Raw genomic sequence first — 141996 nt, forward strand, 5'->3', positions numbered from 1 at the left:
ATATTCAGTCCATTGAAATCTAAGAAAGTTGTTGATAAGTAAATGTTTTTGTGGGTTCTTTGTTTGCTTACTTTTTGTTTGTTTATATATTCTCTTAGATTTTGCATTGATGTTTTTTCCTGTGTATGTCTGTGTGAGGGTGGCAGGTCTTTTGGAACTGGGTCACAGATATTGTGAGCTGCCATGTGGGTGTTGGGAATTGAACCTGGGTCCTCTGGAAGAGCAGTCGCTGCTCTTAAACTGCAGAGCCATCTCTTGAACGCCACGATTACCAGGATTTTACGTTGTGGTCCAGGGTTTTCCACAATAGGTAAGGTCTTGTTAGATAAATAGCTACCTTTTTTTAATGCGCTGTCTGGGAATCAAGCACTTTGCTATAGAAAACAACAAACAAATTAATATACATTTTATAAACTCCATCATTCAAAAGTGTGTAAGCCAATGGCCTTACATGTTATATCACTACCAATATCTAATTCCAGATTATTTTTATCACCCCTCACACTCCCCCCAAAAACCCTGTATTAAACAGTCCGCCTCAGCTTCTCTCTCCCTTACCTACTAGTGGTAACTATTTACTTTCCGATGGGATTGACTTGCCTACTCGAGGCATTTAATATAATTAGAACGATTCCATAGATTGCTTTTTGTACCTGTCAGTTTACCAAAATGCGTTCAAAGTTTACTTGCATCCTTCCCTGTGGGTAAACAATGGGCTGCCACGTTTCGGTTGCTCACCCCAGAGTCTGGAATAAACACTGGGGCTGTTTATCTCTTTCGATATGAACAGCTGTGCGCAGGCTCGGAATACCCAGTTCCAACTGTGTTAGGTGTACAGCCGGGAATTAAATTGCGTCCTAAGAGTACGTTTTTGTTTCCTATTTGGAGGCGCCTCCCAGTTGTCTTCCGAAATCACTGTGCTGTTCCCCATTCAGCCAGCAGCGTTTGAGCTTTCCCGGTTTGAGCTTTCCCGGTTTGAGCTTTCCGGGTTTGAGCTTTCCCGGTTTTTTGCCTGCTCAGCTCTTGCTGCTCGTCATGTTGCTTGTTAGTCGCCATCTGAGTGGCGGGAGGGCGGCGCCCTATTGCAGTGTTGGTCTGTGGGTCCCTGGTTGGCAGTGGTGCGTCAGTTCGTACCTCTTACTTGCCTGTCTGTGTGAGTGCAGACACGCCTGCGGCACCGCACACACATGAAGCAGGAGGACAACCTTGAGTGTCCGCCCTCACCATCCGCCTTGTTTCCCGTGGGGTCTGCATTGCCACTGAGCACTGCAGGCTGCGTGACAGGAGAGTCAGGGGGTTCTCCCTGTGTCCGCTTCCTGTCTGCACAGAGGATGGCTGGGACACAAGGTGCCACCGAGCCCTGCTTCTTGTCGTCCTGTGGATGCAATCTCGGGCCCTCACACTTGCATGACAAGTGCTTCACTCACTGAACCAGCTCCTCAGGCCCTGCCGCACACTTTATTTTATTCTGAGAAGTGTTTTTTAATTCTTCCACTCCCCTCCTTACCTTTATTTGATTTTGTGTGTTTTTGTTTTGTAAATGGATTTTTTAGTGTGTTTTTTGCTCTATTTTCTTCCTCTTTTCTCCCCATGCTTTTTATTTAACCTTACTCCTTCATTATTTTTTCTTTCCCCTAGTCCCCCTTCTTTCAATCTTCTCGTTATTATTCCCATTCTTTTTATTAGTTTCCAACATTAGTATTTCATTTCTGCTTCTTTCCTATGGCCATTGGCGAAAGAGGAGCCAAGCTTAACTGATGGATTTTATTTATTTATTTATTTATTTATTTATTTATTTATTTATTGTAGTTATAGTTTTGTTTGTTCAGGTGGTTTGCTTTCCTTCCTGAATGGTAGTGGATCTCATCAGAACCTGGGAAAGCCTTTCATTTTTTGCCGCTAGCCACATGCGTTGCTTCAGAATAGAGGGTGACCTTGACAAGAAAAAGATTCCCTTCGTGCGGGGCTGGGGATTTAGCTCAGTGGTAGAGCGCTTACCTAGGAAGCACAAGGCCCTGGGTTCGGTCCCCAGCTCCGAAAAAAAGAACCAAAAAAAAAAAAAAAAGATTCCCTTCCTGCACATCTGGAGTTTGCCTTCTGCAATTCTGTGGTCCCCTCGAGGTTTCTAAGTGTTCTTCTTGTTAAGTGCGCTGAAGGAAACTGAGCTGTGTACACAGATGGCTGCTTCCTGCCCGGCCCTCCTGTGTGATAGGGCCTCTGAGGGTGGGGAAAGCTATCAGACTACCTGTCTATAAAGGATGCTGTCCACTTGTCCACTCTGACTCCGGAGGCAGATATCCACACAGCCTGCAGGCTCTGTATGTGGGTAAGCTTAGCCACTGGCCTTTGGGTATCCATCGGTATATGGGTTTCTGGCAGCAAGAGCTACATACAAATTGAGGGCTGATTGGGCAGAGAGGTATTGCTTAAGACTGACAGTTTAGCAGGACTGTGAATCCTTCTCTTTTCTCTCCGAGAACCCAAATCAATAGAACTTAAAACATCAAGGGGCAGGTGGAGTAACCTGGTGACTAGACACCTCCTGACAGACAATCTTATCGGGATTGTCTACAGAGCACGGCAGGATTAGCTAAGGTCAGAGAGAGGCAGTGAGTTTCCGGGGACTACACAGCGAAGTTATAACAGACAAGAATCTTCTTAGGACTCAGGCCTCTGACTCACCCAAGCTCTCCTTCTCTATTCAGGGATCTGAAGTCAGAGGCATCCAGTGTGATTTAGATACCAGATGGTGCTGGGGATTTCTGACTGGGAATAGTTTGGGTCTTCTTGGGTCGACTTGAACCTGCCTGTCGAGTTCTTCTGTGTTCCTGGGTCCTGCAAAGTGCGGCAGGAATGGGGGTCAGAGGAGAGCTATGCTAATGTGATAGGTTGGCTGATGGTCCTTCCCTCCCGCAGCAGAAGCCACTGGGGATAGTAGCCATGTCACTGTGTTCTTTGGCCTTCACCCTCTTCTTGACTGTTGTCGCTGGTATCAAGTGCAATGTGACAGACGTTTGTGCTGGAAGCCCTGGGATCCCTGGAGCTCCTGGAAACCATGGTCTGCCTGGCAGAGACGGGAGAGACGGTGTCAAAGGAGACCCTGGACCTCCAGGTACTGTGTGGGAGCTAAGGAGAACCCATCCTTAGCTCAGGGATGAGGACCTGTTTTCTGGTGACCTTCCGTCTAGGGCTCTAGCTGAAGGGACTTTTCTGTAGTCTTCAAAATTCCTGCCGATGGACAAGTGAGTCACCCACATGCTAATGGAGGTCCATAGACCTGTGTTCTCGTCACTCTGTAGGTCCCATGGGCCCTCCTGGAGGAATGCCAGGTCTTCCTGGACGCGATGGGCTGCCCGGAGCCCCTGGTGCACCTGGAGAACGTGGAGACAAGGGAGAGCCTGGAGAAAGGGGCCTGCCAGGTGAGCAGGACCAGGGCCAATAGAAAGCAGTGATGTCACATGAGGGATAGGAGGAAGGGTTCAAGACACACTGCTAAGCCTAAGAAAGTGTGGATTCAAAGCGAGAAACCACATGAGTTTGAATAACTCACTTCAGAGACTGAAAAGCATCATGGTCACTGATTAAGAGAAAGACTGTCCTGTAGATAGCATTGGGAAGCCTAGGGCTCCTTCTTAGGGCTGAGGCTCTGGACATCCTAAAAAGTAGGCATGGCTATATGGACCTGGAATCCAGGCAGACAGTGTGATCAGGAATCCCAAATGCTGACCAAAGTCCCAGGGTATCACTCGGTATAGTGGCCTTTCTGAAGAGTTCAGAGGTCATCATTGTTCATCCTGGTAGAGTATATGGGATGAGGTTGTTTTCATAGATGGACATGAAGGGCCGGTCAAAGGATATAGAAAGGCAGATCAGAAAAGCTGATCAATTAAGAGATGGGTGTGTCAGTGGAAGGGGAAGCCCTGGGTCCTGCTAAGACTGAACCCCCAGTGAACTAGACTGGTGGGGGGAGGGCGGCAATGGGGGGAGGGTTGGGAGGGGAACACCCATAAGGAAGGGGAGGGGGAGGGGGATGTTTGCCCGGATACCGGGAAAGGGAATAACACTTGAAATGTATATAAGAAATACTCAAGTTAATAAAAAAAATATATAGAAATAAAAAAAAAAGAGATGGGTGTGTAAGAAGGTCTGCTTCTGGGCCCTGGAAACGGGGCCCTGGGCTCTAAGTACAGCATTAGGTGACAGAACTCCAGCCTCGCAGCTGGCGGCTACCTGTCTAGAGCAAGTGGAGTTCTTTGCTGGATTGCCCTCATCCTGCATATGTGTGGTCTCCACAGGATTTCCAGCTTACCTGGATGAGGAGCTCCAGACTGAACTCTATGAGATCAAACATCAGATTCTGCAAACAATGGGAGGTAAGGGGACCGCTCGGCATCCCACCGAGCACACCTCTCTCAATGCTGTAAGAGAAAGGATCTATTCCCAATATCACTGGAAAGTGTACCTTCTAGCAATAAGTAATTGTTAGGTGAATGCGAACAGAGAGAAAAACAGAGTTGGAGAGATTGTGGAAAAGAGCTTAAGGGTAAGAGCTTAAGTCAGTGCAGTAGATGGAGAAACAGGATCCATGACTCTAACCCAGACTCCTTTGCTTAGTCCTCAGCTTGCAAGGATCCATGCTGTCAGTGGGGGATAAAGTCTTTTCCACCAATGGGCAGTCAGTCAACTTTGATACCATTAAAGAGATGTGTACCAGAGCAGGAGGCAACATTGCTGTCCCGAGGACTCCTGAGGAGAACGAGGCCATTGCAAGTATTGCGAAGAAGTACAACAACTATGTCTACTTGGGCATGATTGAAGACCAGACTCCTGGAGACTTCCACTACCTGGATGGGGCTTCTGTGAACTACACCAACTGGTACCCAGGAGAACCCAGGGGTCAGGGCAAAGAAAAGTGTGTAGAAATGTATACAGATGGGACATGGAATGATAGGGGCTGCCTGCAGTACCGGCTGGCTGTTTGTGAATTTTGATCAAGCAATTAGACGAAAAGATGAACCCTCACACTGCCTCTATCCTGATGATTCATCTGGTCTGTAAAACCCTGCAACTACCTTTCAAGCAAATTTACTTGTGGCCTTCAGAATTAGAAGCATCTTTTGTCACCCCGCTCCCACATAGTTCCCAAACACTTCTCCATATTCATTAGCAATCCTGAGTGTTTCCCTAGAGTCCCATCTGAGCGTTCATTCAAGGTAGCCATTGTAAACCTTGGCCTTGACCATGAGATGGATAGATACTTCCTTTTTCCTCACTTTATCCAGTCTTCATTTATAAATGGTGGCCATGAAGACCCAGCATGGAAGGACCCTCTAAACTAAGTGCTGCCCTCTGACCTTTCCACCCTTCTGTAGCTCGGTGTCCCAGGATTTAGAAGTCCAGGTTAAACATAGGGGATTTCTGGGAAAGCCTAGTATGTGGGTGCAGGCCACATTCAGTGCCATCTGTATCCATGGCTTTCAAGGCAAACATTGTCTCTAAGAAGCCAGAGAACCAGGTAGGACCAGGTAGTACTGGGGGAACATAAACTCACTGGTTGGCATGTATGGCTCCCTCCTTGGGTCTGGAGGTGCCATCTTGACCTCTTGAACTAACAGCAGCCACCCTGGGTTTTGAGAGAACGACCTTCCCAGCCCAGACCCCAACTCAAGTAATTTCCTGCTAACAGACACAGCCTCAGTTCACTTTACATCACTGAGGCATTCATGATACGAACTGCAATCTGTTTTCTCCTCTCGTGAGTTCAATCAGCTATTCCATTAAAGTCAACTGCATTCCAGGTGTTTGGCCATCTTCTGTTAAGCTTTGTGGGCTGTTTTCTTTGAGCCTATTTCTTCACTACAGGATGCAAATAAACTCTCCTTACCAAAATCATTACCTCTAACAATACTACAGCAAAGACTTATCACGTGCTGCATACAAGTACCTTGATAAGTACTGATAACATTTGTTATTAGATATCAATGAATCTTTAAATGTGCCACAGAAACAGATAGGGTCATGGGAGCTAAAATGGTATTAGGGAGAACGTGACATCCATGCTGATGGCTGGGTGTCCCACGCGCGACTTTCCACCGGCAAGAAGCACACGAGACATAGAAATTCTTGCTATGAGTGATACTTTATTCCTATCTCATGAAGAAGCCCCGCGGGCCGGCCAGGCGCGCCTATTTAACCCTCGCGCACGCATCCACACCTGATTGGTTACTCATGATCTCATCAGGCACGCCCCGGAATGGGCAAAGACCTGGCAGGAAGGCACTCTTGCACATGCGCACAGTTAACTACCTGAAAGGGGGGGCCAGCTGGCGCGGCGAAGGTTGGAGCCATCTTGCCATGGCGGAGTCTATCCTGACCTACCACGTGGGGCGCAGTGGAAGACAGCGCCAACTAATGGTGGCGAACGTATTGCGGCCCTCTACAGCTGGGGCCATGGTAACTCCAGATCTGCACCCGTATGGTCCATATTGAGGAGTGACATCATCTTTTTCACCCCTACTCAGCCACTGGGATGGTATCTACTGTGCCATGGGTGGAGGTGGGACTCAAGGCGCAGGTTTCTATGAGACATCCTACTCTCAAGTGCATGGAATGGATTATGTGCTCCACCATTTAGGTGGACCGTGACCATGACCCACACTCCGGGTATCCATAGGGTGTGACTATGCCTTGAGGGGACAGCCACCTACACATCTTATCTCTAGAAGTCTCCCGTGCTTCCCTCATATGACACTCCGCACATTTCCATGTTTTCTTGGACAAAAGGAAGCTCAGGAACTGCCGGATAGAGAATCGTTGCCTACACTTTCATGAATGGTAACTGCCAAGCTGGTCTTCGAACCTGTGTGCTGAGGACTCAACATACAAACCATTGGGGGGGGGGGTGTTCCTGACAGCTAAAGAGCAAGAAAAAGATGCATATTCTCAGTTTTATAGATCGACAGTCTAAAGCTTTGAAAGTTGATGCCTCATTTCCTGTTAGGTCTATTTTTATGACATTACTCGTCATTGTAACTACATTGTTTTTTTAAAACATTTTTAGGGAGCTATTGCTGGTTTGGGGGAAAGGATGATTTTTTAAAGTTGATCTTTAATTCAACCATCTTTTTGGATTCTTTTTTTTTTTCTTAATATTTCAGTGTAGGTGACTCTTTTTGGTTTTCTACATAAATCATCGCATTTATAAATAATGATGAGGTTGGGGATTTAGCTCAGCGGTAGCGCGCTTGCCTAGCAAGCACGAGGCCCTGGGTTCGGTTCCCTGCTCTGGAAATAAATAAATAAAGAAAGAAAGAAAGAAAGAAAGAAAGAAAGAAAGAAAGAAAGAAAGATAGATGTTTTTCAGGGGTTGGGTATTTAGCTCAGTGGTAGAGCGCTTGCCTAGCAAGCGCGAGGCCCTGGGTTCGGTCCTCAGCTCCAGAAAAAAAAAAAAGAAGGAAAAAAATGATGTTTTTCATATATATATATATATATATATACATATATATATATATATATATATATCCTTCATGTCCTCTTCTTAAACCACTAACTTCATTTAGTGCATGTGTTGTCCATGTATGCATGGATGTGGGGCCATCCACTGGAGGATATAAAACATACGTGTGTGTATGTGTTCTCCTAATGTGTCATAGGAGAATTTCTAATACTTCACCAGTGAATACTCATTGTCACATCTTTCCTGAATGGATGTTCTGAATTCATATAACACAGTGATAGCTGTGTATGACCACTTAGTGTGTCAATATTCACAAAGCTAAATTATGAGATCAGCCTAGGTATTCATCAACAGATGAATAGACAAAGAAAGCACGGCATATGTCCAAAATTGAGTTGTATTCTAACATAAAGAGCAACAGAATTATCTTCAGGGAAACTGCAAGACTGTAAGCAACATGTTAGGTGAACTAAGCCAGATTCAAACTTTATTTAAATATATCTTTGTACATTTGTGTACATACCCAACACACACACATACACAAGCACACACTCACACATACACACACATACTCATATACACACACACTCACACACACACTCACACACACACCCACTCACACATACACACTCACACACACACTCACACATGCACACTCACACACACACCCACTCACACATACACACTCACACACACACTCACACATACACATACATACACATACACACACTCACACACACACTCACACATACACACTCACACACACTCACACACTCACACATACACAGACATACACATACACACTCACACATACACACTCACACACACTCACACATACACAGACATACACATACACACTCACACACACTCACACATATACACACACTCACAGTCACACATACACACTCACACACACACACACACTCACACATACACATACACACTCACACACACTCACACACACACACACACACACAATCAGATAGGCAGGAAGCAGTGGGAGATGGGAAGGAAACCAAGAGATGAACACACGGAACTGTACAAATTATGCATGTATGAAAATATCATAGTAAAACCCATTTTGTAATTTTTTTTAAATTGCATGTTTTAGGTTTCTAAGAGATACCTGGCACCAAGGTAGTGAAGCTCCCACGTTTCCTTAGTCTTCTAAGATTCATTTTCAGTTATTTTTGTAGGGCTAGGGATAAAATGTAGACTGCCCTGTACTACTAGGCAGCCACTAACTGTAGCCCTAGTTCACCAAGGTCCATTGGTTTGTTTAAGTCAAGAATGTATATGTTGAACTTGGTCAAGATTCCCAGGCATTTTCTTTGGGCTACAGCACAGAGAAGGTAAAGAGTGGGTGGCGATAGTTCCCAGGCCTGGGTGATGGCATTCAGTGCTCAGCTGAGCCTCAGAGATACCGAGCCTAAAGAAGGACTCCAAGATTGCCACCACTGGGCCTGGAGAGAGGAGGCTGCTCGTTAAGAGTATTACAAACCCCCCACTTCCAGTTCAATGAAGAGTAAAGTGAAAAAAAGGAAGCTGACCACTCTTGGGTGACCTCTGAACTTGTATAGTGAAAAGTATCCTTTCCCCTAGTATCCTTTGCCCAGGAGATCATCCTTCTAATCTTTATGAGTGAGGATGCTTATATTGCCTAAGATTCCCTGATTAAAGGAGGAGGAAGAATCATTCCCAGTTCTAGGAGCAATTAAGTGCTGAACCAGCAGAGGGTGTTTTTGTGGCTGAGTCATGGGGGAAAAAAGAAATGAGAGGCCTCAAACCTACACAAAGAACTATAGGCAACCGAGGCAAGCTGGAAGTGGGAGACACAATCTTCCTCAGAGACAAGCACATAAATTGGTTGTCCAGTGTCAAAGGTCAGTCCTGGAAACATACATGCAAGAAACATTATTTACATTGGGTAGGTTATATTTAGGAGTATAATAATAATTAGCAAAAAAGGAGACCATGAATTTGAAATGCAGGGAGGGGTATATGGGAATGTTTGGAGGGAAGAAGGGGAAGAGAGAAATATTGTTATTATAATCTCAAAAAATAAAGTGGAAAAATAAATAAAAACCAACTGACAACAGCCATCAAAAAAATAAAACAGAAGGACGGAGGAAACTTTGAGCTGCACCATGCTAGGACAATGTGGACCTGCCTCACTGCTCAGAGAAACCTTCTTCTGGGCTGTGTGATGCCAAATCACAGAAGCACCGTGTCATTTATCCACTACACATGAGCAGTTGCTCCCTAAAACACAAGACCCCAGTAACAAGACACTGTGGACGTACACCCACATCTGAGCCACGCTTGGGTGGGAGGTTCACACAAAGTCTTTTTTCCGAAGGAATTAGTTCCCAAGAGGAACTGTCAGAAGCCACAGAACAATCAGACACAACCCGTCAGTATGTTCTGGGAAACAACAATATCTTCCCTGGCTAGTAATTCCCTGTAATAACAGACGTGTCTCACCTTTGCACCAAAGTTTTCATCATCTTTCATGTAACTTAAAGCAACATCCATGTCTACAACCTCATGTGACCATCACACAAGTCTAGAAGGAGTGAAGAGATCCTACACTGACTCTTGTGTTACTCCCTTAGCTATTGGACAATGAAAGAAAGTATCTCAGGGGATTAGAATTTCTTCCAGGAATCTCATGTTGGGAGAAGGAAAAGGGAGAAGCATGATGCTAGCCAGAGAAGGGCTTTGCTTCCTCAAGAGGAATTCTGACAAGTCTTTACACCACCTTATACAGCAGGTGGGAGTCAAGATGACTTTGGATTGAAGATGAGTGGGACCAGACCTTGACTAGGACTGCTTGGCTATCATAATTCTGGCCTTCTTAAACTTTTTTTTTTTTTAAGTTAGAGCTCTTTATTCACAGAGTAAGGCACAGTGAGGTGGGAGGGCAGCACTCCATGGTGAAGGTCTTGCATTTTCTGTTAGGTGGCTCTCTGTAGCTAACACCTAGCTTGGCCTGACTGCAGTGTGGAAGGTGGCTGGGCGTGTGATCATTAGTCAGTTCTTCTCCAAGTGTCTGCTGAGAGCCTCGAGTAGTTCCTGCTTCTTCGGTCCACTCTTTAGCCCATAGGCCTTGCAGATGTCCCTCAGTGCAGGCACAGTGAGCTTGCCCAGTGTGCCCTTGGCAAAAAGGTCCTTCAGCTCCTCTTCTGATAACTCTACCTTGGGCTTTTTACTTGCAGAACCTTCATTGTCTGCTTTTCTCTTGGCAATTTTTCCCTCAGGATTATAACCTGGAGGGTAGACAAGTTCTTTAAACTCATCTGCCAGGGAGCCCAGTCTTTTCTTTATGGCTTCAACCTTGGGCAGTGTCAGATCTACCACTTGCTCCGACTCCATCATGTCCAAAGCTAGGGCCTCCAGGTTCCGGAAGTGCTGCTGCAGCACTGGGTTCTCGAAACTGTCGCTCCTGTATGTAAAGCGGAGCTTTTGAACAATGGCCTTCATCTTGTCTATCTGTTCCGGGTTGGCCATCACCTTCTCCGTAAAGGGCACCTTCCGCTTGTCATCGGCGTAAGGGAGGAAGACAAGCTGGAAGCCTGCGGGAGTCACCTGAATGTTCTGATCATCTAGCTCCTCTTCCTGTGGCACCAAAGCCACAAAATAAGGGGAGACATTCTTTCGGGCTGTGTATCTACACACTGCTATGACCTCCTTCTCCACACACTTGGTGAGCAGGGCGCTGAACAAGGTTGAGCTCCCGTTGACCAGGGACTCCTCTGGGTACAGGAACAGAGAGGGCCTCAGGTAGTGGTGGTTCTTCAGCATTACCATGGGCTTAAAGCCCATGAGAATCAAACCTGGCTCATCAAACCGCTTCAGCTCCTCTGTTTCCTCTTTCTCCAGCACAATCTGACGCGTCCCAAAAGTCAGAGACCGCTTGGTATCACTGGGCAGGAGCAGACTGCCTGTGTTTACATTAAAAGTCCTTGTCTTGGTTTTCACTGGTTCGTTTGTTTCTCGATACAGCCTCACTGGAAAAGGCTTGTTAGCTTTCTGGACCAAGTTATAAACGCCCACCATGAGTGCTACGTCTTTGCCGAGCTTAAACTTTAACCTCATGCTAAAAGAAAGAAAGAAAGAAAGAAAGAGAGAGAGAAAGAAAGAAAGAAAGAAAGAAAGAAAGAAAGAAAGAAAGAAAGAAAGAGAAAGAGAGAAAGAAAGAAAAAGAAAGAGAGAGAGAAAGAAAGAAAGAGAAAGAGAGAAAGAAAGAAAGAAGGCCTTCTTAAACTTTAATCTCATGCCTGAACCATGAAAATCCACTTAGGGGGTCGCTGGGTCTCTTTGTCCCTATTTCTAATATGACTACATTGAATAAATCTCCCTTTTCTGGTTCTTACTGTTAATCTGGTTCTTTTACTTGGTTTATTGAGCATATTAAGTGAACCTGACTTCTTAGGGCTTCAGGGACATCATCTCCAAACTAATATGGTTACCAAAAACAATCACATGCAAGAAAAGCAAGAGAAGGGTTGGGGATTTAGCTCAGTGGTAGAGCGCTTGCCTAGCAAGCGCAAGGCCCTGGGTTTGGTCCCCAGCTCTGAAAAAAAGAAAAGAAAAAAAGAAAGAAAGAAAAGCAAGAGAAGAGCCCACAAGTTACCCTTTACTTCGAGAAGCATCAGCTTCAAACCCCGTCATCATTTTTTGGTTGCAATGGGGTGTTGAATGTAAAATAAGAAATCTTAACTACAAGGCTAGGGACAAGCTCATCTGGGGTGTGTTTTAAATCAAACCCAGGAGTCTGGCATTACAGGGGTCTTTGAGGAGAGTATGTGTAGAATTTGAAATCTTGTACTAGTGTTGAGAACAGAGTGAGCTTCAAGTGTTAAGCTTGTACACATCCGAATCGAGACTTTTACTAAAACTTTATGTGTATTAACTTAATGTATTATATGGGTTTATTTTTTTATTATATGGGTTTATTATATCCTGTGTTAGGCTGGAACCCCTGCTCATCCCGTGTTCAAGCTGTGAAACCCCGTCTGCCCTCTTTTTCACAACCCTGCTTGCATAGAGAAAACTCCCCTGACTTCTTGAAGAAAACTCCAGACTAACAAGTCATCACTCCTTGTCTCCCCACTTCTGGCAGCCCACCCAAGAGTGCCTACCCAGGGGCTCAGTATTTGACCACGTGTAGACACAATCCAAGCTCCTAGCTGGCATATCGTCACTCCTCACCTATTCTCTACAGAGCCCTCTTGCTTTAGCCCAGATGTGCTACTTCACTGACCGCCGCCTGTGAGATTGGTGAGCCAACCTGAGAGCTGCCCCCTAATAAACCTGCTTTTATCTACTTTTAATCTGGTCTAATCTGGCCTATATCTGTGTGACGAAAGGAGGGAAAATGCCTATCAGTCTGGTAGTAAAGGTCTCATGACCTTTGCTCTTTGCCAGGGACTCCACTCTAGATGCTATTTTTCTTTTTCGATTATAAAATGGAATATTAGCCTGGTGGTGGTGGCTCAGTGCCTTTAATCCCAGCACTTGGGAGGGAGAGGCAGGTGGATATCTAAGTTCAAAACCAACCTGGTCTACAGAGAGGCTCCCACAACAGCCAGGGCTACAGAGAAGCTGTGTCTCGGGGGGAAAAAAAGGAGAAAAAAAAAAACTAAACCAAACGAACGAAACAAAAAAACAAAAAACTGAAACAACCACCACCACCACCACCACCACCACCACCACCACCACCACCAGGACCACTACCAAAAACCATACAATAGAATATTGAAGTATATGAAGGTAAAAAAAAATATTTACCAGTTCTCACACAGCCACTTTATAGACTAGTGAAAGCAGAAAGTCAAATTCCAGAGGCCATACTATAGGTGTGCTGGTAGGCTCTAGTGAATTTTTATATTATGTCATCTTGTATTTGTATTTCTACACACACACACACACACACACACACACACACACACACACACACACTGTGATGGTTTGAATGAAAATGGTCCCATAGGCTCATAGGGACTGGTTCTATTTGGAGGTGTGGCCTTTTTGGAGGAAGTGTGTCACAAGGGGTGGTCTTTGAGGTTTCAGATGCTCAACTGAGGCCCAGTGTCTCACTCTCCTCCTGCTGTTTGCTGACTGAGCTATGTGAACTCTCAGCTCATTTTCCAGTACCATGTCTGCTTGTGTGACCCATGCTTCCCAACATGATGATAACGGACTGAACTGTACGACGGCCTTAATGAAATGCTTCCTATAAGAGTTGCTGTGGTCATGGTGTCTCTTCACAGCCATAGAAACCCTAAGATACGTATACAGATACACACATATTCCTTAAGATTTCTCTTCCTCCTTGAAGAGAGGAAGCTTCTTGGTAGGTATATCAGAAGAGGATGTGGGGAAGAGGAATAGCTAATAAGAAGGGTGTTTGAAACAGTTCATATAGAATCTTACTGCTTTATAAGCTTCACACATACATTTGAATATATATATGCACATAAGATATAAGAATATATATTTGAATATATATTCATATAAGAGCATTTAATTGGACTTATTTAACACAGCCATGTGTACTGGCTAGTTTTGTGTGTCAACTTGACACAAGCTGGAGTTATCACAGAAAAAGGAGCTTCAGTTGTGGGGATGCCTTCATGAGAGCCACCTGTAAGGCATTTTCTCAACCAGTGATCAAGGGGGGAGGACCCCGCCCATGGTGGGTGGTGCTGTCCCTGGGCTGGTGGTCTTGGGTTCTACAAGAGAGCAAGCTGAGCAAGCCAGGGAAACCAAGCCAGTAAGTAACATCTCCCTCCATGGTCTCTGCATCAGCTCCTGCTTCCTGACCTGCTTGAGTTCCAGTCCTGACTTCCTTTGGTGATGAACAGCAGTGTGGAAGTGTGAGCTGAATAAACCCTTTCCTCCCCAACTTGCTTCTTGGTCGTGATGTTTGTGCAGGAATAGGAACCCTGACTAAGACAGCATGTGATGCTCCTCTCAGAAAACGGAAGCTATAGGTTTCCAGATAAAAAGTCCAATGACATATGTAGGACACTTCCATTCAAGTTGTTGGTCCCGCGTCCCAGAGTCTCCTAAAGCAGCACAAGCTAATGCTCTTGCCTGCCTACCAGAATTTGACAGTAGGACACTGTTTTGTGACACTACACACAGTGATGAGAGGACATGGATAAATCAATTTGGCACTGATCAGAAAGCATTCCCAATGGTGGCTAGGCTTTCAGAGTACTACAAGGTCCTACATAGGGTGATGGGGAATGGGAGGAAATTGTTAACAATCTTAACCGGATGTAAACTTTGTGAACCACAATAATGAGTGGAGTAGAAATATATGCCCATGAGTACAAGAACAGCATGAATGTTATTGGGACAACCAACCACTTTCTGATTGGATTTAAGGCCTGCTCCACAGGAGCAAAGGTGTATCTGGTATGGTAAATCTAGCTAAGAACCCAAGGTTGGGTAAATATCTAAGGGGGGCTTCTATCCCAAGTTAGATCATTTAGTTCCAAACAAATGACATAAACCTTTATATTTAAAGCAGCACTAGGGCTGGGAAGATATCAACACTTTATGCTATTTTGTCTACTTCCCTGTCAATAACCCCAAGATATCACTTGACATGTTATGCTTGGGCTGTTCTTATTCCAATTGGCCAGCCCTCTTGGCTATGTTTTCATGATTCACCTACCTGATGATGTCTTCTTTCTTCTTCTCTCCTCCTGGTCTCGGCCTCAGACCCCAGCTCAGGAACCAAAGCCTTGCCTACTTCTATTCTGCCTAGCTACAGGCTGTAGGCATCTCTATCGACCAATCAGGGATAACTTGTGGGGCAAGGTTATGTAGCATCACTTAATGTACATGAAGATCTCCTCATTTCTCAGGGCGACCAGACCTTGGGGGCCAGTATTTAACATTGCAATACATAGCAACAAACAAACCTCAACAGTTGGGGAGTTTCTAGGCTCCAAAGGCAAACCCACTATTATTGTTATCCTAAGTGGACATAGTGTCAGACTTCCTTTTAGATTCACGTCTTTTCACGGATAGATTAGTGCAGCTCTTGGACCTCCTCAGTGAAATTTCTTTGTACGGTGGATGGTGATTAGCACAGAAAGTCACAAGGTGCTAAGAATGACTTTCCGTGGCCATAAACATGACATCTATATGTGACATTCTCTCTCCAGTACTCAGAAACAAGCACAGACAAAGGGGCTGTAAAGATCGCAAAAGCCAGAGGCCTGGGAAGACTGGGGTGAAAGAGTATCTTCTGGACATGATGGGATTGCTGTGCTCAACTCACAGCAGCTGTGGTTACCTGCATAAGACCTGTGGAAGATCAAGCCAGCCAACATTCTGGCATGGGCTGAGAAAAGGTCATGAGACCCTATTCATAACTGGGGAACTATTGATAATTGGTGTTTCTGGGGAAGAATAATCTGCTTTCTTTAAGAGTATGGCTCTTAATAGGAGATTGCACTCCAGTGGACAGTCCCGTACCCAGGAATAGATGGTCAACACAAATTTGACTTGATAGGTTTTGGGGGAGGAGGAGGAGGAAGAAGAAGAGGAGGATGAAGAGGAGGAGAAGGAGGAGGAAGAAGAGGAAGGGGAGGGGGAGGAGGAGATAACTGGGAAATTGAAGGGATAAGGAGTTAGGGGTAGACCTGGGAAGAGTTAGGAGGAGGAAGAAGATCAGGAAGAGGGGTAAAAATAGTTAAAATCCATTTTATAAAATCTTAAGGTCCGTGCATCTGGTAGTGGTCTCCACAGGAGTTAAAGTTCCTCATAATTTTCGCTAGTTGGAAGAATTTGAAGAAGGACAAAAAGGAGTAGGTGATGGTACAGTTAGCTGGGACCTTGAAGATGATGAAGACATAACACTTACAAGGTGGACAGGCATGATTATTGGGCCACCAAGGACAAGCTATGAAGACAGAATATATAACCCGAAGGTAGAATGGGGATCTAAACACCCAGAAGGTCCTCCATCAGTTAGATATGTAACAAAGATTAATATGAATGGAATCAATAGTTCTAGTGGGATGGTGGATGCACGGAGCATACGAGTATAGCAAAATGGCAAAATTCCTATAGCATTAAAGTTGTACTTCAAGAGCTAAGACCTCTTACGATGTTCAAAGAAAATATGAAGCTTCCACAGCCACCAGAAGGACAGATGTACAACTAATTTTAGTGGCTCTCGAACGTCGTAAATCAGCAAACTTCTACTCGTGTTAGTGTCTTGATTAAATACCACCATGCAAAACACCCACACATTAAGCAAGAGAACTGCAGCTGGTGAGCATGACCTGGACAGTTGTAAGAATATATTTAATGTATGTGCACCTATTATGTTTCCTGGTAACAAGAGGAGTGCAGCACAATTTTCTTCTCTCTTCTTAAAGCGCTGTCATTTAAACATGAACCTGAAGCATTCAAAATGGAAGTCGGGTTGTCAAGACAGAAGCATGGCGAAGGAGTGTCAGGTGCCACCGGAACCTTTGTTTTTCTGAAGGTAAAGTCTCAAGAAGGACGAACAGAACCGGCAGGCTTTATCCACCACATTGAGAGCTGCAGATGGAATTGTTTAAAGTAACAGACATAATGATTAGTCACCAACTGTGTTAGTTCTTGAAGCGGTGTGGGCGCTGACTACTGTTAGTGTCAAACGTAGGTTAATCCTATGTTTTTATCACAGGTTTTGATGCCTGCATTTATAATAAAAAGATGGGGTTTTGAATTCCTGTTAAAAGATGTTACATGGGGTTGGGGATTTAGCTCAGTGGTAGAGCGCTTACCTAGCAAGCGCAAGGCCCTGGGTTCGGTCCCCAGCTCCGAAAACAAGAAAAAAAATAAAAAAAAAAAAAGCTGTTACATGTAATGGACATGATAATTTGTTTACAGTCTTCGTTTAATAAAACATGCTTAGAAGTTTTAAGTGAAGTCAACAAAAAGGAAATAAGAGTGTGAATATGTGTTTTTGAGGCGAAAGTTAGTATTAAGATGTAAATAAAACATGGAATGTGTCTTCAGGAAAAAAATAAAATCTTTTTTTTTTATCAATTATTATTACTTTTTAATTTTTTTTAAATTTTTTTTTATTTTTTATTTTTTTATTAACTTGAGTATTTCTTATATACATTTCAAGTGTTATTCCCTTTCCCGGTTTCCGGGCAAAATCCCCCTCCCCCCTCCCCTTCCTTATGGGTGTTCCCCTCCCAACCCTCCCCCCATTGCCGCCCTCCCCCCATAGTCTAGTTCACTGGGGGTTCAGTCTTAGCAGGACCCAGGGCTTCCCCTTCCACTGGTGCTCTTACTAGGATATTCATTGCTACCTATGGGGTCAGAGTCCAGGGTCAGTCCATGTATAGTCTTTAGGTAGTGGCTTAGTCCCTGGAAGCTCTGGTTGCTTGACATTGTTGTACTTTTGGGGTCGCGAGCCCCTTCAAGCTCTTCCAGTTCTTTCTCTTAAATCTTAAAGAATTCGTGGAAATACAAAGATAAATAAGAGTTCTCGTCATTTGTTAGGAACTTTCGGGTTTTGATTAACAACTTTTAGCTACTCATTTGGGTACGGTTTCCCTCTCATTCCAGCCCTTTATAGGAGGAAGACATGATCTCTAAAGATTTAATAAAATTCATCTTAAAACTTCATAGTGACTTTCTAATTAGTCTAGATAGAGAAATAGATAGTGTCTATTTCAATACTTTATGGTTAATAATATATCAGTCATTCTAACATTCCTTAGGCCAACTTAAACAATTTTTTTCGTCTTTTGTTTTTTGTTTTTTGTTTGTTTGCTTGCTTGCTTGCTTGTTTTGAGTCCGTGTTTCTCTGTGTAGCTGTGGCTGTCCTGAAACTTAATTTGTAGACCAGGCTGGCCTAGAATTCAAAGATCCACCTACCTCTGTCTTCAGATTACTGGGATTAAAGGCGTGCACCACAACTGCCCAGCAACTTAAAAAATTTAAAATTGCCTTCTAATATCAATTTTATCAAATTTTCAGACTGCTATAAGGTCTGTTGAACACAACATAGATTTATATTATTAACAATATCTATATCAGCATAACATTCCGTTTCCTTCCTGATTTGCTAACGGATTATACTGTTTCTATAGTCATTGGTATTAGTACCTATCTGACACGTCAGATATCGACAAAAGTCACTATCTCAGATGCTTACAACACTCTCTTTTTTTCTTTTCCTGCACTTTGTGCTAAGCTTTGAAAATATCGGTTGCATTTGCCTGGACTCAAGTGCTCTGTGCAGAACGTCTAGGTGAGTTCATATCTATTCTGTTCATGCAATGATCCTGCTAGCATGTTCTTCCTAGGGCTGGGAAAGAAACAAATACATCACATTTAACCAGTGAGGACCCTTGAGGTGGCTGCTTCCTTCCAACTTGCTCAGTCATGAAGCCAAGACAAATACCAAAAGAGCTGACTGTTTATTCTCCAGGCCCAAGTGGGCCCTTCTACAAAGGACTTCAGCAAAGAGCATAGGCGTGTAATTCTATAAAAAGAAATAAGCAAACGTATTTAAAGCACCAGGGACATGTCTGCCAAATAGTTATTTACTTATATAACCAATTTATATTTTACTACAATTTCTGGATTTTTTTCCTTACTTTATTTAGTTCATTAATGGTAATCATCCTTCCCTTTTCCTTCCTTTTGTTTGGTTTTTGGCATATGTCTTAGGATGCAGCAGAGGGAGGCCTGAAACTCACTGTACAACTCAGAATGGTCTCCTATTACACTTCCAAGGATGGTGACCAGCATGTGCCATTACCTAAGGCAGATCAAAATCTTTTTACTCTTTCTTTGCTCATAGATACTCTTCTCTCTCTCTCTCTCTCTCTCTCTCTCTCTCTCTCTCTCTCTCTCTCACTTCAGCTACATTTAGAGTAGAGTCTTATGTAAACTTTTAAGTTTGAAATCCCTGTTTTTATGAGTAATCTACTCATTGGCTATATGAACTAAATAGCATTTTTCTTCTGAGCCTCTGGGCCCAGTGGTTTGTACCAACAGTGAAAAACACAACCCCAAAAGGCATCTTCCTAACCACAGGGGCCCTTCTAGGTACCTGGCAGGCTTCCTCTAACAGGAATGAGGAGAGGACATGGTGTCTTGAGTAAACATGGACTGATGGCCCTTGAGAAGCCAAAATAGCAACCACGGAGTCACAGGAAGTGGCCTGGGCCCACTTCGTTCTGAGGAAATCAAACCTCTCAAGTTCTTTGGTAAGACAGAGTTCCAGTGACTGGGTGTGAACTTAGAGGAAAGCTGGCATCAAAGGTCACAGCAGGGACTTGGGCCACTTGATCAGCCTCTGACTGTAAGCACTGGACACTCCTAGAAACTCAACTCAAGGAGCCCCAATCTTGTCTGTTAGCTGCCAAACTTCTCTCCTTCATCTCTCACTGTGTCCTTCCTATGTGCCCAGGCCTGGGCTATTCTCTGGGGTAAAGTGAACCGTATCTAGTTCCTGCCTAACCAGTGCTAAGTGTCAGCACTGGTGAATGAGCCCAGCTGTGGCTCTACAAGGGTAGCCACAGGGGCTGCTCCAAGAACACAGTGCTAAGGGTTCATGTGTTCTACAGAGCTTTCTCGAGCACTGGCAGGTTGAAAACTCTGCCAGGCAGGCAGATTACCAATAACCTGGGTTCTCTTATTCCTCCTGAGTGGGAACCATTAGCACACAAAGTAAGGCTCTTTCAGTGCTGACGATCCTCAGTTCTAACAGCCAAGAAAGAGTGTGTAGAGTGGCAGACCAGAGCTTTAAGACTCCAAACCCTGAAGGTAGAAGGTTATTACTATAGCCAAGAGAATGGCTCTGGGCCTATGATTGGAGGCATATGATTGGCTTTAATCTCCAGAGGCCCCAGCACTTAACAGCTACTGGTAATTCTTGGCTTCTGGCAGCACTGTGTGGTAACGGTAGGTACCAGCAAGCAGCAGCAGGTTGGACCTTCTTGTATTAAGGTGCTCATACAAGCCATATCGAATCATACAGATCTACTGTGTCAGAACCCTCAGCTCTGGACAACATGCAGTAGCTACGAGGGCTTAGTAGTTCACTGAAACCCTCCTAATAACCCAGGCATATAGTTGCTTGTCTCTTAACTCTTTTCAGACTTGGTTATCGCCATTGTTTCTGTGTATGCCCGATTGAGAACGTTTGCTACAATATCTATGTCTGTTTCTTATGGAAAAAAAGTATCTTGGAAGTCACCTGCAAGCGGCCGTGCCCGCTGCGTCTGGACCACTCGGGCCTCGTGGGGCTCCACACACCCTGCTAGGCAGAGTCTCCCAACCCCGCTTCCTGCCCCCCCCACACACACACCCCGGAGTCGGCAGCGAGGAGGAGGAGGAGGAGGAGGAGGAGGAGGAGGAGGAGGAGGAGGAGGAGGAGGAGGAGGAGGAGGAGGAGGAGGAGGAGGAGTCGCACCCTCGGTGCCATCGCCCACGCACAGCCGGGTTATTAGCAAAAGATGGTGGGTCGAGGGGTTGGGGATTTAGCTCAGCGGTAGAGCACTTGCCTAGCAAGCACAAGGCCCTGGGTTCGGTCCCCAGCTCTGAAGAAAAAAGAAAAAAAAAAAAAAAAAAAAGATGGTGGGTCGCCTGGAAAACAGTGAAGCAAACACGAGACTCATAAGTATTGTGCAGAACTGTTTTGGAACATCTGGTCAGCCTGGACCATCCCTGGACGGGCGCTTATTGGAGAAGGAGTATTGGCTAAGCTGTGCCGAAAGAACCCGAAAGCGAGGCAGTTTTTCTTGTTTAATGATATTCTTGTATGCGGCAATATTGTTATCCAGAAGAAAAAAAATACAACAAGTAACATATTATTCCCTTGGAAAATGTCACCACTGATCCCATCAAAGACGAAGGAGAATTACGAAATGGATGGCTTATTAGGACTCCTTGAGTCGCTTGCAGTTTATGCCGCCGCTGCCGCTGCCACGGAGAAGTCATTGTGGATGAATCGCATAAGTAAGTGTGTCCGTGATTTACTCTCCAAAAGTGGGAAGACGCCAGGCACCGAGCACACTGCTGTCTGGGTTCCCGACTCTGAGGCCTGTGCGTGTGTGCGCTGTCAGAAAGCAAAGTTCACACCAGTGAATCGGCGGCACCGTTGCCGAAAAGGTAGCTTTGTTTTCTGTGGTCCCTGCCCTGAAAAGAGATTTCTTCTTCCCAGCCAGTCTTCTAAGCATGTGTGGATTTGTGACTTCTGCTATGACCTGCTTTCCACTGGGGACATGGCCACGTGTCAGCCAACTAGACCAGACTCTTGCTGTCAGTCGTTGAAGTCTCTTAAATGACGCATCTGACAATGACGATAATAGCAGTGACTGAAGACATGCTGTGAAGTATTTAATTGGGTCTGACTGCCTGAGATTCAGCTTTGGGGGAATTCCTGGCTCTCTGAGTTTTGCTCTGGCCATGACTGCCTGAGAAGGTCTTACCCTCTGTGCCTCTATCCTGTAGAAAGCAGCCCTCTGCACTCTCACAGGGACAGACTGTTGCAAATACATCTGATAGGCTCTTGGCTCTCTACTCTCCATATTTCTAGATTAGCTTCTTGTACGTTGGAAAAGATGTTTATTTAACAGATCTTGCATTACATTTTCCCCCCGGATGTGGAAAAACTGAAAGCACGGAATGATGAGAACATTAGTACGTTGTGATTGATATCCCTGGCTTTCCCCCAAGCATTCTACGAGATGGTTAAGACACCAGTGACGGAACATGGCTCGGAGATGCTTTATTACTTCTCTTTTCTCAATACCAAGCAGTGCCCTACTGTGGCAAAATCAACGTCAGCCTGACCTTCTTGCTTCTTTGATGGATTTAAACACGCCGGTGCTCTTACAAGTGGAGAATGAGTGTTGATGGATGTAGGTAAGAGTATTTATTTGACAGCTGCCAGAGGTGTTTCCACTCTTAGATGAATACATATTTTTTCATAAAATCGTTGTGGTTATATTTTTACCTCTTTTACGCACCCAATTACAACGGCCACATATATGTTTAAGATTGCCGCTCTCGGGAACTTATTTGAAATTCATCACTAGTATGGAAGCAGAATATTCATTAGCTTCCACTTTCCTACGGTATTTTTACATATAACTTTATTTAATTTGCATTATGTCTCAAAGGAAAAATCTAAGGAAACCTTTATTTTTTTTTTCCACACATGGTTACTCTGTGTAGCTTTGCTTGTACTAGAACTCCATCGTGTGACCAGGCTGGCCTGGAATTCTCAGAAATCCACCTGCCTTTGCCTCCCCAGGCACCACTACCACCTGGCAAAAATCAAAAGTTTTAAGAAAATTCTCACAGTGGAACATGGAGTCTTATAGATCTGGAAGAGATCAGAGTCTGACTAGATTCCCTGTCTGCAAGCATTATCGTGTGTGTGTGTGTGTGTGTGTGTGTGTGTGTGTGTGTGTGTGTATGTGTGTGTGTGTGTGATAGAGAGAGAGAGAGAGAGAGAGAGAGAGAGAGAGAGAGAGAGAGAGAGAGAAATTGCCTTGATTTACAACATGGTGTTGTATTTTACAGAGTTATGAAGCCCAAAACAATTTTTTTGTTTTTTTGTTTTGTTTTGTTTTTGTTTTTGTTATTTTTTATTAACTTGAGTATTTCTTATTTACATTTCGAATGTTATTCACTTTCCCAGTTTCTGGACCAACATCCCCCTAACCCCTCCCCCTCCCCTTCTTTATGGGTGTTCCCCTCCCCATCTTCCCCCCATTACCACCCTCCCCGCAACACTGTTCACTGGGGGTTCAGTCTTAGCAGGACCAAGGGCTTCCCCTTCCACTGGTGCTCTTACTAGGCTATTCATTGCTACCTATGAGGTCAGAGTCCAGGGTCAGTCCATGTATAGTCTTTAGGTAGTGGCTTAGTCCCTGGAAGCTCTGGTTGGTTGGCATTGTTGTTCATATGGGGTCTCGGGCCCCTTTAAGCTCTTCCAGTCCTTTCTCTGATTCCTTCAACAGCGGTCCCGTTCTCAGTTCAGTGGTTTGCTGCTGGCATTTGCCTATGTATTTGCTGTATTCTGGCTGTGTCTCTCAGGAACAATATTTATTTTTGAAAAGCAATTGTATGTTTAATTTGTTTCTGAAATAATTTTGCAATATTTGGAAATAGAGTAGAAGTTGATATTTCTAAATGGTGACCATCAGTTGAGGTTGCTTTGAGAACTGGTAGTTATTCTGTTTGTGTTTGGAGACAGCCGTTAGGCTGTAGGCCTGCTCACTACAAGCAGTGGATGTGCCATTGTCATTCTGGTCACTGGCATGCTGCAGTTTCCAAATGTGGGAAACCAGCAGGCTAGAAGTTCTTTCTTTCTTTCTCTTTCAGAGTACTTACCAAATCCCACCCCCCTTTTCAAAATTTAAAACCTGCATAATTCTGTAGACGTCCTGGGGTTTGATTCAGTACCGTGTGAGTGGAAAAGTCATTGTTACTTCACTGTGTGGTTTCAGTACTGATCTTCCTTTTCTGTTAAGATCTGAAAGAGTATGACTGTATAGGTCTGTCTCTCTGCAGGAAGTGTGAGAAAAGCATGGCCTGGGGACTTTGTTCCTGCTTTTTGTCTTGATTGGTTTTACTGTTAGATGGATTTTTGTTTGTTTCAAAGCAACACATACATGTAGTCAGTAAGCATGTTTGAAAGGACCATAAAAATCAGAGAAATCCTGATGGAAACTGGGAAATCCAGGAACCAAGGGGAGATGCCCCAAGATAACATTTGCAATGTCTACCTCTATTGATTGTTTTTACAATAAAAGTATTAGCAGCTTAAAAAAGAAGTATTTTGATGGAGCCATAGCCTGTGACTATAGAGGATCGGAGTGTCTAAGCTGTATGGACGGAGATCTGGGAGGGGAACGCAGTGGTAGCAGGACTGTAGACAAAGCGAGCTGCTGAGCACTGAGCAGAAATCCCACCAGCAGCTCTGGACAGCTTCCCAATTACAACAGCTCCAAGGATAGTTGCTTATTAAACTGGGGTTGAAGGCCAGTCCAGCTTGGTCCCTGGTCACCAGGCTAATGGGCCTGTCATTGAGGAGGAAGCTACCAGAAGCTGGGCTGGAGACACAGTTTCTCTTCCACTGCTCCTTTACTTTGACGAAACCCTAGTAAGTTGCAGTATGCACTTTGGGGTCCCACCGTGGTTCTGCGTCCTCTGCTTCCTTCCTCTCAGGTTATTTAGACGCCGCTGTACACCAGTCTGGAAGGTCAAAGTGAAGCCCGGGACAGGAAGAGTTCCACAGGATCCGGGTCAGGCTGAGAGTGAATGCTGGGGGGCGAGAGAGTTAGGGGGTGGGGGTGCATGGAGAAGGCCTTTTCTGAGTATCTTAATGTTGCATCTCTTTTAGGCGAAGGCCTTCTCCAATGATCGTCAATAAAATAGCTCTCTGAGACAGTCTTAGCTTGTGCATAGTCCTTCATTTGGGGTGGGCTTGTATGCATACACTGTTGGGGTAGACTTAGGGTTATAGAGTTTTGGGGAAGGGAGTGAGAATATCTAGGGTGGACAAAGGTCTTTAGCTGAAGGCTAGGGTACCTCATTAGCATGGGGAGGCCTTCCGGGGATCTCAGGTGCAGGACTGTAACATTCCTCAGGCGGGGTCCAGGATTCCCCAGGAAGAGAAGGGGAAGCCCTGCCGACAAAGGGAATCATTTCGTACTGAGCTCAGGGCAGTTCAGTAATTTCAGACCTCAACCTTTGCAACAAGGTTTCCTGACAGTCAATCATCTCAGGATGAAGGTGGTGGGGTCTGGAGTCTGGTTTCTCAGCTGAACCTTGTCAGGTTCAGGCAAGGGTTTAATGGAACAGCTCTTGTAGGCCTGTATCTCTCATCTGTGCCCTTCCTAGATAGACTTGACCATATGCAGGCTAAAGGACAGTCATTTTCAAAGGGAAGAGTAGGAGGAGAATGGGGAGGTGCCACCAACAGGACAACAGTGAATGGTCCTCTGCATGGTCCGAGGAGTTTCAAAAACATGCACAAAAGATAGAAAGAGAAAAGACAGAGAAGGATATAATCATGGACAATCCCTCCCAACTGCTCACCTCTCGCTGCATGCTGGAGAAAGGAAAACTTATGGGATGTGGCGGAGCAGATTAAGCAAGGACAGTGTGACAGCTGTTCAGACAGCACTAAGGACACTGGAATGAGGTCAAAGCAGAGGGACAGAGCTGGGAGGCCAGTGGCTCAGAGTAGGACCTGAACAGTCAGATTTTCCTGCTGGGAGAAGCATGTTGAGATGCACCCAGGCCTACCTGAGCCAGCATGGTAGGAGCCTGAGCTCTTACCTAGCAGAAATGACCTTTTGGTGAGATTTCAAGGCAAGAAAAGTCTCTCGTGGAAAGGATCCATGGACCAAGAAGTCCCCACTTTGATTGTGGTCTGCTTCAGCAAATTCTTGTCACAAAACAGAGACTTTGACCTGACCAGATCTTGGGAGCATAGTCACAACTCAGAGTAGGTGAGGCCTCAAAATGTAAAGGTGGCATTTTTACTTGAAATATGAACCACTGCTGGCTGAGAAACAGATCTCCTGAGTCCTTAGCTTCCCCCTCTACAATCTGGGTTGAGGACCCATGGGGAAAGGGAAAAGTGGGGAACTGCGATTTCTGTGAAATAGAAGGGGAGCCAAGAAACAGAGGTCCAGGGTCCTTTGGGTGCTAGGCAGTCTACATCCCTGCCAGACCACCACAAGCGTGGCTGGTTTATACTTCTCAGGGTTGTAAGGCCTCAGGGTCACACAATCTAACCCTTAAACATGGTGTCCACAGGGATGCTGGACCTCCCTTCCTCTTGCATCTTTCTTGGTTTTAGCCCTGACCTGACTCCCGTTTCTACATCAGTAGCCTCGGCTGTGACCCACCTTGAGTAGTAGTTCAGAACCAGAGGGTATGATATCCCCCACATCTGCTCCTCCCGGCTGGGGGTGCAGACTGCTAGGGCTAAGAACAAAAGCTTTAAGCCAAGTGTGAGGTGGAATTCGTCTCATTGACTTTCTCCCCCCTCAGGGAAGGGACCATGCTCCTGCTTCCACTGCTCGTCCTTCTCTGTGTAGTGAGCGTGTCCTCATCAGGGTCACAAACCTGTGAGGAAACCCTGAAGACTTGCTCTGTGATAGCCTGCGGCAGAGACGGGAGAGATGGGCCCAAAGGGGAGAAGGGAGAACCAGGTATGGAACCCCGTATTCTGGCTTTCTACACTTTTACCTCCGTAGGCGACTGTTCTGAATTCAGAGATGATGCGCAGGGACCTGGGGAGGCTTGGCTTTCATCGTGTCATGTTCTTCCCCTCATAACAATCTCTCAGCAGTATCACTGCCTCCCAGTCAACAGTGCTTAACAGCTCTCTCGAGTCTCATACAGGGTCTGTGAGGTGGGGCTGTCCCTCAGGACAGATATTCCGACTTGACTCACCAATACCTAGCTCTCAGGCTCTTTCTTGGAGTCAGTGTGGATCAAACTTTGAACTTCTAGAGAAAAAGAGTGAGTAACAGCCACCGGGACATGCTGCCTTTATCTCCCGACAGGTCAAGGGCTCAGGGGCTTGCAGGGCCCTCCAGGGAAACTGGGGCCTCCAGGAAGTGTAGGAGCCCCTGGAAGTCAAGGACCAAAAGGCCAAAAAGGGGATCGTGGAGACAGCAGAGGTAAGAGACTGCCTTACCATGACTAGCTTGAGTGGGGGTTGTGTCCTAGGAAAAAGAAGCCATGAGCCTCTGGTCTTTATGGCTCATCAGGACATGCTCATGTTTCTTGACTCAGTGTCACGATGTCTGCAAGAAATACCCTCCAGGGCCATTCCCCCACCAGTTCTCCTTAGGACACCGGGTTAGCTTTTCTTCAGGTGGAAGTCCAGTGTGTGATCCAGGCTATGAGGGAGGAACTGTGCCCTCCTCCATGTCTTCTGAAAGTGGTCTGTCTCATGAAACCCCAGAACAATGGAGGAAACCATAGCAACTGCTTCAGAGTGAAATTGGGGGGGGGGAGAATTAAAAGTATTAAAGACTTTGCACGAAGGCCTAAGTTCAATCCCGAGTACCCACACAACACAGAACAAAACAAAAAACAAAAACTCAATATTCACGTTGGCACGCATATGTAATCCCAGCACTGGAAAGGCAGAGATAGACACAGACCTGGGGTTTGTTAGCCAGGTAGTCTAGCCTATTCTGCAAGCTCTAGACAGTGAGAAAACAAGTCTCCACAAAATGATGGCTCCTGAGGAATGACACCCTACGTTGATCTCCACCCTCTACACACACACGCGCACACACACACACAACACACACACACACACACACACACACACACACACACAACACAGAGAATTTGCCAGTAATGAAAAATGAAAAAGAATCATAAAGAAAAATCAGAGACTAATGAGTATTCTTTTTAGAAATTGATGTATTATAATGTTTAGGCATTACGTTTAAACAAAGGAAGGAGAGCCACTGTCACAGGCCATTAGGATAACTAATTTACACCTGGGAAAGCAGCAATATTACTTCTCCCCATTTTCTTCTTTAGCTCTCATGTTTTTCTGGAATAAGCTTACTTTTTAACGGGCCTTATCATTTGTGTGTATAAGAATATTCATGTACGTACATTTTCATGTGTATGCAAGTGCCTGTGTGATGGGTATACATAGGTGTGCATGAATGTGGAGTCCAGATGTCAGACTCAGGTATTGTAGAATCCATCCTTTTTTTTTCCTCTTTGGAGACAAGGTCTCTTATTGGCCTGGAGCCTATCAAGTAGGCTAGGCTAGGCTGGTTGGTCAGCAAGCCCCAGAGATCTACCTGTCTGCCCCTCTCTGTATCTGCTCAGCACGGGGACGACATGCCTGGCTTTTATGTTGGTTCTTATGTTATATTGGCTTTTATGTTATATTATGGCAAACACTTTGCCTACTGTATTTCTTAGAGCTTTCTTTTTCTTTTCCTGGTTTTTTAAAATATTTTTAATTTGCATTTCAAATGTTATCCCCTTTCCCTCACCCAACCACCCACCCTTTCCCACATCCCCACCCTGACATTCCCCTACACTGGAGGAGGAGGGGTTCCAGGCTTGGCAGGACCAAGGGCTTCTCCTCCCTTTAGTGCCCAACAAGGCCATCCTCTGCTACATATGCAGCTGGAGCCATGGGTCAGTCCATGTATAGTCTTTGGAAGATGGTTTAGTCCCTGGGAGCTCTGGTTGGTATTGTTGTTCTTATGGGGTTGCAAGCCCCTTCAGCTCTTTCAATCCTTTCTCTAACTCCTCCAATGGGGACCCCGTTCTCAGTTCGATGGTTGGCTGCAATCATTCGAGCTTTCTAACGGCACCTAATACCTTCCACACCAGTATTTGAGTCTCCAGATTGAAGTCTTCTTTTCACCGAGCACCCTCTTCCTGATGCTCTTGCAGCCATTGAGGTGAAGCTGGCAAATATGGAGGCAGAGATAAACACCCTGAAGTCAAAACTGGAGCTAACCAACAAGTGTAAGTGTTCTCTGGGTCCCGGGTGTTCTCACTCCACTTCCCTGCAGATCTCGAGTTCAGGGAAAGTGGGAGAGGGCTAACGGTTCTGAATGCTAACTTTACCCCAGGTCTCTGCAAGCATCCTCTTTCTTATGATGTAATATCGTTCCGTCTCCTCACCAACTCTGGCTGAGACATTAGACTTGTCTCGGGACCAGGGAGGTTGCTCAGTAGTAAAAAAGCGCTCAGCACACAAGCCTAAAGACTTGAATTTAATCCCTAGAACCTACAGTGGGAGAAGAGAATCAACTCTTAAATGCTGTCCTCTGACCTACACGGACACATGGTGCCGTGCACGTAGACACATACAGAGAAACACACACACACACACACACACACACACACACACACACACACACACAATTTTAAAAAGATATTTTACTCCTTACAAACAAGGAAAGGGAAATCAGGAAGTACAACTCATAGAGCTTGCAGACAGTGTCAAGAAAGGGCCGTGTGGAAGTCTGTTTTGTCCAACATCTTTGTTGTTTACTCCCCACTCACCATTCTTAGCTGAATATTGGTGCCCTTTTCTTATTCTGGTGCCCAAATGGGGCAGGGAGGACACAAGTGCCATCCTGTGTTTACCTGTTTTTTTTTTTAACTGATGTCGATGTTAACAGTGAGCTATCCCAGGAGGCTCCCGCTGATTTCATGAAATTGTGGATTTCTCTCACGGCTCTACTGCTGTTCTGGGTCATACCTTTTTCCTAGGTTCTATTTAGAGTCCTGAAATCCCAGAGGACTTTTTCGACTAAGGTCCTGGCTGGGCACCACACTGAGTGAGCCTCATCCACTCTGATTTCAGTGCATGCCTTCTCCATGGGTAAAAAGTCTGGGAAGAAGTTCTTTGTGACCAACCATGAAAGGATGCCCTTTTCCAAAGTCAAGGCCCTGTGCTCAGAGCTCCGAGGCACTGTGGCTATCCCCAGGAATGCTGAGGAGAACAAGGCCATCCAAGAAGTGGCTAAAACCTCTGCCTTCCTAGGCATCACGGACGAGGTGACTGAAGGCCAATTCATGTATGTGACAGGGGGGAGGCTCACCTACAGCAACTGGAAAAAGGATGAGCCCAATGACCATGGCTCTGGGGAAGACTGTGTCACTATAGTAGACAACGGTCTGTGGAATGACATCTCCTGCCAAGCTTCCCACACGGCTGTCTGCGAGTTCCCAGCCTGAGGAAACCAGTGCCTCCATCGTCTCCTTGGCTCTCAGTCGCTTCCAAAGAAAATTCAGTTACTGGTTTCTCAAGTTTAGTGTTAAGTGATTCTTTTGATGGGAGAGAATGTATTTGCTTGTGGCATGAGGACACGAATAGAAGCTGACCGGGAGGCACCAGGATCTGGTTGAGCACGGAGCAAAGGTCACATCCATTTTGCTAGGAACACAGCAAGAAGTCAACTATGGAAAACCTACAATAAATATCCCCTGCCCTTTTCACCAGAGGACCAAAGGTGGTCCTTATCTGTGCCAGAGTGGCAGCTGATCTCAGCCATAAAAGCACCCAATTCCCTTTCTCCATGAATTGTCACTAAGTGGTGTCAAACGTGCCTGTTTGAAGTCATCCTCAGTCTACAAGGTGTTCTTGCCTCTTGTGTGTTCCTTTACAGGGATCTCTATCTGGTGGAGGGGGGAAGAGAGCTAACACTTCTGGATACTTACCATACCCCAGGCATAGGCTGGCTAGGTCCCCTTTATGATAGAGCTGTTGCTTTTAGGGTCCATGTGCTGCCCCAGGGACCCTCTCTGTCTACCTGACAACAACAAAGGGCAGTATCCTTTGTGAGTAACCACACTGAGTCCTAAGAACCTCCCGCCATGGAGCTGCGCCCTCCCTTTACTCACTCTGCCCCCCAAGAGCAAAACTTTTCTTCTTGCTCTGTTATGTGAGACTATGTGATATTGTGTTCCAGCAACCTAGAAAGAGGCAGATGGCCATTCACAGGGTATCCATCTTTAAATGTCAGTCCCCATCGCCCAGCAGCTCTTCCTTTCACCAAAACATCCTCATTACAGATCAGTGAGCCCATTATCTGTTCACAGAGAGGAAAAGTCCTGTGTTAGCTTTTCCCCCTAAGGGTTAAACGATGCCACCTCAGCAGCCAGCACTGGGCCTTCCTCCTGTGCAGTTCTGGTTCTCCATTGGTCCAAAGTTTGGATCTATCTATTGTGACCATGGGATTTTTGTTTTCCATTTCCCTGAGGGTAAGTTGAGCTGAGACGCAACCGTGAAATGAGTGGAGGCAGAAGGGGGTCAGTTCTGGCCCCAGCTGCTTGCTGTCCACAAGCGAGATTAGACATTTCCTGAGTGAGCTAACAGTCGTTCTCACCCACCGTGGAGGCTTTGTCCACTTCTGTTTTACTTCTGAACTGCCAGGAAAAGCACTGCATGTCATTTGAGGCTTGGTGGTTGATAGATGTTTGTTCAATGGATACAGCAAACATTTACAAAGGCATCGATTGGTTAGCTACTGGGCGGTCAAGGTCCGGCCGTGCACTGCTTCCACAAAACTTTCCCAGCAAGTGTGAGAACGAGGCTGGGACCTTCAGAAGACACCAAGGCCAACAGAGGGCAGGGGGCGGGACCATGTGCCTCGGTTTTTAGCACAGCTATCCTGTCACATTACTGAATTTTCTTTAGACAACGCGCGCTTGTGATATAGAACAGAACTATTCATTGGTTCATTTTGAATCCAGATTCTTAAAACACAGGCACTGGGGATGTCTTAAGACACAGAGCACCTCTACAGTATAAAGTAGAATCTTAAGTGTAGATTATTCCGGAAGTAGGGACTTGGGGTTTAAACTAGGTCTGTAAGTGAGTTCCCTTTGATAGACATGCTGATACAGCTACCAGGGTCACAGTTGGTTTCATGTGACAAAGGGAAAACTGATATTCAAAGACCGAGAGGCTCACAATCCCGGTTCCAGCCTGAATTCTGCACCCTACAACTGTAGGGCCAGCTCGTCAGGACAGTCTTTCTCTGGACTCAGACATCTCTGCCGCTGTGTCCCAGCCAGAGGTAGGGACATAGGGTTCTAGATGAAGGCTTGTCCCTCACACTAGATAACATCCTTTGTGGGTCCAGGCAGCTTCCTTTCTCCATGGCTGTCAGAGGTCAACCAACTCGAAGGCCCAGGTCTTGACTCTTTGGCATGGTTTCACTGTGGAGCCTCTGCCCTAAGGCTGTTTGCTCACTGTTATGTAACAGATCTGTACTTTGGTAATTGTCAGGAATTCGGGGTTTTTTTTCCACACATGAATTAGCAAGGAAAGGATCAGTTGTCATCTGAGGCCCCGGCTAGAGATGCCAGGAAGTAGGTTTTAAAAGGCCATGTTACCAGGGTAACCCTAAGTGGCTGATGGGTTGCTGAAAAAAAGTGAGAGGTGCTCCTGACAAGAGAGCAGCTGGGAAGCAGTGACCTGTGTAGATACAAGGTCTCCAAGTACGAACCAGTCTGCTCTTGGCAGATACAACCGCCATGTTGATAAGAAATAGAATCCTGGTAGGCATTTACAAAGTAAACACAAGCCTTAGACTAGGTCAGCCACCGGCAATGTGAGGTCTAGCCTGTCTTGTCCTGGTAGTTCAGAGCAGTGGCTGGCAGAATGGACTAGAATCATGACTTAGTCTAAAATCTCAGGTCCTGTTAAATTTTTCTCAAAGTCTCCTGCCTTTGTTAGGTTCTCGGGTGATATAGATGTTTGGCAAGGATTTTGGAAATCACTGTCCGAAGAAATGACAATAACCCTGGTGACTTGCACGCATCTTTTACCCATGCCAGAAAGCAGGCCTTCTTTATTTTCTGGAGCCCTCTCATTATGTGAAGGGGTCCTGCTTTCTGTATAGTGTCTGTCCACTAACACTCTCTTCCAGCTATGCCCTACATATAACCTGTTGCTAGTCTGAACCCATATATATATACACAGCATATATGGCAAATATTCCAGAGGCTCTAGGGGAAGAGTATGCATGTTGGTCATATGCAAACTGTCCACAAATGGCCCTAGATATGTTGAGGAGGCTGTGAAATCAGCAATGACTGTTCAGGCCCTGGTATAATCTTGGGTAAACTTTAGATCTTGCCGGTATTGCCGTCATCCAACTCATCTGAGCAGTAAAGCTAAGTTGGCCCCAAACCCAACTTTAAGGACTTTTTACTTTTGTTATTTTTTTTCTTTCAGCAACTGTAGATACTTGGTATCAGTTTGACTGTTTATATAGTTTATATATTTATATATTTATATCAGTGTGACAATTTCATTAGACGTAAGACTAATGAAACCCAGACTATCTGGGTTCAAATTCTGACTCCACCACGGTGCAGCTGTGTGACCCTTGGGAGGTCGCATACAGTCTCCATGCTCCTGTGTTCTCTTTTGGTAAACCCAGAATAGCGATTGTGCCTATATCAGAAGATCTTCACCAAGGACAAATAGGCTGTTATCAGTGATGCCATTACAAGAACCTTTACTTAGAAATAATGCCACTAACAGTAGCTGAGCCTTTGTGAGTTTCCCAAAGCTAGGCACTCACCTTGACAGATCCGGTGTCTAGAAATGGGTGGGAGTCACTTATAAGCTCAACTGATGGCTGACAAACACGTTCGTGAATGAGTTCGCAGGTGAATTAATCTGACTCCACCCCGAGGATGTGAGATTCAACCCATTTCCGGAGATTACCCTGGGGCCGGGCTGGATTCCAGAATAGTGCTGAGTTCATTTCGGAAGATGGGTTTGGGCGTAGTCTACTCGCTCAGGTAACAGCCCTAGCCCTGTCAGTAGTGGCCTCGTGCTGCCCTCTGCTGGCGTTCTTGAAGGCAGGGCCAGCATGCCCAGAGAGTCTCACAAGCAGGGGGGTAAGAAGAGCCCTTTGGAAGCCATTTGATATTATAATAATTATCTAAGAATCCAAGGTGGGAGTGGGGGAAGAACTCATTGTCCAATCCTACTCAGCACCTCTGAGATGCCCGGCTGTTCCTGTAGGAATCTATGTTTCCATCATCATAAAAGAACTTGCGGAGTCAAGTGTCACATATATTCGGAAGGCCCAGTAAGAACACCATGTAGAGATCACTGTGTCCGCCCTGCTAATCCACCTCACACGTGGCACTGGCTGTCAATAACTCCTCAGGCAGGAATCAGAAGGGGTGGGATAACATGCTCTCTGAGGTGAGATATCGTGTGCTATGGGCTGGTTATTGTCTGCCCTCTAAGGTTCATCCATTGGAAAGCTGGTACCCGGTAATAGAATTGAGGGATGGTGGAAATATTAAGACACAGGTCCTACCCAGGGCAGTGAACTGATAGGAATATGGCTCCCGACAGGATTCATTCTCATCTTACAGGAATGAGTGAAATACCCCAGGACTGGATTAGGTAGTATGAAAGTGGGTTGTCACAAACCAAGGCCACCTACATGTTTGGCCATCCTTTTTTGCATGTGCCCCTTGTCACTGACACATGCTGCCATATGCAGCTGTCCAGTATGCTATGACACATGCCCACTCCTCATATTTAAACCTTTTTAAAGCTATTTTTGTGTTCTAATACTTAGGTCAAATACAAGAATCGGATCTTCCTCTGCCCAGTGGCTAACATGGGTAAATGGTTTATTTAAGTTAGAAATTAAATATGTTTTGTAATTTGAAAAAAGAACGGATGGCATGTATTTCAGTTTTTCTAAGAAAAAAGAGAATCCTGAGACGGTGTCGGACTTTGGTGCTGGTTAGTGGATTAGCTCTGTCTGTCACAGACAAGGTGAGGACGGGCCATCCATGTGCTCGAGGTTGCCCTTCTCCCTGTGGACAGAGGGACCTGATAAAGGAACCACTTTGGGCTTCATTAGTGATCCCCAGGAGGCGCTTTCTGGGACCTCTTAAGGAATCATGGTTCTTCAGGGAGCTCTCTCATGGTTGTATGGTGGCTTCTGACCAAGGTTACAGGCTTAGTTCACATAGAGAAAACACAGCTCATCTCAGAGCACAGCTTCTGGGAAAGACATGGAGAATGAACCCAGGACAAAGGACAAAAGGAAAAAGGGTGGAGGTGAAGGCCAACCAGGGTCCTTCCATCCTTGTCTCTTTCAGTTCTAGCAGTGCCTGTAAGACATGTGTGCGTATAGGCACCTTTCTTGTTGCTAATTCAAATGGTGCCTAACTTTAAAGGGTTTGACGTCTAAGTTCTAACTTTAGGACAGTGTAAAAGTCATATTTGAGATGTTGACTTTCCCAGGCCAGCAGAGAGCTGTCGTTGCCGATGGACTCCTGAGACCAGGAGTGGGACCAGCATATTTAGGGATATTGTGTCCTCACACCTCATTAACATGATTGTGTGTGTGTGACAGTCACTATTGTATTAAAGGCTAGGTTTTATGTTAGACAATGTTGACCAGCTATAGGCTTACATAAGAGATCTTATATTCAAGGCAAGCTAGGCTAAGCCTGGATGTCCCAGAGGCTAGGTATATTGAATAAAAGCATTTTCAATTTGTAATATTTTTATCATACAGTGAGTCTATGAGGACACAATTTCATTGTAAATTAATGAGCGCTTCTCTATCTTGGTGAATTTTTTAAAATATATTCATCAGGACATAGTCTTTCAAAAAGAATTTTTTTAAAGTCTGACCTCAGCCAGGTATGGTGGTCCAGGCCTTTAATCGTGGCAACTCAGGAGGCAGAGGCAGGCAGATCCCTTGAGTTTGAGGCCAGCCTTGTCTACAGAGCATGTTTCAGGATAGCCAGGGCTATGCAGAGAAACCCTATCTCAGAAAAAATTATGACCTCCTAGTTAATTTATTGTTTCTATTGTTTTTGTTGTTGCTGTTGGCTTTATATTTAATTAACTTTAGTATTTCTTTCTGTCATTTCAAAATTTTGTTTCTGGTTTGTTTTGTTTTGTTTTTTTTTATTTTTACTGTTGGGGGATTTATCCTCATTGTTCAGTTTCCCTTTTGGAGACAAGAAGCATCTGTAGGACTGAGCTCCCACATTCTAGGATTACAGGATTCTATCATGTCTCCGGAATGCTCATCTTTCTAAGCTCCGTGTGGTGGTGCACATCTGCTTGTAGCTGCAGCACTTGGGAGGGGGAAGCAGGATTAGACACTTGTCATCTTGTGCAGTCGAGAACAGAGGGTGTCAAATCCCCTGGAAATGGAGTTACAGTCAGTGCTGGGAATTGAACCTGGGTCCTCTGGAAGAGCAGCCAGTGCTCTTAACAATGAGCCAGCTCTACATCCCCAGCATTCTTCTTTTAATTGTATGTTGTGTTGCATTCATCATCATCATCATCATCATCATCATCATCATCTACTCTTATCACTTCGAGTCTCCCTCTCTAGCAGTGGTTTTAGATAGCTGTTTCTCTTCCAAGAATATTTGATACAATACTTCTAACTTCTGATTTTCTTTTAATTTTTAATTACTAAATTAATTTTCTTCCTTTTTTCTTCCTTTCTTTCTTTTTTGTCTTTCTTTCTTTCTACACTGGAACATGAGGTAGAGCCTAGAAACTCACACATGCTAAGCAATTATTCTACCACTGAGCTATATCACCAGCCCTAGTTTTATTCTTATACGTAACCAATTTTTAAAAGTTCTTTCCCTAAGGCCTCAGTCATTTAACTGAATAGTAGTAACTGGCAAGTTGTTTTGGTGCCTTTTGTCTTTATCAGGTATACATGGTGTATGAACCTAGCTTCATTTTTAGATTCTGTTCTTTTTGACTATTCTATCTCTTCCTATATTGTTTAGAGTATCAATCATGCTAGTTTTTTTAAACCACTTTGTCATAAAATGTGCCAAGTCCTATCAACTTACATAATTTTGCTCATTTTTCCTCTCTTGGCTAGCGCCTTTTCTTTCCCAAGAACCTTGGAATCGTTTCAGGAGACCCTTCCACTCTTAATCGCTTTTTCTGCGTGGTGAAGATTTCATGGGAAATGCACTAAGTTTCTAGATCCTTCAGAGAGCTCACAAACCACCCTCTTCCTCATTTTGCTCTTTTAGTTGCTTCCTATCCACCTAGGGCATCAGGCTTACTCAAAACCTGCCACCTGATTTCCTATCCTTCCTACGCTGACTCATGGCCCAACCATCCCTCTAGTCACGAAGGATCTGCTTTCCTGAAGTTTCCTGCTTGCATTTCAGCCTGACCTAACCCAGTACTTAAAGTGTTAAGAGAAATAAGTAGGCATGAGCAGTGAGGTCACCCCACTCTTACTTCAGATCAAGGGGACGACTGACGTCTCAAAAAGACTTCATTCAGTCCATACAAGCAGAGACCAAAAGCCTTGTTCTCTTGGCTTCCTTGATTATTCATTCCATTTGCTCTTCTTACTAAACAAATATGGAAGGGGCCACTTGTCTCAGGCATGTGCCTCTGCGACACAAATGTGGTTCAACCAAACAGGCTGACAGAGCCTACAGGCTTTCCAAGTAAATGTGGATTGAATATGTTAGTGTTGGAAAATGTCTATTTATGGAGCCCAGTGCCCACTCAAGTGAATCCAGCTGTTCCTCAAGGTGAATATTTTCCATTCAATTGTTTAAGGTCACAGGACGTTTGAGTGTACAACCTCATCTGACCAATCACCATGATCACAAAAGGGAGGGTATGATAGAAATGGCCACAGATCACATTCTGACCATCTGGAGCGAACATTTGCCAGAGGTTCATGTCTGTCTCCTTAGAGAATCCCAGAGAAATCTACCCTGAGTGTCCATGCAGAAGCCAAGCAGTCACAGACCAATGAAAGGTCTTGATCTCTGACCAGCCAAGAAGATGGCTCTCTCTGTGATCCTGGTTAAGCTCAGAGGTCATCGTTCATTCATTCTAAATCTACTGCCCCGTACTGCCTCTCGCTGCAATTCAGTCCTAGAGATGACTTCTTCGCATCGTTAGGGGCCTCAGAGCACACAGACAGCCATTTCATCTTTGTTTTCCCCCCTGGATAAGTGTTTGGTATTTAACATTTTTTTCCTTAATAAGAAGGTTTTGTGGGCTGAGGTTGTTTTGTTTTTCAGATACACCTTTGAGCTTGAAGAAGGAGGATTTTGAGATGGTAAGAGTAGTTGAAAATTCCCCCAAACAAGTAACTCATTTGTCAGTGGATTAAGACAATTGTGTATCAAAAGGATTCAGAACAAAGTAGGATCCTGGCGGGGGGGGGGGGGGGTGTGCATTATGGGATATGGGCTGATTTGGTGACAGGAGGATAGAGAATTGGGAGTCTTGAGAACATACTTTAAAGTACCTGGGCGTGCATCATTACACCACTGAACTGAGAACGGGACCCCCGTTGAAGGAATCAGAGAAAGGGCTGAAAGAGCTTGAAGGGGCTCGAGACCCCATATGAACAACAATGCCAAGCAACCAGAGCTTCCAGGGACTAAGCCACTACCTAAAGACTATACATGGACTGACCCTGGGCTCCAACCTCATAGGTAGCAATGAATAGCCTAGTAAGAGCACCAGTGGAAGGGGAAGCCCTGGGTCCTGCTAAGACTGAACCCCCAGTGAACGTGATTGTTGGGGGGAGGGCGGTAATGGAGGATGGGGAGGGGAACACCCATAGAGAAGGGGAGGAGGAGGGATTAGGAGGATGTTGGCCCAGAAACCGGGAAAGGGAATAACAATCAAAATGTAAATAAGAAATACCCAAGTTAATAAAGATGAAGAAAAAAAAATACCTGGGTGTGGTCGGTCTACACCTGTGATCCCAGACTTTGCAAGTCCAGGGCAGGAGAATGGAGAGTTTGAGGCCAGTCTGAGCTGCATAGAGAGACTCTTTCAAAAAAAAAAAGGAAAAGGACTAGCTCGTCTATGCTGCAACCCTCAAGAGACTTGAGACGGGGAGGCCTGGCAGGAGTTGGGGGGCGGCAGAACATCCTCTTGGAGACAGAAGGGATGAGAAAAGAGATGAGGAACTGGTAGGGGGAACAGAAGGGGGCAGTGGCTGGAGTGTAATAGAAAAGTAATTTTAAAAAGGAAAAGAAAACAAGAACTAAACATCTTAAAATAAAATAAAAATAATATTAAACAAAACTGAGTTTTGTTGTGCATTTTCTGTAGAAGACCCTCCTGCAGACGTGTAGGAGTGGATGTCTACAGCTCTCGTGATCCAAGTGGCAGTAGTAAGTGGTCGTATCTCCTAAGAGTTTAAGGATACCCTGTGTGGCTTCAAGTATCTGCATCTGCTTCCGGCCAGCCGCTGGGTTCCTTCCTTCCTGTTGTTAAGAAACAGGCTGGGAACGGCTGCAGAGATGGCTCGGTGGTCAAAAACTCTGACTGGTCTACCAGACGACCTAAGGTCTTAATTCCCAGCAAGCACATAGCAACTCAGAACCATTCTGTAACTCTGGTTCTAAAAAATTCTGCTTCGGCTGGAGCCAGGCACTCGTGTGATGCAGAGACACACATGTAGCAAAACATTCATACACGCGCACAAAAAATAAAATTAAATTAAATTTCAAGACAGCGATTTGGCCTTGTTATTGGGTTAAGCAATGGTTTCCTTGGAAGAATCTCCCCAGGTTGTCGTGACACTAATGGAGTCTCAGTGGCGATATTGTGCTGGGTGGTCCTATCCCCAAAACTTAGCTACTAGAATCAGGGTGGACGTCCGAGATGAACAGACTTAGCCCTACCAGAGTGGGGCTGGAAGCAGGTGTGTAAGATTCTTAGCTCTATTTTCCATGTCTGTTTTCTGCCCTTAGCTAATCTAGAGCAGTGCCCTCGACCTTCCTAATACGGCTTTGTACCACCTTTTAATTCAGCTCCTCATGTGGTAGGGACTCCTAACCAGAAAATTATTTTGTCGATACTTCATAACTATAATTTTGTTACTGTTAGAACTTGTAATGTAAATATTTGGTATGGAACCTCCAAAGGGGTTGTGACATACAGGTTGAGAACTCCTGTTCTAGCTGTAGGACACAAGAGGGTTTGAGCAAGACAGACGTGGGTGTATGAAGGGTCTGGGGAGACAGCCTGACCCTGCCTGTCCCCCAGTGCTTCTTAAACACACTTGGAGCCATCTATTTATAGGAAAGTGTTCTCTTTCCAGTTGCTTCCTGCTCCTGACTGTATAAGGTGCCTCTCTAACCTTCTTCTGCGGTGTGCCCGGGTGAGGCCCCCTGTACCAGGAATTATTTGTTCTTCATTGTGCAACTGATATGCTTTTTAAGAGGTGCCAATAATTTTTTTCCCCAGTAACAAGGAAAGAAAAAAACCCACCTCAGTTGGTCATTGGCTTCATTTTATCTAAATGTGTGAGGCTTGTCCTATAAAACATGGTATCGGGGCTGGGGATTTAGCTCAGTGGTAGAGCGCTTACCTAGGAAGCGCAAGGCCCTGGGTTCGGTCCCCAGCTCCGAAAAAAAGAACCAAAAAAAAAAAAAAAAAAAAACAAAAAAAAAAAAACAAAACATGGTATCTTATTTACGAGATATGCTGAGGGACTTTGAAGAGGGATCCAGTTTGGGTGGGGGAGATTACAAAGAACGGGCAATTCCCTCTGGTCTCTGGGACAGAGAGGGGGTATTTGTGTCCCTTTTATGGGCCTGTAGCCTCCCCCAGCTGTTCTTCCTATTTCTTCAATACAGATACAGTTAAAATAAAGTTTGGAGGAGTGTATCAAAAAAACAAAACCAGCATAGATACATAGAATTGTTAACTTTGAGGTCAGGGAAAACTCGTCTGGGACCCATTAACTCTACCATCCCAAGTCATCCTCCCATGGGTCCTCTCCTTTTGCTGGGCCTCCCTTTCCACATCTGAAAAACAAAGAGGATGAGACTGGAGAAATGGCTGGGCACTTAAGAGCAGTTGTTGATTTTGCAGAGGACCCGGGTTCAATTCTCCACACCCATATGTCAGCTCTCAACCGTAATTCCAGTTCCAGAGAGTCAGCAGTCATGCATGTGGTGGACATATATGCACGCTGGCAAAACATTTATACACATAGAATAAACATGAATAAAATTTAAAAGTAGATAAGGAGTATTTGCTAGGCTATCTTTGAAGCAGAAGGGAGAGAATGTTCTGGAACTGTAACAACAGAAGAATTAGGTAAATGTGAGCCTGGCCAATCCCTCTTCTCCCACTTCCCTGAGATTACAGATGAGTTTAGAACGGCACAGAGGGCCTTCTCAGCCCCACTGATGGGGCTTTTGAAGAATGTTATCCTAGGTGTTTCTATGGCATCGAGTAGGGAAACAAATTCTGCTGGGCTTTCAGGAAACCAGAGCTTTCTAGACTGCCATTGTTTAGTTTGGAGGAATCAAAGAAAATGTCATGACCAGAAATGCCCTGCAGAAGGAAAATACTGCCAGGATCCAGGAAGATCTCACCTTCCTGACTGAGAGTTAGGACCTGCGTGATCCTGTGGAGAACAACAGAGACGCAAGACAAAGCCAACAGGAGCACCCAGGACACCAAGAACCTTAGGCGAGAGTGGAGAAAAGCCCAGGAGAGAATGCTTAAAAGGGGTGCCATCAGCCAGGCCGAACACAGCTGAAAGCTGGAGAAGCAGCAAGGCCAAGACGAAGGCGTTGTGTTCTTTGACAGGTCACAGAGATGGATTTGTATCCCCTACAAGTGGTAAAACACAGCCCCTCTTTCCCCTGAGAGTTTTTCAGGATGTAAAGGCAGCCGTGCATGATACCCTGAGAAATGTATGTATTCTGTGATAGCCCTGCCTTTGGGCTGCTTTCTATAGAGAACCCAAGCTGTACAGAGAACCCAGGCTATACACCTTTTATTCGGATGGTGGCAGCATAGAGGTCTGAGCTATACCACACTGGCTAAGCTCCTGGCCCAGTATTGTTCTGTCTTCTACCTCTAGGGGCTCAGAACTCACAGATAACCAGGCGCTGCTCTCCACAAGCCTTGTCATTCCACTGCCCATTGGTGAAGATCTCCACACAGTTCTCTGCCCCTCCATTGTTGTTGGGCTCCCCTGGAGCCCAGTTAGAATAGACCAGGGCCTCTCCTGTGGGGTAAGTGAACTTGCCCTCCGTGCCCACATCTGTCATACTCAGGAAAGCAGCTTTGCTGTGGGCTGTGACGAGCTGCTGTACTGCAGCATTCTCAGTAGCAGAACGTGGGGAGGCCAGCTGCCCTCCGGCCTGCCTGCACATCTCCTTGGCATCCTCAAAAGGCTCTTCCGAGTTTGCCGCCCTGAAGATTTTGTCTCCAACACTTTGGCCATCAGGGAAGAGCGCGGCTGAAAGAAAACAGAAGGTGGGCTGAAGTTGTGGCATCCCCTAGCTAGAGTTCTGGGTCTGTGAGAAATTGAGCTGGAAATGGAACCTCCCCGCAACCTTCTAATGAAGGATATCGGGGCACCAGAGATGATGGAGAGAAGTCTGGGGTCCTAGCACCTCAGTGTACTCTAGGAGAAGATGCCATCTCTCCCCGTCCACAAGCAAGAAAGAGCACTGAAACTGCAAGAAATGTAATACAAGGCTCCAAACTGGTATGATTGTGGGGAACCTTTCACTCTGATACCAGAGCTCAGACACAGGCTGAGGACACAGCTCAGTGGATAAAGTTCTGGGTGTGCCAGTGTGAGGAGCTAACACACCATGTCCACATAAAAGCTGGACATGAGGGCTCGAAGGGGTAGAGACAGGTGGGTCCTGGGTGGGGTAGAATGGGAGTCTCCACTGACCAACCAATATCACCAGAACAGAAAGCACCAGGTTTAGTGAGAGATCTGGTCTCAAAAGCTCGAGACAAGACGGAGAGCTAGTGAGACGGCTCACAGGTAAAGGTGTTTGGCTTTTGCTGCATAGCCTGCTGACCTGAGTTCAATCCTTGGAAGCTGCATAAAGGTAGGAGGAGGGAACTAAATCCATAAAGTTGTTCTCTTGACTTGCACGTGAGCAGTATGGCACACCTGGTCACACAGCTCATACACGCACACATATATAATTAAATAAAAAATAAAGTATAAAGTGACAAAGGACACTACATCAACCTCTAGCTTGTACACACACACACACACACACACACACACACACACACACTTACCCTCCAAACAAAACTTTAACTCTTCATGTTCAGCCCATGAGAATATAAGTTACTGTGTAGAATTGAACAACTTTTTCTAGGAAACTACTTTGGAGTGAACAGAAGACAGTGCGATGACCCACAGTCACCCTGGAGCTAGTAACATGGGTCGTCAGCCAGGGTTTGTGCTGCGTGCTGGGGTTAAGGAGCAGCCAAGGAAATAGCGGGGCATCCAAGAGTTGGGCCAAGTCCCAGGTTGTCCTCAGCCTCCTAACCCTGGAAGTGCTGGGGAGGAACGTGAAGTACATTTTAGAGGTCCACATATTTGGGGAGATTGAGGGTGGTGTTAATAGTGAACCCCAGAAAGGAATCAAGCCAGTTATTAAGATTCTAGCAATGACTATTGAGAGGGCAAGACGAAGTCACTTTCTCTCCACTTTCTTGACTCTGAAGCGATGGATGACATCACAAAAGAATCATCTGAATAGCATGCATTCATCTTTCCTTCAGTGCTCACCCATCTCTGTGGCTTCGTGCCCATGCACGGAAGTCAGCAAAAGAAACGAGAAACTGGCAAGGTTTGTGTTCTAGTCCTACACTGGGAAGCTAGTCAGATCCAAGCTGCACCCTGGTTTACTGTTCTTTTCCTCTGAGTTATCTTTAAAAAGATCTTGGGGGATATTCTCCATGGGCTCAGTATGGTACCGAGAGCCCTGAACAGGGCTGGCTGTGCGAGAGTCATGTGCTGTCACAGGGTTGATCCTGAGTGGACTTGTGTGTGCTACATGAGTATGCCCTCTCATTTATCCCAAGCACATGGAAGGACCCGATTGTGATGTGTATGGGTGCCTATAACACACATGCACACATGCACAGGTGCACACATGCATACATGCACACATGCACACGTGTGTTGATAGATGCCAGATGTGTAGCTCAAGCCCCAAGTCCAGCCCTAGACTCAGTTCCTGCTCATTCTCACCCTAGATGTAGAGCAAAGCTGAACCAAGTGAACAACCGTAGCTCAATTTCATTGAGATCCAGGAACTCACCTTTCTTATAGCGAGAAAAGGCAGCCTCTAGACGCTGAAGTTTTCCATTCAAAGCCTCCATCTGCTGCCTCAGAGCAGCACTGTCTGTATGGGAGGTAAACAAGAGAAATGACCATGTGACGATTATGCTATAAGCCTAAGGATGGAGTCACCCAGTGCCCCAGGGAGAGTAAAGGTCAGGGTGGGGAGTTCGTTACCCACATCAAGCTCTATGTCTGTAGGCATGGCTGCCCCCTGCTTTCAGTGCTTTTCTTTCCTTTTTCCACAGTTCTGTGTGTGTTGGGGAGTGTGTGTGTGTGTGTGTGTGTGTATGTGTGTGTGTGTGTCTGTGTGTGTCTGTGTGTGTATATGTTTGTGTGTGTATGCCTGTGTATGTCTGTGTATGTATGTGTGTGTATGTGTCTGTGTGTATGTATGTGTGTGTATGTGTGTGTATGTTTGTGTGTGTGTTTGTGTGTGTATGTTTGTGAGTGTATGTTTGTGTGTGTTTGTGTTGTATGTATGTGTGTGTCTGTGTGTGTATTTTTGTGTGTGTCTATGTGTGTATGTGTGTGCGTCTGTGTGTGTATGTGTGTGTATATGTTTGTGTGTGTATGTATGTGTGTGTATGTGTCTGTGTGTGTATGCATGTGTGTCTGTGTGTGTATGTTTGTGTGTGTGTTTGTGTGTGTATGTTTGTGTGTGTGTTTGTGTGTGTATGTATGTGTGTGTGTCTGTGTGTGTATGTTTGTGTGTGTCTGTGTGTGTATGTTTGTGTGTGTATGTATGTGTGTGTGTCTGTGTGTGTATGTGTATATGTATGTGTGTGTATGTATGTGTGTGTATGTGTGTGTGTATGTGTGTGTGTGTGTGTGTGTGTGTGTGTGTGTGCTGTATTTGTTCCATGTCTATACACATGTGGCCCAACCATTATGTCAGTCATCTTCCTCTACCACCTTCCATATTAAGGTAGAGGCTCTTACCTGAATACAGAGCTTGCCGATTTGACTAGTCTAGCTAGCCACTTTGCTGATTTGACTAGTCTAGCTAGCCACTTTGCTCCAGGGATCTCATCTCTGTCCCTGTAGAGCTGGGATTACTGGGAGGCTGTATGTCCACTCACCATTTGGGGATTGGAACTTTGGAACTCTGAACTCTGAGTTCATGTCTGAATGGCAAGCATCTCACCCATTTCCCTAGTCTATCTGTCTGTCTGTCTGTCTGTTTGTTTGTTTTTAAGACAGGATCCAATATAGCCACACATCATCCACTGGACCATTAAATGCTCAAGGCTACCCTATAAACCAGGAAGTCAGCTGTTGTCACCTATTCCCCATGGTCAGACGAAATTACCTCAGTTTGCCTTCCCATATGACTTAAATAGGTATCTAAGCCAGGTCCTAATTTGCTCTCAAGTTTATCAGCTGACCCCAAGTTCTATTCGCCACTCATGAGATGCCCCTGCCTTGCTGAAGAGGGCTCCATCCCAGTGTGGCTCCCGGGACCGGAAGCTTCTAGCTTACCTGGAAGTCCACTTTCGCCTTTGATTCCTCTGTCTCCAGGAGCACCTCTGTCCCCCTTGAGTCCTGGAGGCCCCCTGGAACCTGGAGCTCCCTGTGGACCCGCAGGTCCGGCAGGTCCTGGAATCCAAGAAGACCTGACTAAGCTGTATGTTTATTTCTCAGCATTTTCACCTCACTGCACATAGTTTATTTTTATCCCAGATGTATTCTTTTCTCACACACAGACTCCTCTCAGAAACCAGGTACAGGCCCGCTGTGTGCACAGCTATCCTCAGCATCTGGCAAACAACTCTGTCTACGTACAACTTCCCGAACGAAGACTCCCCATGGCTTAAAACATCCCTCTCCCTACGTGGGACTAGTCCCAGGGGCCCTACATCCACCCTCCTTGGAAGCAGACTGCCTCCACAGACCAGTTTTTACTTAATAAGTAAGTTTAGGAGGGGGTCTAGGCATTGCCAGCACAAAGGAGGTACCGTTGAACTCCGTCTATCCCCACATCTATTCATCACTCACCTGCTGCCCCAGCATTCCCAGGGGCTCCTTGCTCACCAGGGGCACCTCTTTCTCCTTTGGGGCCAGCAGGGCCTTTTGCCCCTGCAGATCCTTGCATGCCGGGAGCACCTACTTCTCCTGAGAAAGGAAGAAACAGGAAGAAATGCTGCTAAGATGTGTTCAGTGTGCAACATTTCGTCAGCAGCAGGCCTTTTCACACAGAATGACGGGTTAGACAGGGAGCTGGGAACATTGTTCCTTGCTGCCTAGGGTTCCTCTGTGGAGGGTGATGGAGAAACCCTGTTGGTGTGGAGAGATGTGAGAGAGGTGTGCATGCCAACCTCCTCACAGTGTTAGTACTCTGGCTTCTTCCTGTCAGTCTGGCCGGGCCTCAGATCTCACTAATGGCTTCCACTGTCATTCCTCTTTTCTCCCTCCCAGACAAACCACAGCCCTCACCTACCTTTCGGCCCAGCCTCTCCTTTAGGACCTGGTTTGCCTTGGGGTCCTATGTTTCCCTGCTTCCCAGAGGGGCCTTCTTTTCCAGCCGGACCAGAAATACCTGGAGATCCTGGAGGTCCTGGCAGAAAAGGATCAGCCCAGTCAATGACAGTAAATTCCTTTGGAAGTGGGAGCCTCGAAGATGCATGTCAGAGCAGAGGTCAAATATACAACAGTCTATCCTGACACAACCCAGTGCCTCCTTCAGAACATCCATCTTCCTTCTTCCTGGAACAGGTTCTGTGCCTGCCACTGACACATCCTCATGATAAAAGCAGCGGCTGGAGGCACCATCTGAGTCCCAGGACCCATTGCTCACCAACTAGTCCACGTTCTCCCTTTGGTCCAGGTTCTCCAGCAGAGCCATTCTCTCCTTTGGGCCCAACTGGACCTCTAGGGCCAGGCAACCCTGAGAGTCCCATAGGTCCTGGCAAACCTACAGAAACAAAAGAAATGGACCCATTAGTCTTAAGCTCAAGAGAGACTGATGTCTTCAAGATGACGTCCCGGGCGTCCCCTTAGAAGTCTGCTGAGCATTAAAGCCTATAGCCACAAACCGTGGTCCTGTGGCGACCCACTTAATAAAAATTAGTGTCTCCATCTAGAGAAAATAGACATCCTTGGGTTGGAGGTGAATTCAAGCCAAGAGCTTCACAACCTTGCATGCAGTTTTCTTTCCCCTGTTCCAGGGCCTCTTTGTCAGCAGAAGGCAATCTGCCAGCATTGATCGATCAGTGGCAAGTGTGTTTATGTACACACCTGTAAGTGTGTGTGAATGTGTGAACGAGTGTATGGGGCGTGTGTATTAGGAGAGCAAACTAGTTTTTTCTAATCAAACATTGCCCCCAGATAGATCCTAACTTGTTTATCGTTGTTTATCTACTTGATCATTATTTATTTGTGAAGAGTCCCAAATGCACAAGGAATAAAAGTGTAAAAATAAGATCACAGTAAGCTGCAGAGCTTCTGTGCAATGAAGGAGAAGCCCAACACAGCAAGGAGACAGCCTACAATGTAGGAGAAAACCCTGGTCACACAGTAACCTGACACAGAGCTAATGTCCAGAATATGTAAGGAATTTTTTTTAAAAAATCAACAATGAAATGCAAATGATCTAATTCTGAAATGAGCAGATCATTTGAACAGATTGATCAGGAGAAGAAATAAAGGTCAGAAAGTGAATGGAAAAATAAATGTCGGTTTCAGTTTCATTCAGTAGCTAGCAAGGAAATATATTTTGTACAATGAAATTCCATTTTTCACTAGTTAGAATGACTTTTACAAATAAAGCAAAATAGGCCGATGTTCTCTCTCTCTCTCTCTCTCTCTCTCTCTCTCTCTCTCTCTCTCTCTCTCTCTCTCTCTCTGTGTGTGTGTGTGTGTGTGTGTGTGTGTGTGTGTGTGTGTGTGTGTGTGTGTGTAGAAAACCCCCAATATGTACAGAAATAACAAATAGTGGTGTGGATGTGGATAAAAGGGAAGATATGTGTAGGAAATGACTTAGCATGGCTGCTGTAGGAAAACATTGTTGGGGTTCCTAAAAACAAAACAACTCAAAAAAACCAGAACTATAGTTATCATATAATTCTATTGAGCCTGGAACTACGTCCAATTGAAATGCAATCAACGAACCAAAGTGATACCCGCACACTTATGCTTATTGAAGCATCATTCCCCATAGCTAATATATGCCAACAGCCTAGGCTATGCCTACCAATGGATGAATGGGTAATGTGGTATAAATCCACAGTGGGATATTATCCAGGCATCATTTTAAAATATCCCATCATTTGTCGAAACATTGGTGGATGTGAAGAGCATCATGTTAAATGAAAGCCACCGACACAGAAAGACAAATGTCCCGTGTTCTGTTTTATACGGCTACTAAAACATGCCAACAGTCGACTAGCTTGCATCGTTGCATGTGTGCCCTTCAAGAGTTTATAACAAACCACGCGGCAGAAATAATTGTTGGAGAGAGGAAGTGAAGTATGTTTTTCTCCTCACAGAGCCCTGCCCAACACACGGTGCCCTCAGAGGAAGCAGGACTAGAAGGGATTTAGAGAGCAAGTCCTAAAGAGAAGAGTGAAACTCCAGGTTTGAAAACAAGAAAGACCAGGCCTTCCCAGGGCAAGAAGTGCAATTAAGATGAGCTGTATGTGAATTTTCTGGAAGATTCCGGACTTCCTAGTCCTTCCCCGTGATGAATCGTAGAGGGTTACATGGTAGGGCCATACCACATATCTAACTATGCATCCCGCTGAGGTAGGCAGTCCTTGAGGCAGGTTTAGCACCTCCTACCCTGAGGACTCACTACAGTGACCTCCCCACATTGCCTGCTCAAGAGTGTATATTCGTAGGCTCCAACCGTCCCTTCAATAAATTCTAGAGACCGGCATGTTTCGAAATCCTCTAAATAGATGATCAAAAGTGACAGTTGTTTCTTTATCCATGGCCCAAGTAAAGAGCAGAAAATATAAAGAGATGAGACCAGTTTCAGGACCAGTGTGGAAAAAGACCACCCAACATTCAATCCACAGCTCCCTTTGGGAATCAAGAGAGAAATGGGGGTCTCTGAAAGAGGGAGATGCTATGCCAGGTCCTATTGCTCTTGTAGCCACTCCTGGATGGCTCTCGAGCTCCAGCCCATTTATATAGGGGGCCACTTTGCGTCTTACATTAGACATATCTTCTCTTGACCTTTAACCCTTACAGCCTATTTACCTAAGTGTCATTGGTTTTCCTCCAACCAAAATGCAAACTGGGACAAGAAACATAGCAGGTTTTTTTTCCCCAATAGGGAGTCTTCTTGTTTTAATTTGAAGCATCAGTGAACTACCAAATGACAGGAAAAGACAGAGATTAGGGCAAAGTAGCAAGTGTTTTAGACACAAGCATTCAAAGAGGCAAGAGGCCCTGAGCTTCATGGCTGAACCTGTGTGGAGCCATGGCCGTGGCTATCAGGACTGTGAGACTGGTCTTAGTCAAGCAATGACCACTCTACATCAACATAGATATCTGACCCAAAGGTCAATGAATGAATATAAAGTACATAGAAGGGGGCTGCTAGATACAGAGAAGTTATTCATAGTTTTTATGATACTATCTATTGAAATAATAATCTTTCAATTTATTTTATAGCTTTGTCATTCAATTTCCTCCTCAAGATCAAGATCTTTAAGACTAAACCTACTTATTAGATCCTGGTCTTATAAACAGAATTTAAGTCTTTGAATACTGTCTGTATTCAATGGAACCTAAGGATTTGACGAAGCTAACTTTCTCTAATGTCTTGTGAGATTTTCATGACTTACACAAGCTTTAATGATAATTGTTCTTTTCACTGAGACTTGAGTACAATAGATTACTTGTTCAACAAAGAACTTCCTTGGAGCTTTATATTTGAGAACAAGTGTTGCTAAATTATATTTGTCCTAACTTTTTCATTTAAGTACATGAGCACATTCTTGGCTCCCATACCCTCACTCTACCTTTTAAGATTTATTGTATTTTAAGTGTGCTTGGTGTGTGTGTGTGTGTGTGTGTGTGTGTGTGTGTGTGTGTGTGTGTGTGTAGGTACCAGAGCAGGGAGGGGGTTAGTTCCCCTGGAACCAGAGTTACAGGTAGTTATTGTAAGTCATCCGAAATGAATGGTGTATAGGAAATAAACTCGGCACTGGAGAGATGGCTCAGTGGATAAGAGCACTGACTGTTCTTCCATGGGTCCTGATTTCAATTCCAGGAACCACATTGTGGCTCACAGCCATATGTAATGGGATCCGATGCCCTCTACTGGTGTGTCTGAAGACAGCTACAGTGTGCTCATATGCATAAAAAAAAAATCTAAAAATCTCAGGTCTTTGCAGGAGATGTGTACTCCCTTAAACACTGATACATTTCTCCTGCCCTAGAGCCCCAGTCTTATGAACAGTGAGAAAAGTCAGTTTGAACAATTGAGGTTCGTGAGCAAAGAGGAAGTCAGTCCTGCAAAAGGAACGTCACCAACAGACCTGTGCCCTTGTTTGAAATTGAGGATGGCAACAGATACAGATGTTTTGTAAAACCCAGTGTAATATCTTTTAGGAAGACCATCATTCTTCAGTAAAGTCTAAGATGCTAATTGATTAGTGTTACATGCATACATTTGTAAATCAAAGGCTCGCCATAGTTTAGCTAGCTCTCTTGCTGCACCTGATGAATAGTCAAGCCCACTTTCCCTATCTCTGGTAACATAAATACTTGTGTTAGCTGACGCACTGATTACCACGTGTCCCACAGGAAGCATCGAGGGCAGTACGGTATTGTTCCTATGGTAGAATCACAGTGAAAGTATCCACAGGAGCAGGTGGGTTCCTTTGCTTTCTTGGCATGCACACTGGGGGAAGAAGGTATATGTTGGGATATCACACACAGGGAGGAAATGTGGGTGAGCTCTTGCCAAAAGACAGGGAACCTGACTCTCCATATAAGCTCTTTTAGTCACCGTTCAATTTCTGAAGGCTTGCTGAATTGGAAACATAGTATTTGATCCCATCAAAGCTTCAGCCCGGGACAGTGTGTCCCTCCACTTGTGTTGCTTATTTATTGAGTTTCTCTCTCTTGCCTATGAGACTGCAGGGTCAATATTTTCAAAGCTAATTCCTTGGCTTATTAGTCCTACTGGTAAACCAGAGAATCCACCAACTTGGTCAGCAGGAACACTGAATTTTGCCCAGAAGAATCAATACAAAATAAAGTCTTTGACTCCATCCCTTATCATAGATTATTTGGCGTATATGATTCTCGCTTGGGGACAGGTAAACAGGCTTTGTGATACTCAGTAAGCGTCTCTAAGGATCACAGTCACAGAGAGGTCCTAACAGTCAAGATCTGTTTTAATGCAGAAGCCTTTGCTCTTTCAACTTTACCATCCCCCACTTTATCTGTTAAAGAAGACTGGTATGCTCCTTGTGGCTTTTGAAAGGATTAAATGGATTTCCGAGTGAATGCCTGAGAACAAAGCTGTACAAAGAAACACAAATTCCAATCTTCCCTTGTATTGTCTTAAGTTCTGCTAATAAAATCTACTTATGGGGGTCTATGGAGCCCCATCTTTCCCACCACATATGCAGTGCATAGAAAATATTAAAAGCGAATTAACATTCCCCATAGGCACCACTTAATCAAAATGAACAATTGCTAACTGCTGGATTATATCAGTAGTTTACCCATTCTCAGAATGAGAAGAATCCAGGGATCCCCAAGGAGGAATCAGGTCAGCTGGATTATGGGAGAAAACACGTGGTGAGCCAAAAAAAAAAAAATGTGTTTGGCAAGTACCGTGGACACCAGAGGAAACTCAACCCCTAGGAGGAAGAAACTCGTATGCAAGTTGATCACAGAGCACCTGGGGTTCAGGTTAGTTCACATTCCACCCCCTCCAGAATGAACCCTTGGTCCTGGCTCTACCTGGATCACCCTTCTCGCCCCGTGGACCCTCTCTGCCATCCCGTCCGTCACGACCAGGCAGGCCATTCTCTGTTGGACTACACAAGACTAGGGTGCACGTGTTGGTTATTGATCTCTGCGAAAGGGTCTTCATTTCTGCTCCCAGATCGCCCAGGGGCTGTACAAGCAGGACAAGCATGGAGAGAAAGTGAAGCATGGCCTGCAGGGACGAGAAAGAGAAAAGAGGCAATGAGGGTTCTAGGATGTGGTTCTAGGTAGTGGCTTCTAAGTCTGGAGAGGAGAATCTTCATCCCCACATCTTCTCCTATGATGAACACCCAGAACAATAAGACAACAAGACTCCAAAAGCAGTTTATGGAGGTGGGTACACGGTCTGGCCTGTGAGGGAGTGAGTAGCCTCACTAGTACTCTAGTTGACTCTAGTGTTCATCTCTGCTGCCCTGTGAGAACAGTGGCTGAGGCTAGTGCCAATCACTGAGGACTGTCTCATCCCTGGACCCCCTTCTATGTTCTAGACAGCTGGCTTAACTCATTTGAGGCCAAGTCTGCTTTCTCTCCCTGGATTAGCACCAACATTGAACACCACTGGTCCAGAGGTGAACCTGGCTCTGAGCACTTCTAGATGCTTATACTGAGCTCAGGCTGGAGTTTGGACACGTGCTTGCTAGGCTGTTTGGCATTCCTTGACCAAGCACCAAGTCCATGTGGAAAGTACTAGAGAGAAAACAGGTAAGGATTTTGAGAGATATTAAGTTGCCAGCTGGAGAGACTCAGAGATACCGAGAAGTCTACTGGGCAATCTGAGAGGGCTCTGGGGAAAGGCTTTGTTGGGGGAAGGGAACATTCCAGATGGGCTTATTTATATTGGAGGCTGGTTTGAGGAGGAACCAAGAGAAAACACTTAGCAGAGTGTCCAGTCACTATCTTGGAGGGACATAGTCTGGCTGAGACCTGACTGCAGAAAGCAAGGCTTGGGTAACTCCCTACACAGGGTAGCTCAAGGTCTTAATGTCTCATGACCAGAACTTCCCCATAGTCACAGGCTGACAACTATATATGTCTTCAACCAGGGGATATGGGTTACCGGGGACCATTCAAGACCTGAATTACAACATTTCTTGTCTCAAAGAAGGCAGCACAGTGGCTGGGGACAAAGCAAAAGAGGCCTCCACAACTGGGGGTGGATCTCATGCTTGTCAGGACTTCCTGACCTGCTACTTCTCCACCTGGTGTTTCTGGGTTAAAACTTTGCATTTCTTGTTTACAGTTTCCTCGGGTCTCTTGGAACTTCCCAGAAATACCCTAATGAGCTCACAGGCCACTTCTTTCCCATTGTTTTAGCAGAGGCTCTGTCATCAGTACTGAAGGGCATGCACAAGTCAGAGCAAGGCCATGTTCCTTGACCTGTAGCCACCTTAACTTTAGGGCCCCATGTCTCATTCTGGAGAAGAGTCAAGGCAAAAGGCCTTCTGGTCTACCACCTGTTCACCTTAGCATTAATGAGGTCTTCAGAGAGCAGACATACAGGCTTCCAGAGCCAAGACGACTAATTGGCTGGGGCAGTGGATGGAGTATGCAGAGCCACACAGCCCACAGCTTGCATGCCACTCTGTGCTTTGAAAGTAAAAGTTCACTGTAAACAGAAGCTCTCCCTAATGTTGGCTGGCAAATCAGAGATTGTGAGCAGTTAAGTTTATGGTTTAATAAAGAGTTTAGGCTAAGAGAGAACTCCTTTTGTCCTTGTTTCTATGCTTTTGGCATCAGCCTGAGTTTAAAACCCCAGCTTAGGGAACTCTCAGGAGTTCTTCCTCCACTATTTTTCTTATGAAATTGGGATCCAAGAAAAATTCACCTGAGTTCTCCATAATATCTGTATAGGTCTGTGGAAACATCACATAACATCCATCCACAATACTCCAGCTTAGAAACCAAATCCTCTTCTGAGCCAAGGAAGGTGACCTAGGGACAGAAGATCCTTATCCCTCACTGTGCCCCTCATCTCCACCCCTAAAATGTCTGGTCCCTGATCCAGAATGTAGGACTAGAATCCTATCCCTTTTCCTCAAAATCAGTGGGATAAACATCCCAGATGGACAAAGACATCCACAGGAGGTAGAGAAATGAAATGAGAAGCAGAGGTACTCACAGATTGCTTCCTGGTTGGCCCCGAGAGGTCCAAGTAAATGCACCTCTGTTTGTCAGGCACCACTATTTATGCCTGCCCTGTAAGTGGAGCCACCCAGCATTGGACTTCTGAGAAAAGTAACACACACACACACACACACACACACACACACGCACAATTTTTTCCTGTTGACTCACCCACTCTTACCCCACCTACACTCTGGAAACCTGCCTTCAATATACCTAACACTGTGTGCACCTGCCACCTTAGCCATGCACTGTCAGCCAGTGATCTCTGTACCCTTTCTGCAGCTCTGGGAATGAGGAAATACCAATGCCCGGGTGTTGGAGCTGTCCAGGAACCTGAGGTCCAGAGCCCACTGTTTTGCACAGTAGCCTACAATGATTGAAGAACAAAAAGGAAACCCTCACGTTTACGTATCTCCAAAGGTAGGATTCATTGCTGTCTCCACTTCCTTTTTCATCTGGAAAGCATTGCCCAGATATTGAGAAAGAGCTGGGAGCTGCTTGGCATAGCGAGGAGGGGTAGGGCAGATAAGGAGTCTACAAAGGCAGCAACCCATGGGGACTGTAGTAGAGGCAGCTGCTGCCTGGAAGGGACACTGTTTCAAATACTGCGCTAGAACACACAGACAGGTCTCAAGCCATTAGGCAGCTCTTAATTTCCAGGATCTATTGGGAAGTTGTTCATTTTACCACTGTGACTTCAGGTTTGTTTTTTACAAGTTGTCCCCCCACGCCTGTTCAGGCTCCATATATCTCAAGGTCAAGGTAGCTTTACCTCCTTTTTCTAGAAGTAGAGCAATATTTTTCTTTCAAAGCAAGCTCCACTTCGATGAGAGACAATTTAGCTATCTATTTCTTTAAGTGAAAACAAGAGATTACAACATAAATAACCGGAGACACAGACACACACTCACAGAGCCAGCAGGGGCAGCCAGCACCATCTACTTCTGGCTACAGCCTCTCTGGAAGGGAAGGTGAGTCAGTACAATTGACAGGAAATACAAAGATGACCATATCCGTATCCCTCGGGCTGTCTGTCATTTGTCCTTCCCTGAAGTGCCTGGTCATAGAAGTGGGTGGCCTTGAGAACCAACTAACCCCGATCCTTCCCACAGTCATGGCAGATGAAGTCAATTACCCTGCACTCCATACTGATCTGAAAGAGATCCGATGCAATGTTTGCACGCTGTGAACAAACCACACGCCTTTCCCTTCGAATATGAGTGCTGAGACCCAGGCCCAGGAAGCATTCGAACACTTTCAGAGAATGGTGTTGTCCTCTCCTTATCAGACGGTGTCTTGGTCTGGGCTTGTATTATCTCTGAGACCCTGGTCAGAGGTTTCATTTTTTACCTGTTACCTAATTTGTTCTCTCTTCCAGCTTGTGGGCCTCTGTGTTGTATAGCATACACACTTATGTATCCCAGCCGGAGACTGGCATCTGTGTTGTATAGCATACACACTTATGTATCCCAGCCGGAGACTGGCATCTGTGTTGTATAGCATACACACTTATGTATCCCAGCCGGAGACTGGCATCTGTGTTGTATAGCATACACACTTATGTATCCCAGCCGGAGACTGGCATCTGTGTTGTATAGCATACACACTTATGTATCCCAGCCGGAGACTGGCATCTGTGTTGTATAGCATACACACTTATGTATGCCAGCCGGAGACTGGCATCTGTGTTGTATAGCATACCCACTTATGTAAGCCAGCCGTAGATACAATCTATGGATGCACAATGGTTCCATGTCAGAAAATTAAAATTTAAGCCAAGAAAAGTAAAAGTTGACATCACAGTGTTGACCTGTTGACATCTGAGCCCTTGACAGAATATATTGAGAGGGACACAAGGTAATTTGTCTGTCTCTCTCTCTCTCTCTCTCTCTCTCTCTCTCTCTCTCTCTATCTATCTATCTATCTATCTATCTCTCTCTCTCTGTGTGTGTGTGTGTGTGTGTGTGTGTGTGTGTGTGTGTGTGTGTGTGATGCTTTTGCCAGAATTGTATAACCTCAGTCTAATTACAACAAAGTTTCAGACAGTCCCATGTTGGGGAACAATGCGAAACAATGCATCACTTGGGTCAAAGGCATGAGTTATGTCAGGTAAAGCATGCCAAGGAAACATAACAACTGAATTGAATGTGGGATACGGACAGAACCCTAGGCCAGAAACAGCATTAGAGGGGAAACTTGAGGAACGTGAGTAAGGCCATGGATTCCCAAATAGCACTGAGCCCAGGTTAATTTCCTAAATTATATCATCGTACTGTGGTTGTGTGACACAATGGACAACCTTGAGCCAGCACCACACGTTGAAAGAATTCTTCCTTCCCTCAGACTGGTCAAGAGCTTCCCTTGCTACTCTACTGAAGGTTCTGGCCACTCCTATAAGACATGAAGATAAGAAAATCCATCAGATTAGGAAGAGGGGAAACGGTCTTTACTTACACCTGGCATGTGAGAATAGAAGTTCTGAAGGACATGCACTGGGCTCGTTTGGTTAACAGTTTCCTGCAAGGTAAACATACAAAAGGCAACTGCATTTTCACGTGATACACACATAACAACAAGCAATTTGGCCAACGGCACAACAGCAGCCAAATGGGAACTATCCCTAAATAATTTAAAATATATCGCGCACTGGAGTCAAGATATTCTCACTGGAATCCAATATAACATCCATGCAAATTTTAGATGTTAAATAGTTATGTTTCTTTAATAAAGGACTTGATGTTGTTAGTATAGTTTTCTCTGAATTTATCTACATATTCGATTCAGTACCTATCAATACTTTAGAAGTAATTATATAGAAACTAACCTGACTCTAAAATTCATATTTTCATATGAATTTTACATCGACCCTCTATAATATAGTCTATATGTTATATATTTTATAATAATATCTTTTATATATTAAATGATTTAATATATAAAATATTACATATAATCTAGAATAAAATATAGACAATCTAGAACATAATTTAGAGGACGTGTACTTCTGATTTGTTTTTTTTGTGTGTGTGTGTATGTGTATTTTCTCTTCTTTTTTCTTAAATAAGGACTCACTGTGGCTATCCTGTAATTTAATGTGTAGTCCTAACTGGTTCCAAACTTGCTAACCTCTTGCCCCAGCCTTCCATCTGCACGTGTGAGCTCCCGTACTCTGTTTTACACACCCTAGTTATGATATTTGCTATAAAGTTAGAATAATTTATATATAAAGTGGGGAGTTGGCCAAGGGTAGCAATGCAGTTGGTGGAATGCACTGTCCCAAACAGACCTCAGGTGCGTACCACTCACTTGATCTTATTCAAAGGTGGCAAGATACTTCAGTGACCGGTGCTAGAACATCACAGGGGAAGTGGCTGCAAAGAAAAAAAAATCATCTCAGCCTTTATTTACCCCACATGAGCGTTAACTCGAGATGGTTATAGAATGTTTGTATTAGTTGCGTGCTCTGGAAACAACTCAAGCCACAAATGAATAGATAAATTGTCATATATTGGAACGGTGGAATGTCTCTTAGCAATGGCAGGCAGGGCATGAGTAATCTCAAAACCAGGCTGAGCTTTAATTAAATAAAAATAATAAAAAGCAAGAGGATATTCTTCATAATTATGTGAGGTTCTGGAAATAGAAACCCTGTGTTCTAACAGAAGGCAGAGCAGTTGGTCAGAGACTCAGTGGCTGGAGGAAATTACTCTAAGAAGGACTGCCAAGGTTGAGATGATAGTTACAGAAGTCAGAGGCAGGAAGATCATAAGGTCTGGACTAGCCTGGGCTACATAGCAAGTCTCCGTCTCAAAATGGTAAGGGCTGAGGATATACTAATTGATAGAGTGCTTGCCTAGCATCACTGGGTCTGAGAGTCTTAACAATACAAAAATAATGAAAAGTAGTTAATTATAGATTTGACTTTTTATGACTGTTTCATAATAATCATTGTATGTTACCCAAAAGACCTGCTTCAAAGCTCATCTTCATCAGCACTCTGCACCCCTTGTCTAAAAGATGCAGTTAGGGTCTGGAGGACAGCTCAGTGGTTACCACAAACTTCCGTTGTTCTTCAGAGGACCTGAGTTTGCTTCCCAGCAACTAAATTAGATGGCTCACAACCCTTGTAACTCCAGGTTCTAAGGATCCAATGCCCCTCTACTGACTTACACACACACACACACACACACACACACACACACACACACACACACACACACACCTTTTTAAAATTATTTATTTTTTACAGTTTAGTTGTTACCCCTATCCCTGTCTGCCTCCCAAGTTTCTCATCCCAGTCCTCCTGCTCCGTCTCCAAGAGGATGTCTCCACCCCCACCCCATCCCCTGCCTCCCCACTCCCTGGGGCCTCAAGTCTCTCAAGGGCTTGGTGCATCTTCTCTTGCTGAGGCCAGACCAGGCCGCCCTCTGCGTTACATGTGTTGGGGGCCTCAGACCAGTGTATGCTGCCCCGTCGGTAGCTCAGTGTCTGAGAGATTTCAGGGGTCCAGGTTAGTCGAGACCGCTGGTCTTCCTATGGGGTTGCCCTCCTCCTCCTCAGCTTCTCCCAGTCTTTCCTTAATTCAACAACAGGGGTTCCCGGCTTCTGACTATTGGTTTGGTGTATCTGCATCTGTCTCGGTCAGCTGCTTGCTAGGCCGCTCAGGGGACAGCCATGCTAGGCTCCTGTCTGTAAGCACACCATCAGCAATAGTATCAGGCCTTGGAGCTTCCCCTTCAGATGCATCCCAAGTTGGGCTGGTCACTGGACTTCCTTTCCCTCAGTCTCTTCTCCATTTTTGTTCCGGAAGTTCTTTCAGACAGGAACAATTCTGGGTCATTGTTTTTGACTGTGGGATGGCAACTCCATCTCTCCATTTGATGCCCTGTCTTTCTACTGGAGGTTCCCTCTCCCCACTGTTGGGCATTTCATCTAAAGACCCTCCCTTTGAGTCCTTAGAGGATCTCCCCTCCCAGGTCTCTGGTACATTCTAGAAGGTCCCTCCACCTCCCACTCCCTGAGATTGCATATTTCCATTCATTCTGCTGGCTCTCAGGGCTTCTATCCTGTCCCCCCTCCCTAATACCTGATCATGCCCCCCATCCAGGTCCCTCCTTCTTCTGCCTCCTGTGATCGCTTTCTTCTCCCTCTTAAGTGAGATTGAAGCATCCTCATTTGCGCTTTTTGGCTTGCTAATCTTCTTGAGTTCTGTGGATTGTATTATAGACATTCTGTACTTTTTGGCTAATACCCGCCTATTAGTGAGCACATACCATGCATGTTCTTTGGGTCTGAGTTACCCCACTCAGAATGATATTTTCTAGTTTCATCCATTTGCCTGCAAAACTCATGATGTCCTCATTTTTAATGACTGAATAGTATTCCATTGTGTAAATAAACCACATTTTCTGTACCCATTGTTCCAATGTGGGATATCTGGGTTGTTTCCAGCTTCTGGCTATGATAGATAAGGCCACTATGAACATAGTTGAGCAGGTGCCCCCGTGGTATAGTGAGACATCTTTTGGGTGTATGCCCAAGAGTGTTATAGCTGGGTCTTCAGGTAGATCTATTTCCAATTTTTTGAGGAACATCCAGATTGATTTCCAGAGTGGCTGTACCAGTTTGCAATCCCACCAACAATGGAGGAGTGTTCCTCTTTCTCTACATCCTCTCCAACATCTGCTGTCACCTGAGGTTTCTATCTTAGCTACTCTGGTGTAATAAGGAATCTCAGAGTCATAATATGATCTCCTATAGACATGTTCATGAAAGGACACAAGTTACAGGATAGAACAGCTTAGTTCTGCCCAGACAGAATAAGATAGTCCTTAATGATTCCTATTTCACGAGGTCTGTCAGATGATCCTGGGCCAGGAGGCTGAAGACTGATGTTCCAATGTGTTGTTAACAGGGGACTGTGTAGGTAGACAACTGTCTTTACAACTTGTCTCAGTTCTAGAAGCTGTATTAGGCCTCCTATTTTCAGATAATATTAGTCCCTCTCAGATTTCTGGCAGGGTTGAAAGACTAGTTATAGTCTCATAGGCAACCCCAGCTATTTAACATTGAGAAAATATTTGAGAGGATAGTTTTCAGATAGTATGCAAGCTAAACCAGGACATCATACATATAAAATTATAGACCTTTTTAAGTTAGAATAGATGGCGAGTCCTTTAACTGACAAAATGATGGACTGAATATTAAGTATATTTTGAACTTCATAAATTACAGAATGGTAATAGTTGTGCTCAGTTTAAATCTGAGAGAAAAGAGCCTTTTAGCTGGGCAAAAAAACGGGGAAATGTCGGGGCTGGGGATTTAGCTCAGTGGTAGAGCACTTGCCTAGGAAGCGCAAGGCCCTGGGTTCAGTCCCCAGCTCCGGGGGGGGGGGGGAGGGGGGGGGGGAGAAGGGGGGGGATGTCGATTGCCCTCTGTAAGCAGGTGAGGGCAGACGAAAGATAAGGTTGGAGCCTGTGATTGGACAGTAGAAAAGGGAGCAGGCTGAGAGTTTTTCGAGGGGAGGCAGAGATAGGAGGGAGGGGAGAAGGAAGGAAGGTGGAGGAAGTGAAGGACGATCCACATCCGTGTGGTTTGAAATGGCCACAGGTAGCCATGAATATCCCATAAGGAATGGATTATTACAGGATAATTTGTCTACTCTAAGTGGGCAGCTTATATCAATATCAATCAGCTCTGAGTTCTTTGTTTGGGCGTTTTGTGGGTTGAGAATTTACTGATATAAACCTGACTGATAAATGACAGGCCTCTAGAGTTTTGATTTCACCAGGTTACAGATATTTGTGACAGCTAACCGGGAGATGCTACGCGGGGCTAGCCACGGAGGTGGCGAGACCGCAGCCAGAGCCAGAGAGTAACAGGCACTAGCATGGGATGGTGGGTTCTTTTTTTATTATTTAACGCAACATCCTTGTTAGGTCAGACGGCCACTTTGCATAAAGGCATCTGTTGGGGAAGATGGGCAGTGATGTCCTTAGCTTAGGGACACTTCTCTCACGCCTGCCTGATTCTGTTGTTTTTCTGTCCTCCACCAAGAGTGGCAGCAGAGAGCTCCTGGCACAGCATTTGAAGCCTCGAGAGTTTTTCTTCGCTGTTGGGTCATGCGAAGCAGGTGTTCTGGAATCCTTTATACTGCAGAAACAAGGCAAACGTGGAAGCCAGGTTGCTTCCTAGAGACCTCCAGCCATTCCTGGAAGGCACAGCTCAAGCCCTCTTCCGAGAAGTTCCTCATACTCTGCCCAGGATTGAATGTGCCTTCCCCAGGGCCATCTTCGTGCTGTTTTATACTAAGACTAAGGGAGCTTCCAACTCCCTCTCTGTTCTCCATTCTCTCTCCTAAATAGCCCTTGCAGTCTTGTCAACATGTCAGTGAGTTAAACTTATAGGTAGTGAACAAAAAGAGAAGGAAGTGTCCCCACAAGACTGGTGACACCACAATGGGTGTCAAAGTCTGCCGGGGTACAAAAAGTCATAAGGAATGGTAAGGTCACAGGGAACTGACCTTGCCTCCCTAATTAACTCTCCCTGTTGACCAGAAGCTAAGCTCTCCAGAAGCTTTTCTTGGGATACAAGGAAAACCCTTCAGTACCTCTCCCTGTGCAAAGCAAGAGACCTGCTTCTCCCCTTTATGATACGAATGAAATCAGTTGAAATTTCCCGCTGCCCTTACAGCCAAAACTAACACACTGTGCTGTACGTCTGTACTTCTGTGGACTCCCACCGTCGCTGAAGCCCCTTTCCTTATCTTGAGAAATGTGCACTTGTACAGTAGCAGTTCCAACCTTATCACTCCCACTTCCACAAGCATGCCTGAAGAGAGACTGTGTGTGTGTGTGTGTGTGTGTGTGTGTGTGTGTGTGTTCACAGTCTTCAGCAGGACATGCTTAAGTTCAAACCCACCAATGACAGGAAAGGCCATAATGTTAAACAGATGTGAAACACTCTGAATTGGGGCCCAGCCTCTCATCTTCCACGGGTGCAATAAATCTGAGTTTTCAACCTTTCTGGGTGTCTGGCTTTTTTTTTTTTTTTTTTTTTTTTTTTTTTTTTTTTTTTTGCAACAGTGAGAAATTATCTGTGGGGAATTGTAAATTCACTTTTCAAACACTGCCCAGAAATGGCTGTTCCCTTCTTTAAAGTCTTTCTATTTAACGAGATAAGGGGGGGAGGGGGGGGAATGAGAAATTAGGTCTGCATGAAGGCACAGGAGGAAAGATTAGTCTTTTGAATTGAATAAGCACCTGGGAAAGATTCACGGTGCTGGTACAATGTGTGTGTGTGGTGTGGTGTAATGTGTGTGGTGTGGTGTGTGTGTGTGTGTGTGTGTGTGTGTGTGTGGTGTGTGTGTGTGGTGTGTGTGTGTGTGGTGTGTGGTGTGGTGTGTAGTGTATATGTGAGTGTGTGTGAGTGTGTGTATGTGTGGTATATATGTGAGTGTGTGTGTGTGGTGTATGTGTGTGTGGTATGTATGGTGTGGTGTGTGTGTGTGTGTGTGTGCTGGGGCAGTGATAGACAAAGAAAAATGCATATATAGTGATCATGATTTCACCAGGATGCCTCAGTACACATTCATTGCAGCCACTGTCCTGTCAGCAATGGGTGTGGTGTGTGTGTGTGTGTGTGTGTGTGTGTGTGTGTGTGTGTGTGTATGTGTGTGGTGTCAGCAATGGGTATGGTAAGCTACTGAACTGCCATGTTGGAGCCACCTGAGGAGTCCAGCTCTCCATGTAAGCTACCATGTATCAAAACCAAGAGCTAGAGCTTTCAGGCAGGCTGTAGTAGCCCAATCCTGGACTCAGGAGGCTGAGGCAAGATGACTGGCAAGCAACTGGTCAGCCTGAGCTCTTGAGATCTGCTCTGAAGGAGGAAAAGAGTTGAACTAAGCAGTGGGTAACTGTTTCTCCCAAAGACACAGAGGAAACATTACTACTAAAGCTCCAAATCCTAGCATGAGCCGTTAGTGCCACAGAGGCAGGGGCTCTCAGAGGAGTCCTAGTGAGGTCACACAAGTTCCTCCTAGGAACAGTGACACTGTCAGCTCTGAGTGACAGTGTGATGCATCTGCAGTAACTATGAGAGATGAAAAGGACAGCAAGGGACAGGAAAGGGGCACATGTGGTGTACAGTGTTAGAGAAATGTTAGTGCAGCTCTGAGTACTGAAAACCAGCGAGAGCCCAGAAGCCAGCCAGCACGGCAGTTTGACACAGCCCAGCACAACTAAGACAGATGCTGCTTTTACCCTTGTTCTGTCTTCTACTTCAGGTTTCTAATCTCTGTGCATTACGTTTGTAGGGGACTTCTTATGTTATGATTCATTTATGTCTTTTTTTCCCAGAAAATTATTTTTATAGTATTCATTTATTTATTATCTATAAGTACACTGTAGCTGTCTTCAGACACACCAGAAGAGGGCATTGGAACCATTATAGATGGTTGTGATTCACCATGTGGTTGCTGGGATTTGAACTGAGGACCTCTAGAAGAGCAGTCAGTACTCTTAACCACTGAGCCATCTCTCCAGCCCCAGAAAATTATTTCTGCTCCCAATGAAGTAACTTTATCTGGCCTGACTAGAAGTCTTTCTTGCCACAGAGATTGTGAAAAGCACAAAAATTGTTGGGTAGCCCCAGAGTCCTCTTGGCACACCTAGCCCTAAGCAAACTCAGAAACAATAGATTTGGCAACAGATCAGATTACAGGCCTCCTCCTATATGTAGTCTACAGGACATGGCCCCAGAAAAATAAAAATTTAATTACAAGGTTAGTTCTCCTAAAACAACCTTTGATAACATATATAGATAACATAAAGTTAATATAAAACTATAAGAATCTGCCTATCATAAGGAGACTGACTCTCCCGAAGTTATAGTGAGGTCTCTTAACTAAAAAGCAAATTAAAAACAAAGGACTAGTACAAATCGGCCTGCAGTCTGGGACAGCTTTCAAACTCCATAGCTAGGCTAACTCGCAACTCGTACTTCAACCACTTAGCATTGTTCAAAGCTTGGGAACTCGTCCAGGCTGACTGAGATATTTTTCTATTTAATGTTTTATTTTCCTGAACACTAGAATATCATATACCATAAATGCTTATGTGGTCTGCAATGATTTGAGATCGATAATATCTATGCTCTCTGTACTTGTAACAGTCTCTGGCTTAGTGGTCCTGAATTTCATTCAATTACTCAGTAGTAAACATATTTCCTTTCCGCTTCGGTTATGACCATTGGAATTGTCAGGTCTAGTAAGCTGGATGGGCAGTTTCTGCTTTTTTATAGTTTAGAATGTGTCTCTCTATGCCCCTTTTCAACAACAACAAAAACAACGCAAAACAAATAAAATTATCTTTAGAATTTTGAAAACAATTTTGAAATGCGTCTATGGTATGACCTGGGCTAGTCAGATTCCTGGCATACCCCTTTTGCCTTCCTTAAATTTGTGGGATGTTCTTTTTTTGTAGTTAATGACTGAAAAATCTAATGATCTGCCCAGATATGAGCCTATCTCATCACTATACACTGGACATTGGACACAGGACATGCCCACACTACCACAAATGCTGCCACTGAACCACGTTCCAAACCTCGGTGATCCTTTAAATGTAAAAACGCAGAGACCCACAGCCAAACATTAGGCTGAGCTCAGAGCGTCTTCTGGAATTGTTGGGGTAAATGTGGAGGATCCAGTGGTGTCAGGATATCACAACAAGGCCTACAGAATCAACAAATCTGAGCCCATGGGGCCTCACAGAGACTGAACCACCAACCAAACACCATGCAGGGGCTGGACCTCCTACACATATGTAACAGATGTGCAGCTTGGTCTTCATGTGCGACACCTAACGATTGGAGTGGGGGCTGTCTCTGACTCAGACTCTGGTGCCTGCCTTTGGATCTCTTTCCCCTTGTTGTCTGGCCTCAGTGGGAGAGGATGCACAGGGTGAGTAGGTGCTGGGGGATGTGTGAGGGTCCCTTTCATTGGGGAGAAGGAGATAGGGAAATGGGGGAGAAGGAGTAGGAGGGTGGGTGGGACCGGGAGGATAGGAAGGAGGGGGCTGTATTCAGGACCTAAACAAACAAATGGGAAAATGCACATTCTTTGGCTGTTGGAGACTTTCTGTTCAAGTATGTTTTTGACCATTTTCACCATTGCCTTCTCTCCCCTCCCCTCCCCTCCATGCCAATGTTCCGCTCCTTCCCTTTTTTTTTTTTTTTTTTTTTTTTTTTTTTTTTTTTTTTTGAGACGGAGGCTGTAGTAGAACCAAATAAATGACTCGGACTGTCGTTATTTTATTTGGCTTTGGCAATTACTGTGGGAGGAGTAACCCCTAATCTACTTTTCTAAATGCTGGCCTGGCTACAGTTCTAGAGGTGTACCCCGAATACTTCCTGTTTCTCCTGGACACGTGCTTGTGGTTCCTTTCCTCTCTCACAGTGCCTTCTCCTCTCTCTCTTCCCGTTTCTCCTCTTTCCCTCTTCTCCACCCACAGCCAGGTAACTCCAAACCCACCTATAGCTAATCCCCCCAGTAATTGGTTGTAGCCAATTTTATTTAACCAATAGTTTCAAATTAAAGAGCAAGGTTTGCATAACAAAAGCTCGTAACAGTGAGAATTTACCACTAGGCCTAGGACTCCAGAACAGAATTTAGCATTACAATACATAGCATCCCACAGAACCTGATGAAGGTCTTTTTTTTTTTCTAATTTATAAACTCTATTTATTTAATAAAGCTAATATTGAACATTAAGATGATAAAACGTAGTCCCTGGGAGATGGGGGGAGGGGTTCCAGTTAGTTGATTCTGTTGTTCTTTTTTTTAATTTACATTTTAAATAGTATCCTCTTTCCTGGTTTCCCCTCCAAAACCCTGCTATCCCATCTCCCTCCCCCTGCTTCCATGAGGGCGCTCCCTCACCCACCCACTCGCTCCCTCCTACCCACACGCTCCCTCACCCACCCACTCGCTTCCTCCTACCCACTCGCTCCCTCACCCACCCACACACTCCCTCACCCACCCACACGCTCCCTCACCCACCCACTCGCTCCCTCCCACCTCCCGGATGAAGTACTGCCGGTGACCTAAAATCCCTGATGGATTCCTCCGTCTCCCAAGAGCTGGGAGTGCAAGCGTGGTCCGAGATGTCCGTGACTCCAGTTTCAAGGGGTAGGATGCATTCCTCGGGGTCTCCAGACACCGAGTACACAAGATGCATGGAAGCACAGGCTGGCAACACAGCCACTCGTGTATTTTAGTTTGAACAAAAGTGATTGAAAAGTCTGCGTGCATGGAGAACTTTTCATATAAGTTTAATTTTTATTCTTGCATTTGCGTATGGGCGAGCTCGTGCTGCTGTGTGTGGAGAGTTTGGTCAGAAGACATCCTTGGGAGGTGTTTCCCTCCACATCTGCCCTTGGAGCATCCTCAGGTTGTCAGGCACAGAAGCAAGCACCTTTACTTGCTGGGCTGTACCTGTGGCCCGTATAGAGGTGTGAGCTGTGCATCGTCCTGTATGGGAACTGGCAAAACTACTTCCTTATAGTAAATACTCGTAGGACTTTCTTGTTAGTCTACTCAGATTTGCCAAGACAGATTCTCCATTAGTCCCCCTGGATTTGCATGCCTTGGAGCTGAATGAAGGCTTGGGTTCCACACTCTACCTGTAAATATTTGCATCATCCCCTCCTACAAGAACAAAGTCCCCTTCCAAGATGAACCCACAGTCTCCTAACCTCCTCGTGGAGGAACCTGGTTGTCTTGATCCTGAAAATAAAACTATAGTCTCCAGCAACTGTTTAGACGGCATTGATCGCACAGAAGCCTGCCTGTTCCTGCCTCTGGTGCTGTTAAAGGCATGTGCTACCATACGAGGCTAGATCACTGCTTCCTGCAAGACTGAAATAGACCACCCGGGCCATTAAAGACGTCAATTGGGGGGTTGGGGATTTAGCTCAGTGGTAGAGCGCTTGCCTAGCAAGCAGAAGGCCCTGGGTTCGGTCCCCAGCTCCGAAAAAAAGAAAAGAAAAAAAAACTGTCAACTTGGGGTACACATAACCAGATCTCTGTCATGTCAGTATCCAGGGAGCAAGGAGGAACAAGAGCGATCCGTGTGGGCTGGAGAGAGAAGGAGATGGCTCTTCAGAAGGACTGAACTACACCATGACTATTTCTTCCTGACCCTAGGCCAACCCCACTGAGTGCATTTAGCACAGAGGCACATTGTCTCAGGAGAAATTCACAAGACGGTGACTTTCATTGCTCTCCTATGCTGCCTAGACCAGAGACCTAAAGAACTCCTAGCAAGGGGAAAACCTTGGGATAAGCCTGAGAAGCCCTCAGACATTCTGTACTAGGCCTTGCCTTTCCCCCATGGCCCATTGTCTACTCCCAGGTCAATCTACGCTTCCAGAAGCCTGGTGTTTGTAGCTGGTGTCTGCCTGAACCCGGGAGTGAGCATCCTTTGACTTGGGGTCGTGGATAGCTGCTCTCATGTCAGAGGGTGAGATGAGCATATGGCAGTGCAGGGGACCTGGGCAAGCTGTGTATCCTCCAGGCCATATCTTCCTCACTAAAGCAGCCTCTGAGATCCAGCGGGGCTTCAACAGGCCACAGGGATTAGAGTGACTTCGTCTCAAGGTATGGTCTGTTTAAGACAATCAGAGGTGGAAAATAAAACAAACAACAAAACAACAACAGTTAGCCAGGCCATGTATAGAAAACCTTTTGGAGCAGTTTGGGCCTCACAATGGTCCCAGCTTGGTTACTAGTTTCCCCATGGCCATAATCCCTAAACTTGTGTTTCAGGCGACGGTTTGATGCTGGCCTTCTTGGTTTCTATAAGCTTCCGGGCAACAAAAAGAAAATAACAAAAGTCCTGAACCTCTCAAATGGAGCACACAGTACTACAGCACACAGCATCAGATGGAGAGCTCCCAGTGTACGTGAGGAGTGGGAAACCTTGGCTGCTGTGGGCTAAGACCTAGCACCCCCACCTACATGAATGTCAGAGGATAATTTATGGAGCTTGTTCTCTCCTACCATGTGGGTCATAGGGAGGGAACTCAGGTCCCTAGGCTTGGCGGAATTACCTTTACCCACTGAGCTATCCCATCAGCCAGTCACTACAAGCAGAGAATTTAATAAGCTACGTATCTATATTTATGTCCTAGTTTATAACCCAAGAATGAAAACTTGCCCCAAAGAATATACATGCTCAACTAAGGGCAAGAAATGGAGTCAGTGGAGGGATCTATGAGGAGGCCGGTGCACTTTAAAAGCCTCCATGGAGCCTTGCAGTTTATTTTATCACACACCTCTGGATGCAATGGGGTTCATTTCCCTTTCCCTTTGACCCCACAGTGCTATGATTGAATCTAGTTCAAGCACACGCTGCCTGAGTTACACTCCAGGGTTCTAACTTTGTTTATCTGCTACACAGCTGCAAGGCAAGCGGCAAGAGGAGACTCAGTAGACAATTTGGCTGCCATGAGGTTGGTCCTAGAGAATGGCTGACAGAATGCTCTCCAGTCTAGGAATGTCTCTCTGAAAGAAAAAAGGAAGAGCCTCAGGCCACACTGCATACTCAGGACATTTTAGTAGGTGAAAGGCTGGTGTCAAGCTGTTATCTACCTGCATAAATGGTAGTGGAAGAAGCCAGGTTAATCTGCCTGACTGGTAGGTAGCATTTACCAGAACAGCCAAGCACTATATTGAGGACCTACAAGTACGTAAGCCCCAGGCTCCTTCCAGAGAACGGAAAGACGGACACTATGACACACATCATGTGATGGTGATTGGTAGCATCATCTGAATGTAGCCTGAGCTAGTTTCCTGTGTGTTTACAGATGTCCCTTTCTGTGTCAGGCTAGAAAGAGAAGGTGACCAATGACAGAGAGTAGCTGAACTCCCTCCCCCAATTGTCCGCAGGCTGCTGCTTAAAAGCCCTGGTTCGACAGCACCAGTTTGGGGACCAGGGGATTTTTTCCTTCACCCTCTGAGACTCTGACTCGCTGTCAGGCTCAGAAATCAGATCTGTTCCAAGGGGAGCTTCACAAGAATGAAGTAGCCATCTGGAAAAAACACTTCCTGCACACATTCCGACGTCTACTGTGGTTAAAGACCAACATCAACCGTCGCTCTCTCTTCCTAGCCTTGCACAGACATGATCCCCACCAGAGGCACGTGACCTCTGCTTCAGGCGCCATCCACACGGGATAGTCTGAAGCTTCCTCCCAACGCTGTTTGGCTGGCATTCGATCATGACTCCTTCCCACACCTCTGGCCACAGGAGGATCTTCTCCATTCTGCGTTTCATCAGGTGGCCTAACTGCATGGTTATCCTAGATGAGAAGTGACAGATCTGCTCCAACCCTGACAATAAGTGACTCTTGGGCATTATCTTGAATCCACAAGAGCCACTGCCTGGGGGCCTCGTAACCTAGGAAAATTAGCATGCCATCCTCATGCACCTATATCTACAGGTCTCCAGAAACTTCTATCTTTGGTTTTGGATGAACTAATTCAATTAAAAAAAACACGCAAGTCCGAAGGGCAAAGATTAAATGTAGGGATTGGTGAAGGCTCCTCCATTAAGAGCATTTGTTCATCCTCCGGAGGACCCACAGGGCAGCTAACCAGCCCATAACTCTGGCTAAAGGTGGAATCCTGTGCCCTCTGCTGGCTGCTAGAGGAATTGCATGCCTGTGGTGTGCATGAAATAAATACCAACCAAACAAACAAAATCCAAAATGTAGTCGCGCTAATAGTTCCTAAAAATAAAGCCATGTCTCAATATGCCTGGGAAGTCTCCACATGGGAAGTTGGGAAGTCTTTACCTGGGACATCATTGTCTCTGCATCGCAGTGTTCACCAGTGCAGTATTTTTTTTTTAAGATTTATTTTATTTATATGAATACACTGTAGCTGTCTTCAGACACACCGGAAGAAGGATGGTTGTGAGCCACCATGTGGTTGCTGGGAATTGAACTCAGGACCTCTGGAAGAGCAGTCAGTGCTCTTAACCTCTGAGCCACCTCTCCAGCCCACCAGTGCAGTATTTTAAGGAAATGAAAGGCAGATGGCTCTAGGTTTCCTGATTTCTTGTATACACCCTGAATGAAATATCATTTCCTGTGAGGCTTTAGAGCAGTCCAGTAGTGACTCTCATTAATTTTGTCTGCATTACTATTTCAGGAACATTTGAATGCAGTGTACCATACCTTAGGGGTATCTAAATATATCACCTAAAGGATACAGTATGAATACATTTTCCATCACGAAGTGTGTATCCAGAGTAGACCACGACATCCATGCCCCCCAAAACATACCCCTGTGTAACACTGGCTGGTGGGGAATTCACAATGTAGCCCATGGTGCCTGGAGCTTACAGAGATTCAATCTGCCTGTGAATTCTGGGGCTACGGGAGAATGACACCACGTCTGGTGGAAAAGCTGGGCTTAATAGTGAAGACTTGGTAATGGCTTTTTTAATTCATAAAAATGCAGCCATTTCACCAATAGGGGCTTTAAAAGGATCTTTACTCAGCTGGATCAGTCTACACAGCTTCAGCAAAATATCAAAATAATGACCAGAACAAAAGAAAGAGCAAAATAAATACCAAAACCTCAAAGCCCAAACCTCAAAGCAAACAGAACCCAAACCAAAAATCACACAAACAAAGAGAAGTCAAGTTAGGCATCATTCTCTTGCTGCAGTTGGTGACACTGAACTACAGCATGTGGCCAGCCTTGGAGACAGAGTAGAAAGGCAGGTTCAGATGTAACAGCCTATCAAGGCCAGCATTGCCTTGTCTCTTTGGGGGCTTGGTAGGTTAAGCCTTCCCAAGGCCAAGCATGAGACATGTTATAGGTTTTTGCTCAAAGTCTTTTAAGTTTACTTAACTCACCTCCAATAAATATTCTTGGCAGCCCATCAGGACGAGTATTAATTTATAGTCTTGGGTTCTTTCTCCTTAATGTTGAGCAGCTCTGGATGTGTTTCTGCATTCTCTGACGCCCCACCTGGTGTAATGTCAGCAAGAGGGGACTCCTACACTTCTCTGTGTGGAAACAAACCTCCCCTGTCTTCCTGGGCCCTCACCTTAGCTCTGCTCAAATCTTCCTACTCCTACATCTTCTGGATGTACACCAATAACTTTGTAGCATAATATAATTAATATAATATAATAAATATAATATAGAATACAATTTCTAGCAGTGTAATGTTCCCGAAGCATTGTCCTGGAAGCCCATAGCACCATTCCACCTTTTTCTGACATGGCCTGCACACAGCAAGCTCTTAAGTGACTGTTGAGCCTAAAGCTTTGTTCATTCCCAAGTCTCTGCTTTTTACATTAGCTGCAAACAGTGACGTTTCTTAGGTTCTCAGCTTTGAAGCTTGATAGAAGCTCTTATTGGCACTACACAGTTATGTCTAATCATGACTTGGTCCAACCCTACAACCTTGCGAAATGAAGAACTGCAGGTACGTGTTCGAACCCATAGGATTCTCTGAGATGCTCTTTCGCAGAAAGATTTACGGTTACACTTTTCAGATCATCCCTCTGAAACGCTAAAATGTCATCATTTATCAAGGGCTTTATTAAGAGAGGAGTAGGAATCCTAAGTTCTGTCTATGACATTGGGTTTAACTTAATTGTGGAGGATACACTTCATATCCCAGATAGATTTCTCATGCTACACACAATGGGGAGCAAGTATCTAGAAGAGTCCAGAGCATCTCATGTTGCATGAGTTTAGGAGCAGCCGTGCTCAGAGATAGCATAACCTCCACTCTTTTACACACTTTGGCGGCACCCCACATCACCCCAAATTATACCATGTGCAGACAGCTCTGTGGTTCAGATTAACCACATATCTATCACTATTCTCTCTGCTGGGACTCAGAGCTGCATGGTAAATAATTTGTGGAGTACCTAGGTTCTCTTTTTGCAAACCTTTGCCCCAAGATTTGGCAAGTGTTGATTGTTCTGAGAATTTGAATTTGTCTTTGACACTGGTATTTTGACCGTATGAGGCTCACGTACAAACTGCATCAGGTGCAGGTACAACGCTGGTTACAAGCTCAGGTCACGCACCCCGAAGGTCACGTTCGTTGTTGTCCAGTTGCACTGTCACGTGATTAACAAGCGACTCCCATACATGTTTTCTTTATACTTAGCTGGATCTCATCAGAATTTCCAGGACTGGGAGGCAACATCTTTGCTCATCTGGCTGCCTCTGGGTACATTTGGAGTGCTGTCTTCTGTGCACGCGCTTTCCAGCTGATTTCACAGGAACTAACAATGCTCAACAGAGTTCCTGAGCATCAGAGAGTTACCTGAAATTTCCCAGCCACCTAATCGTTAGTTCCTACGGGATTTATCATTGTGTGGTAATTCGTAGAGTACACTTTATCGGCCTAGGATGCTTCTGGATAATTTATCACTCCCTTCTGGCATAATATACAAAGCGTTTGATAGCTGCTTCGTGAAGGAGAATGAAGTCTACAGCAGGCTAATCCTGAAATATTTGGCCCCTGTGTGATTCTCTCAGCCAGTTCTTTCATGCCTGTGTGCTTATTCAAGACTCAACAAATCTACATGAAGCACCTTCTGTCCACAGAGATCAAATGTGGCTCAGAAACCCTCTATAAATCCTTTCCCGGAACAGTCAGCGCCAATGACTCTGGCTTTGGCATCCGAGTGGTGGGTAAACTGAGGCAGGCAGCCATTAGTGATCAGTGCTTAGAGTTGCTGGCTGGGGTGGCTTCAGATACCTACAAGGTCTGCTGCCAAAGGCAGCCAGCAATTAGAGACATTTTTTCCTAAAGGAACAAAACCTAATTTACTTGGGCTGGTACTCTGTGTCCAGACGAAAAGCTATGAACTCTTCACTCCTTGGGGCCAGCAAGAAAGAGAACAAAAGAGAAAATTCACATACACACACACACACACACGCACACACACACACACACACACACACACACACAGATATGTGTGTGTGTGTGCATGAGTGCATGCACTGAAGTAATGAAGCAAAAGGCAGAATCTAATAACTTTATACAAATATACATGCATACTTACATATACATACAGATATATATATATATACATACACAGATAGGCATATACATATTCACACATAAATGGTTAGAGCAAATCTCCAACAAACAGGCTCCTAATATTCCACACATACAGACTTAAGTACACACAGTGGCTGGCGAGTAGCAACTATGTTCCAACCCCCCTTTGCACACACTTTACACATGCACACATAGTCAGAGGATGGGACGGACAAAGTTCCATCTATACCACATCATTCTTTCTTCCATTGTTTATCTCAGCAAAGTCTTTCAAGCAGTAGACAATTACAATGTGATTATGTTTCAGTTTCCTTCTAGTGAATAATTATGGAAGTAACAATGTGTTTTCAAATACATTTACAAAAAATAACATTACATAGCATAGGTAAAGAAAACAAATGATTCTAGAAATTCCAAGTTCATTCATAATCAAGCATCTTGTTATAGATTAACAAGTGGGAGCAAGCAAGGTATTTTTCTCAGCCAGCCTCTCTCACTGGCAGGCAGCAATGTGCGGTTACAAAGAAAGAAGTAATTATTATATTATTTATCTTTAAAATTAATCTTGTAAAAATCTTAAAAGAATCAGAAATCTAAGTTTTTATATAAAAATCAGTCATATCTTCCTCATTAAATCCTCAAAATACATATCTACTTGTCGGCAATTCTTAATAAATCATATCAGGAAGCTGAGGGCAAAAATGGGTGTAAGAAATCAATCGTCAACAGCCCAGCCTCAGTGAGAGTCACGTCAGCCAGTGCTGCCAGTGTTTTGCTCTCTGAACAACAAAAGGTCCCTAGCTCGACTAATAAGAGTGTGCCTTTCTGAACTTCAAACTGTTCCCTAAGGTTTTATACATCAAAGCCAATAGTAAAAACATCTCTACATAGCTTCATTAACACCGTTATTTTCCCAAATGTTTTCTGAGGGTGGTGGGTATCGTTGGCAACCTACAACTCTAAGTTCTTTTCTAGGGTGGTGATAGAATCATAATGTGCTCCACTGACAATGTCTGAAGGACATTAATTTTGTGAATGCCCAGTGAGGGACCGGAAGTCCCCTTAATTAGATTAAGAGGGACGTGAGTGCAGCAAACAGAGCAGAACTCCATCACAGCATAAAGTCCTCAGGACACATAGTCCTCAGGGCCATGCCACACTGGGGACCACCCATGCGGCTGTGGGAACCTGTAGGCTGCATTCCATGATTCTAAAGCCATTTGTCATTCCTCCTGCAAGGTAGTACAAGGCAAGTCACTTCACCAAGGTGTGAAACTGGAGAATCCCCAGTTGTTTGCCTTTTGGAAGAGCAAAGGACTAACACAAGGAAAGAGGAACAGCCAACATCTCTATGGTACATGATTTTCAGCAACACTTGAGGTTGGTATGGGGTCCACTTCAACACTGCTTTGAAGAGATAAAATGATGCCCTCGGGTTTGCTATGTCTGGGTAGCATCATGACATCAGCACAGTGTTCCAGGACAGATTTTCCACAACATATGGGCCGCTGAGAGCCATGCAGATTGGGAGAAACTCGAAAAGGACAAGATACAGGGGATCCACTTGATTTTATCCCCTTCTCCAAGCCTGAGCTCTGAAGTTTATCTGGGGACATTGAAGTGATGCTGCAGCTTTCCTGAGAAGCATTTCAGTAGGCGACCAGTTCCTTCCGCCTCAGCAGGTCTGCATGCAGCCTTCCTTCCTGCTCTTGTCAGGAAATTGTGACTTAGGGGAGGGGTATAAGCATGTGTGTGTGCACACACAGAGACACATACACACTCAGAAACACACACACATGTACATGTATGAACACATAAAATCACACTGCAATTAATTAATTAGTTAATTAATACTAATGCAAGAGGAGATAACCTGTACTACTGTAGAAAAGAGAGTTAACTTTTGTTGGATGGGAAAAGAACACAGTGGGCAGAGGAGACAGAGAGCTCTGGCAAAGTGCACAGACAAGTGGGTCCATGGGGGTCCTTGTCCTTGTCACAAAGCCAGCTTAACAAGATCCCCAGGCTGTGTAGTAAAGGCTTGGTTCTCCAGCAAGGACCAGCCCCCTGCTGTCACTCACTGCTTCCCAGTTGCTTCCCAGCTTTCTCCAAAAGGAGCTCCTTTAACCACAGCTTGCCTCACTTCATGCACAAAGCACAGAGCTCAGGAAACTAGAAAATCTTCATAACCAGGAGGAAAAAGAAAACTTTCCCCCCTTGTAAGGTGATTGTGTCAGGGGTTTGTCTAGATAACAGAAGGCTGATGTTCTCATGGCCAAATAATGTATCATTCCATACCAAAAAATATTCCATAGAAGGGCTGGACCACACCGTACATTTTCATTCTTTGACTGGTGAATATTTTAATAGTTTCAACTTTGGGACTGCTCTGAGAAATGCTGCGAAAACCCTCCTGTCTCCTAGTTTCTCTGTGGACACTCACCTGTCATTCTGGACTCACTAGTTCACCTGGAAACAGCAGTTCTACTTTTTGAAGAATTGTACACGACTTTTCACAGGGCTCCATCATTTAATACCACCAGCGCTATCTAAGGGTCCTTATTCCTCTTAACTTTCAATGAAGCGAATTTTAGCTCAGCGTGAACAGGTTTGGAGTACAACAGTGACAATGCTGTAGACACAGTGCTTTAGACTATCATGCGCCTCCGTTGGCTGCACTCACACTGGCCTGTACTCTCACATCAGCACGGCTAGAGGACTTCTACTTGGGTGGGAAGCAGCTACACGCACGCTGCTACTCGGAATCTCTCAAAGAACAAAATCCAGCCCAAGCTCCATGGCTAACACTAGCTGAGCCAAGGTTAGACAACGGTGAAAAGAAAATGCTATCAGGCGATGAGGATGAGAAGAAAGTGGGCTTCAGGGGAGAAACGGTGAGCTCCCACCATCCTGTGGGCTTTTACTATTCACCCAGGACAGAGAAGGGACACAAACCCTAAGCCAGCCTTTCTGCCTCCCAGGCACTTTGACGTGCCACAGCGGTCTCCTCCTAACCCTCACGTACCGGATTCCTTTGGTTTCCTCCAAATGATTTCATTGGAGATAAATATTTTTTTTGCCTCTATAAACACCTGAAAATTTTTGAGTTTATAATTACAGGGTTTTTTGGGGTTTTTTTGTCCTTTTGTTCTAGGGACCAGGGTAGACATGCAAAAGTATGAGAATCTTCATGCCATGTTCAGTGAATAGAGTGGTACTGACCTGAGTGGGCATAGTCTTTTCTCATTTAAGTGGGCTACCATCATTGTTAAAGATGTCCCTTCCATAAGCAAGTGAACATGCACATATGGAGAAAAACGTAAAAGGTGTGTATGAGCACATACATACGAACACACAGAGACACACACGTAGACAGATATGCACACACAGACACATACACACACATTCCCCACATACAAGCAACCACACTCACAAAAGCCCTTACAGGTACCTACACCTACACATACCCACAACATGAGTAAACAGATGTTCACCCATACCTGTGTATTTGCATGTATGTTCATGCATGTGTGCTCATACACACAGACAATATCATGCAAACAAAGACCTACACACATGGCCATGTGTACACATGCAAACACAGAGACACACACAAACACAAATATTCACATATATATAAGCACACATAGATAGAAGCCGACAGCCATACTCATACACCCACACGAATACATAAAAACACACCACGAATACAAGCACAAACCACACACACACACACACACACACACACACACACACACATCTCACATCTCTCCATTACCCAGAAAGGCCAGAGAGAAGACTGGCTTGTTGCAGCAACCTTTCTGCTGCAGGAGGAGGTATTGGGCCCTCCAATATGTCTACAAGGTCAACTCCAAGTTGACCCATCATCGTCTCCTCACAAAACCTACCCCCAGCAACTGTTCAATGGATTGCATTGTATAAAATATGAGAACAGCAGCCATGTCGGTCAGTAGAAGGCTCTGAAGTTATCCTCAGTGCTTTTCTGACACGCAGTACTGTACAAGTAGGAGGGGAAATCTGCACTCATTTTGCATCTTCCCGGGGCTCAGCTCCTTGCAAGTTGCTTCCCACCTGTGAACTCACAGAACCCCTAACCTCGTACATTCAAAGCTATATGCTACTCCTCAAGTGCCTGAATAACACCCGGCCTACCATAAATGACATACAGGTGATATGTGACTGACCCATCTCCTTCAATGGACTGCAGCTTCTAGTATACCAGGAGGGTTTTCTTGTCAATCATCTAGTTTCTTCCAAGAAGCTAACTCCCCAGAAAGACTTGTTTTTAATGATGACAGAAATGAACAGTTGGATGGGATGTTAGGTGGGTGGATAGATAAGTAGGCGGATGGAATTGTGTGTGCGCGCACGTGTGTGTGTCTGTGTCTGTATGTGTGTCTGTGTGTCTGTGTCTGTATGTGTGTCTGTGTGTGTGTGTCTGTGTCTGTGTGTGTGTCTGTGTCTGTGTCTGTGTGTGTCTGTGTGTGTCTGTGTGTGTGTGTCTATGTGTGTGTCTGTGTGTGTGTCTGTCTGTGTCTGTGTGTGTCTTTGTGTGTGTCTGTGTGTGTGTCTGTGTGTGTGTCTGTGTGTGTGTCTGTGTGTGTGTGTCTGTGTGTCTGTGTCTGTGTGTCTGTGTCTGTGTGTGTGTCTGTGTCTGTGTGTGTGTGTGTGTGTGTGTGTGTGTGTGTCTGTGTGTATTTTAGATAGGTGAAGAGCCTGCTCCCACTGTCTCAGCTTACCTGATACTGCTTTGTTCACAGTCACAGATTTTTCTCATCGGACTCCTCACAGAATCTCTTCACCTCCTCACAGGACTCTTGCAACATAATGTACTCCTCTTGCAGGTTTGTTTTACCCCCTCAATGTGCTCACTTTTTCCTTCTGCTTTCATTCAGGAGATGGCTGTGGAGGGTGCTAAACCAGCACCAAAAATTGTGAGCCTCAGCCAGGTCCCATCTGCCACCTGCACTTCTAAGTATGGCTGCCAACCCTGAAAGGTTCAAGATTCCCAGACAGCGCCCAACTGGAGCCCAGGGTAGCCATGCCAGCATCTCCATGAGGCAGGCCAAGTTCAGCAAAATGCAAATGCTACTACTACTGAAAATTCTGATATGAAAGGATCTATGTACCTCCCAAGAACTAGATGTGGCTCACAACTGTTCTTAACTGTCCATGGTCTTGGGAAAACATCAGCATGAAGAGCACAGACATCATCTGAGGGACGACAGAAGACCTCCCTCATTCAGGAACACAATCCATCTATAAGTCCCATAGAAACCTGGTCTGTAAAGTCCCTGCCAGAGCTCCAGAGGCCCTCCGATGTCTGGCAACCTCTCATGATACAAAGCATTTTTTTAATTGGATATTTTTTATTTTACATTTCAAAGGTCATTCCCTTTCCTGGTTTCCCATCCATAAGCCCCCTATCCAATCCCCCTCTCCCTTCTTCTATAAAGATGTTTCCCCTCCCCAACTACCATTCCTTCCCACCTCCCCACCCCGAGAATCCCCTACACTGGGGGGGGGGGCCAGCCTTGGCAGGACCAAGGGCTTCTCTTCCCACTGGTGCCCAACAAGGCCATCCTCTGCTTAGTTTCTGTTTCCATGATCTATCTATTGATGAGAATGTGGTGTTGAAAGTTCCTGCTCTTATTGTGTGAGGTGCAATGTGTGCTTTGAGCTTTAGTAAGGTTCTTTCATGAATGTAGGTGCCCTTGCATTTGGAGCTTAGATATTCAGGATTGAGAGTTCATCTTGGTGGATTTTTTCTTTGATGAATATGAAGTGTCCTTCCTTATCTTTCTTGAAATTTTTTTGTTGAAAGTCGATTTTATTCAATATTAGAATGGCTACTACAGCTTGTTTCTTGGGAGCATTTGCTTGGAAAATTGTTTTCCAGCCTTTTACTTTGAGGTAGTGTCTGTCTTTGTCTCTGAAGTGTGTTTCCTGTAAGCAGCAAAATGTTGGGTCCTCATTGTGTATCCAGTTTGTTAATCTGTGTCTTTTTATTGGGGAATTGAGTCCACTGATGTTAAGAGATATTAAGGAATAGTGATTGTTGTTTCCTGTTATTTCTGTTGTTAGAGGTTGAATTATGTTTGTGTGGCTATCTTCTTTTGGATTTGTTGCAAGAAGATTACTTTCTTGCTTTCTCTAGGGTGCAATTTTCCTCCTTGTCTTGGAGTTTTTCATCTATTATCCTTTGTAGAGATGGATTTGTGGAAAGATGTGTAAATTTGGTTTTATCATGGAATATCTTGGTTTCTCCATCTATGTTAATTGAGTTTTGCTGGATACAGTAACTTGGGTTGGCATTTGTGTTCTCTTAGGGTCTGTATGACATCTGCCCAGAATCTTCTGGTGAGAAGGCTGGTGTAATTCTGATAGGTCTGCCTTTATATGTTACTTGACCTCTTTCCCTTACTGCTTTTAATATTCTTTCTTTGTTTTGTTCATTTGGTGTTTTGACTGTTATGCAACAGGAGGAATTTCTTTTCTGGTTCAATCTATTTGGAATTCTGTAGGCTTCTTATGTGTTTATGGGCATATTTTTCCTTAGGTTAGGGAAGTTTTCTTCTATAATTTTGTTGAAGATATTTCCTGGCCCTTTAAGTTGTGAGTCTTCACTCTCTTCTATACCTATTATCCTTAGGTTTGATCTTCTCATTGGGTCCTAGATTTCCTGGATGTTTTGGGTTAGGGGCTTTTTGTGTTTTTCATTATCTTTGATGCTTGTGTCAATGTTTTCTATGGTATCTTCTGCCCCTGAGATTCTCTCTTCTATCTCTTGTATTCTGTAGGTGATGCTTGCATTTATGACTCCTGATCTCTTTCCTAGGTTTTCTATCTCCAAGGTTGTCTCCCTTCGTGATTTCTTTATTATTTCTTTTTTATTTGGCCCAATCGATGTGTTATAATTGCCCATGTAAACATACAAAGCTCAATACACATCCATCCCTTAAAAGCATTTGTAACAACCTATAAAGGTACAGCATGGAATCTTAACATCACCTGCCATATTGTCCTGCCACAGCTTCTCTCCCTCTCCCTCCTGTCTCTTCCTTTCTGTTTGTTCCAGTCTCCTCCTCTTCCTTCAAACTTCTCTCCTGCCCATCCTTCCTTCTTCTCCAACAACAGGCCTTCTTCTATTTTGTACCTGCCCCTCACCTGTATTTTACAAATCCAATGCGGAGAAGGTTCTGGTGAAGTCACCTGATCCCTGAGTACGTGACTAGGTAGCTGAACTTGAAGCAGTGGAATTATCATCAAAATACAGATAACTCCAGGGTAAACCACAACATTTCCCCCTTTTTGTCCAGTTAAAAGGCTTTTCCCTTATATATAAATTGAGTACAATTATTACCATTCTATAATTTATCCTGGTTTGAGATCCTCTGCCATCTGAAAAACCACCCTTTCAAATTTATTATCCTTATCAATGTTAAACAGCTTGGGTTGTTTACAAAACTACCAGTCTTCAACCATGTCAGAAGTCTTTGAATGACCAAATATCTATACACATAGGAAGCCTAACACAACTTCCAGAACTGAGAGGTTGTAGAGACAAATCTCCACTAGCACAGTCCCCTGTTAGCAACATGTGAGCGCAAGTCTTCAGCCTTCTGGCCCAAAATCAACTGACAGACTCTTGAAATGCAGATTTTGAAGGACTGATCACCCTGTCTTGGCAGGGTTTATCAGTCACCTATTCTGCACAATTTGTCCTTTTCAGGAGAGCATAATCTGCGAATGAAACAGGCAATTTTGTCCAGTGGCTGCCTATCCCTAAAGTATTGCCTCACTTGGAGGTAGAGATGTTCAATTTCTCCATTAAATCCGCCAAAGGGGAACTGTTAGGAGCAGATATGTCTTGACAAAAGATAAATAACTTTAAATCTCAAATTTTGTGGATTTCTGTTTTTGAAAACTATATAAGACAATCTGGACTGTTGTCTTTATATCTTAATATTATCTTGAAAGTACTCTCACAAACTCAGAGCCAGGAAGTTTTTATTTGGCCCTTAACTCACTGGTGTAATCAACTCAGAAGTTTGTAATGACATCAATAGAAGGACTGGCCCTAAACTTGTACTTTTAGACTCTTTTAACAAATAAATTCTATACCAAAGCAAACATATGATTTTAACTTAGTTACCAAATGAGATTATGACTGTATAACTCAATCTACCTAATTCCTCCCTGTTAAATTACAACCAATTTTAAATTCCTCAGAAAAACAACTTTAGAATAACCACTTTCAGCCCCCCAAAGTCCAGGGAATTGGGGCGACGACTCCTCCATAACTTCTTCAAGCTGTACATAGGCGTTGAGATATCCTTGGGGGTAGGGGGAAGGAAGAATGAAGCAAATGCTGTAGCCGATGTGTCCTGACTGGACCCAGCTGAAAGTCCTTGAGACCAGAAATCCAAGTAGGCACACTCTGTAAAATACAACTCTCAAGACAAAAGTTTAGAATCGAGATACCTTTTTGTTTGATTCTCCTGAGTCTAATTTTTCAGGCGGTCTCCCTCTATCAAATCCAATCAGTATGACTCTGTGAGGTTTCCAGAGCCTAATCACACTTTTTAAAAACACAGACAAAATCTTTCTCCCAAAATACTGTGTTCCTTAGTCTGTAACCAGAAAAGCTTGTATCTTGCACTCTCTCCCAGAGTAATAATATAACCATAAAACTCAAAGTCACACCCATTGTGAAGATTAAACAATTTTTAAAGAAGGAAGTAATCTAAACAATGAGCCTGATAGGCTTTTGTACTCTGTGATATCAGGAAATGCACCCAAAATTCCTGTGGAGCCCACGTTAAGAGAATCCGAGCTTCCTGTTGTGATAAATATCAAAAGTAACCACAAATCCTCGCTAGCCAGCATCAACAAGCCACATGGCCTTTAGCGGGGTAATTCATAAAACAAACTAAACACCTTCTATCAATTCTAATACCAATAAGCAACTTATCAAACCAGGACTTTAGCCCAAAGTATATCAATCTGCCAAGCTCTCTACCTGGAGCCACAGACTTTTCTTTAACCTTAATAACTTGTGAATACCTTCTATCAATTCCAATATCAATAAGCAACTTAAAATCAGGAGTTTTGCCCAAAATATAGCCATCTGTTAAGCTCTTTACCCAGAGCCACAGATTTTTATTTACCCTTAATAACTTCTATAATATATGTCTGCATTCACTCTGCCTGGTGTTACAGACATTTCATCACAACTCTCTACTTGGAGTCAGTGACTAATTTTTCCCTATCTAAGTTCTGAACCGTGGGTGAAAATCCCCATGTGATTCAGGTAATCTCTTTACTCTCTTCTTTCTAAAAATAAACCTAATCACCTTCTAATAATACCTGTCATTAGGAAGTAGCTTGTCTAACTAGGATTCTAACCCAAAATTCCTGTGGAGCCCACATTAAAAGGAATATGAGTATCCTGAAAGACTTTCTAAGCAAATTCTTTAAAAGGCAGCTTTTAATCTCTAACACTCTGATCTGCCATTACTTATCACACAACAGGGGACCTACAGCCTGCCAGCCCAGGCTGCTTCCCTGTTTCTTTGTTTGAATTCCCTCACTAGAGATATCACATGACTCAACATGGCGCTGGCTTCCTCTTACTTAGAAAATAAAACTTTCTCTCAACTCTTAGTATTACTAGTGGATTCTTGCCCACAGGTTGGTTCGCCATCTGTTGTTGTAAAATATAAAAAATAAAAAAAGTATGGTTGTCTTTTACCAGCACCACAGTGCCCCAAGATATCTGCTGGATATCTTGCCAGAAGCACACATTCCAATTCCATGGTGGCCCAGACCAGCCGCCCCACACTCCATTACACTTAAATCTACATATGAAAGAACACACAACACAATAACCTTTGATCCAATTGATAGATATAATTGCCTACCTAAACATACAAAGCCCTGTACACATCCATCCCTTAAAAGCATTTGTAACAACCTGTAAAGGTAGAGCGTGGAATCTTAACGTCACCTGCCATATTGTCCTGCCAAGGCTTCTCTCCCTCTCCCCTATTATTTTTATTTCCATTTTTGTAGGGAGCTTCGAGGTCCCGCACTCCAGGGATGGCGCCGGTTTCCGCCTTCCGCTCACTGAGAAAAACAAGTCCTTGAGAAAAACAAGTCCTTATTTGGCTGTTCCTGCTTGGCCTGGTCACTTCCGCATAGTACAACCTATCCACTGTCCCCACATGGTTTGCTAGGATTGGCTAGCACTAGCTATTTAAGTGTGGTGCGGGGATTTCCTGGGGTCAGAAGATTGTATCAAGGTTTCTGAGTAAATCTGCTTGAAGAAGATCTTCGATGGTCGTGTCTTCCTTGCTGGTCGAGATTGGGCTCGACAAGTGGTGGCCCGTACGGGAATCTGGAGATCAGAACTTCTCGCAGTCAGGGCAGTGCTGGAAAGTTCCCAAGGTAAGGTGGGATGATAAGGACCGTGGGAAATTAGCGGCTATAACGTTTCAGGGTAGTGAGCAAGAAAGTTTGCGATAGTAGTGAACCGAAGGTAAAAACAGGCAGCCTTGTAGTTGATGGACTTTTTCATCCTCCTTATTTTGTGGCTGCTTGTAAACCTCCTTTCTCGTTTGGGAATCATTTTTGCCTATTGCTGTGATGGGAAATTCACAATCCCACCCAATTTTTCTGGCTCTTCAGGAGCTGTCTGAATCAAGAAAGTTGAAGATGAAAAGGAGCACCATAGAGAGGTTTCTGAGTGAATGTAATGCCATTGCACCCTGGTTCACACTCTCCCGTAATCTTTCTGTTGCTTGTTGGGACAAGCTAGGTGAAGACTTAGACCTTGCATGGTCCCAAGGAACCTTAAAACCAGGAGTTCGCCACGCTTGGCGTCTAGTGCGTAGTTGCTTGGAGGATCAGAGGTGCTGTCAGGGAGCGTTAGAAAAGGGAAGTGTGGCTCTTGAAATGCTCCAGGAAGAAAGATCAGAAAAGCAAGGAAGTACAAAAGAAACAGATACGGAAAGATCAGATACAGACAGAGACAGAGGGGACGGATACTGAGGATGAGTTACAGGAATTAATAGGACAAGTGAAAAGACAGACTTTAAAGGCAAAGCATCGGGAAAGGGGAAGTAAGTGTGAAATGGAGGGTGAACCCCCTGGACAACACCCACCTGTTCCTCCTCCATTTAATCCTTAGAAGGGGGAGGTAGAAGCCAGGGGCATACCTTCTGCCCAGAAGTGTGGAAGGCAGTGCGCACAGAACTACATCTGGCCTATCCTGTTTATGTGAATGCTAATCAACAAAGGTATCATGAGCCTCTAGACTTTAAGGTGATCAAGTCCCTGGTGGAATCAGTCAGGACATATGGCATTACGGCCTCATTTACCATAGCTCAGGTTGAGGCCTTACACAGCTTTTGCATGACTCCTAGTGATTGGACTAACCTTGCTCGGGCTTGTTTTAGTCCGGGACAGTATTTGGACTGGAAAGCTTTTCTTATTGAGTTTGCCAATGAACAGGCTGCCGCTAACTTGGCAGTGGGGGGAGGCCAGGCTGCCTGGGATAGGGATATGCTGCTGGGTCAGGGACGCTTTGCCAATGCTCAGACAGGGTATCCAGGACAGGTTTACCAGCAGATTAATGAAGTTGCAACAAAGGCATGGAAATCCTTACCTAATAAGGGAGAAATGAGTGGAAACCTCACCAAGATCCTTCAAGGACCTATGGAGCCATTCTCTGACTCTGTAGCCCGATTAGTGGAAGCAGCGGGGAGAGTCTTTGGAGACCCCGATACTGCTATGCCCTTGATTAAACAGTTGGCCTATGAACAGTGCACAAAGGAATGTCGAGCTGCTATCACTCCTTACAAGAACAAGGGACTTGAGGCTTGGATGAAGGTCTGTAGAGAAATAGGGGGACCTTTGACTAATGCTGGACTTGCGGCTGCTGTTCTGCAGATGACGCAGAGAAAAGGAGGAAGCTCAGGAGCGTGTTTTAAGTGTGGTAAACAGGGACACCTAAAAAGGCAATGTCCAGAAAGGAGAAGTCTAGTCAGTACAGGGAGTAGCCAACACCCAAGGCAACCAGGGCTGTGCCCCAAGTGCAAAAAGGGGAACCACTGGGCTAATGAGTGCCGCTCGGTAAAAGACATCAGTGGGCAGCCTCTTAGCTCGGGTTTTGGTGGAGCATGTCCAAAAAACGGACAGCAGGGCCCACAACCCCAGGGCCCACAAATATATGGGGCAGTCGAGAATCAGGATGTAGAACAGAGTCACGAGAGATGGCCGTCCCTTCGCCATCCGAGGGGCCAAGGAGAGCCACTAAGGGCTCCGCAGGACTGGACCTCCGCTCCACCGCCAGACTCGTACTAACTCCTCGGATGGGGGTCCAGTTGATAGAAACTGATTTTAAAGGACCTCTTGAGCCTGACACAGTAGGGTTACTTATAGGGAGATCATCTACAGCTTTAAGAGAACTGCATGTCCATCCAAGAGTTATTGACCCAGATTATACCGGGGTAGTCAAGATCATGGTAGAATCACCAAAAGGGATTACTGCCATTTCCCCTGGGGACAGAATAGCCCAACTGTTACTTTTACCTAACCTTCATGAAAGATTTGCAGCCCAGGCTAGAGAGAGGGGAGAGAAGGGTTTTGGTTCCACAGGCTCCGACCTTACATTTTTAGCCTTGGGTTTAGACCAACACCCAGTAATGGAGCTAAGGGTAGATGGTAAAAGGATCCTAGGACTGTTGGATACAGGGGCCGATAGAAGTATAATAACTAAGAAAGATTGGCCTTCTGGATGGCCAGTACAGGCCTCATCTCAAACATTACAAGGTCTCGGTTATGCAAGAGCTCCTGATATGAGGGCAAGACAACTGAGTTAGAGAGATCAGGAAGGGCATTCAGGAGTTATGCAACCCTATGTGTTGGATTTGCCCATTTCCCTTTGGGGGAGAGATTTGCTGAAAGACATGGGTTTCAAATTGACCAATGAATATTCTGAAACTTCGCAAAAGATTATGAAAAATATGAGCTATTTTCCTGGTAAAGGAATAGGGAAATACCTGCAGGGTAGGATTAGCCCTATAACTGCCCAACAGAGAGAAAGGAATCAGGACCTGGGTTTTTCCTAGGGGCCGCTGAGGAAGGCATTCCCATTACCTGGAAGACAGAGGAGCCGGTGTGGGTTCCTCAGTGGCCGCTTTCCTCTGAGAAGCTTGCCGCAGCTAAAGACCTGGTAGATGAACTGCTGGCTATGAAGCATATAAAACCATCAGTGTCACCTTGGAATACCCCAATATTTGTGATTAAAAAGAAGTCAGGGAAATGGAGACTGTTGCATGATTTACGAGTTATTAATCAACAGATGCAAATCATGGGCCCAGTGCAATGCAGGATTCCTCTTTTATCCTCTCTGCCAGCCTGTTGGCCTGCGGTAGTGACTGATATAAAAGATTGCTTTTTCTCCATACCTCTTTGTCCAAGGGATAGTGAAAGATTTGCTTTTACTGTTCCATCATGCAATCATGAAGAACCTGATCAAAAATATGAATGGGTGGTTTTACCACAGGGTATGGCCAATAGCCCTACTATGTGTCAACTTTTTGTGGGCAACGCCATTGCCCCATTAAGACAGAAGTTTCCCGCACTGAGATGCCTCCATTTTATGGATGATATCCTTTTAACTGCGAAGAATGAAGAGACTTTAGATTTAGCATATGGAAATTTAGTTAAATTGCTAGAAGGTAAAGGATTGATTATTGTTCCTGAAAAGGTACAAAAAGGCAATCTTGTAAATTATTTAGGAGCAAAAGTAAGCCCTTATATCATTATCCCCCAAAAGGTTGAATTGAGGAAAGATAATCTTAAAACTCTTAATGATTTTCAAAAGTTATTGGGAAATATTAATTGGGTCAGATGTTATTTAAAATTACCAAATTATGAATTAAAACCATTGTATAATACTTTGATTGGAGATTCGGCCTTGGATTCTCCTAGACAATTGACTGATGAAGCAAGGGAAGCTTTGAAGAAGGTTGAAAAAGGATTACAAGGCGCAATTTTACATCGATGGAAGGAGGGTGCAGACATTGTACTATGCATTCTAGCCACCTACATGCAGCCCACAGGATTGTTGTGACAAGATGGTCCTCTGCTTTGGGTTTATCCCAGAGCTTCTCCAGCTAGATCAGTAGAGTATTATCCTACAGCATTTGCACGATTAGCCCTGAATGGGATCCAACAGTGCATACAATATTTTGGTGTTTCCCCAACCTCGATCATAGTGCCCTATACAGGTCAGCAGATGAAGATCTTGTGTGGCACTGTGGATGATTGGGCTATATTACGCTGTGGATTCCATGGAGAGATAGATAATCATTATCCAAAACACCCTTTGCTATCCTTCTTTAAGGAACATCCCGTGATTTTTCCTAAGGTTACCTCCAGTGTTCCTATACAGGGGGCGCCAAACATTTTTACAGATGGATCCAAAAATGGCTGTGGAGCCTATATGATTGACCATCAAGAACCAATTTTGTGTCAATATCAACCTGGCTCTCCACAGGTAATTGAACTCAAGATTGTGCTGGAAGTGTTTAAAAATTGTTCTTTTGCCTTTAATTTGCTCTCTGATTCATCATATGTTGTTAATGCAGTTAAGATATTAGAAGTGGCTGGCCTTATTAAAATTAGCAGCACGGTATGCCAGCTACTGAGGGAACTTCAGGAATTGATCTGGGAAAGAGGTCACAAGATTTTTGTCCAACATATTAGAGCTCATACAGGTTTGCCTGGTCCTCTCAGTGAGGGAAATGATCTTGTGGATAGATGTACCCGAATGGAGTTTATCTTCTTAAGCTCATCATTGGATCAAGCCCGACAGTTTCATCAACAATTTCATGTGCCTACTAAAACCTTACAGCAGAAATTTCATCTGTCTCGAGCAGATGCTCGACAGTTTTAGGATGTCAACAGTGTGTCACTTTTCACCATCCCCCTAGTGTAGGGGTTAATCCAAGGGACCTCCTACCCCTAAAGATTTGGCAAATGGATGTAACTCACAGTTCTGGATTTGGGACTCTAAAATACATTCATGTTTCTGTGGATACTTGTTCAGGTGTCAATCATGCTACCCCTATGAGTGGAGAAAAGGCACGCAATGTTATTGGACACTGCCTAGAAGCATGGGCTGCTTGGGGAAAGCCTCAACACTTAAAAACTGATAATGGTCCAGCATACACTGCCCAATATTTCAAATCCTTTTGTAAACAGATGGATGTGCAGTTGAGCCATGGCCTGCCTTATAATCCCCAAGGTCAAGGTATTGTTGAGCGAGCTCATCGTACATTAAAGGAATGCCTAATTAAACAAAAAGGGGGAATAGGCCATGGTAGAACCCCCAAGGAACAGATATCCTTGGCCCTTTTTACTCTTAATTTTTTAATTTTGGATGATGATGGCCTTTCTGCCACTGACCGACATCAATGTCGGGCGGGCATGTTGAAAGGTTATGTGAAATGGAAAGATGTGATCACTGGCTTATGGCATGGGCCAGATCCCGTGTTGGCGTGGGCGAGAGGGTCTGTTTGTGTGTTTCCTCAGGACCGGCAAGATCCGTTGTGGGTCCCTGAAAGATTGACCAGGAGGTGCAACAAGAATGAAGATCCTGCTGTTGCTGACACTTCTTGGTGTGACCCAAGTGCTGGTCCAAACGGAGCCCCGGTGGGGGATACTATCGGTGTTCCCGAGACCCATGCCGATATGTCATGACCTTTAAGCCCACTCCTCTAATTTGTCTAAACAGTTGTCAAGTTATCTTCTGGGTAATTGGACTGGAGAATTCGATTTCTTAATGGATCAGCTACATGTAGCCATTGTGACTGTGAATTCCACACGTGCGGATGCTGGACTGGCTACGCGATTGTTATCTTGGATTGCTGCTGCTGAGAATCATCTGAGGGAGTGGGCAGGTATGGGATCCCTAGCTGGACTCTTGCTGCTGGTCTTCCTAGTGAGCCTGTGGTGTGTGTGCAGGTTGAGGTTCATACAGAGGCAGCATGCGGCCACGGTCATGCAGGCATTTGCAGTCATTGAGGCAGAACAGTCCCCCTAGGCGTGGCTAACAATCATATAAGATATATAGCCACCCTTACTCTATTGGGCCCTGTTTCCCCTGGCATATTCCATCGTCCCTGAGCATATCGAGTGACCCTACTCAATGACGGGCAACTTCCCTTCTCATCTAAGACATGGAGCCTTGAGGACGGCAAGGTAATCCTATGACGGGTACACGAAGGGACAATCCTAAGACGGGGGGTGGGGGTCGCCATGCTCAGTATATGCCAGTGTCGTCTGGGTGCCAATAAAACAAAAAGGGGGAACTGTAGGGAGCTGCCAGGTCCCACGCCCCGGGGATGGCGCCAGTTTCCGCCTTCCGCTCACTGAGAAAAACAAGTCCTTGAGAAAAACAAGTCCTTATTTGGCTGTTCCTGCTTGGCCTGGTCGCTTCCGCATAGTACAACCTATCCACTGTCCCCGCATGGTTTGCTAGGATTGGCCAGCACTAGCTATTTAAGTGTGGTGTGGGGATTTCCCGGGGTCAGAAGATTGTATCAAGGTTTCTGAGTAAATCTGTTTGAAGAAGATCTTCGCTGGTCGTGTCTTCCTTGCTGGTCGAGGTTGGGCACGACACATTTTTAGATCCTGGATGGTTTTGTTCAATTCCTTCACCTGTTTGGTTGTGTTCTCCTGTAATTCTTTAAGGGATTTTTGTGTTTCCTCTGTAAGAGTTTCTACTTGTTTACCTGTGTTCTCCTGTCTTTCTTTAAGGGAGTTATTTATGTCCTTCTTAAAGTCCTCTATCATCATCATGAGATGTGATTTTTAAATCCAAATCTTGCTTCTTGGTGTGTTTGGATAACAAACATTTGCTTTGGTGAGAGAACTGGGTTCTGATGATGCCAAGTAGTCTTGGTCTCTGTTGCTTAGGTTCCTGCGCTTGCCTCTTGCCATCAGGTTGTCTCTCGTGTTAGTTTGTTTGTCTTGCTGTCTCTGACAATGGCTTGACCCTCCTATAAGCCTGTGTGTCAGCACTCCTATAGTCCTGTTCTTTTTCAACTAGATCTGGGAACAGAGAGCTGCTCCTGCGTTTGTGTGTCCTGTAGCCTCCAGGTGAGTCGCTTGGAGCAGAAGAGTTGGTCTTACCTCTGCTCTCAGGAGTGTTGGTGCTCCTGGCAATTGGCCTTCAGCTCTGGGCACAAGCAGAAACTGGAAGGGTCCTGCCCCTGACTGTTCCTCGGTCCCTGTGCCCAGAGGGCACAGAGGGCATTAGGCAGGTTCCTCTTGGGCCAGGAGTATGAGCAGAAGTAGTTGTCTGCTCTGAGCTCTCAGGATTGTCTACACTTCTAAGAGTCCAGCTCTCTCCTCCACAGAGAGCTGTGGGACAGGTTCAGTTCTGGGCGCCGGCAGAAACCACACAAAGCATTTTTCTACCTAGAGACTCCTGAGGCTGCAGGACAATGCTCGAAAGGGCTCACAGTTTTTTTATACTTAGCAAAATTGAGTCTAAGAGGGACAAGTCCAAGTTTACAAAACAGGGTGATTGCTAATAGACAGACAGGAACCAGAGCCCTCACTATGATTCAAAGACAAAGAAGGCAGAATCGGTAACTCCCATGTGCCTGGTTCCTGGCCAGGTCAGGTGATCACCAGCAGGAGTTAGTCTTCTAAATCAGTGGTGGTTTTTTTTTTAATATTTTAATTGAATGAGTACCCTGTAACTATATTCAGACACACCAGAAGAGGGCATCAGATCCCATTGTAGATCGTTGTGAGTCACCATTTGTTGTTGGGATTGAACTCAGAACCTCCAGAAGAGCAGTCAGTGCTCTTAACCTCTGAGCCACCTCTCCAGCTCGATCAGTGTCATCTTTAAGTACAGTACCCACTAAGAGAATATGAGGAGGCAAGGGTACAGACTCGGGGTTTTGTTTTGGTGTTTTTTTTTTTTTTTGCAACATATCTTTATTAAGGCCCCAGTTGACATTGTTGCCAGAAACATGCTTTTTGTCTTCCTATAAACAAACAGTACTACCTAAGATATTTAAAGCTAAACGTCCATGGGAACACCAGGAGAAACACTCTGGTTATTAGCACAGAGGGTCACAAACAGGCGAGCACATTTCACTGAGATCTGTGCACCTTTTCATTCAGCTACCAGGAACGTTATTGTTTAATGGGAGAGATTTCTGTGAAAGTACCCAAAAGTCATGACAGGCAATGTTCCTGTATGAAAAGAAAGCCAGTACAAAAGAGGACTTACAGAAAGTGTTTTGTAGTTGCTGTGAGACACGTTCGTGTTGTACTCTTTTTTTTTTTTTTTTTTTAACTTGAGTATTTCTTATATACATTTCAAGTGTTATTCCCTTTCCCGGTTTCCGGGCAAACATCCCCCTCCCCCCTCCCCTTCTTTATGGGTGTTCCCCTCCCAACCCTCCCCCCATTGCCGCCCTCCCCCCATAGTCTAGTTCACTGGGGGTTCAGTCTTAGCAGGACCCAGGGCTTCCCCTTCCACTGGTGCTCTTACTAGGATATTCATTGCTACCTATGGGGTCAGAGTCCAGGGTCAGTCCATGTATAGTCTTTAGGTAGTAGCTTAGTCCCTGGAAGCTCTGGTTGCTTGACATTGTTGTACTTTTGGGGTCTTGAGCCCCTTCAAGCTCTTCCAGTTCTTTCTCTGATTCCTTCAACGGGGGACCTATTCTCAGTTCAGTGGTTTGCTGCTGGCATTCGCCTCTGTATTTGCTGTATTCTGGCTGTGTCTCTCAGGAGCGATCTACATCCGGCTCCTGTCGGTCTGCACGTCTTTGCTTCATCCATCTTGTCTAATTGGGTGGCTGTATATGTATGGGCCACATGTGGGGCAGGCTCTGAATGGGTGTTCCTTCAGTCTCTGTTTTAATCTTTGCCTCTCCCTTCCCTGCCAAGGGTATTCTTTTTCCTCATTTAAAGAAGGAGTGAAGCATTCACATTTTGATCATCCGTCTTGAGTTTCGTTTGTTCTAGGGATCTAGGGTAATTCAAGCATTTGGGCTAATAGCCACTTATCAATGAGTGCATACCATGTATGTCTTTCTGTGATTGGATTAGCTCACTCAGGATGATATTTTCCAGTTCCAACCATTTGCCTACGACTTTCATAAACTCGTTGTTTTTGATAGCTGAGTAATATTCCATTGTGTAGATGTACCACATTTTCTTATCCATTCCTCTGTTGAAGGGCATCTGGGTTCTTTCCAGTTTCTGGCTATTATAAGTAAGGCTGCGATGAACATAGTGGAGCATGTGTCTCTTTTATATGTTGAGGCATCTTTTGGGTATATGCCCAAGAGAGGTATAGCTGGATCCTCAGGCAGTTCAATGTCCAATTTTCTGAGGAACCTCCAGACTGATTTCCAGAACGGTTTTACCAGTCTGCAATCCCACCAACAATGGAGGAGTGTTCCTCTTTCTCCACATCCTCGCCAGCATCTGCTGTCACCTGAGTTTTTGATCATAGCCATTCTCACTGGTGTGAGGTGAAATCTCAGGGTTGTTTTGATTTGCATTTCCCTTATGACTAAAGATGTTGAACATTTCTTTAGGTGTTTCTCAGCCATTTGGCATTCCTCAGCTGTGAATTCTTTGTTTAGCTCTGAACCCCATTTTTAATAGGGTTATTTGTTTCCCTGCGGTCTAACTTCTTGAGTTCTTTGTATATTTTGGATATAAGGCCTCTATCTGTTGTAGGATTGGTAAAGATCTTTTCCCAATCTGTTGGTTGCCGTTTTGTCCTAACCACAGTGTCCTTTGCCTTACAGAAGCTTTGCAGTTTTATGAGATCCCATTTGTCGATTCTTGATCTTAGAGCATAAGCCATTGGTGTTTTGTTCAGGAAATTTTTTTCCAGTGCCCATGTGTTCCAGATGCTTCCCTAGTTTTTCTTCTATTAGTTTGAGTGTGTCTGGTTTGATGTGGAGGTCCTTGATCCACTTGGACTTAAGCTTTGTACAGGGTGATAAGCATGGATCGATCTGCATTCTTCTACATGTTGAACCAGCACCATTTGCTGAAAATGCTATCTTTTTTCCATTGGATGGTTTTGGCTCCTTTGTCAAAAATCAAGTGCCCATAGGTGTGTGGGTTCATTTCTGGGTCTTCAATTCTATTCCATTGGTCTATCTGTCTGTCTCTGTACCAATACAATGCAGTTTTTATCGCTATTGCTCTGTAATACTGCTTGAGTTCAGGGATAGTGATTCCCCCTGAAGTCCTTTTATTGTTGAGGATAGCTTTAGCTATCCTGGGTTTTTTGTTATTCCAGATGAATTTGCAAATTGTTCTGTCTAACTCTTTGAAGAATTGGATTGGTATTTTGATGGTGATTGCATTGAATCTGTAGATTGCTTTTGGTAAAATGGCCATTTTTACTATATTAATCCTGCCAATCCATGAGCATGGGAGATCTTTCCATCTTCTGAGGTCTTCTTCAATTTCTTTCCTCAGTGTCTTGAAGTTCTTATTGTACAGATCTTTTACTTGCTTGGTTAAAGTCACACCGAGGTACTTTATATTATTTGGGTCTATTATGAAGGGTGTCGTTTCCCTAATTTCTTTCTCGGCTTGTTTCTCTTTTGTATAGAGGAAGGCAACTGATTTATTTGAGTTAATTTTATACCCAGCCACTTTGCTGAAGTTGTTTATCAGCTTTAGTAGTTCTCTGGTGGAACTTTTGGGATCACTTAAATATACTATCATGTCATCTGCAAATAGTGATATTTTGACCTCTTCTTTTCCGATCTGTATCCCCTTGATCTCCTTTTGTTGTCTGATTGCTCTGGCTAGAACTTCAAGAACTATATTGAATAAGTAGGGAGAGAGTGGGCAGCCTTGTCTAGTCCCTGATTTTAGTGGGATTGCTTCAAGTTTCTCTCCATTTAGTTTAATGTTAGCAACTGGTTTGCTGTATATGGCTTTTACTATGTTTAGGTATGGGCCTTGAATTCCTATTCTTTCCAGGACTTTTATCATGAAGGGGTGTTGAATTTTGTCAAATGCTTTCTCAGCATCTAATGAAATGATCATGTGGTTCTGTTCTTTCAGTTTGTTTATATAATGGATCACGTTGATGGTTTTCCGTATATTAAACCATCTCTGCATGCCTGGGATGAAGCCTACTTGATCATGGTGGATGATTGTTTTGATGTGCTCTTGAATTCGGTTTGCCAGAATTTTATTGAGTATTTTTCCGTCGATATTCATAAGGGAAATTGGTCTGAAGTTCTCTTTCTTTGTTGTGTCTTTGTGTGGTTTAGGTATAAGAGTAATTGTGGCTTCGTAGAAGGAATTCGGTAGGGCTCCATCTGTTTCAATTTTGTGGAATAGTTTGGATAATATTGGTATGAGGTCTTCTATGAAGGTCTGATAGAATTCTGCACTAAACCCGTCTGGACCTGGGCTCTTTTTGGTTGGGAGACCTTTAATGACTGCTTCTATTTCCTTAGGAGTTATGGGGTTGTTTAACTGGTTTATCTGTTCCTGATTTAACTTTGATACCTGGTATCTGTCTAGGAAATTGTCCATTTCCTGAAGATTTTCAAGTTTTGTTGAATATAGGTTTTTATAGTAAGATCTGATGATTTTTTGAATTTCCTCTGAATCTGTAGTTATGTCTCCCTTTTCATTTCTGATTTTGTTAATTTGGACGCACTCTCTGTGTCCTCTCGTTAGTCTGGCTAAGGGTTTATCTATCTTGTTGATTTTCTCAAAGAACCAACTTTTGGTTCTGTTGATTCTTTCTATGGTCCTTTTTGTTTCTACTTGGTTGATTTCAGCTCTGAGTTTGATTATTTCCTGCCTTCTACTCCTCCTGGGTGTATTTGCTTCTTTTTGTTCTAGAGCTTTTAGGTGTGCTGTCAAGCTGCTGACATATGCTCTTTCCTGTTTCTTTCTGCAGGCACTCAGCGCTATGAGTTTTCCTCTTAGCACAGCTTTCATTGTGTCCCATAAGTTTGGGTATGTTGTACCTTCATTTTCATTAAATTCTAAAAAGTTTTTAATTTCTTTCTTTATTTCTTCCTTGACCAGGTTATCATTGAGTAGAGCATTGTTCAATTTCCACGTATATGTGGGCATTCTTCCCTTATTGTTATTGAAGACCAGTTTTAGGCCGTGGTGGTCCGATAGCACGCATGGGATTATTTCTATCTTTCTGTACCTGTTGAGGCCCGTTTTTTGACCAATTATATGGTCAATTTTGGAGAAAGTACCATGAGGAGCTGAGAAGAAGGTATATCCTTTTGCTTTAGGATAAAATGTTCTATAAATATCCGTTAAGTCCATTTGGCTCATGACTTCTCTTAGTCTGTCGACACCACTGTTTAATTTCTGTTTCCATGATCTGTCCATTGATGAGAGTGGGGTGTTGAAATCTCCCACTATTATTGTGTGAGGTGCAATGTGTGTTTTGAGCTTTAGTAAGCTCTCTTTTAGGTATGTAGGTGCCCTTGTATTTGGGGCATAGATATTTAGGATTGAGAGTTCATCTTGGTGGATTTTTCCTTTGATGAATATGAAGTGTCCTTCCTTAACTTTTTTGATGACTTTTAGTTGGAAATTGATTTTATTTGATATTAGAATGGCTACTCCAGCTTGCTTCTTCTGACCATTTGCTTGGAAAGTTGTTTTCCAGCCTTTCACTCTGAGGTAGTGTCTGTCTTTGTCTCTGAGGTGTGTTTCCTGTAGGCAGCAGAATGCAGGGTCCTCGTTGCGTATCCAGTTTGTTAATCTATGTCTTTTTATTGGGGAGTTGAGGCCATTGATATTGAGAGATATTAAGGAATAGTGATTATTGCTTCCCATTATATTCATATTTGGATGTGAGGTTATGTTTGTGTGCTTTCATTCTCTTTGTTTTGTTGCCAAGACGATTAGTTTCTTGCTTCTTCTAGGGTATAGCTTGCCTCCTTATGTTGGGCTTTACCATTTATTATCCTTTGTAGTGCTGGATTTGTAGAAAGATATTGTGTAAATTTGGTTTTGTCATGGAATATCTTGGTTTCTCCATCTATGTTAATTGAGAGTTTTGCTGGATACAGTAACCTGGGCTGGCATTTGTGTTCTCTTAGGGTCTGTATGACATCAGTCCAGGATCTTCTGGCCTTCATAGTTTCTGGCGAGAAGTCTGGTGTGATTCTGATAGGTCTGCCTTTATATGTTACTTGACCTTTTTCCCTTACTGCTTTTAATATTCTTTCTTTATTTTGTGCGTTTGGTGTTTTGACTATTATGTGACTGGAGGTGTTTCTTTTCTGGTCCAATCTATTTGGAGTTCTGTAGGCTTCTTGTATGTCTATGGGTATCTCTTTTTTTAGGTTAGGGAAGTTTTCTTCTATGATTTTGTTGAAGATATTTACTGGTCCTTTGAGCTGGGAGTCTTCACTCTCTTCTATACCTATTATCCTTAGGTTTGATCTTCTCATTGAGTCCTGGATTTCCTGTATGTTTTGGACCAGTAGCTTTTTCCGCTTTACATTATCTTTGACAGTTGGGTCAATGATTTCTATGGAATCTTCTGCTCCTGAGATTCTCTCTTCCATCTCTTGTATTCTGTTGGTGAAGCTTGTATCTACAGCTCCTTGTCTCTTCTTTTGGTTTTCTATATCCAGAGTTGTTTCCATGTGTTCTTTCTTGATTGCTTCTATTTCCATTTTTAATTCCTTCAACTGTTTGATTGTGTTTTCCTGGAATTCTTTCAGGGATTTTTGTGTCTCCTCTCTATGGGCTTCTACTTGTTTATTTATGTTTTCCTGGAATTCTTTCAGGGATTTTTGTGTCTCCTCTCTATGGGCTTCTACTTGTTTATTTATGTTTTCCTGGAATTCTTTCAGGCATTTTTGCGATTCCTCTCTGTAGGCTTCTACTTGTTCTCTAAGGGAGTTCTTCACGTCTTTCTTGAAGTCCTCCAGCATCATGATCAAAAATGATTTTGAAACTAGATCTTGCTTTTCTGGTGTGTTTGGATATTCCATGTTTGTTTTGATGGGAGAATTGGGCTCCGATGGTGCCATGTAGTCTTGGTTTCTGTTGCTTGGGTTCCTGCGCTTGCCTCTCGCCATAAGATTATCTCTAGTGTTACTTTGTTCTGCTATTTCTGATAGTGGCTAGACTGTCCTATAAGCCTGTGTGTCAGGAGTGCTGTAGACCTGTCTTCCTCTCTTTCAGTCAGTTATGGGGACAGAGTGTTCTGCTTTCGGGCGTGTAGTTTTTCCTCTCTACAGGTCTTCAGCTGTTCCTGTGGGCCTGTGTCTTGAGTTCACCAGGCAGCTTTCTTGCAGCAGAAAATTTGGTCTTACCTGTGGTCCCGAGGTTCAAGTTCGCTCATGGGGTGCTGCCCATGGGCTCTCTGCAGCGGCAGCAACCAGGAAGACCTGTGCCGCCCCTTCCGGGAGCTTCAGTGCACCAGGGTTCCAGATGGTCTTTGGCTTTTTCCTCTGGCGTCCGAGATGTGTGTGCAGAGAGCAGTCTCTTCTGGTTTCCCAGGCTTGTCTGCCTCTCTGAAGGTTTAGCTCTCCCTCCCACGGGATTTGGGTGCAGAGAACTGTTTATCCGGTCTGTTTCCTTCAGGTTCCGGAGGTGTCTCAGGCAGGGGTCCTGCCGCTCCTGGGCCCTCCCCCACGGGAGCCCAGAGGCCTTATACAGTTTCCTCTTGGGCCAGGGATGTGGGCAGGGGTGAGCAGTGTTGGTGGTCTCTTCCGCTCTGCAGCCTCAGGAGTGCCCACCTGACCAGGCGTTTGGGTCTCTCTCTCACGGGGTCTGGGAGCAGAGAGCTGCTGTGGGCCGGGATCCGAGGGTGTGGGACTTCCGGTAAACACAGAACGTGCCCGGTCCTAGAGGAATTCTGCTTCCGTGTGTCCCAAGCTCACCAGGCAGCTTTCTTGCAGCAGAAAAGTTGGTCTTACCTGTGGTCCCGAGGCTCAAGTTCGCTCGTGGGGTGCTGCCCACGGGCTCTCTGCAGCGGCAGCAACCAGGAAGACCTGTGCCTCCCCTTCCGGGAGCTTCAGTGCACCAGGGTTCCAGATGGTCTTTGGCTTTTTCCTCTGGTGTCCGAGATGTGTGTGCAGAGAGCAGTCTCTTCTGGTTTCCCAGGCTTGACTGCCTCTCTGAAGGTTTAGCTCTCCCTCCCACGGGATTTGGGTGCAGAGAACTCTCGTGTTGTACTCTTAAAAACAACTTTCCAGTCTAAGATGTGCAAAGTAACCTGTACAGGGGAAGATGAAGCGGAAGACCCTGCTGGTTACTTGCAAAGGGAGTGACACACAGGCTTGCCCACTTTATTGTATTTTCTCTGGAGCCTATGTTAGGAATTGCACTGCACTCTCTGAAATTTAGTTGTGATAGGATAGGAAAATGAAGATGCTCTCTGTTACTGTAACATAATAAAGCGAGTACAAAGCAGAATGGACTGAATGAGTTCTGCAGTTGATGTTTAAGAAACGTTAGTGTTGTGTATGTTAAAGGGCATGTTTCCCACCTCAAGTATATGAAGCCAACTGCACTCACAAATCTGAAGGAAACCCTCCCCTAGTGATGAGTAAAGAAAGTGAAAGAACGCAAGCCCAGCGTACTGTGACTTGTGTAGCATCTCTGTGAACCTACCTTCCTTTCAGCTATTCCACATTTACTGTGTAAGGTCAAATGTTTCGCTGAAAATACCAGAAAGTTATGACAGTGTTCCCTACTAAAGTACACCAAATAGGAGGCAGAACTTACTGTATGCGTTTGGCAGTTGATGTTGTCTGTAAGAAGCATTCTTTTTTTTTCTTCCTATAAACACGAGATTCCAGTCTAAGATATGTAAAGTTCCCTGAGCAGGGGAACAAGATGCGGAATACTCTCCTGGTTATTGGCACAGAGAGGACCACACAGGTTTGCTCGATTCATTGTATTTTCTCCGGCATCCATGTTACAGGACTTTCAACAGTAACGAATTATACTGCGCTCACTGAAATTGTGATAGTTGTGATAATACAGTAAAATAACCATGTAATGTGTTACCCTAACAAAATAAATCAATTACAAAGCAGAACTTCGTTTTGCCGCTGACGTTTCCTTTAAGAAATGTTCATGCTGTCTTCTTTAATACACACGTTTACCACCTAATGTATACGAAGCCAATTGTACACGGCAAAACCAAACATACGTCATTGTGATGTTCAGCACGAGCACACCAGTCTGCTGGCCCAGGACCTGGAGGGCAAATGAACACCGAAGACACGTGAGCCCCTCTGCACTCATTTCCCATTTTGGAAGCTCTCGCACCTGAGGTCTGGCCTGGCCGAGCCTGGAGACACAGCCTCCCGAGTTCTGTAAATGCCTCTGGGTAAAATGCTCAGCTCAAGGGTCCTCACACAGCCCAGCCATCCCAGAGCCTGGACTGCTGGGGGTAGCCTTGACACCCCAAATACAGGGTTGGAATGGTTCTAAGGAGCTGACACTAAGCCTGTTACCCTGCCTCATCCAACCAACTCCTGTGTGCACTTTCTCTGCGTGGTGCTAGGTGTGGAACCTGGGTGGCATATAAGCCCAGTGCACTCTGGGACGACAGGGGCTTGCACATGCTCAGTGAGTACTGGGGAGGCCCTGGGCCTCACACAGAACACAGCTGGGGCAGCAGGCCAGCATTCCCCACCTCTTGCCCTTCACCTCCAGGCCCTGGTGCTCACCTCCAGCACAGGCCCTGCACCCAGGATGGTCCTCTCGACGCCGCTGGCGTAGCCCTTCTGGCTGAGCGCTGTGAGGCTGTGGATGAGGAAGTTGGTGCTTTGCGTCTTGCCGGACCCGCTCTCACCAGAGATGATGATGCACTGGTTCACGTGCTTGCGCAGCATGGTGTAGTAGGCTACATCGGCCAGAGCGAACACGTGCGGCTCCAGCTTTCCCAGCTGCTGGTTCTCGTACATCTTCACATACTTGGGGTTGTAAATGGGCAGGAACTTGAAGGGGTTGATGGCCACCAGGATGCTGCCCGCGTACGTGTAGATCTTCTGCTGCACGAAGCGCAGCTTCAGGCTCTGCAGCAGGTTGGCCTCGTTCAGCTCCGGCAGGTTGCACAGGTCGTCGAAGTCCGCTTGAGGCCTTGGCAGCAGCCCCCGCTCCACCAGGCGACATGCGGCTGTGGGCTGAGCCAGCAGCTGCACGTGCAGGTACTGAATGCTGCCGTCAGCGTTGCGCTCCTGCAGCAGGAAGTAGTAGCGGTCCTCCCGAGGGTGCTCCTTCTGCGCTCGCCAAGGCCACAGCAGCACTCGGTGCACAGGCGAGTCGCTGGCATCCAGCACCCACTCCTCCCCACCCGACTCCTTCACCTCCACCAGCACGTAGTGCTTCGAGCCGTCCAGGTGTAGACTGGCCACCACGTCTCGGATGACATCGCTTGTCGTGCTGTCCTTGGTGGCGGTCACACGGCATGAGGTCTGGCTCCCAGCACTGGGCAGCTGAGGGTAGATGTGCAGGTGGAAGGTGGCCGGCCGCCTTCGGCCTGAGCTGCCAGCCTCGTGAGCACTCATCCTGCCCACCTCCTGGCCTCAGCATGCCTCATCAGCGGGCGCGCACCTCCTGCAACTGGAAGGAGGGTGGGGTTAGCCTGGTGATCACATTGGCCCGCAGCTCCAGACCCACAGCAGAACCAACCAAGGCAGTTCAGACCAGAAGCTACCAACTCTCTTGTGAGGACCCAAGGGACTCCCATTTGCCTGCTTTGTGGCAAACATCATGGAACCCAGAGCCTCCTACGCATGAGGCAGGGTAAGACCCCTGAGCCAAGACAGCACAGCTGTGGGCAGGGTGTAAATTCCAGGCAGAAGTTCTACCCAAGCCACGCCCCCCACCCCTCGCCGGGCCATTCTAAGCATGGGCTCTACCGAGGAGCCAAGTCCCAGCCATGAAAAAAATTATTTCAAATGCATTTACTTCTGAAGCCTGAAGAACAAGGAATACGAGTTGATACTGGTAATAGCCTGGGTGGAATCTTGAAGCAAGAAGCACAGTGGTATGGGTTACGTGCGTCAGCCCCATGTACCAACTGAAGACAAACGAGGCCTTTGCTCAAGGACCAGCAGGAGAAGCTGCTCTGCAACCCAACACTGAATGAGAAGCAGGGGGAATGATCATCATCAGAAGCTTCAAAGAGCGCGGACATGAAAGAAGGGTTCTGAAGGATGAAGAGGAGTTCATTCATGAGCCAGGCCACTAAAAGAAGAGTGTGGTGCCTCACAACCTGATTTTATGAGTGAAGTTTTATTCCAAGGCAGAAATACTAGATGTGGCTGCTTTTGCTACAAACCAAAACAGAATGGTCACAAGGGAGACTGAGGGCTGGCAAGGCATGATATTTGTCTCCAAGCCACTTGCAGACATTACTGGCCTCTGACTTTGCAGAAGTCACAGTGTGACTCAGCAGCACAAGCCTGAGGGGCTTCAACACACAGTGCTTCAAAACAGCAGGAAACTAACACTCAAGTCAGCAAAGCCCAAACACACCCAGCCCCATAGGCAGATCCACAATCTGCAGAAAACCTCCCATCTGTATGTCAGTAACATTACATGCCTAGTGCGCACAGTGGCCAGAAGGGGGCGCTGGATCCCCTGCAACTGCAGGTGCAGATGGTGGTGAGCAGCCATGTGGGTGCTGGGAACTAAACCTGGGCCCTCAGGAAGAGCAACCAGTGCTTTACGTGAGTCAGTTCTGCAGCCTCTATTTCTAAATGTGCGAACTACCAAAGGGGATGTGGTGGTACAGAGACATGTATACATGCAAAACACACATACACATTAAATAAAACAAAAAGTAAAAAATAAGACATCTAGACATGGCTTACTGTCTTCATGACTAAAAGCTGATGGCCCTGAGGGCAGAAGTACCTGACAACTGGACTAGACCCTGGGGCCCACACAGAGAGCCAGATGTGTCAACACAAGTCTGTATTTCCACAGTGAGTCAGGACATAGGAGGCACACAGAAGACTGTATTTCCACAGTGAGACAGGAGGACATAGGAGGACACAGAAGTCTGTATTTCCACAGTGAGACAGGAGGACATAGGAGAACACAGAAGTCTGTATTTCCACAGTGAGTCAGGAGGAGATAGGAGGACACAGAAGTCTGTATTTCCACAGTGAGTCAGGAGGAGATAGGAGGACACAGAAGACTGTATTTCCACAGAGAGTCAGGAGGAGATAGGAGGACACAAAAGACTGTATTTCCACAGTGAGTCAGGAGGAGATAGGAGCACACAGAAGTCTGTATTTCCACAGTGAGACAGGAGGACACAGAAGTCTGTATTTCCACAGTGAGTCAGGAGGAGATAGGAGGACACAGAAGACTGTATTTCCACAGTGAGACAGGAGGACATAGGAGCACACAGAAGTCTGTATTTCCACAGTGAGACAGGAGGACATAGGAGGACACAGAAGACTATTTCCACAGTGAGACAGGAGGACATAGGAGGACACAGAAGTTTGAGGCCCAGCTTGCCAACCACTGCTGCAGAAATGGGAGACTGGGACTCAGAAACAAGGCAGATGTTGGGTAGGGTGACACTATTGTCACCTTGGTGTTTGGAAGTTGAGGCTGAAGGATCATTGAGTTCAAACCCTGTCTCGCATATATAAAGAGTTGGAGGCACACATAGGGTACAACAGACCATGTCTCAAAAAAAAAAAAAAAAACAAATAACAACAAAAAATAAGAAAGGGAGGAGAGGAAACTAATTTCTCAAAACTCCTGTGACCTCCAATAGTGCACCATGGCAAGAGTGCAAGTAGGTGTAAACACGCACACGAGTACACACAGGCACACACACGCACACATGCGCACACGCGTGCGCGCACACACACACACACACACACACGCACATATCGTGTTACTGGTTGACTCTAGCACATACTTTTGCTGTCGCTCAGATAGGGTCTCACTATGAGGACCCGGGTACCCTGGACCCCATTACGTAGACCAAACTGGCTCAATTCTCAGGCCTGCTTCTGCTTCTTGAGTGTCCTGTTCTGGTTTTGGTTTTGTTGTTTTAGTTTCAGACAGACTCACCTGTGGCCTGGCTGGCTGAGGTCATGTGGCCTAGGTCCTTCCTCGACCCGCTGAGTGCTACGGCCACAGTTGTGCACCACAGCCTTGGGACATTGGTTTCTTTCCATATTTTGTGTTTGCACCTGTGTCATGATGTACATGAGGACAATTTGCAGAATTCTGCCATGTGGGTTCTGGGGATTGAACTCCGATCACTGGGTTTAGCAGGAAGCACTTCTACCTGCTGGGCCATCTCACTGGCCCCTAGAATTTGGTTTAAATGTTTTGCTCCAGCAGATCCCAGTCATTCCCACCCTCCATGAATCTCTCTAGAGAAACAAAGTGGAGGCAGGTGGACATTCCCAGCACTGTGTTTCCAGGATCCCTGAACTAGAAACCACCACAGCAGCCATAGCCAGAGGATGGACAACTTCAACACAGCACAGGTACCAAAAGGCCACTGATACTTAGATGGAACCATTGGCCCCCAATCAGTACACACAGACCTGACAATTCTGCTCTTCTAGATCCAAAGCTCAGGAACTCAGATCCCAGGACGTGGCTGCATACAGTGTGGCTTGCATTAAAAGGCAGAGACACACTGATGGATGAATGGATTAATAAAATATAGTCCAACCACAGGGGGAACAGCGCTCAGCTACAGTAGGAAGGCGGCAGTAGCCCACGGCACGTGGGTGAAGTTAGGAACCATGATGTGGCTACTGCTCATCTGGCAGGGTGACTACCTAGCATGTGGAGTCCTGGGCTCCACCCCCAAAATGTAGTCTGAAGGTGGTAGCACCTGTCACCCCAACACTGGGGCAGTGGAGGCAGGGGGATCAGGTATACAAGGACATCCTTGGTTACATAGGAAGTTTGGGCCAGCCTGGTCTGCATGACAAAACAAAGAAATAGCTGAGCACAGAGTGTGTGTGTGTGTGTGTGTGTGTGTGTGTGTGTGTGTGTGTGTGTGTATGTGTGTGTGTGTGTCCAATGACAAGCAATGTCCAGAACAAGTGAGTCCACTGAGGAGGGAAGCAGAACAGAGGCTGCCAGGGGCTGGAGTGACGACTCTTCTGGGGCTGTAACAGGTTCCGGAATGGAGAGCTGTGAGGGTTGCACAACACTTAACCCACTGAGGACCTCTCTGCTTTCAATCATAAATTTTACACAATTTCAATGAAATGGAAGCACTCAGGGTGTATGTCCAATGTACATTGGATTCTCTAAAACCCAGCTAACCACACAGGAAGCCAGCTGGCTGCTGGCTGCTGGGGGTTGACATGGTACAGAGGGTCAGGAGACCCATGTGCTTCTGACCTGGATCATAGCAGCAGGCTCATACCACAACCTACAATGCCACATAAACTTCCTGTGATGGGTTCACACCTTTACAGACTGAGAACCAGGTGATGTGATCTTGAGGATGGCCTGGATCACAGAGGGAGGACAACTCTGCAGGTGACAGTGCCCACCTAGGCTGACATGAATTGAATCTTCAGTTCCGCCTCTGCTTAAAACAGAACCCCTACTCCCACAATGTGTCCTGTGACCTCCACAGGACACTAATACACACAACCAAAAACTAGGCTTGGTAATGCATACCGGTACTTTGGAGGCTCAGGCAAGAGGATTCCTAGTTCTAGGCCAGCCTGGGCAACAGCTAGACAGACCCTGTTTCCTTCATCAAGGACAGGGTTGAGAGTCTGTGGGCACAGCAGGGGTTTGGGGTGGGGTTCACAGCCATGCTTGCCTGGCAGTTCAGGCCACTCTGAAAGTCAGTCATAGAATGTGCCACCAGAGTTCAAGAACAGTTTGTGTGAGGAACACAGGGACTCAAACTGAGATTCTGTCTTAATCAGCCACACATACCTACATGCTAAGTTATTCACTGTGTGCTGGCCTTCAATCAAAGGTGACCTGTAGATGCAACAGGGGGTCCTGCACATGACATCAACTAGTGATGGTGTAGCTGGTTAGTCTGCTCCATGACATTTGCAAAATAACAACAAAGACTAATGAAGTGCATTGAAAAACGTCTGCCAAATGAGACCTGACAGCACACTGCTTGTGCACCACAAATGCACATGCACGTGAGTACACACGCGCGCGCGCACACACACACACACACACACATGCACGCACGCCCACATGCAAGCCACTCCACACATTTGTACACGTGAGCCTTCACACATCCACCCTTTACCTATGCCAAGCACTGCAGAAACATGCCCACAGCCAGGCTCAGTGAAAACTGCCCCCCCTAGAGCATGTCATGTTCTGGAAGGTGACCCCAGTGTGGTTGTCAACTGTGTGGACAGGAGTTCTGGATTGTTTGCCATCACACTGCCTGGAAACAGGTGGCCAGGGGTTATACTGCTGCCCACCCAGTACCTAATAGGAACTGTCCCCCATGGGAAAACCCAGCAAGGCCTGCCGATAGGTTCTGTCTAGTCCCTGGGGCACTGCCAACTCTCCTGCCAAAAGACCCCTGACCGAGCCTCTCTGGCTATGTTACAGACACAGGCTGTGGCACTCTGTGACCAGCTCTGGCCCTTGCTTCAGGAACTGCTCTCTCGGAGGCAAGGACAAGGCTCATGGGTAAAGCTAACAGAGCTAGCTCAGCAAGCCTCATCCCACACCGGAAGGAAACTGATAAGGCTTCTTGCTCAAAACGCTTGTAGCCCTGCCAGGCTGTGGGCAGAGGGCAAGGAAGTCAGTTAGTGTCACGTTAGGAGAATGTTCCTTGGGCAGCCCCTTCTTCCCAGGTTAGTGTGCCTGCTTCTTGGAAAATCCCTCCCATGGGGACCGCCTAGGGAGCCCTTGCCCACTAGCCATCGCCACAGGAGCGTCCTGACACAAGGATGAAGCCTTCCCGACAGCAGCATGGTACCCACCTTCAAACCTCTGCCCAGCTGCCCACAAGCACTTGGGGTGGGGCTAGGGTTCTGCTTGAGCCTAGGGCTTTAAACCCAATGAAAGCCTGGTGCAAAGATAAAATACCTATACATACATAAAATACACACAGACAGAGACAGTAGGAGAGAGGTCCAGGCCTCTGCTGGGGATCCTAGGCAGGGACTTTACTGCTGAGTCAGTTTTGAGAATTAGAGCTTCATGACAGCTCTCTCAGGAAGACTTGTTGCCTGTCTGGCTTCCGGCACACCTTCCTCATGCAATGTTCAGTCTGGGACCTGGAGCTCATCATGGCAGTGTCGTCTAGGGTTCCAGGAATGGATCTTTTTTTTTTCCTCTGCTGGCATAAAGAATAAGAAAGTGGGCAAAACAAGGCCAAGCCTTCCTAGAGTTGAAGCCCAGAACACACAAGACTCCCCAGGGAGGGGCCCATCCAAGATTCGGTTTATTCCATGGTGAGTGAGAGGTGCCTATGCACACACATGTAGCTGCTCTGGGACTAGAGAGGTCATCGGATCCCCAGAGCTGATGTCACTGATGGCGGTGAGCCTTAGAGAGGCCTTTGGATTCCTAGATCTGGCGCTGCAGATGTTTGTGAGCCTCCATGTTGGCGCTGGGGACTAAACTCTGGTTCTCTGCAGGAGCAGCAAGCACTCAACCGATCAGCCATTTCTCCTGCACCTTTTTTAAGAATTACGCTTATTTGCTTGACGGGGGTGGTGATGCCATGATGCACAAGACTGAGGTCAGAAGATAAGGCTTGGGAGTAATTCTCTTTCCATCTTGGTCGCACACATGGAGCTGAGATCATCCGACTTGGTGACAAGCCCTCTCTACCCAGTGAGCCATCCTACTGGCCCCTGGCTTTCACTTTCTAGGATGTTTCTGTATTTCATCCTACTTGATGCCTTGATGCTTACTCGTAGTCCAGGAACTCACATACCAGAGGCTTCTATAAACGTCTTATAAACACTAAGTATCCTCTCAAGGTTACTATGTGTGCGAGCTGCCCTGTGCATACCTGGAAGGCTGAAGGATCCAGTCTGCAGGGAGCAGAAGGCTGGGTGCTTTTTCTGTCATCGAGCATGAAGGGCCTGTCCTGCTTTTCATTGTAGGGTCCTGGTCCCACTCTGGGTCTTCCTGGTGCAGTAGTCATGTTCTATGACAAACACTGTGTCTCCTGCAGGAGGAAGAGTGGTCGAGTCCCGGTACCTGCAATATGACAAGAAAACAAAGAAGGTAATGAAGTCCTTTGATCCCACAGCCACTGTGAGTGGGTGAGGCGGAGGGCACATGGGCAGCCACAGTCCAATCCTGGAGGACGCCTTTGGGCCCTTTGCCAGGTGCCTCTGCGACATCCAGGCCTGGACACAGTGAGGACGATGAGTCTGGTTAGTGCAGCATCGGCATATGTCAGTCTCCATGGTCTACGGCCCTGCACCTCCTCACTGGTCCTCTTGCTTTTGAGACCTCTATTTTGCCAAGCCTTTTCTTTAAGACCATCGCCTGGATTCGCCCAGGTAGCTCCTAAGGGACAGACATTGACAGCAGGCATTTGGTATGGATCACAGGCAAAATTGCCATGGAACATTTTGCCATCCTACCCAGAATGCTGTGACAGGTCCCACTTAGGTAGTGTTCTCTTCTGGAATGTTCTGTGTGGTACTTTGAACTGTGGATAAGAAGGCTAGCAGTTCTTCCTGCTGTCCACACGGTCCTCCAGCACCCTGAAAGCTGCAGTGCTCACCTAGAAGGAAGCACATTCAGGTCAGGGAGTGCCCTGAGGAGCTCAAATCAGCTTCCTGATCGTCCCTGAAGTGACACCTCACCCCTTCAGTGCAGTGGGCCTATGGCTTTCAGGTTCCGGATTATCTGTTAAGCTCAGTTTGTAATCAGAATGTTTTATGTTCAGCCTCTGCCTGGACTGTACTCCGAGAATAGTGGTGGGGGTTCAAGGGTTCCTGGGGCAGCATCTGGAGAGCAAGCCTAAGTGAAGGGGTTTTTACATCACCCTACAGGCATATTCCCAAAGATAGTTATCCCTGGTTCATTTAAGCTGCTGCTGAAGATGCCTTGAAGGCATGGCCACAGCGCCCCCCTGTGTTCACATGTGATGTTTCCATTCAAGAGCTCTGATACCAGCCTTCTCCTACCCCAGCAGGTGGCCCCTGCATCAGGCTGGAGTTTTGAGTATCTGTGTTGTCATGGTAACACCTGCTGTTTTCTCCTGGGGCAGAACAGATCTCAAAAGGTCTGAGCCAGTGTGGCATTCTCTCACTGGTTGAGGATTCTTGGAGAGCCTCATCTCCAATTCCTGAGTGAAGGTGTAGAGTAGGAGAACTCCTGGATGTGAAATTCAGTGTTTCCAGATTCCAGGTTTGGGATGAGAAGTACTCGGTGTGTGCATGTATACATGTGTCTGTGTGCATGCACACGCAGGCCAGGAATGAACACCAGGACCTTCCTCAGTCACTGTGCACCTTGTCTGCAAACAAACTCTCACACAGAAACTGTGGCTCACAGATGAAGCTGGACAGGCTTAGAGTCCCACAGAGCCTTCTGCTGCCAACCTTTGAACGGGTGACAGTTGTGTGTGTGTGTGTGTGTGTGTGAGAGAGAGAGAGAGAGAGAGAGAGAGAGAGAGAGAGAGAGAGAGAGAGAATCTCAATATGCAGCAGGAGTCCCTTCACCGTGAGCATTGCCAGGGCAGACACATGCTTGACTGTCAGGCAGGCAAGAAGCAGACCTCATGTTAATGCTCTTGGTTAATGGTTAGAGCTCATGGTTGATGCTCTTCCTGCCCTTGAAGGCCTGGCTGGCACCTGCCTGGAGACTGCTGGCTCTGATGCTGGCCTAGACAGCCAGGGCCACGGCTGATGGATGCCCAGAGTGACCCTCATTCTTGGCAAACTTCTCTACTCCAGTCTGAATGTGCTTGGGTGTTTAATGCAAGGACTGGGTTTAGATTTCCTGTTCCATCCTGCTGCCTCCTTGTCTTCCTCAGAGGGTTACCTGCCCCAGTGATGAAGGAGAAGGGTGAGAACCACAGCACCACCCTACCATGCTTCTGCTTGCTGATCTGTGGTATCTGTCGACATAGAACCGTTCCTGTGGTGGTCCTGTTGCTGTCTGTAAGCTTTGAGGACTTATGCCAGTGTAGGAATGTGTAGAGTCATCCTGGGAACACTACAGGAAGTTGGTCTTCAGGTCCACAAAGCACAGACCTGAAGAGATACCCAGGTTTTGAAGGAGGTCCAGTAGATGTGCTGTTAGTTTCCTGTGTTTGATTCATGTGACTGTCCCCTGCTTAACAAAATGTATACACAAAACACTTAAGTGTCCCGCTGACCTCTGAGAAAGAACAACGGGAAGATGGCTTGGCCTCTTCACTCTCTGTTTCTGTCCACATAACAGGTTTCTGTAGCAGCCAAAGGAGAGAAGCCCCCCACCGAGGGAAGGAAGGCCAGCACAGTGCCTTGGAGCAGAGGTGGGGCCTGGCTGTGGAGGGGGACAAGTGGCTGGGTATAGGGACTCTAGGATCAGGAAAGAGGCTGCCTGGCATCCCATCCCCCACAGCAATGAAGACAACCACACACAATCAGGCTCATAGGCCGGTCTGATCCAGACAGTCCCTCGCTTCCCAATGATTATAGATTGTGTCAGGGGAGCACCATGGGCTCTCTGTAAGAAAGGTTCAAGTGTTTATTAAGGGATCATGGGGCAGAGTGTATGAGGGCACAGCCATATGTCTACAGAACTACTTGTAGATCCAGAGAGCAGGGAGGGAATGACCAGGAGCTCCTACCTGCTGCTGCCTTATGGTTTCTGCAGAAATTATAGCCCAGTGTCAATTGGGAAGTGGAGACAAAATCAGTTCAGGGTCTTTGGCCACATGAGGAGATTGAGGCCAGCCATGTGCTGTGGCATCAGGAACAACAACCAGCAATGAGAAAATGAAATATAAAAATTGGCTGCTCAGCTTTGATACTGCTGACTGCTGACCTGGCCAGGTGCATCCTGTTCACCAAAGTCTCACCCAACAGCTGTGGCTTCACCCACCAAAAATCACAAGCAAGTGGCCCAGCTCCAAATCCAAATGTGTGCATGCATTGCCATGTCTCAGGTACTGTTTCAACTCAGCCGCACAGCTCTCAGGATCCATGAGAGTCCAGCATGCACACACCTGAAAGAAACGGTCCTGGAGCCTCAAGCAGTACTGAGGGGTGTGGGCCTCTGCCTCACTCCCCAGTGGAACTGATCTTGGCATTCTTTTGGACAGAAGAGAGCAAAGTGATGGGGACAAGCAACCTGCAGTCTACCATGCTGGAAGGGCATGGCTTGAATCCACCAGACCTAGACCTTTCTGCTATTGACGGTAAGTGGTTTCTTTATTTTCGGGCGAAGCTTGCTAGGATGGTCCCCAACCTTGGATAGCCCTATTGCTAAGTTGACTCGCTCTGTGAGAGCAGCATGTACCTTTCATGCGCACCAAGCCTGGCATTGTGAGTCCCCGTGTGGTCCCAGTCCCCATGTGGTCCCAGCTCGGCTTGTTCTGCAGGACTGGTCTCCTGTCAGGTGGGGTGGCAACTGCAGTACAGGCCCCAGGCAGTGCTGGGGCAGGAGGATTGAGTCTTAGGCCAGCCTGGGCTACCTCTTCAGAAACCAAGTGGAAAACACTCTTTTTAAAATAAAATGACATGGACTTTCTTTCAGACAAAAGCATGTCCAGGAAGGCTCCCCAGCTAGAAAGGTCAGTGGCAGGAACTGATAAGTCCACATCCCTTTTGAGACCTGACCAAAAAAGGACACTTCGAAAGAAAAGACGGGTGAGCATGGGGACAGAAAACAGGTCTCACTCCCTGCAGACAGGGCTCCAGGGGCAGAGTGAATTGGCCCTCTGGCTGGAGACCAGGGTTATAATACCCATGAGTCCTTGCTCGGGTCGGTGTGTCCACACAGTGAGCAGGGACCCCCATAATTCTATCCCAGGCAAGATGAGAGCAGGGCTCCATCTTAGCCGAGCAGACTTGTTCTGTCTGAACCTACAAAGTACACAGAAGAGGGGGTTCTGCCATGGGTACAGCCAGTCCTCTGGGAACTGAAGAGCTGGACCCCTGCAGGATCTGCAGGAGACCATGGACATGATGGAGTCGCAGACGCTGCTGATGACCCTGCTGTCTGTGAAGGTGAGCATAGTTCAGCCTCATGTGTCCCTGTGTGTCTTCTGTCCTCTTCCCACCCCACCTGAGTCAGTCTGGTGCCCACAGGTGGAGAACAACCTGGCTCTGCTGGAGGAGAAGGCGGAGAAGGACTTGGCAGCCATGTGCCATGAGAAGGAGAGGCTGCAGAGGCAGGCACTGGAGCTGAGGCGTCAGCTGCTTCTCAGACAGAAACATCAGGAGCTGGCGGCTGCCCTGGATGCCCAGGTGGGTCTGAGCATGCTCCTGAAGCACCCAGGGCACACAAGGGAGGGACAGTCAGGGTGTCACCATTTGCACTCTCACAACTCTGCTCAGGCTCCTGGTGTCAGCATGGTGCTGTATTAGGACGTTTGAGAGGAAAGGGTCTGTCTGGCTTACACTTCCATATCACTGTTCATCACAGAAGGTGGTCATGAACTCACACAGGGCAGGAACCTGGAGGCAGGAGCTCTGATGGAGAGGCCATGAAGGAGTCCTGCTTACTGGCTTGTGCCCCATGGTTCGCTCGGCCTCCTTTCTTACAGAAGCCAGGACCACCAGCCCAGGGATGGCTCCACCCACAATGGGCTGGGCCCTCCCCCATCAGTAATTGAAAAAATGCTTTACAGCTGGATCTTGTGGAGGCATTTCCTCAACTGAGGCTCCTTCCTTTCTGACGTCAACCGGACACACAAAACCAGCTAGGACATACTGTGTGTGGACACCTGTCTGCCACATTTTCTACCAATCGGCTGCCATCCCACCCTGGTGCTTAACACAGTGACTGTCCCACCCAGGGCAGGTCAGAGTGGATCCAGATGCCTGGACAGGCTGGTCCGTGAGGCTGGAGACATGCAGTGCCAGAGCAGGGCTTAGCATACGCAGGACTAGTCCATCTCACAGATCATTCCTGTCTGTGTGGGCGAGCACAGCATGTTCTACCGTGTCCCCTCCCACCTGCAGACTGAGGTGCTGAGCCCTCTTCCGCCTGTGTTAGAGCGCTTCAAAGAGGAATACAAGACACTGGGCAGAGCCCTGGACACCACGAGGCACGAGCTGTCCATGCAGGCTGTCCACATGGAAGGAAGTGGGCAGGAGCTCCTAGGTAGGCATCTCCACGGCAGGAAGGAGCCCCAAGACCCACATGTGACATCCTAGGTGCCTCAGCTCTGGCATGGTTCCAGAACCCATGTCCTCACCAGTGCGGGTAGGAAAGTGGGTAACTGAGTAAGAGATTCTGTCCGCAGGCTGCTGTGAGGACAGCTGGATGGTACTGGGGAAAGGGGCTCCTGAACTGATCCTGGGCCCTACCAGTGGGGTGGGGTGTTGGTGAGGAAGTCACGGTAGACCAGTGCTGATGCACTTCGGTGAGTCTCTGGAGCAGCCCACTTCACGGGGATGGCTGAGCTGTACAGGGTTTGCTTCCTGCTCTCTTCCCTCATGTCCAGTGGTTGCTTTCAGGACCCCAAAGCATAACTAAAGCTGTGGACGCTCAAGTTTCTTCTAAAGCAGCAGAGTGGGACTGGGCACAGTTGTATGACTGACACCGCAGCTCTTGGGGACTAAGGCAGGAGGGGATCACTAGAGCTCGGTAGTTAGAGTCCAGCCTGGGCTACGCAACAAACCATAAAAGCTACAATGGCCTGCAGCTATCCTTTCAACACTTGGAGCCTGTGAGATCCAGGTTATCCTGAGCTACAAAGTGAGAGCTTGGGTCCAAAAAAAGGGCACAGAGTTTACCTGGAACCTCAGACATCCTCCATAAACTAAACCCCCCCTAGCTGTCTTGCTGCACTCATCACAGGCCTCTGCACTGCCTGCCAAGGTGAGGACAGAAGGGCAGGCTGTGTGTACTGCACACCTGCCGGGAATGGGGATTTTCACCCCCTTGGCCTGTGCTTGGTTGCATGTGTGGGGCTGTCCTGGGCCTGGGACATTTGTGGTTGTCAGAACATCAACACCTCCTTAAGCTGTTGCGGGTAACATTTGGTATTTGGGTATTTCGGCACATACATAATGCCAGGGCATAAGTGTAGAGGGCAGAGGACAGTTTTCAGAGTCTTTCCTCTTTCCTCTATGTGGGTCCCAGGGATCCACATGAGTTCAGCAAGTAGCATTGGCAGCAATCAGCTGCATCCGCTGAGCCATTTTGTCCAACCCAAGAGAATCTTGCTCTGTCTGCTCTCACAATGCTAAATGCATTCAAGTAGATGGATCCTAAAGGACTCTGCAGGGACTATGAAGTATGCCACACCCACCACTGTCCTACGCTGTCCTACAGGGTAGATCAGCCACCACTCACATGGACAGGGGAGGCAGGGTCTTTGTCTTGCTCCCACTGTCTAGCAAGCACACAGGTTACCCGTCTGTGTCCTGAGTGGTAGAGCAGATGCACCCGAAATCCACATTGTGGCTCATGCCCTCAGTCACCTAGAGCCTGTTAAAGTCTCTGTGGACACCTGGTCATTGGATAAAGCAATAGACAGACGGCATGGCCATGTAGTGATGGGCTGAGGCTCACCTCTTGGGTTCGCTCCAACAAGGTCTCCTCATGTAAAGTTTGCCCACTGTTGAGGGTGTGAAAGGCTTGCCACTGAGGTCCCAGATACCCAGGAGTCCGGGGCAGAATGAAGGCATGCATTCAAGGTTGGCTGCTCCTTGCTTTATGGAGAGACTTTATACAGAATTCTTGCTTGCTAGGCCTGACAGCAAAGGCCTGCCATCTCAGCTACATGAAGGGCTGAGGCAGAAGGATCATCAGTTCAAGCTCAGCCTGGAGAACTTGGATGCTTTCTCAAGAAGTAAAAAGAGAGAGGGATGGAAATGGAGAAAACTCAGAGTCAAGAATTCTTACTCAGCATGTACAATAACCTGGATCTGTCCCAGCAACATGGACACACACATGCCCACCAAGTTTGCAGCCAATTTAAACATTCTACCCTGCCTTACAACTCTTGCTCACTTCCGAAGACACTTAGGTGTCAGAAGCCATAACAAGGACAAGCTAATAACTAGCAGGTGATCATCCTGAGATGGCCAGCCTTGGATTATTATATAATCTGCAACTGGTTCGCCCTTATTAAGCATTCATTTTAGGAAAGATTCCTGCTATTAAATGTTTTTCCTATTGTTATTATTAAACATATATAGCAATCATTAAGTAATAGCACACCCCTTTGGAGCAGATCTCTGCATATCTACGAAGATGTACTGTCTGGTAGTGATGCTATGTAGACAAATAGATGATTTCTTAAGTCTTAATGATGATCCTATAAGAATTCCTAAAATTATATCAGTGATTATTAAGCTCTTTTATACTGGGGCGGCTATAAAGTCATTTTTCTGATAGTCAAAACTGCAATGAGAACTCTGCCAGTCTCCCAAGTGTCACCAGTTAATTGCTCTTAGATGCTAACCAGACTTTCTCCTACTCAGAGCACATTCCAAGAGGTTGAAAAATAATTAACCAAAGGTCATAAAGAGGGAACTAATGATTTATTATAGGTGCTAGGACAGAGGATAAAATATTGACTGGGTTTATCTATGCAAAACTTCACTAATAACTTCGTTATGAAGTGAACCTGTGGAGCTAAGACAGGTGATGGATGTTTAGCCAGATAATTACTCCTGATAGATATGCATGCAAAGTCTCTGGTGTAAACTTCTTGTTTGATTAATTATTTGAATTTTTGTGTAAACTTCTGATGAACTTTTTACCATGTGATCATGTGTTCTGAAAGATGTATAAGTGATGAGGATAAAGAGAAGAGTCAGGACTGAGCTGGAGAGGACTGGGCGAAGGAGAACTGAGCTAAGAAGTGTGCTAAGAACTGAGCTGAATTGAGCTAAGGAGAACTGAGCTAAAAAGATCTGGGCTGAGAAGAAATGCAGAGAGGAATAACTTAGAGACTATTGGTAATATAAGAGAGCGATGTGCAGAATGCAGAGGGAAAGAGGAAAAACAAAGAAGCTGCAGAAAGCAGAAGGAGCAGGCAGGCTTCTCCTTACCACAGGACAGAACAGGTACTTTCTTAATAACAAGGCAGACTTAGTCTTATTAAAAAGAACAAGCCTTTTTTTCTAACAAACTTGGGCTTAATTCAATTAGCAATAAAAGGGTAGAAGCTATTTCTTTCTCTATGTAATAAAGATTGGAGCTAATCTTTCATCCAGAATGAGTGAGTTCTTTCTGCACTGGTGCTTGGTCTTTGCTCCATATGTGTGTGTAAGAATGTAATTTTGAGAATGCATGTAATCTGAGCCCAACTGATCGAGTAGAAATGTATACATGCGCATTTGTGAATCTGTATATGAACTTATATAAATGTATTCATATTTGCCTATATACAAGTTTTCCTTCTGCAAGCACTATTCACTCTCTTGGTTCAATAGAAGTTTATTGCTCCAAACTTCCCCCTAGCCTGACAAGCAGGAGGCATAGGGACAAAAGGGAAAAGACTCTAGCAATTAATCCTTTACTTTATCTCCTGCTGTTTCAGGATGAGGTGCTAAATGCCAGAGACTACAGTTTCTGGCCTCAGAGGAACACAGAAGGCAGGTCAGTTACAGTAGCAGAGCATAGTAACTTAGACATAGATAAGTAAATCAGCTACAGTAACATAGTAACTTAGACTTAGATAAGTAAACTTATTATTATACAGCAACCCTAAATATCTCGTAAGACAAAGTCTTACCCTCCTCCAATGCTCTTCCCCCTCTGCTGCCTCAAGAAGAAACAATGAGAAAGAAGACTAATGCCAGAGCTGGCCCCTGGCACTTAGGGTTCAGAATAAATCCTGAAATTGAGTTCAGTCCCCAGGACTGAGATGGAAGGAGAGAACAGTCTTCTGTTCTGTTCCTTTGTTTATTCTGTTGTCCTTTGACATCCACAGGAAGCTGTGTGGTTTCTGCACCACACAGACACGCAGTTTTTGTTGTTTTTTTTTTTATTTTTTTTCTAAGGTCCCCATTAGAGTTCTTGGCTACAGGCAAAATTGTCTCTTCTCTTTCTCTGTCCACAAGACTTGTCAGCCAGGTGGTAGAACTTTCCTCCCGGGCCAGTAAAGAGGCAGCTTTGTGTACCAGGAAGTCTGGGAAGAGGCACAGGGCACCCTCACCAGCAGCCAGGGATACTTCAGTCCAGATGCCCGCAGGGACCACAGTCCCACCCAGGACAGGACAAATTCCAGCAGTCCTGACCCTTGTTTGCCTCAGGGCTGCCTGCCCTGCCACCAGTGAATCCAAAGTCCCCACCCTGTCCTTGATGCATGTAAATGTCAATGTTGCTTTTATTTCCTCAGATGAAGGATTGAGACAAGAGCCTGTGAGCCATACCCCTTGAATTGAACCCACAGCCTTGTTTTCTCTGTTCTATAAGACAGCTGCAAGCCTCCCTACACTGTAATCTTCCAGGGTGACTGACTGAATCCCTTTCTTTCTGCTTCTGATGATTTGCTCTGCTTGGTCTCATACTAACCTTGGCAGTATGTCCTAAGCTTCTGGCTCCTTCTCATCCTCTGGCTTGTTCTGTCTTCACCTGTGTCTAATCTGTCTCTGTAAAACCATCCTGGTACAACTACCATACATGCACCACACCATACTTATCTCTCTCCTCTCTCCCTCAGTGTGTGCAGAGGCCATTGGATTCCCAAGCAGAGTAAGGTGTCAAGATGTAGGCAGAAAAAGTGGGAACACATTCTGATGTCCGTGGTGGCTCAGCAGGTCAACGTGCTGGCTCCCGTACCTGATGACCTGAGTTTTGTTCCTGAAACAACACATGGTGGGAGGAGAGGACAGACTCCTGCAAGTTTTCCTCAGCTCTACACACTTGGTCTGTCACACACACACACACACACACACACACACACACACACAGAGTACATAAATACATGGGTAAATAAATGTCAAAAGGAATGAGGGCGGGGCTCAGGTAGGCTTGCCTAGCATGTACAAGGCTTATGTTTAATCCAAAGGACTGAGGAAACAAATTCTATTTGAATCAAACATGCAGGCAGTCTCTCTTGTTATAATTTCCTCAAACATCCAGGACACAGACTGGGCAAGGCTTGATGGCACAGGCCTTCAATCCCAGCATTTGGAAGGCAGCAGGAGGGTTTTAGAAGGAGGGAAGGGAGCCTTCTGGGGCTGGTAGCTGTAAAGGTTGTCAGGTCGCTCTGCAACACAAGTGACCAAGCTGTTACTACAGGGGAGGTTGCTCACTTCTGGGCCTGGGCTCTCCAGGACTGGCTCAGAGACCTGCCACATCCGGCCTAGCCACACAATCTCTGCACAGGGTCTTGAAGTACCATCCTCAGAACCGCAGCTGAGGGGTGACAGTAGATAGAGGCTTGTCCTGGAGGTGCCATCCAGACCTAGACAGTGTGGGTCAGCTGTTCAACCTGGCACAGGGGGTTCAAGGCCATCCTGGGTTACACAGTGAAACTGTCTCATTAAAAGGCTGCAGAGATGTCTTCACAGTTAAGAGGGCTTGATGCTCTAACAGGGGACCAGGGCTTGATTCCCAGCACCCACGTTGAATGAACTACAGGGTGGGGACCTGGTATTCACTGGTGGCAGGACAGGTTGCCTGAGGCAATCAAGGGTCAGGCCTGCTTTAATTTGTCCCATCCTGGGAGGGACTGTGGTCTCTGCAGGCATCTGGACTGACATAGCCCTGACTGCTGGTGAGGGTGACCTCTGACTCTTTCCAGACTTCCTGGTTCATCAAAGCTCCCTATGTTACTTCTGGTCTTTGGGCTTATCACAGCAATAGTAACTAAACCAGGATAGTCCCCCAAAGTGCCCAGTTCACCATGACCCACCATCAAGGCCCTCTGCCCTCCCACAAAAACTCTTCTGGCTTGGGCTGGCAGACTGGGGGTTTCTGGTATGAACAAAGTGCTTTCCAATAAACAGAGCAGCCCAGTGTGTGTGTGTGTGTGTGTGTGTGTGTGTGTGTGTGTGTGTGTGTGTGTGTGTGTGTCTGTGTCTGTGTCTGTGTGTGTCTCTGTGTGTGTGTCTGTGTCTGTGTGTGTCTGTGTGTGTGTGTGCACATGAGCACCCCCAGCATTCTGTCCTAGACTTACATACCAACTCCAGGCTGTGTACCTGTCTCCTCACTGTCCACTCTATCAGCTGTTACCCTGGGTCCCTGAAGGCCCAAGTCATGCATGCACCACCCCCCATTCCAGGTCTGGGCTCAGGGCCCATGGGCAGGGAGTTGGAGCACAGTTATTCCTTCATTTATAGAAGCCATTGTTGCTGCCCAGCCTTCCACAAGCAGGACATATCCCTTCTGATTCCAGAGAGCGTTTGCCCTTGAGATCAGACCAGGGGCAAAGGGCAGAAGAGGCAAAGTCAGAAGACAGTAGGTGGGAAGCAAGCCAAGGGGGAGTCGGGGGAGGGATATGGGGAGGTGTGAGGCCTGTGCAGGGTTGGGGCAGCTCGTAGAGTAGAGCAGGGTGGCCTCCCTGGTGTCGGGGTGTTGCTCAGTCTCTGGTCAGATCTGTGCAGGTCTTTCCAGTTTCCATTTGTGGTTGGGACACAGTGGTCCCCAAAGTCCCTAGCAGATCTGTGGGCACTCTTCACAGACGCCACACACTTGAAAGGCCAAGGCCCAAGACTGCTGCAGCCTGGAATGTCTGTCATCCTCGCAGCTGGAACCCAGCTCTGCTAGCCAGGAAGAGGTGCTGTGCCCGCTGCTCTGGAAACCACTGGGTCACAAGCTGATCCTCACACCCACTGCAGTCTTCAGACTTCTGCAGACAACAGAATAGGGCTAGTTCTTTTCTCATGCAGGGCCTGGCTACAGGTGACCTAGGGGCACAGTGGACCGCCCTGAGGCACCAGTAGTCCTCCTGCAGCTCGCCTTTGGGGTAGGGTGCCCCAAGAGTCTTGTTAAGTACAGGGACCCCAAGAGCAGAGCTGAGAAGCCAGGTAGGCCTAGGAGTCCTCATTTACCCCTTGCAGCATCTAAGAACAAAGAGCAGAGTTCTGGGAAGGACCCGTGACCCTTTAAAAAGTAAGCATAGAGAGAAGGCAAGATTGCTCAGTGGGTAGTGCCTGCTGTGCATGCCTGAGGACCAGAACCGGTGTAAAAGACAGATGTGGCATACAGAGACAGAAGATGCAGGGACCTTGCTGGCAGACCAGCCTAGCCACAGGAAATGAGTTTCAGATCTGCTGAGAAACCTAATCTCAAAACTTAAGGTAGAGGCCTAATGAGATAACTCAGCAGTGAAGAGCATGCGCTGTTCTTGTTGAGGGCTGGGGTTCCATCTCCAGCATCCAAATGATACCTCACAACCAGCTAGAACTCCAGTTCCAGGGACTCTGACCCTCTTGTAACGTTTGTGGGCACCAGGCACACATGCAGGCAGAACACACACACACACACACACACACACACACACACACAAAGTATCTTCTTACAAAATTTAAAGGTAGAGAGGGAATTGAGGTACACACCCATCATCCTTTGGCCTCTTCGAGTACCCACAGGCACATACAATATACATGTGAAGACACATCTACGCTGTGCAGACACATGCAAAGCACAACAGTGTGAAGTTCTAAGAGGCACAATGACAAAATCAGGGTGTCTGGGGCTGGATCCTCTGAGTGGGAAACAGGCTCAATTCTGCTTTCTCAGCATCCTCGTGACCTCGTGATACCTCTCCACCTCTGGACTCTCGCATAGCCCAGCCTAGCTTCGAAGTCACTACATAGTCAAAGACAATGCTGGGCTTCTGATCCTCCTCTCCACCTCCCTAGTGCTGGGGTGACAGGTGTATGGTACCCAGGCCTTTTACCAGGGCATTTCCAGTGGACCTCAGCTCCACTAATGAAGGTCGCGCCAAGTGCATATCCAAATAAGGTCATGTCCTGAGGGTTCAGGAGGGACAGTTTAAGGGGAGATCCAGTCGAGTCTGAACGTCCCCTTCCCAACTCAGCTAACAGTCACAGAAGTGTAGAGGAGCAAATGGCAGTCCCTCGGCTTCCAGCCTCCCTGGAGGCCTGAGAGGAGCTGCTGGCCTTCAGCTGGCGACACAACATAGCCCGTACCTTCTCCCTGAACTCGTGGGACACATAGTAGTAGATGAAAGGGTCTACGCAGCTGTTAAGGGTGCTGAGTGCCAGGCTGGGAACATAGGCTCCATAGAGATTGCCCCAGGCCTCAGGGCTTGGGTTTGAATAGTGCAGCACCAGAAGCACATTGCTAGGTGTGAAAGCGGCCACTGCTGAGAACAGGACCAGGGCTGTCAGTCTCACTGCATGGCTGTACCGCTGACCATTGGCTGCCAGTGCACGAAGGGTGGCCCCATAGCACAGGACCATGGCCAGCAGTGGCACAAAGCAGCCCAGGACAGCCAGGCAGATGAAGGCCGGTCTCCAATGGGAGGTCTGCTCCGCCAATGGCAGCGCATCATGACACAGCATGCGATCGGAGCCAGCCAATAGGAAGGTCTGCCGATGAAACGTGAGTGGCAAGACTAGAGTGGCTGCAGAGAGCCAGGCCACCAAGCAGAGTATGGTGGTGAGGCGTTGACCACGCAATGCCCGGGCCCGCAAAGGATGCACCAGGGCCAGGTATCTGTCCAGGCTGACTGCGGCCAGAAGCAACACTGAACCATACATGTGGCCATAGAGGGCAGCTGTGGCCACCCGGCAGGCAGCCTCCCCAAACGGCCAGCGCTGGCCACGCAGGTGATAAACCAGTCGTGGTGGGAGCACCAGGGCCAGTAGCAAGTCAGCCACTGCCAGGTTCATGAGCAGAATGGTGGATGGCAAGCGTGGGACCCTTGTGGCCAGCACCCACAGCGCTAGCCCATTGGCAGGCAGCCCCACGACCACCACTAGCCCATAGATGGCAGGTACCAGCCTCGTGGGGACCCACCCCAGAAGCAGTGCTTCAGAGCTGGCTGGGAGCTCCAGCGTGTCACTGTTGTTGGCACAGGGCTTGCCCGGGAAGCCTCGTGGATTAGGCTTGTCTGGGGACTTCGACTCATTAAGTTCTACTGTGGGACGCAGAGAGGCTTCTGTGGGAGAGAGGGGACATCAGTCAATCCCTTCCCTGCCCTGCCCTGCCCTGCCCTGCCCTGCCCTGCCCTGCCCTGCCCTGCCCTGCCCTGCCCTGCCTTTAGGGATACAAGATGAAGGGAGAATGACCTTGAGCGTCTTAGGTATTGTGGGTGCCTAAGCCTCCCCACTCCAGCACTCAGGAACCCTGGGCTGGTGAATGGAAGGATACAGCCCAGCCCCAAAGGCATGGGGGCTTAGGGATCCAAGACTGTAAGCCTGCTCAGCAGTAGCTCCATTTCTGATCCACCCCTTCAAGAGACACAGTCACTCACCTTGGCCTTCCCTGGTACTCTCTACATCGTCGTAGATGCTGGGCGTCTGGCATTCCGCCGGGCTGATGCTGAACCCGAGCATCAGAGGATACAGCAGAAGCCAGCACATGCTGCCAGGATCAGACGCTTTCTGGGCAGCAGCCTGGAACTTCCTGCCCTGTCAACCCCACCCCCACTTCCGGAGTCCTGGTGGAGAGCAACTGTACCTTTGGGGAGATAATCCTACAGCAGAGCTCTGACCCCCATAGACCCACTGGGGTCTGCTTGCTCACCCTGGAGCCCATCGAAGGTCCCTGTGTGCACTCCGGAGGTCCGAGTATCCTGACTAGGTCTCTCTCTCTCTCTCTCCAAATGCCTCACAAAGAACTGGGCCAAGGATGGGAGAAGAGAGTCCTAGGCTTCAGCCCTATCCCTACCCCCTACTGAATCTCCAGCACACCCCCCAACCCCACACAGCAGGAAACATCTGTGGATCAAGTGGTCACTTCCTGTTGGCTACTCACACAGCTCCTGTTTAGATGACAGTCCAGCCTTCCTCCAAGTCACCCCACCACATGGGCTTCTTAGCCCTTCCAGAAGCCACCCACTACTTCCTATCTGTGGCTGGAGGGCAGTAGCCCAACCCCCAGTGCGTCCTGGCTCTATCAGAGCAGATCAACAAGGGCCAGCAAGATGCCGACAGGTGAAGAAGGTGCTTGCCGCACAGCCTGATGGCCTGCATTAATACGCAGGGCCAACTTGGTGGAGGGAGGGAGGGAACTCCCAGTCTCTGGCTCTATCCTCCGGCTTCCACATGCGCGTCTCTGGCATCTGAACACATGCATCTGCACACATACACATAAATTAGGGTGGGCATGGCAACATAGCCTGTAATCCCAGCACTCCAGGAAGCCAAGGCAGGCAGATCCCTGTGAGTTCAAGGATAGCCTGGTCTATGTAATAAGCTCCAGGACAGCAGGACTACATAGTAAGACCCTGTCTCTAAATAGATAAGTAAATAGATAGGTAGGTAGGTAGGTAGGTAGGTAGGTAGGTAGGTAGGTAGGTAGATGGATAGATAGATTGATAGATAGATAGATAGATAGATAGATAGATAGATAGATAGATAGATAGATAGATAGATAGATAGATAGATAAAGATAGATGTGACAGAACTATCCAGAGTACCCTAAGTCCTCTGGTGGGGGCGGGGGGTGAACTGGCTGGTTTTGTGTGTCAACTTGACATACACTAGAGTCATCAGGGAGGAAGGAGCCTCAATTGACGAAATGTCTCCATGAGGCATTTTCTCAACTAGTGATCAATGGAGGAGAGCCCAGCCCATTTTTGGCAGTGCCATCCCTGGGCTGGTGGTTCTGGGTTCTATAAGAAAGCAGACTGAGCAAGCCATGGGGAGCAAGCCAGTAAGCAGCACCCTCCACGGCCTCTGCATCAGCTCCTGCCTCCAGGTTCCTGCCCTGTGAGTTCCTGTCCCGACTTCCTCCAATAATGAATAGTGCTATGGAGGTATAAGCCAAATAAACTTACTCCTTTCCAACTTGCTTTTTGGCCACAGGGTTTTGTTGCAGCAGTTAAAACCCTGAGATAGAGCCACCCCACCATTTGGACGCCTCTCTTGCCCCAGCTCCTTGCCAGGAGTAAAATGAGGTGCAGGAATGAGAGCCTGGGGTCATCTGGGGATAGCTGAGGTCTATGCCCTCCCATAAACCTGACACTGAATACCTGCTATAAGGCTGAGTGTGGGGGCCCCTGGGGACACCAGTCACTGGCCCTCAAAGCTCCTATGGGGTAGGTGGCCTGGCCTCAGCAAAGGTCCCTGAGCTGGCTTGGTGTCCTCAACACTTTGGGGAGTTGTCACAGGCTCTACTCAGTCAGAAACCCTGTGTTCAGATGAGGTACTGGGCACATCTGTTGTCTCAGCATTTGGAAGCTGAGGCAGGAGAATTGCAATTTTGAGTGCAGTTGGGGCTATGTGATGACAGACAGTCCACAATAACTGGTGGGGAGAGGGTTGGTATAGAGATGTTACTGTGAAGGCATAAGGACCTGAGTTCAAATCCCCAGCACCCTGTAAGAAAGCTGAGCACGGCAGAGCACATCTGTAAACCACGCTGGAAACAGGGGTTCTGAAGACTCACTGGTCAGCACACACAGCCCATCAGCGAGTGCTAGGAGAAGGCACAGCACTTAGACCTCTACCCTCTGCATGCTCACACAAAGCTTTCTGCAGAGGGGTGGGGGAGGGAGAGAAGAGACTGGGGTTCAGAGAGGCAGGTGCACACACATCTGAGGGAGTGGAGCTCAATGTCACACTGTATGCTGAAAACCCAGGTTCGTGCCCAACAATGTTTAAAAAAAAATCTGGGGGTTGGGGATTTAGCTCAGTGGTAGAGCGCTTGCCTAGGAAGCGCAAAGCCCTGGGTTCGGTCCCTAGCTCCGGAAAAAAGAACCAAAAAAAAAAAAAAAAAAAAATCTGCTTTCAAGGACTCCAGGGCCCTTGGGTATGCTGGACTCTGGTGGCCAAAGTCTGGAAACATGAAACCAATTCAGGAGGGAGGGGAAGAGGCCCTAAGCTAGCAGGATGTGAATGAGCACTCCCATAGGTTAAGCCCTGCACTGGAGGGATGCCAGAGGTGTGGGGGTATCCAGCCTTCTCAGGCACAACCAGGGAATGGAGGTTTGGTAAGTGTATATGACCTAAAAGCTTCTGTGTCTGGAGCTGAGGCCAGGACACACACACACACACACACACACACACACACACACACACACACACACGCACAGGAAGAGGTTTGGAGCAGGATGTTTGTGTCCAGGGTGGGGTTGAGGGAGAAGCAGGTGGGGAGGGGCGCCCATCAGGATCAGTATTGAGACATTCGAGGGCAGGGCTCCTGAGGACGGAATGCTCCCTGGTTCCAGTCCTAAATAAGGGAGGGCGTTCACTACATCCACCCTGCAAAAGACCCTTGAGGAGGCCCTAGTGTCAAGTGAACTAAGTCCGTCTGTGGGATTTACTTCAGACACACCCAAAGACGGCATCAGATCCCATTACAGAGGGTTGTGAGCCACCACTTTGGTGCTAGGAATTGAACTCAGGACCTCTGGAAGAGCAGTCAGTGCTCTTAACCTCTGAGCCATCTCTGCAGACCCAGCTTTGAACTTTTACGTTACTGTCACATTGGTTTGTTTGTGTGTGACCCAGTCTCCCCCACCACACACATACCTCAAGGTTTTCCTGGTTGCTGAGGGTGTTGAATCCTCTGGAACTACTTGGGTGTGAGCCTCCAAGTAGATGCTGGGAATCAAACCTGAGTCCTCTACAAGAGCAGCCGGCGTTCTTAACCATTGCCATCTCACTAGCTCCTCATTATGAATGGTTTCTGTTGTTGATGGTGATTGGTTTTCTTTCTTTTCTTTTTTTCTCTAGATGATTTTTCTGTGTAGCCCTGGCCATCCTGGAACTCTCTGTAAACCAAGCTGGTCTCAAACTCAGGGATCTTCCTGCCTCTGCCCACTCCCCAGGGTGAGGCTTAAAGGCCTGCAGCACCAGCACCATCCAGCCCCAGCACAATTTTAGAAGAAAAATCTGTTACAGCTTAAGGGGTTCTGTGAGTACAGCAAGTGTATGGGACTTGCTTGTCTCCTTCCACCACGTTGAGCCTGGGGATCAAGCTCCAGGTGTTAGTCCCTTGAGTCACTGTACTGTCCACACCCCAAATGGGTTTGTATAATCACAACCCAAGTATAGAGAAGAGGTGCCTCTACTGGATGTGAAAAGATAGTTGGCAAAGAATATTCTAGAAAGTGCTCCCAGGTTGAGGGAACTGCTGTCACTTTGGGCAGTTTCTGCCTCTCTGAGGAAGGACTGATGCCACTTTAAGACTTATCTGTATGTAAGACCTGCCTAGGACTTTTGTAGGAAATGACGAAGGACCCTGAGGCTTGCATCAATATTTAACTTTAATGTGCAAATAAATAGAAAAAAAAGCCTACATTCAAAACAGATGCGAAGGAAGTTCAAAGCTGGAACAGAAATTGCTCAAAACATTAAGGAGCTCATCCCAGAAGCATGCAAGGCTGCCTAGGCTCCCCTCTAGAGAAGGGAGGCCCAGAGGGTCCTAGGGGGCTTGGGGTCCCCACGTGCAAAACTCGTCTCAGGAAACTACGATGTGCCCAAGGTGCCCAGGGATCCTTTGAGAGGCACACAGCCAGGCCTGGGCAGGCACACCTGCTCCCCAGTGCCCAGGCCCAGGGTCAAAAAACAAAAAAACAAAAACAAAAATGGCTCAGGACATCTTGGGTTTGGCACGGCGACATGGCCTTGCAGAGGGCAGCTGTAGGGATGGTGGGTGGTTCAGGGGCCCACAGGGAGGTCTCTCCCATGGGAAGCCAGGGGAGCTGCTGCTTCAAAAGTCACAACCACTATGAGCGCAGAAAGTAATAAATACATGTGTGAACGTCATCTCAAACTCTGTGGGGAAGGGCGACCTTACTGGGGACAGATCCTGTTGTTGCCCAGGGTCCGGTCTGCACTGCCAAGAGCTTGCTTGCTTGAGGTCAAGGTGCGACCCCGGGCTCAAAGTGACAAAAACCCTCTTGGGAGCAGGATATGTGGTGCGTGTGGGGTTCTATGCTGGGGGCCCCTCCAGATACTCAGGGTGAGGCAGGGCGGCGGCTGTACTGCACGCGGTAGCGAGTCACCGGCAGCCCGTGAACGTGCGCAGTCTCGCAGAGCGTCTTGCAGGGCACCATGTCCTCCTCTTCCTCACCCATCAGCCAGTCCTGCACCAGCCCTGCAGCCGCCACACTCACATTGTCCTCCAACCAGCGACCATGCCACTCCTCGAAGTGCCGGTGGTGGCGCAGTAACACCAGCGGCTGCACCTGCGGAGTGTGAATCTGTGAACTCCTGGGGCCACCCTGTGGGATACCAGGCTCTGGGTTTTGGGGTGAGGGGCTCATGTGTTCAGGGCGAGGGCAGTTGGGCGTGGATGTGGCACCTGCTTGGCACGGCATAGTGTCCCACGGCGGTACATGTAGTCCTCGGAGTTGACGATGAACACCATCTTGTGCGTGCCCAGGCGGAAACGGCAGTCCACGTCGCAAGCGCTCTCCACGCCCATGAGCCGCTTCCAGGAGCTCTTAGCCTCACCCCGCATGGCACGTACCTGCTCACACTGCCAGCGCTGGAACTTCTTCAGGTTCCTGCAGGGATGGGGCTTCGGGGAGGGGACTTGCAGGCTCCAGAGGCCAGGGAGATGGTGACTGATGCCCACCCGGAGACCAGCATGAGTGATGAGTCATCATCCTACCCTCAACTTCTGGAAGCTTCTCCCAGCAGGGCTAGCGGTTACCCCCTCTGCTTCCTTGGGGGGTGGGGGTAGTTGTCCTGAGATCGCCCCCTGCATTCCCTCCCATGTCATACCTCAAAGCACACCAGGCCCTGGCAAGCAGGCGTGTGGGGCCCTGCTCTCACCTCTGCAGGAACACAGGCTTCAGCAGGAAGCCTTCAGTAGGCGAGTTGGATGCACCCTCAGTCCCCACGTACTGCTCCACATAGCGAGCCAGGTGCTGGGCATGGAAAACACAACCTTGGATAAGGTGGGATCCGCCTCTTATCCTGGATCCCAAATCAGAAGATCATGAGTTTGTACTCCAACCCCAAAACATAAGGGAACTAGCCATGGCTGACGTCTGATGGTGCACACAAAACCCCCGACTCTGCTGTGAGAGAACACTACAGCCTGATGATACTTAGGGCTGGGACCAGCTTGTCACGCCTCTATGTAGGTCGAGGCAGCCGCACAGTGTTCTCACTTGGGAGGTGCACTTAGTACAGGAAGGAAGACAGTGCAGAACATCAGCTGGGGCGTGGCTCAGGGGTGGAGCATCTGCCTAGACTTCCCCAGTGGGGGCTGAGGGAAGAGCCCCTGCCTAGAACATACTTTTCCCCACCCAGGGGGCTAACGGGCATGTCTGGGCATAGAGTGATAACCTAGAATCGCCCTGTGAAGGGTTGGGTAAGTGGCTCAGGAGTAGAGCCTTGCCTAGAGTCTCCTAGGAAGAGGGACACTAACTGAGGAATTGCCTGTCATACTAGAGTGTGGACATGTCTGCCAGTCATTCTGACTCCTAACTCATGGAGGGCCCAGCCTACTATGGGCAGTACCACCCTGCTTATCACAGCAACAAGGAGCAAACCACGACTGTCTCCAGACCAAATCCATGAAATGTTTTCTCTCCGCTTGGGACATGAAAAGGGCAGGGGGTGTGGGCATTACTTGCCTTTGAATGTCGACTTTATGGGGGTGTGAGTGTGTGTTGGGGGGACTAGGTAAGGAACAGAGGCGGTAGGGAAGGAAGTTTTTGGCTGCAGCACACAGGAGTGGGGTCCTACTCTTCTAGGAGGTGTGTGCAGAATGCCCTCAGGTCTAGCCTGTGCTCCCTCACTCCTACCTCTCTGTGCTTAGCCAGTTCAGCTGAGGACAGGAAGGTGTGGCCAGCAGGGTCTTTGCACTTCCTGTACAGCTTGTCTACATGCTGCCTGCCTGGCTCAGAGGAAGGCTGGCGAGGAGGCATGGTCTGGGCCTCCAGGTTGTAGGACCTCATTTGCAACTAAGGCCCACACAGTCAGGGTGAGTTGTGAGGGTGGCAGTCCTCCTTTATATTCTAGTTTTCAGGGTGAGTCTGTTGAGGGTGGCAGTCCTCCTTTATATTCTAGTTTTCAGGGTGAGTTGTGAGGGTGGCAGTCCTCCTTTATATTCTAGTTTTCAGGGTGAGTCTGTGAGGGTGGCAGTCCTCCTTTATATTCTAGTTTGCAGGGTGAGTCTGTGAGGGTGGCAGTCCTCCTTTATATTCTAGTTTTCAGGGTGAGTCTGTGAGGGTGGCAGTCCTCCTTTATATTCTAGTTTGCAGGGTCAGTCTGTGAGGGTGGCAGTCCTCCTTTATATTCTAGTTTGCAGGGTCAGTCTGTGAGGGTGGCAGTCCTCCTTTATATTCTATCTAGTTTGCAGCACTAGGGACAGAGCCCAGGGCCTGGGCTTTTTTTTTTTTTTTTTTTTTTTTCTTTTGGTTTTTCGACACAGGGTTTCTCTGTGTAGCCCTGGCTGTCCAGGAATTTGCTCTTGGAGATCTGCCTGCTTCAAGTCCTGGGATTAAATGTCAGCAAGCCCTAGGCTTTAAAAAAAAAAACATTCAAGAAAGGACCCCAGTGACACTGCACCCTTCCTTGACCCCCTGGAACAACAAGGACCGCAGGACTGTTTTGCCACATCTGGCAGAAGACACAGGAGAGACACAGAACTATTTAGAAGGCAGAGGTGGGTGATGACGCTACAAGCCAAGAACAGCTGGAGCCTCAGAAGTGGCAGAGGTCACAAGTGGCCTCCCAGCAACTCTAAAGGTTGGGACCTCAGCGCTCCTTCCATTTGGACCCCGGGCTTCCTGGATGAGAGGGTAGGTTCTACTTTAGCAATGTCCTGGTCTATGGTCACTTGTGGAGGTCACAGAAAGGTACTGTGCATCCTCACATCTGAGTAACAGGCACACAGGGACCCTAGAAGGCACCAAGAGGACAGAGGAGGGAACAAGCAGGCCAGGGTCCTCGAACTGCTTTGGGACTCATATGGGTATGCTTTTAGCTGTCCGCACAGTTGGAGACGTGACCAGGACTGTGTCACTGTGATGTGTGGTGTGAGCATAAGCAGGGTCAAGGCTGTAGGGGACAGAACAGCCCAGCTGAGGGCAGACGATGGGAGCAGACTCACCTGTACCTCCACAGGGTCCTCAGCCTGCGCCTCTTCTGTGTCCAGGAGCTCTATGGTCATGATCACCTGGCCTCTGCGCTGCAGGAACATCACCTGGGGAGATGGCCATGGCCTGAGTTGCCATCACTCACCCCTACCCTTTAAGGCCCTGGCACTGCCATGCAAGACAGAGGGACCGGGCAGTGGTCTACAGCCACTCACAGGGGTAGTGACAGTGCCCCTGGCATCCTGCTCAGCTCTCAGTCCTCTCCCAGTGGCCTTGGTCTTCAGCCACAGGCTGAATGTCTCACCTTGAAGCAGTTCTCGTCGGCCATGCAGCGCTCCGCCTTCCACTGGTAGCTGGTCTCCCGTGCAGCACGGACACATCTGGAGGACAGGTTCCCCCCCGCTGCCCCTCGCTGCTGCTCATTCAGGTACAGCTCCACCACCTTCAGACACACGTCGTCACTCACCAGATGGTGCAGCTAGCAGGGAGAGAAAACAAGGCCACAGCTGCCACCCCTGAGACGCAGACACAGTCCCACAAAAGACACAAGTCTGTGACTGAGGACAGGGGGAAAATGAAGTGGTACCAGAAACAGTCTTTTGTTTTTCTTTTTCATTTTTCTAATAGGCAGAGCAAGCAAGACCAGAGCAGACTAAACCAAACTACGTAAGATCAGCACACATGCCTGGGTATAAGGAATGTCCAGAAGAGACAAATGTGCCCTTTGAGAGCACTGACCTCATATAAAACTTCCTTCCACATGTCTGGGGCAATCCTTTCACCCATGCTGTTGGGCAAACACACATCTCAGGGGTAACTGCATGGACCTTCCCCTCCCCTCATCTCTGCATGAGGATACTGAGGAGAACATAGGGAACAGGAATGGGGGTTTAAGAGGCCAGTCCCAGAACTCAGCCTTAGAGCGGACAAGCTGGCCACAGTGCCAGCAGGGTAGCCCTTGGTTAGGGCTAAGGGCCTGGGGCTCATCCTGCTTACTCAAATTAGTCTGCCTTATCTTTTAAAATAGTTTCTACTGTCTGTGACAGGGTGAGGACAAGGGTGTCTGTGTGTATGTGTGTGTGTATGTGTGGTGTGTATGGTGTGCTGTGTGTGTGTGTATGTGTGTGGTATGTGTGTGTGTATGTGTGTGTGTGGTATGTGTGTGTGGTGTGCTGTGTGTGTGTGTGTGTGGTATGTGTGTGTGGTATGTGTGTGTGCTGTGTGTATGGTGTGCTGTGTGTATGGTGTGCTGTGTATGTGTGTGTGGTATGTGTGTGTGGTGTGCGTATGTGTGTGTATGGTATGTATATGTGTATGTGTGGGGTGTGTGTGTGGTGTGCTCTGTGTGTGTGGTGTGCTCTGTGTCTGTGTGTGTGTGGTGTGCTCTGTGTGCGGGGGGGGTATGTATGGTGTGTGTATGTGTGTGTGTATATGGTATGTGTATGTGTGTGTGGTGTGTGTGTGTGGTATGTGTATGTGTGTGTGTGGTCTGTGTGTGTGGTGTGTGTGTGTGTGGTGTGGTATGTATGGTGTGCTGTGTGTGTGTGTGGTATGTGTGTGTGGTGTGGTATGTATGGTGTGCTGTGTGTGTGTGTGTGTGGTGTGTATGGTGTGCTGTGTGTGTGTGTGTGGTATGTGTATGTGTGTGTGTGGTGTGTGTGTGGTGTGCTCTGTGTCTGTGTGTGTGGTGTGTGCTCTGTGTGTGTATGTGTGTGGTGTGTGTGTGTGGTGTGTGTGGTATGCTGTGTGTATGCATGTGAGTGTGTGTGTGCGTGCTGTGTGTGTGGTGTGCTATGTATGTGTGTGAGCGTGTGTGTGGTGTGTGTGTGTGTGGAGTGCTGCGTGTGTGTGTGGTGTGCTGCGTGTGTGTGTGTGTGTGTGGTTTGCTGTGTGTGCATGTGAGTGTGTGTGTGTGGTGTATGTGTGTGGTGTGCTCTGTGTGTGTGGTGTGTGTATGGTGTGCTGCATGTGTGTGTATGTGGTGTGCTGCGTGTGTTTGTGTGCGTGTGCATGTGTGTGTGGTGTGCTCTGTGTGTGTGGTGTGCTGCATGTGTGTGCGGTGTGTGTGTAGTATGCACTGTGTACATGTGTGCGTGTGTGGTGTGTGTGGTGTGCTCTGTGTGTGTGTGCACATGTATGTGTGTGTGTGGTATGTGTGTGTGGTGTGTATGGTGTGCTGTGTGTATGTGTGTGTGTGTGTGTGGTATGTGTGTGTGGTGTGTATGGTGTGCTGTGTGTGTGTGGTGTGCTGTGTGTGTGTGGTGTATGTGTGGTGTGCTGTGTGTGTGTGTGTGGTGTGTGTGTGTGGTGTGCTCTGTGTGTGTGTGTGTGGTGTGTGTGTGGTGTATGTGGTGTGCTGTGTGTGGTGTGCTGTGTGTGTGTGTGGTGTGCTGCGTGCATGTGAGTGTGTGTGTGGTGTGTCTGTGTGTATGGTGTGCTGCGTGTGTGTGTGTGGTGTGCTCTGTGTGTGTGTGTGGTGTGTGTATGGTGTGCTGAGTGTGTGTGTGCGTGTGTGTGGTGTGCTCTGTGTGTGTGTGTGGTGTGCTCTCTGTGTGTGTGGTGTGCTGCGTGTGTGTGGTGTGTGATGTGCTACGTGTATGTGTGTGTGGTGTGGTATGTGTGTGCATGTGAGTGTGTGTGTGGTGTGTCTGTGTGTATGGTGTGCTGCGTGTGTGTGCGCGTGTGCGTGTGTATGTGGTGTAATCTGTGTGTGTGTGTGGAGTGCTGTGTATGGTGTGTGCACTGTGTGTGTGTGTGTGTGTGTGTGTGGTGTGCTGCGTGTGTGAGATGTGCTGCGTGTGTGTGGTATGTGTGTAGTGTGCACTGTGTGCATGTGTGTGTGTGTGTATGTGGTGTGTGGTGTGCTCTGTGTGTGTGTGTGTGTGTGTGGTGTGTGGTGTGCTCTGTGTGTGTGTATGTGTGGTGTGCTGCGTGTGTGTGGTGTGCTCTGTGTGTGGTGTGTGTGGTGTGCTGCATGCGTGTGTGTGTGTGTGTGTGTGTGTGTGTGTGTGTGTGTGTGTGCATGTACACCCAAGGAAGCCAGAGAACCATGGGTGTCCTGCTGCACCTGTCTCCTCATTTCCTTGAGATGGAGGATGGGCTGGAGTCCCCTCCTGAACCTAGAGCCATCCTTATATCCAGCCAGCCCCAGGCATCCTCCTGTCTCTATCCTCCATGGCATTGGGTACATGAGTGTATTGAATAGTTTTATCTCAATCTGACACAAGGGAAAGTCATCTGAGAGGGAACACCAACTGAAAAAAATGCCTCCACAAAACCTGGCTGCAGGCAAGTCTATAGGATATTTTCTTAATTAAGCAGCACCCCTTAATGGTTCTGCTTCAGCTCCTGCCTCCAGGTTCCTGCTCTCTGTTGAGTTCCCACTCGCACTGCTTTTGATGATGAACTGTTACATGGCAGTGAACTGCTAGGTCTTTGTACTTTAACACAGCAAGCACTCCTATCCAGTGAGCTGTCTTCTCAGCCTTGAGAGGTTACTTTAGAAGCTTAGCCAAAAGACCTGGTCTGATCCAATCACCTAATGCCAACAATGAGACTGCTGTCCCAGGGACTATGTCTACTGTCCCCCACCTGGCTGTCCTGACATTGTGTGTGCAGCCCAGCTCTACTTCCCCATCGGCCAGCTATAGCAGTCACTACTGTGGGCAGGGGCAGGAAGGCACAGACTCACTCCTGGATCACACCTATAAAGTTGAGGTGCTGGAGCGGGGAGGGGGCATGTCAATTGCTGGCTGTGACGTGCTGGGCAGGGTGGGCTGGAGAGCAACATAGTACAGGACAGGCTCTCTGGCTCCCCACGAGGACAGCACATCCAAACATCCCACAGTGGTCACAAGAGGTCAGACCTCGAGCCACTGGGGGAAATGCAACATGAGCAAACGTCCACAAAGGGCATGACCTCGCCTACCATTAGGAGGCGCCACTGCCCCATGGCAGCCCATTGCAGACAGAGCCCAGCAGGTGCAGGGATGGAGAAGAGAGGCCACTGGCAGCTACTTCCACACAGCTTGAAACCTCGATGCCATCAGGGTGTGGAAGTTTTGCACATGGACACCTGCTGAGTGGCCCCTGGAGACCTGAGTACTGTCTGTGTACTTTACATCAGAAGGCCTTGGAGGCCAGTACTTGGCACAGTGGAGAGTACTTGCCTAGCACACTCAAGGCCCTGGTTTCCATGCCCAGCACCAAAATGGAAAAACAAGTTCTTGGGGCCAGTGAGGTGGCTCAGCAGGGAAAGGCTTGCAGGCCAGCCTGACAGCCCGAGCTCCACCCCTGGACCCACACAGGAGGAGGAGAGAAGCATGTCCTGTCATGTCCACACACACATAAATGGATAGATATACGTAATAAAAAGGTCTCTAAGCCCTGGGAGAAAACAGCTTTCTAAAGCACTTCTGTGAGTGACTGGGTTCAGAAGACTCCTCCCCAGATGGCCCAGCTTTGTGGTGAGACTCTCATTTTGCATGGTGGCACAGGTGGGGTACAGGGCCTTAGAAACGGTTACAGGCTAAATGTTATGAACTATGGACGCACTTTAAGGGGTTAATTCTGTTGTGTCAATTTCACCTCACTGAGAGAAAAGTGTAGACTTGCTGTGTGGACCCTGTGTTGAAAGGACGAGTTTCCAAGGTGACAAGGACAGATAAGGAGAGCTCCCCTAAGCCTGCCTTCCCCTGGGCAGCCTCACCTGGCGGGCAATGTTTTGCACCAGCTTGTCCATGGTGAAGCCAATGTAGGCATGGATGGTGAACATCTCACGGAGTGTGTCCTCATACTGCGTGGGGTCGATGCTCCCCTCCAGTAGGCTCCGCACCATGTCCAGGAAGGCCGGGTAGTACTCCTCCAGCTCCACCTCACCTGGGGAAGGAGGGTGGTCTCTTGAGGAAAGGAGCACAGACTCCCTGGGGACTCATTCAGGAGGCCCCGGCCCTGGTCCACCACCACCCTACCCTCCATTAGGGTGGCCTAAAGGGACAGAGGCTAGCCCAGAGCCTCGGCCCAGGCACTCACTGGGCTGCTTGAGTCGCAGCTCCATGGCAGGGTCTGTGGCCTTCTCACGGCGGCCCTCACACAGCAGCTGCTCCCTCTCCTGCTCTCGCCGGTGCTCCAGCAGCTGCTTCTGCGCCTGCCGGTAGATCTTGAGCAGGCGAGCACACAGCGTCTGGTGCAGCCGCAGGAAGAAGTACCAGTTGTTGTTGGCGAAGAACAGGCTGTATACGTCGTCCAGGGCCTTGGGTGGCTCTGGTGTCGCATCTGTGGGAGGCTTCTCATCCGTGGGCCGGCGGCGCTCAGGCTCAGCGCTGTCCCGGTCTCGCTCATCCGCAGAGTCGTCGGAGGTGGCAGGGCGCTGCTGTGAGAAGAACAGGCTGGGCAGGAAGCGGTGAAGCAGCTGGCGGATAGTGCCCTGGTCCTCTTTCTGAATGGCTGGCTGTCGCTTCACATAGTAGCTGATGAGTGCCGCTGCGTCCTCTAGGATCTGCCGATCCTCGTACACGAAGATGAGGTGCGGCTCGCTGGAAGGTGCACTACGGCCCTCGGAGTGCTGCTCCTGGTGCTGCAAAGTGTGGCCGTCAGCAGGCATGGCCTGCGAATCACCCAAGCCCCCCCCCCCCCTCCAGCATAACAGCCAGTCTCCTCAGAAGGGATGGGTAACCTTGGCACACCCCACAGGAGTAAGGGTCATTTATGCAACCTTCCTCTCAATTCACAGGATCACAACTGCCTTGCTAGGGTCCAGCCCTCAGCCGGCCTACAGCTCTCAACTGGGCAAACCAAGGTTCTCTCACTGCAGGCGGATGTTAGCACTGCAATGATATGAGCGGCTTCCGACAGATCTGGAGTAAGGTCTTCCTTCAGTGAGGTGAGCTCAGAGTTCAGAGGGGCTCAGGAGCCTCCCACCATCTGTCACTCAAACACTTAGCTCCACTACTCCACAGGGCTCAGCTGCCCCTTCCCCACTCCATTAAAACAGCTTGCCACCTGCTCCGGTCCTTAGCCAACAAGAGATGGGTGGGGGGGTCTCCCCCAGGCTCTTGGAGACCTTAGCCCTTGGTCTGCTGTCTGTAGCCATCTCCTGGGCCAGGCTCCTCCTGCTGTGTACGCGGCCTTCGAGCATGCTGGCTGCTCACTGTCCGGGTGAGTCTCTTTCCATGCACTGTCCCTTAATGCTGATCTGGACAATGGCTTTCCAAACCCAAAGGTGACCACTACTTGCTCCTCCCTCAACCCAAGGAGCGGGCTCTGCACTTAGCCCCTCGAGTGTCGGCACCAACTCCAGGCACTACCTCTTTAGACGTAGACAGGGCTGAGTATCTTAGCTCTCAGTGGTCAGTGCACTGCCAGCTTCTGGGGGTCCCTCAACACCATCTCTGGCAGGATCCAGTTTGCCAATTTGGAGACCTTACTCCCTAACTGAAGGCCAGGAAGCTCAACTCAGAACTTAGAGACCCATGACCAGAGCCATGGTGGGCCCCATACCCTAGCCACAACAGTGCCTCAGCCCAGCCTGGGGCTCCTCTGGCCTTCCGAGACCCTTGTTTTGCTCAGGCCACAGTGCTTTGTCAGCTGGGCCATTTGAAAAGAGGAGCCACACATTTCTCGGCTCCTGCCCTGACACCCCTCAAGATGAACCCAGAGCTAAACCAACCCTCTCTTCCCATGTTGCCTTTGGTCATGGAGCTTACCACAGCGCAGGAGCAAATTAGATTTGTTAGAATTTGGAAACCAAGTGTCCAAAGGGTTTGGTCCTCCTTGGTAGAGCCCATCACACCATGAGGGCTCATGGACAGGTGACATAAGGGTGGCTCCCCTAACAAGTATTATTAGGAAGCTGGGCAGGCTGCCTGTGACTGACCTGAGATTTCCCTTCACCTTCATGTTCCCATCTCGCTAGAGCCTAAGCAATGGAGGAGCTAGGCAGCTATGAGCTGAAATTTCTAAACTCATGAGCCAACACCAGCCTTCTTGTTGTTGAATGGTTTCTTTCACATGCTTGTCATAGGAATGGAGACTGATTTACTAATATATGGACACCTCAAAACTCTTTTCCTCCATGTGGTTATCTGAATTTCACCCCAGGCCTCAAATTAGGCAAGTGATCTACCCCACATTACCACCTCTGCCTTCAAAGGTCAGGCCATGGGGGCTGCAGAGATGGCTCAGGAATTAAAGGTACTTGCTGCTCCTACAGACGACCTGAGCTGATCTCCAGCAGCTCACAGCACCTGTGTCTAGCTCTAAGGGGCTAACACACCTCTGACCTCTGAGTGACTTACGTACAAACAAAAACTCAATCCACACAGCAGAGAGCAAGCCCAGGGAAAGTCTAGCAAGCAGCAGCCTTTCACACCTCAGTTTCCCCACCACTAAGGCAAGCAAGGGCTGTATGGGTGTGGGTCCAGGTATGAGAAGGTTGGTGGTCCCTACCCGCATGCCTCACCTCATCGTAGACGCTTTCAATCTCATTGAGCAGGCTCTTAGAGCGCAGAGCCTTGGTGTCATTCTGCTTGAAGTTCACGGCCTGGTGGTCCAGGGACTTGAGGTATGCTTTCTCGTACTGCTCACGCCAGATCTTATTGAAGCCCTGCTGGGCCTCCCGCCACTCCTCCTCCTTGGCCTTCAGCCTGTAGGGAGACCCTTCTGTGAGCCCAGGAGAAGGGCCCAGCTTCCCCATAGCAAGTACACATTTGGTCTGCATGGCACAGAGCAAGCCAGCATGAAGGAGGCTAAGGCAGAAGGATGTCCAGTCCTGGCTGGCCTGGGTGACAGTGAGAAGCCCCATCAAAAACCAACAACGGGGGGTTGGGGATTTGGCTCAGAGGTAGAGCGCTTGCCTAGCAACCACAAGGCCCTGGGTTTGGTCCCCAGCTCCGAAAAAAAAAAGAAAAAAAAAAAAAAACAACAACAACAACTGCCTGGCATGGTGGTGCAACAATGTCTTCCCAACACTTGAGGACCTGGAGTCAGAAGGCTCCTTAGGCACATGTAAGTCCAACGCCAGCCTGGGTTACATAAGACACAAACAAGCAAACGCCTCCCACAGGGAGAGGGGGAAGAAAGGGGAAGTAGTCCTACACAGCCAACATGGCTGCTTAAAATTTTTTTTATTTATAATTTTGTGTGCATGTGTGTGCTGTGTACATGTTTGTATGCGTACCACATGCATATGGTGACCCTGGGGTTACAGACAGCTGTGAGCTGCCATGTGGGTACTGGCCATTGGACAGAGTCCTCTGAGAGAGCAGCAGTGCTCCTAAATGCTAGCCAGCTCTCCAGCAATCTCCTCCCAGACACCCAGCGGCCCCCACAGCTCTGTCACTGACCCTACTGAGCATCCCAGCTCAGACCTATGGCGGAGCACAGAGCTCCATGGCATGTCAGTAGACAGTGGGCTAGGGGCCCTTGGGTCAGTCTCAATCCACCCTTTGCATCCAGGTCTCAACCAGACCTAAGTGGACACAGAGCACATGTACTACCATAGGTGCTGTGAGTCACCAAGAGGTCATGGACAGGTCCATGGATGTATGTAAGCAAAGGTGAGACTGCACGTCCGTACCTGGAGATGAATGAGACCACATGAGATGCCCAGGAGCCTGGCTGTCAAGACTCTGCTCAGGCCTAAGTCAGCTGGAGGCTGACCTGAAGACAGAGTCAACTGACTCCATCATTCAGGAACCCAGAAGGGAAGTACAGGAGGGGGTACCTTTTCAGGACGACAGGCACGGCGGTGGCGGGGTTCCTCTTCAGGCTCTCAATGACCTCCGGGGCCTTGTCTCCGTAGATGCGGTGTATGGCACGGCGCTGAATCACCTCCGAGGTGCCGCCCAGGCAGTCATCCAGGCGGAGCTTCTCCTGGTCCTCAGGAGCCATCCTCGACAACTTCTTCTGCACACTCTCCAGCACTCGGATGGTGGCCAGGTTGGTCTCGAGGACAACGTCCAACTGCAAAGAGGAGGCAGGCATGGTCAGAACTGGGGACTGGTGGGTGGTTAGAAGCTGTCAATGGAGCCAGTAAGTGTGGGTGTCTGTCTACCAGAGCACACCTATGTGGGAGGGCAGCATTCCAGTGACAGCCGTGGCACATATCATCATGGAGGTGGGGCGGGTAACAGTCACATAGGCTCACTCTCTCTCCCTCCCCCTCCTTTCCCTCCCTCTCTCCCCCTCCCCCTATCTCTCTCTCCCCTACAGTCTGATCACCTGCCACATTGAAGTTTAGGAGTGGGTGTGTCAGTATTAATGGGAGCAGGAAGATTGTGTTCTAAGAAAACTTTGCCTCAAACAGAACACAGGACCTGGTGCGCCAGCCTCAGACTGTCGGGTGGGTGGGAATGTTTAGGAACGGGGTTATAAGCCACGACTGGCCTCCTCTATGTCCCAACCACCATGGGATACCATAAGCAGGCTTTGTCAAGTATGGCACATTTGAATTACACTTCCCAGCAGCTGCTGGACTCTAGTTCATAGAAACTGTCTTGTCCATGGGACTTGTCACAGCAGAAGCTGGAAGCACACACACACAGAGGAAATGGGTGGAGGGCACACACGGTCAGCCATCCTAGCACTTGGAAGGAGGATCACAAGTTTCACACCAACCGGGGCTGCAAAGAGAGACATTTCAGACTGAAAGGCAAGGCTGCGGAGCTGGCTCAGGGTAAGAGCTATGGCCGTCCTTCCAGACGACTGCAATGTAATTCCCAGCACCCACATGGTGGCTCACAACTGTTCCTAACTCCAGTTCCAAGGGATCCAATGTCCTTTACTGGCCTCTGTGGGCATCAGACCGACACACAGGCAAACACCCACATACATAAAATAAAAGTAAATCTAAAAAAGAAAACAAAACAAAACAAAAAGACATGCAGGTATAAGCTTGTAAAAGGGAAATCAGGATGAAATGAAGGTGCTTCATTGTCTGTCCCCAGGAGGGGCACTTGGTTGGGTCTGAAGAACTCAATTACAACTTCAGTAAGAAATGATGCTAACTTAGCCTGGCAGTGGTGGTGCACACCTTTAATCCCAGCACTTGGGAGGCAGAGGCATCAGTCTCTGAGTTTGAAGCCAGCCTGGTCTACAGAGTGAGTTCCAGGACAATGAGAACCACACAGAGAAACCCTGTCTTGAACAATCAAAAAGTAAAAATTAAAAATAACGCTACCTTAGTTTCAGTTAACTACCCACTGTCTTCAGCTGAAAGGAAGGGGTTAACGCTGTGCTGCAGCTCAAGAGCTGGCAGAGCTGGCAGCCAGGGGCTGATCACAGCGCTGGCACACTTTTGTGACAGGGAGAAGAGACTACAGGACTAGGCTATACAAGGAAGGTGCTGGGCTCGGAGGACAGCAGCTCAGGCAGCCAGAGGTGTTTCACCTACTTCAAATCGCTCATCCTCACAGCGATGCAGCTGCTCCTCATAGGGCGTCTTCTTGGAGCTGACAAAGGTGGAGTCTTCAGACCAGGATGGGAAGGAGACCCATGTATCATTCAGGACCTGGACCAGAGGACAAGATGTCACTAAGTACATTTGGGGACAGGGCAGAAATGAACAGTGATAAAGATGACCAAGTCCCCACGCCAGTGTGAGCTGTAAGCACTACCATCCAACAGGACATGAAGTTCAGGTGGCCTCTGCTGACATGCCCCAGTATCAAATGTCATCAGGGGTCTGGACCCTGGCCCATGGCTGTGTGCCATAAAGGGCTGACCTGTACCCCAAGGTGCTACCTCCTTGCAGATGGCAGTCCTTCCGCTGCACTTGGGCTGCTGGTAGGTCTTGGGAAGTGCCCGGTAGCTGGATCCTATTCGCTTACAAGATGCATAATCAATTTCTCTGCTTATGCCGTCTCCAGACCGGTCACTCATAGGTGGTGCAAAGGACAGCTCTTTCACTCCCAGGAAGGACTTGAACTGTGCGAAGAGTTCTGGAAATTTCCTTCAAAGACAGACAGAAAACTTTAAGTGGACACTGGACCATTTGAAAATGTTCTAGAGTCATAACAACAGCCTTGAAGATAGGGAACTTCAAGGATGGCCTGAGTCAGAACTCAGTGTTAGGAAAGGGAGGAGGGTTCTCTCCTACCAACACCAATCATGGTCCTATAGCTATAGACCTTTGCCAGCTGCACTAGGCCACAGCCACAAAGCACACTGGGAATAACCTCTGTGAGTCTCACTGCCTGGATTTTCTGTCCCTTAACTTAAAAAAAGTAAGAGGGAGCTAGAGAGATGGCTCGATGGTTAAGAGCACTGGTTGCTCTTCCAGAGGACCAGGGTTCAATTCCCAGCACCCACATGGCAGCGTACAACTGTCTATAACTCCAATTCCAGGGAATCTGACAAACTCAGACATACATGCAGGCAAAACACCAATGCACATGAAATAAAAATTAATTAATCAACTAAAAGAAGAAAAGAAGAAAACGAGTAGAGCAGCACATGTCTTCCATCCCATAACTCGAGAGGCAGATCTGGGTAGATCTTGTTAAGTTTTAGGCTAGCCTGGTCTACAGAGCATGTTCCAGCACAGCCAGGATATGAGACCCTATCTCAAAACAAACAAACAAACAAACAAAAAAAACCACTCAAGTGTCCCATGGGCCCTGTGACCAGCCAGCCCATGTGCCCAATCTGTGTTTACAGCCAATCTGTGCCCAAGCCACAGTCTGGAATTGAACCGAGTTCTAGGCTAGACATGACCTCCTTTAAGTTATTCAAAACACAGACAGACACCAGCCTTGACCCCTGAGCCCACACCCCCCAAGCCCTGGACATTAGCCCCTTCTGGTCACTGGCTGTACCCAAGCCTGGGCAGAGCACCCCTGCTCCTCCCTATTCCTCAGAAGGTCGCAGGCATCACAAAGTTCCCCGAGGATGCTGGAGTCCTGGGGTGGGCCGGGTCAGTCTCCCTTCTACTGTTTTCTGGTGACTCCAATGGCTGCTATAGCCTAAGGAGGATGAAACTGAACTCCAAACTCAGAAGTCAAAGATGGGCCATTGCCCTTGACCCAGGCCAGGTGGCACACACTGCAGCCACAGACTGTTTCTGCAAAGCTTTGTTGGCACCCAGCTCTGCCTCACTTTCTTGTTTCTGTCCATGGCTGCTCTAGAGGACAGAACGGAGAACAGCTGTGTCCACCAGGGCTGTCTTCCCAGGTGAATTTTCCCTCCTTCATGAGTTCGACCTCTCCCCACAAAGGCCCTTGTGGTTCATTCTCAGAAGTAGGGATGGAAACAGGATGCGTGTTAATGGGACACTTTACAGCAACTGACATCCAATGCCACCTTGGTTTCTGCTAATTTTTTTTCTGCTAATTTTTTTTTCTGCTAATTTTTTTATGTAGTACC

The 141996-nt window shown here is 46.9% G+C and overlaps 7 protein-coding genes, 2 long non-coding RNA genes and 3 pseudogenes across 15 annotated transcripts in view; 7 read left to right on the top strand and 5 right to left on the bottom strand.

Annotated features, from left to right (window-relative positions):
- Positions 1-2289: 2289 nt before the first annotated feature.
- Positions 2290-5797, top strand: Sftpa1 (surfactant protein A1). 3 transcript variants are annotated; one of them, NM_001270647.1, is given in 5 exon segments: positions 2290-2326; positions 2706-3112; positions 3300-3419; positions 4296-4373; positions 4615-5797. In NM_001270647.1, coding segments are annotated over 4 exon segments (747 nt in total). In that variant the 5' UTR covers positions 2290-2326; positions 2706-2940; the 3' UTR covers positions 4992-5797.
- A 4522-nt stretch (positions 5798-10319) lies between these two features.
- LOC148000415 (DNA repair protein Ku70 pseudogene) lies at positions 10320-11554 on the bottom strand (annotated as a pseudogene). Its single transcript, XR_015640530.1, has one exon. The product of XR_015640530.1 is annotated as a DNA repair protein Ku70 pseudogene (transcript).
- A 1150-nt stretch (positions 11555-12704) lies between these two features.
- On the top strand, positions 12705-16646 carry LOC108353113 (ubiquitin-conjugating enzyme E2 variant 2 pseudogene; annotated as a pseudogene).
- A 4427-nt stretch (positions 16647-21073) lies between these two features.
- Plekhf2-ps2 (pleckstrin homology and FYVE domain containing 2, pseudogene 2) lies at positions 21074-21820 on the top strand (annotated as a pseudogene).
- A 2732-nt stretch (positions 21821-24552) lies between these two features.
- On the top strand, positions 24553-30608 carry Mbl1 (mannose binding lectin 1). Its single transcript, NM_012599.2, is given in 5 exon segments — positions 24553-24614; positions 26516-26676; positions 27034-27150; positions 28910-28984; positions 29832-30608. Coding segments are annotated over 4 exon segments (717 nt in total). The 5' UTR covers positions 24553-24614; positions 26516-26525; the 3' UTR covers positions 30206-30608.
- An 11165-nt stretch (positions 30609-41773) lies between these two features.
- Sftpd (surfactant protein D) lies at positions 41774-54205 on the bottom strand. The gene is given in 8 exon segments (NM_012878.3): positions 41774-42258; positions 44099-44182; positions 45601-45717; positions 46117-46233; positions 46559-46675; positions 46916-47032; positions 52045-52243; positions 54191-54205. Coding segments are annotated over 7 exon segments (1125 nt in total). The 5' UTR covers positions 52241-52243; positions 54191-54205; the 3' UTR covers positions 41774-41881.
- Positions 45640-47203, top strand: LOC148000416 (uncharacterized). 2 transcript variants are annotated; one of them, XR_015640237.1, is made up of 3 exons: positions 45640-45745; positions 45825-46030; positions 46537-47203. It is a non-coding gene; the product is annotated as an uncharacterized LOC148000416 (long non-coding RNA). The 2 variants fall into 2 exon arrangements; XR_015640238.1 differs by having other exon boundaries at positions 45836-46030; positions 46537-46624.
- A 124-nt stretch (positions 54206-54329) lies between the features above and the next one.
- Positions 54330-62221, top strand: LOC148000417 (uncharacterized). Its single transcript, XR_015640236.1, has 2 exons — positions 54330-54618; positions 61255-62221. It is a non-coding gene; the product is annotated as an uncharacterized LOC148000417 (long non-coding RNA).
- A 36358-nt stretch (positions 62222-98579) lies between these two features.
- On the bottom strand, positions 98580-108099 carry LOC148000418 (unconventional myosin-IXb-like). 2 transcript variants are annotated; one of them, XM_087589329.1, is made up of 3 exons: positions 106334-107564; positions 100085-100979; positions 98580-99608 (listed from the first exon to the last, which is right to left on the bottom strand). In XM_087589329.1, exons 2-3 carry the CDS (start codon positions 100922-100924, stop codon positions 99498-99500), a joined length of 951 nt encoding a protein of 316 aa, XP_087445455.1. In that variant the 5' UTR covers positions 100925-100979; positions 106334-107564; the 3' UTR covers positions 98580-99497. The 2 variants fall into 2 exon arrangements, with proteins under 2 accessions (XP_087445455.1, XP_087445456.1); XM_087589330.1 differs by having other exon boundaries at positions 99292-99608; positions 107374-108099.
- On the top strand, positions 106135-112711 carry Haus8l1 (HAUS augmin-like complex, subunit 8 like 1). Its single transcript, XM_087589332.1, is given in 9 exon segments — positions 106135-106325; positions 107539-107591; positions 109767-109839; positions 110632-110727; positions 111066-111178; positions 111473-111538; positions 111620-111778; positions 112496-112528; positions 112531-112711. Coding segments are annotated over 9 exon segments (729 nt in total). The 5' UTR covers positions 106135-106300; the 3' UTR covers positions 112642-112711.
- A 4751-nt stretch (positions 112712-117462) lies between these two features.
- On the bottom strand, positions 117463-122308 carry F2rl3 (F2R like thrombin or trypsin receptor 3). 2 transcript variants are annotated; one of them, XR_015639281.1, is made up of 3 exons: positions 121885-122308; positions 119999-121569; positions 117463-119289 (listed from the first exon to the last, which is right to left on the bottom strand). XR_015639281.1 is itself a non-coding variant. In NM_053808.1 (2 exon segments), coding segments are annotated over 2 exon segments (1161 nt in total). In that variant the 3' UTR covers positions 119958-120490.
- Positions 122309-125826: 3518 nt separating this feature from the next.
- Positions 125827-141996, bottom strand: part of Sin3b (SIN3 transcription regulator family member B) — a 36706-nt gene continuing 20536 nt past the window's right edge. Inside the window, exons 9-19 of the mRNA NM_001415034.1 lie at positions 140377-140584; positions 140027-140143; positions 138359-138597; positions 137096-137279; positions 134668-135211; positions 134345-134514; positions 129941-130114; positions 129651-129743; positions 127361-127455; positions 126885-127089; positions 125827-126768 (exon numbers count right to left, since the gene is read on the bottom strand). Of these exons, the coding sequence (NP_001401963.1) occupies positions 126538-126768; positions 126885-127089; positions 127361-127455; positions 129651-129743; positions 129941-130114; positions 134345-134514; positions 134668-135211; positions 137096-137279; positions 138359-138597; positions 140027-140143; positions 140377-140584 (2260 nt within the window). The 3' untranslated portion in view covers positions 125827-126537. The remainder of the gene's footprint in view (positions 126769-126884; positions 127090-127360; positions 127456-129650; positions 129744-129940; positions 130115-134344; positions 134515-134667; positions 135212-137095; positions 137280-138358; positions 138598-140026; positions 140144-140376; positions 140585-141996) is intronic.

The sequence above is a fragment of the Rattus norvegicus genome, chromosome 16, assembly GCF_021556685.1.
Source record: "Rattus norvegicus strain SHRSP/BbbUtx chromosome 16, alternate assembly SHRSP_T2T, whole genome shotgun sequence".
In the NCBI taxonomy this organism is placed as follows: Eukaryota; Metazoa; Chordata; class Mammalia; order Rodentia; family Muridae; genus Rattus; species Rattus norvegicus.

Bases quoted from the DNA above. Each gene is read 5' to 3' on its own strand.
- LOC148000418 (XM_087589329.1), bottom strand. From the start codon at position 100,924: ATGAGTGCTCACGAGGCTGGCAGCTCAGGCCGAAGGCGGCCGGCCACC. The intron at 99,609-100,084 runs GTGAGCACCAGG...TTTGCCCTCCAG, and splicing joins GTGCAGGGCCTGTGCTGGAG to GTCCTGGGCCAGCAGACTGG.